We start from the raw sequence: 141,935 nt of genomic DNA, 5'->3' as shown, positions 1-141,935 counted from the left end.
TAGGAATGCCATCATCCCACTCATTACCAGTCTGCAAACAATATTTTCGCAACATCGACTTTAACGTTTGATGAAAACGCTCCAGGGCACCTTGGCTTTCTGGATGAAACGCAGTGGAAGTACGATGTGTAATTCCTAAAGTCTGCATGACTTGATTAAAAAGCTTAGACATATAATTGGTGCCTTGATCACTTTGCACCACTTTAGGCAGACCAAATGTCGAAAAAAACTTAACTAGTGCCTTGACAACAACAGGTGCAGTGATTTTCCTCAAAGGAATTGCTTCGGGAAATCGAGTGGCTAGACACATCACTGTTAACAGAAATTGATTACCACTTTTTGACTTTTTCAACGGTCCTACACAATCAATGAGGACATGTTCGAATGGTTCGCCAAGAACAGGTATTGGTTTTAACGGTGCTGATGGAACAACCTGATTTGGCTTTCCCGCAATTTGACATACGTCACAAGATCGACAATAGCGCGTTACATCGGTTTTCAGCCCAGGCCAGAAAAAGTGCTTTAAAATCCGGTTATAAGTTTTCCTTATGCCCAAATGACCCGACAGTGGATGATCATGTGCCAAGCATAACACATGTGGGCGATATGGGAGAGGAACAGCAATCTGATAAAAAACATCCCATTCGGCTTGGTCAGGTGATGAACACCACTTCCGCATCAACAAATCCTTTTCCAAAATATAAGCACTTGATTTCATCTTAACCACATCGTGCGGAATTACAGAATTAAAAAGTGTGATCAAGGTTTCGTCTTTTCTCTGGGCAGTGATTAATTCCTCTCGTGTGATTTTTAAAATCAACGAATTCATGTCATAAAAATTTTTCACCCTTTCTGATTTCTTTTTCTCACATTCCAAATTTTCCTCTCCATCTACGACAGAAGAAAAGAAAGAGTCATTCAAAGCAATCTCTTTCTGACTGACTGTGCTTGAGTAACAGCGCACGCAGGAAAAACATGAGGATAAGCTTCACCAACCTCATCAGATACACATTCTGTCGGTTTGTCCAGAACTTCTAATAATGGCATAACTTTCCCTCCAGCTAAATCATTGCCTAGAATTAAATGTACCCCTTTCATAGGCAGTGAAGCACAAACTGCAACACGGACAAGTCCAGAACACAAGTCACTTTTCAAATGCAGATTATGCAAAGGCCTTTTTACACATCCCATCTCAATTCCCTGCACTAACACACTGGAGTGACAAGAAGTCTCATCAGAAAATTTCATTGCACTTTCAACAATAAAACTTTGCATAGAACCTGTGTCGCGAAGCATTGTAATTTCTTTTTGATCTTTATCACGACCAGTCAAAGAAATTAACCCCTTAAGAATAAAAGGACAGAACGTCTCATCCACATCATCTTTGGAGTGTACAGCCACAGTTTGATTTTGCTGTTTTCGTTTAAGTTGGGGACAATCCACAACAACGTGCCCTTTCTTGTGACAATAAAAACAGTCACGTTCCTCACTAACTCTTGGTACACTTTTCGAGCGCACGAATTGAGTGTTAGATAAAAATGGAACAGAAGGTGCATTTTCCACACGAGAGTGAACAAAGACATTTTTGTGGGTTAAAATATATTCGTCAGCTAATACAGCGGCCTGTGACAAAGAATTCACCTTTTGTTCGTTTAGGTAAACAACCACTTTCTCCGGTAAGCAATTCTTGAATTCTTCCAAGAGAACCAGCTCACGCAACGAATTAAAATCTGCCACATTGTTAGCTACACACCACTTATCAAAAAACGTGCCCTTCTCTCTAGCAAATTCCACAAAAGTTTGATTAGAAGTTTTCCTGTGCATCCTGAACTTCTGTCTATATGCCTCAGGAACTAATTCATATGCACGAAGTATCGCCAACTTAACTGAATCATACTGCAAACTTTGAAGTGACAACGTGGAATACACTTCTAAAGCCTTTCCCACAAGTTTACACTGCAATAACAGAGACCAGAATTCAGGTGGCCAATGCAACGAATTCGCGATCCGTTCAAATGCACTAAAATACGAATCAACCTCTGTTTCTCTAAATTGTGGAACAAGAACAATGTGCTTACTCACGTCAAAATTGGGACTGGGAAAACTCGACACCGAAGAAACATTTGAAGGAGAAACTGGAACTGTCTGATTAGCCTCCACAGGCTCCTTTGAAGCGTCCAACTCGAGCTGGCGCAGCCTCACTTGCGTCTCAGCCTCGATCTCAAGTTTGCGTATCTGCAAGCGTAAGTCAAGTTCAGCCTGGCGGGCATGCTCTTGTGAATCTTAATATAGACGTGCCATGCGAACTTTCAGCCGCGCATCGTCTCGCGAACCCACAGAGAGCGGGGAGAACGGTTCAAAAGGTGGCAGTCCAACACAAACATCTGCAACGGTCTCTACCCCTGCATCTGCATCGGTTTGGCCACTAGACACGTTCTTATCTCCCATTCCATCAGAAGCAAACGCCTTAACACCAGGACTTAAATGATCAGCCGACTCCTCCAATTCCATATTTGGCGTGAGAAGCACATTAAGCTCAACTAACTGGTCAATTATCTTTTGCTTAATTTCGACTTTATGATCCTGTTTATTAATTTTCAATTTAAAATGATCAGCCACCAAAATCAAGTCCTGTTTCCGACAAACATTAAGCAGCTTCAACGAGGGACTCTTAACAAATTCTTCTAAACTGAACATTTTTGAAAAGTTACATGCTCAAAATTGCTACAAACTGCTACTTACTACGACAATCTTACCTAAGGTCACACTAACCTACTGCACGGTCAACAAATTCTATTGCCACCACCATAGCGATTTCTTTGGTCATTTTATTTACCGAAGGGTTAAACAATCCGGTAATAACTATCCTGGAAATATTTTAATTCTACCGGAAATATTAAAAAAAAATATCCCGGACGAGCCCCCAATAAATGTTACGACCTTAGATGGAATTGTTGTCTAGGAATTTAAAAGGAGTAACATTGAGATGACCAAAAGAAGAAGCTTCAGATAGAAGTGGCAAGAGAAGCGCAAGACATCATATTTAGCACCGCAAAAAGATTTATTGCTCCCAAAACCATGCTTATTTACAACATCTAAGGACACACGGTAACAAACAACATGAAATTATATACATAATCAAGACAAGCGGGAGAGGAACTGAAAGTAGCGCTAAAACAAATCAAAGAAATAAATAACAAAAAGATCCCCACTGTCTCCGCCCAATCCTCTAAATAAGAAAACAAACAAACAATGGAAAAGAAATCTTCAGCGCAAATGCGCCCTAAACTTACTCTAACTACAAAACACAAAAATACACGTTTAGCGCACTTCACTATCTAGTGAATCTAATACAGAGACTTAAATCCTACGTGCAAGATGTATGTCACGTGACTTACTAAGCTGTTCCACGTCTCCCGTGTCAAACCACACTCTAGTCTCGTAAGCAATAACAGTAATAACAATTAAACCAGTCACACGCCAAGTCACAAACAAACACAGCCATCTTCCAGTTGCCGCTTCCACTTTTAAAGGTCTCCAGGCAGATCGCAATTGGCAGAGATCACACGACGTCACAAGTGACCAACGATGATTGACAGCCACACCAGCCAACAGATTTCCGAGAGTAGGCGGTACCTAGAAAACACTAAAAGTGACAGAACAGAGAGAGAGAGAAAAAAAAAGAACATACACACGAACCAGTGTATGGTTCGTAACAATTGGATAATTAGAATTTAAAATGTTGGGAAATATTATTATGAAATAAATGTTTTTTCTCAAATACACATTGGTCACAATTATTGGCACCCCTAGAAATTCTTATGAGTAAAATATTTCTGAAGTGTATTTGACATTTACAATTTTGAGCACTCCAGGGTGATTATGAACATGAAAATATCCAGCCATGGCTTCTTGTTTCACAGACATATAAATAGGAGGAAAAACAAAGCCCAAATTCCCTTGATCATCCGTCACGATGAGGAAAAACTAAGATTATATTTCTGATGTGCAGTAAAAGTTAATTGAGCTTCACAAATGAGTGAACTGGCTTTAAGAAAAGAGCTAGACCAGTGAAAACGACCATTTCCAATCAACATAAAATGTTAGGTAACTGTCTGGAAGAAGATGTGTGTCTATATCATCCTAATGCATGGTGAGAAGAAGAGTTTTTAATGTTTTGGGCCTATATTTCTGCTGGAGGTCTTGGAAATCTTGTTTAGACACATGGCATCATGGATTCTATCAAATACCAACAGATAAAAAACTCAATAAGTGACTGGCTCTGTTATTAATCGCATAATGGGCCATGTTTGGATCTTCCAACCTCAGAAACAACACAAAAATGGGTCACTGAGCACAAAACCAAGCTTCTGCTGTCCGTTTCTAGCTATTTGGCCTGAACCCTATAAAAAATGAGTGAGGCGAACTGAAGAGAAACACCAACATGGAGCTGGGAATCAGGGTCTGGAGTGATTCTGGATGAAGGAATAGTCTCTGATCTCTTGTCAGGTGTTCTCTAACCTCATCAGACATTATGAGAAAATTTCGAGCTGTCAAACTGGCAAATGGAAAAGAATTGAATAAAAGGCTTCCAATAACTAATAACTTAAATGTACGATACTTGCGTTAACTTGGTTGTTGAAGAGGGTCCAGATGCAGTCTCAGATGAAAGTCTTGATGGTTTTGGAAACTTTGGAGTTTCAAGCGTGATGAATTCCAAAGATGTCCTGACTCTGATTATTTGGAGTTTGAAAAAGAGCTAAGAGAGAGATCTGCTGGGATCCGAGGATCTTTGGTTGAAGGGAAAGTCAAGTCCTCTCTGGCCAATCAGTGTTTAGCAGAGTGTACACATCACATTTTGGTCACGGTGCGGTACGCTTGGAACCTCAGCCGAGGTGGTGCTAAAAAAACTACCAGGTACTGTTCCCTGTGGAAAACACCCCCAAAAGTGAACCATACCAAACCGTACCATACCAGACCCTCCAGTGGAAGAGCGTAATAGAAGAGCCGGCGGCTAAGTGTTGGGTCAATGCTGTAAGAGCTTTATCTGCGAGAGGTCACTTCTTTCAGGTGTCAATGGTGTCTTGAACCTTCGGAGTGAAAGTTTTACAACTCTGTGTTTAAGCATGGTAAGTTGCATACGACACTGGATCAAGGTTGACACACAAACTAGTAAAAATTTGTAGAACACATTTCATACGTATCAACATATTATATACACTCTCAATTAGATCATCCGAAGACAAATGGATAGATACCAAACATTGTGATATTAACACTAGGGATCTATCATGAGCATGCATAAAACAGTATACAATATAAAAGACAGTATACAAGAACAATAACAATATACACAGTGATCTGAGGGATATGCCTGATATCAAATTTATGGACAAATTTGTCTATGAATTAATGAAAGAAGCCATGTCATAACTTTACCAGTGTATGTGTCTGATTCAGAGAGAAGTAGAGAGGGAGGTTTTTCTATATACTTCTAGGTTGTAAATTTTATCTGATCTGGTTGAAGTGTCTTGGTTACCATGGTAGCCAGGGGTCTACAGGTCATTTACAGACATATAGGCACCGAGTCTGGTGTTGGGTGAGGTGTTAATAAATTAATCTAATAAATACTTTATCTAATGAAAAGTTTGTCTGATTGGTTTAAATTTTACAGTCGTTTTTTGTGAAGAAATTAACTGCTTGATTATGTATTTAAAATACAAAATACCGCCTCAAATTATGTAATATTACAAATTACATTTGACATTTTGTCCAGAAAAATTCAAATGACAAAACACATATTTAGTAAGTAAATACATATTTCAAATATGTTTAATGAAAATATTGCCTATTTCTGCTAATGGCAGGAAAATAAATATCAAAATGACTTTAATAAAAAAAGTATTGCATTGCTATAATAAAGTCATTTTTGTATTTTTCCTCTCACAGATCCATTTAAAATTGGTAGCACACTGATAATCAGCCCATCCTGTTGACCGACTGATAGCGCAGCTCTCATTTATACCTCCATTAGGTTCTCCTTGTTTCCAGAACCTGCATCAACAGATCAGCATTAGATGTTCAGAGCAGCTTTCTGTGTGATATGATACTGACTAACAATCATTTATTACATAATAAGCAGTGATTTCTCACCCAGAGCCAGAGGGCAGTGTGCTGTTATCAACCCATTTCCATGTTCCCTCTACTTCACTGTTGGTCAGACCAATCCAGACGTCACTTTCAAGGGATATCTTCTTCACAAAATCCTGAAAAGTCGAAGAAAAAAAGGAAAAGAGATTACCAATTGGAGACAATCCAATTTCAATGAATTAAATATGGCTGTAGCAATAACAGAAAACATTCATTTTTATTTTATTTATGATGTATCGTCTTTTTACTTGAGTGGACGTCCCTACACAAACCTCAATTTGAGGATTTGGCAGATTTAGCTCATTTCTGGTAACAAACGCGTCTCCAGAATATATATAGGTACATTTCACTCACTTGTTCATCGCTGTTCTTTATGATCACTAGATCTGCTCCTCTCTCTGTACAGTATCTTCTGCTCTCGGTCCAGTTCTTCATCTCATTGGAAACGTAGTAAAGACCGAACTGATAGTAAATCCATCCATCTGTGAACATCCATCTTAACTCTCAGGTCTTTATCGTCATTCACAAAAAACTTATTTTTAGATGTACAGATCTAATTATATTTATAATTGATCTTTTATGCATTAAATAGTTTACTGTATTTAAGGAATACCTTGAATAAACTTTAACAGTTCATTTTTCTCTTGAATGAACTGTACGTTTAGCTGAATTAAGTTGGTAATGTTAGTTAGTAGCTGTCGTCTCTCTTCTGTGTGGCTGGTGATCATAGTTAGTAGTTGTTGTCTCTCTTGATTGAAGGTGACACACAGCACTATGACTGAGATCAGCAGAAGAACACACAGCAGCACCAAACACACCAAAGCTGCTCTGATCTTCACAGAATCATTTCCTGAACATCAACAAACATGACTTTATTCTCTTTATTGATCTATAATTAATAGCAAACATGCAAACTGAGCACTAAGTCATTGTACATAAAATGTGTGCTATTATGTTTGTGTGATGAAATGAATTAAAGATTCATCTCAGTACCTGTGAGTTCAGACGACTGGATTCTCGGTGTATTGCGGTCAGTGACCTCTCTTCCAGATCGACCAGGTTTAACGTTGTAATTTTCATACACATGATCCAAAATTGTTCCATCTGCACCGCGCATTTTGCAGATCGCACCCTTTTTCGTAGTTTTGTATAGTTTTGTGTGTCAAGAACACTAGTTGAGTTACTCGCGTCGTGCTCCTTGTCTCCGTTTGTGTGGTCAATATGTATGCAGAAAGGAAGTACATTTTAATTAGTGTTTCAGATGAGGTCCAAATGCATATATTATCACACAATTTTTCACTTCCCTCATGTATAAACTCATAATACACATCCTCAAAAAAAACCCTGAGAAGCATTTATAAGTTAGAAGTGTTATAGGGCAAAGCTATAGGTTGAAAACCTTGTTGGTAGCTGATTGTAGTCCATAATCGTAGAAAACTGACTATCTAGTGCGGTGAATATTTATCTACCAATGGAATATTACATTATTTTCTTTCCAACAACAAATCATTTGAATGCAGCGAGCTCATAATCATCGGAAATAGGCCGTTTCCAAGAGCACTTTGTGGGCAGCATATGTCATTATGTGACTGAACTTGCGGTGACACATGGTCCTCTCACAATATATTGCGTTACTGATATCCCTTTGGCGCTCATATTTATAAGCATTAATAACCATTTGGAGAATATTGTAATTTACTGCTAAACTACATAAAAATGTTATGTTGTCTTTTTAAAAGAATCTGCTATCTACTTTCCAATGCGTGTTTTGTGAGGTGTAGAGTAGTGCTTGTTTCTCGTTTTTTCGATAACAAATGCAGACATGGTAATGTTTACGAGGCGCAATGCGACGTGACGAATAAAAAGACAGTACTAAGTCATTATAACCAGTAATTATGTCTCCACTGGATGCAACAAATGCCTCTTTTGAATGGCTTTTATTGTTTTTGTGTCATAGCGCTGGCACACAGCATCACATTATAGGAAGGAGAGTAACATTTCTATCGCACACTTGAGATGAGCTTTGTACAGATTGAAGCATTACAGAAAGGCAAGGCTTAGAGGAGAAACAACAATGTACAATATGTGGAAAGTGATATATAACTGCTTTACACCAAATACACAAAATAATGGGTCTCATTCACTAAACATGTTTTCACAAATAACTCATGATTCATCAAAAACTTTCGTACTAAAATGTATTCTTAATTTTTTTTCCAATGATATGCCCCCTGCTAATAAACCAAATCATGGGTGTGGAGACTGCTCAACTTTACTGCTCCGACATGAGGCTTTTTGCTGTGATTTTGACAGAAACAACATTGCAGCAAAGCAGCGGAGGCATATCAAGTGTGTGGAAATATTTTTCTAAAGATGAAGCTGGAAAAAAAAAACGAATTGTGGCTGAAAAACACTTATGGCCAAAAGTATTGGCACCCCTGGAAAATATGTCCACAGAAAACAGTGAAAACGAATCTGCATTGTTAATCATTTTCATCTTTTATTTTATTTATCTAACCTTTCATTGGTTTATACGAATTGAAGATATCACTCTGACAGTGAGTAGGCTTATAGACTTTGTATTTTGTGAGTTACGTTGTTAGTGATACGAACAGTGTTGACTATGCAATTGTTTTGCACAAAAACTATTCAGTGCTAACGTTGCATTGTTTTTGCTACTTTTTCACGAGATGTATGACAGAACTTGTATCTTTTTTCCTTCTAATAAATTAGCAAATTGTGGCATGTTGCAAAACATTCGCATCTTTGTGTTTCATTGATAACGTCACCAGTGGCTAGTCACCGTCAACTCTTTAATCTGGATCTGGGCAACTCCAGGTCTATCATTTTTTGTGGTATGTGGCGAAAAATTATGCATTGTTTTTTTTGCAGGATATTCGAGCACAGTACTGCGTCATTATGTCACGTCAAAAAGAAATTGTCCTAAACATCCTAAACCACCAGTAGGTGGCAGTAAGTCACTTGTGAGTCATTGATTGAACTGATTTGTTCAAAATGCTGAATCATTCAGTAACAAAACTGAAAAGAAAATGCAAGAAAAAACAAAAAGTATTCTAGTAGCTTCCTAAAATTCTGGTTGAACCCGATGTCCTTGCTACGTTTCCGGACCTTGATTGTGTTAGGATCTTGTGGGGGGATCAGAGAGCTCTCGGATTTTATCAAAATGATGTTAAGTTGTGTTCCAAAGATAGATGAAGATCTTACGGATTTGGAAGAACATGAGTGTCAGTAATTAATGGCAGAATTATAATTTTGGGGTAAACTATTCCTAAGACTTGAATATTAAAAAAAGTATTTTACATTATAGGCTAATGGTAGTAAGTGAAAAATAGAAAATGTCAAAAATGTTTAAATGTTCCAGCATATATGCAAATAATAATGTCATTTTATATTTTTCCTCTCGCAGATCCATTTTAAAAGGTTAGAACATATATAATCAAACAGTCCTGCTGAACCACTGAAAGCGCAGTTCTCATCTGTACCTCCATTAGGTTCTCCTTGTTTCCAGAACCTGCATCAACAGATCAGCATTAGATGTTTAGAGCTTTCTGTGTGATATGATACTGACTAACAATCATTTATTACATAATAAGCAGTGATTTCTCACCCAGAGCCAGAGGGCAGGGTGCTGTTATCAACCCATTTCCATGTTCCCTCTACTTCACTGTCGGTCAGACCAATCCAGACGTCACTTCCATTGGATATCTTCTTCACATAATCCTGAAAAGACAAAGAGATAAAAAAAGAGAAAATTACATCACACATTTCAACACCTCTCATAAACAACACACAATTACTAATTGCGGAAAAAGGATTTTGTCAGATTTAGTTAATTTCTCCCGACAAATATGTCCCCAGAATATATATAAGTACATTTCACTCACTTGTTTTTGTCTGTTCTCTATGATCACTAGATCTGCTCCTCTCTCTGTACAGTATCTTCTGCTCTCGGTCCAGTTCTTCGTCTCATTGGAAACGTAGTAAAGACCGAACTGATAGTAAATCCATCCATCTGTGAACATAAATTACATGTGCTATACATAAATATAATTATAAGCATGGACGTAGACACCTGGCTGGCATTCTGTGTTTGTTCATCGTTTGCATCCAAATGGCGCTACAGTGCTGAATTTGTTGAATAAAGTTATTATTTTTGTTTTTTTTCCATACAAAAAGTAGCCTTGTTGCTTCATAAAATACAAATTAAACCACTGATAAAAGATAAAGAACCTGATGTTGCGGAGTTTGTGTTTCTAGGTCTTGATTTGAAGAACCAGTTTATAGTTTTTGTAAAGTTAAATACGTTTTAAGCATTATTCACGGGTAAGGTTAGGTTTAGAGATACAGTCAAAACTACATTTTTGCAATAAAATGTTCCAAGGTCGACAAAACATGTCGACTGAAGATGTGCGATGGAAGATGTCTTTCGTACAAAAGCGCCTCGTGCTGCCAGAAAATCGATTTGCATTTTTAAATCATCTGGTCTTCAGTGGATGTAGTTTAATTTAGTTTTCTTGTTATCAGAAATAATCTACTGTGGAGAATGCGCATCTAACACGTTTATACTGTCGCCGTTAAAACAGCCGACAATAAAGAACATTTCTCTTAACATCATTGTTTAGGTGGTTTTAGTGTAGCTCAAGAATACCTTGAAAAAACTTTATCAGTTCGTTTTTCTCTTGATTGAACTGTACATTTAGCTGAATTAAGTTGGTAATGTTGGTTAGAAGCCACTGTTTCTCTTTTGTGAGGTTGGCGATTTCGCTTGACAGCAGTTGACTCTCTTCTGCGAAGTTGGTGATGTTGCTTAACAGCTGCCGCCTCTCTTCTGCGTAGTTTGCGCCCGTCTTATGGATGTACACCCCCAGTGCAGTGACCGCGGTCAGCAGAAGAACACACAGCAACACCAAACACACCACAGCTGCTCTGGAGCTCCTGATCTTCACACCATCACTTCCTGAAGATGATGGATAGGACGTAAGTCTCTCCGCTTCCTCGTATCACACTGCTTACGTCAACTGAAAACATACCAACTGTAGACTAACTTTAACCACTTGTCAGATGTTTGTTAGCAAAGATTGTGCAGAGAAACACAATTATTCCTGATTATTTAGACAAGGGTGTTCTCTACCAAAACGATCAGTTATTTTCAGAAAAAAATCAAACTTAATGCTGTCAAAAATGTTATGTTTGTATATAATATAAAATATAGGAATTTAAATATAAATGTATAAACAGATTTTTAAAATATATACTATATAAAGACAATATGTCAGATCATACTCGATGACCTGGAGGTGAGTAAGTAATCTGAAGTTGTTCATTTAATCTCAGTTACCTGTAGGTTGGGCTGTTTTAAGGGTTGTTGCATTGATGTCCTCAGTGTCTTTCTTATGTTTCATGTCTCTTACAGCTTCTGCAGTGATGTAGATATCGACAGTCTTTTCTATCCGGTCTTCCGAGTCCATTATTGAACCTTTATCCATACCACCATTCACAGTTCCAGACATTTTTGGTGCAGATGAAATGGTTACAGTCGCTTCTATAAAAAATTCAATTCAAAGTGGTAAAAAGCCGTACACTAAACTACAGCAAATACAGTAATAATAGTATCATTACCTTGGATGACTTGGATGACTCTTACAGCTTCCTCATTTCCTTAGAAGTTAATGAGGTTCTTCTTTGCATATTTTTGGAGTTTTATCCTTTTCTGTATTTAGACTTACGCTATCGGACAGCTTCAATATCAACCAACTAACACTAGTTTCTCTCCCATAGTGACCGGTATTTAAGCAGAAAGGAACTCCTTTTGTGAAAATGTTTCACGTATTAATGTAAAAAGGAAGTTCAACTCAATGCAGAAGGACAACTGTTTGGTTTGTGTTCATTTAAATTAGGTTCATGTATTAATTACAATTACATGTGTTGTTGGAAACTTTTTGGAAATATTTCAGGTTGTTTCTGGTACATAGAGAGTTTCAGAAAAAGGTCATACTTATATTAGCTGCTTAAGAAAACACGATCAAAGAAGTTTTTTTCGGAGACATTGTGATCTTTTGCAAAAATGTTGATAAAAAAATAATTATTGTAGTTCCAGAAATTATGATTAAAATCTCTGAAGATATGTTACCAGCCATAATTATTTATTATTAATATTATTATTATTAGTAGTAATTGTAGTAGTAGTACACCAAGGTGGCTAGAAATATTAAATTATTCAGCCGTGACTTCCTGTAACACATTATTGTAAATATGAGGAACACAAAGGCCAAATTCCCTTTTTAATCCATCACAAAGAGAGGGAAAAAAACAAAGTATATAGTTCTGATGTGCAGTTTTTGAGATTCACAAAATGAAAAAACAAAACAAAAAACACAAAATAGAAAGTAAAAAAGAAGCAATAAAGAAAAGAGGCACTGTACATTTCCATTTTCACCTTTAGGACAAAAATTAATAGACAGGAAAGTTACAGTTCTGCCAATAGAAGAGTGTTTTCTGATTTGATTTGATTTGATTAAGTAGAAGTGTTTTTTTTTATGAGGAACTCACGTCTCTGACCATTTCCTTGTCCGATAATGCACATGTGTGACCTTTAGGGAAAACTTCGAGAAAGGTTCCTTTGAGTCAGCGAGCCTCTTTAATGTGAAAAGCAGAAGCAGGAGACGAAGAGAGTTTCTTTTTTAGAGTTTAACAAGTACTGTTATACCAAAACTGCTTCAAAGCAAAAGTCCATAAACCTTGGGTTTCCATAAACATTCCTTCTGTCACGGTTGCGCTTTCGCGGGACGAAGGACACAAGGCTTAGAATAAACTTAAATGGATTTAATCTTGAAAATGGCAAAATAAAGATACAAAGGCAGGTAGGTAGAACAGGCAGGCAGGCAGGATAAACACAGGGGTAGACATCAGGTAAGGACCTCGACGCTCGGACAAACAGAACTCAAAACACAGGACTTAAATACACAGGGTAATTGACGAGACACAGCTGATGACAATAACATAATTAACACAGAGGGAAGGCAGGGCACAGGGAGCACATGGCATGAAACGAAAACATAAACACAGAGTCCAGAGATGTGACATTACCCCCCCCCTCCCGGAAGGTGCGTCCTCGCACCTAAAGGGTAACATCAAATGAAAACAAACAAAACCAAAATGACTAGGATTTGGGGATACCGGGTCTTGGGAGGAGGTTCTGGTGGAGGACGGATCCCCAGGAGGGGGCAGGCAGAAGGCAGAAGGGTCCAAGGAGGAACAGACGGAGGGAGGAGCCAGGGAGAAGACAGGAGGAGTCCGGAGCAGGAGGAGATCCAGAGCCCAGCTATGGTGGTCCACGGTGGAGCCGACGGAGGGAGGAGCCAGGAAGGAGACAGGAGGAGTCCGGAACAGGAGGAGATCCAGAGCCCAGCTATGGTGGTCCAAGGTGGAGCCGACGGAGGGAGGAGCCATGGAGGAGGAGCAGCCATCGACTCCATGGGGCCGACCGACAGTGGCGGAGCAGGTGGTGGAGGAGACTGAGGCGGAGACGGAGAGCCGAAGAGCCAGGGTGACGTCGAGGCGCTGGAGGTCCAAGGCGACGCCGCAGGCTTCGGCGACTGACACGGAGACGGGGGACGGGAAGGACACGGCGGAGCCAGAGCGACTGAGAACTGAGGTGAAGCTGGAGGGAAGGAGGAGCCTGACAGAGCAGGTGGGATGGAGGGACGAGGCGAAGCCGGAGGAGAGGAATCCCGAGGCGACGGATGGTCGACGACAGACCAAGGCGGAGCCGGAAGGACGATGGAGCCTGGTGGAGCTGGTGGACTGACGGACCACGGTGTAGAGGAGGGAGCTAGGAGCCCAGGGGGAGCCGACGGGTCTACGAGCCGAGGAGGAGTCTGGGTCTCGGAGGCAGGACGGTGAGGCGAGGGATCCTCCAACCTCGATGGCGATGGAGACCGGCAGACCCGTGGCGAGCTCCAGATGGTTTGCTGAGGATGAGCGCAGGGGCTGCTGGGATCCATCGACGTGGTGTGGCATGGGTGGGAAAGTGGGAAAACTTGAGGCGGCACTGGAGGGAGCGCACGGGGCGCGGGCACTGGAGGGAGCGCACGGGGCGCGGGCACTGGAGGGAGCGCACGGGGCGCGGGCACTGGAGGGAGCGCGACGGGCGCGGGCACTGGAGGCGCGCACGGGCGCGGGCACTGGAACAGGACGGCTGGGCGGAACCAGCGGGCGGGCGCGGGGCGGCTGGGCGGAACCAGCGGGCTAACGGGGCGGCTGGGCGGAACCAGCAGCGGGCTAACGGGACGGCTGGGCGGAACCAGCGGGCTAACGGGACGGCTGGGCGGAACCAGCGGGCTAACGGGTAGCTGAGCGGGAACAGGAACTCAGGATACAGGGGAGGTGCCCAGTCTAAGTCCAAGTCTACATCATCCAGCTCCCTTTGCAGATCCAGCAGCCCCAAGTGGATGATCAGCTCATCCTCAGCCGATGTGCAGTAGTGGGTGGAGCTCCACTCCGCGCTCTCCTGACGGACGGCTGACCTCATCGCGGTGAGCTCCGTTGCTGGCTCGCGCACCTGGTCTGACGTATACGGCTCGGGTCCTGTTACGCTCCACGGCTCTGTCGCTCTCTGTGACGATGGGTCCGTGGTCGCGCTCGACTCCGCCCCCGTGTCAGCGGTGGGCTCAGGCTGGGGCTCGACCTTGCGGTGAAGGGATGGGCTAGGCTCTGGATCTGGAGTGGGGCTGGTGTCGTTGTCCTCAGGCGCAACCATCATTGTTGATTTGCAGGACACCAGCACCCACTCGACGTATGCGGCGATGCTCTCTCGAGGACCGCTCCCGGACAGCTGCGCTTGGCTGGAGGTGTTCAGTCCACGGAAATAGATTCCGCACAGAAAGCTGTCCGGGTAGCGGGAGTCGTTGGCCAGTTCGAGGAAAAGTTCGGTGTAGTCCTCGAGAGAGCAATCCCCCTGCTCCAGCAGGCGGATGAGGAAGTTTGGGTCTTTATACTGGGCAAACATGGCAAACAAAACAAAAAAAAGGGGGAAATTATGCCGCTATTTACTTCTTTATGGTCCGAGCGTTCTGTCACGGTTGCGCTTTCGCGGGACGAAGGACACGAGGCTTAGAATAAACTTAAATGGATTTAATCTTGAAAATGGCAAAATAAAGATACAAAGGCAGGCAGGTAGAACAGGCAGGCAGGTAGAACAGGCAGGCAGGTAGGATAAACACAGGGGTAGACATCAGGTAAGGACCTCGACGCTCGGACAAACAGAACTCAAAACACAGGACTTAAATACACAGGGTAATTGACGAGACACAGCTGATGACAATAACATAATTAACACAGAGGGAAGGCAGGGCACAGGGAGCACATAGCATGAAACGAAAACATAAACACAGAGTCCAGAGATGTGACACCTTCGTATCTCTTGTTCATGAAGACAAACAGCCCTTGAAACCACACAGTATATATAACTATGGTATGAGTGTACGAGTTTATTCGTTAAAATCTTAGTCTGACACTATTAGACACTTTCATAAAATGATAAATAGCATAGTAACACCAATACATAATTTGCGTCTAAAAAAACAGATATAGTCACAAAATCGGAATTGGTCATCTATACCTGCACCACTCGTGTGAAAAATCGAGATCGAAAAATATTTTGCACATCGTGAATTATCATGCATAGTGTGAATAGCCCCATTAGGGATCTATTGAGTCGATTGAAAAGCATCATTGCGTTGAGACAACATTTTCCTGTTCAGTGTGAAAAGAACTGTATTTAGTATAGTTTTGAAGGAATAAGTTTACATTTGTATCATGTTAATGTAAAAAATCTTGTGTAATGTAACATATTTGCTGGTTTTTATTGTATTTATAATATGTGTAAGATGCAGGCATGCCTTTAAATAAAAATATACTACAACCCGAGTTCCGGAAATGTTGGGATGCTTTTAAAATTTAAAAAGGATTTCAAATCACGAGCCAATATTTTATTCATAATAGGACATAGTTGACATAAACTAAGACATTTTACAATGTTATGCACAAAATGATGCCTGCTATAGGTCTCAAAATAGTTGGGAAGGGGGCATCTTCTTTTCTTTTGAGGTTCTGGAGTTTAAATTTGGCCCCATTCTTGGCTCATATAGGTTTCCAGCTGCTGAAGACTTTTGGGTCATCTTTAACATTTTTCGTTTATTGATGTACCAAATGGTCTCCATAAGTGAAAGATCTAGTCCAGAGCCTTCCAAAACATACAAGCTGCAACCATCAGTGATCCTGACTTTTGAAACGTTAGAATGTCTCCCTCCTCTTTAGTCCGAAGCACACAGTGTCTGTAATCTCCAACAAGAATATCAAATCAAATTTACACTCGTCTGACCGTAGAACCGTGGATTTCCATTCGGCCCACAGGACACATGGGGCTTCTGGACATAAGACTTCCTTTTTACATGAACATCCCTTTTATGTTAGACCTGATGTCAATTAACTAAATTAGTTCCTAATGTTCCCCCAGCTGAATCTTTTCAAAATGTTTTGTTTTCTCAGCGCTTTTTTGCCTCCATGCCAACAGATAGCAGGCATCAAAATTAAAATGAGCTCTTTTCGTGGATAAAAGTGTACAATTTCTCAGGTTAAACATTTATGTTTTTTAGCTCTGTATTACTAATATTACTACTACTGCTTAGAATGCTATGAAATATGCTGTGTGTGCGTGTGTGTCTGTAAGAAATGATGCCCCTGGGTGTAGGATCTAGATCAGTGATCCTCAAATCTGGACCTCGAGATCCATTCTCCTGCAGAGTTTAGCTCTGTTCCTAATCAAACACACCTGAGCATGCTAATCCATGTCTTCAGGACCATCAGAAAATCACGATCAATTTGAGGAACACTGATCTAGATGCTTTACATGTCAAAATGTTTTGCTGTTTGCAGCTTTGTGCCATTAAACTGGTGTTAACTTACATTTGTCTCTTTTTGCCCTGGACCTGATACTGATGAAAAATGGAAGATGATGATCTGTATGAGAATCATTATTTCATCACAGAAGAACAAAACTTTCAGTTGCTTCTCACAGAAAAAGGCTAAAAACAGATCTAAAACGGCCCTTAAGCACCACATGAGAATTCATGAGTGAAATTTTTTGTTGTTGTGTGGAATTAATTTCACAAAACCTCATGTTTGAGAGACTGTAGAACACGCCGATTATTGTTACAGTATTAAATTAAAGTGCTAAATTCATACAGACTAGGACCTGTAGCTCACAAAAAACGGCCTCTCTAGAACAACGTCCCACGACTCCTTCATTTGAGCAACAATCTGAAGTTTTATTAGTCATGAAACTGTGCAAAACGCTGCCTTTTTTTAAACCGCCAATACCAATACGTGTAACTAATAACAAAACATACTTGCAGTCTCTGATTCAGAAGCATTTATTGAAACCATAACTTCCTTTGTGCACATTTTCAGCATTACGTAAATATTTCCACATGTTTTAATGAGACGTTTTAGCCCTGTCTGGATCAGCCTCGTCTTTTATACAGAAGAAATCCTTTTGTGGAAGACTTTGTGTTTTGTAACATGTATAATATCTGCAGTTACAAACAGCTACATACCACACTGAAGAAGAGGAAGTTAAGAAATTGCATCATATATAAAGTATCCTGATTTTTTATGCATTCTAAAGTGGCTTTGAACACTCTTCCAAATACTGAAATCCATATCAAACTGTAAGACGATTTTAATGAAAATACTGGCACATGACATCTTGTAACGCATAAACACTGATGCGTGCATGAGAGAACTGCTTTCCTCACAAATACTCCTAAAAGTCCCTAAACATTTGCCCAACAAATTTTGACACAGGACATGGAGGGTGAGACAAGGATGGAAACAAGGGCAAGACCAGAGAAACTCCCAGACTGTCGAAGATAAGTGGGAAAATGGAAATTAAGGGTCCATCGTGCTATTAAAGTTCTGAAACATGTCTACCTGGAAGGCTGCATAATACTATTTGCAGGACCTTGAAGCTTAAACGTTTTCTGCGACGTCTTTGTTTGGACACAGTGACAAGCGCAAACTGATAATCAGAGGCAGTTCTTACATCACACAGGACTGTATTTAAGAATTAGTTCCAAACTTTACCTTCGGAGGGCAGTAATACGCTTCGCTGTATCTGCAGAAAATCTACAAAGAAGAAGAGCCTGGTCTTTACAAAAACAACGCAGCTGCTGCAATGTTTTGAGGCGTTTGTTTCTAAACAGACAGTGGATCATTATGATTCTCGATTCACTTTTGAAAGCTTAGAAAGTGAGGGTTCATGTTGTTGGGGCTGAAAGCGTGAAAATGGATTTGCTAACTGTGGAAGATCTTTCCTGTCCTGTGTGTGGTGAGATCTTCAAGTCTCCTGTTGTTTTGTCATGCAGCCACAGCGTGTGTAAAGAGTGTCTTCAACAGTTCTGGAAAACAAAGGAAACTCAGGAGTGTCCTTACTGTGGGAGCAAACTATCAAAATGTGATCCTCCAGATAATCTCGCATTGCAAAACTTGTGCGAGATGTACCTGAAGGAGAGAAAAGAGAAATGTCTATCAGAAGCTGAGGAGATCTGCGGCTTACACAGTGAGAAACACAAACTCTTCTGTCTGGAGGACAAACAGCCTGCTTGTGCAGAGTGTTTTACTTCTCAAACACATGTTAATAACACATGTGAAGTTGTTCCATCGTATAAGGTAAGAAAGATTTATATCTGAGATGTTTCTCGTATTAGATGAACATATTACAGAAGTCCCTTGATTCATAAATGTAAAATTTTCTAGGAGCAGCTCGCTGCAGCACTTAAGTCCTTGCATGAAAGACTTCTACAGAGTGAAAACATTATAGGAGAGTTTGAGAAAACCCTTCAACACATCTGGGTAAGCCAACAGAATCGAGTGTCGTTTTCATTACACTTGAAGTATCACTATAGACTGTTATGATTTGATGATAATGTAATGGATTACATTTTTTTTTCATTTTTTGTAATTGATGAATGATAATTCTGCTTCTGGATCCATTGCATGTCGTGTATCGAGTTCATAATATTTAAAAATCTTAGTGTGATGTGAGGATTGAAGTGACTTTGATTTGATTTCAGTCTCAAGCCGACAACACGGAGCATCAGATTAAACAGCAGTTCGAAAAGCTTCATCAGTTTCTTAGAGACGAAGAAGCAGCTATAATCACTGCCCTGAGGGAGGAGGAGGAGCTGAAGAAGCAGATGATGAGGGAGAAGCTGGACGAGATGAACAGACACATACTGATTCTTTCACACACGATCAAAGACACAGAAGAGATGATGATAGCCAATGACGTCTGCTTCCTAAAGGTGTGGTTTCATATCATTAATTGTTCGGTTGACGGCTGATTGAGCTTTTGATGATCAATGTTCTGCTTGTTCTGCAGGAGTTTCCAGTCTCAGTCGAAAGGTGAGTGATCTGCTGATGTCTCTCTCTGGTTTTGAAGCTAAAGCCATTGAAGTTTGTGATCCCGAATGTTCTTCCAGACTCCAGATCTTATCACAGCCAGATCTTCAGTTGACTCCTGGAGCTTTGATTCACGTGCCACGCTACTTGGGCAACCTGCCCTTCAGGATCTGGAAGAAGATGCAGGACATCATCCAAAACAGTGAGTCTACTGATCTAAGAGTAGCTTACTGATCCAGGGACTATAATTTTACAAATATTTTAAAATAATGTTGATTCAGCAGTATAAAGGTGTAGAGAAATGTGATTATTTTTATTAGCTCTGGAGAACCTATGATCAATATTATACTCAAGAAACTTCAATATGTATTTCATGTCTCTCAAAGATTTTAAAGTATTACTCTTTTAATAGAGAAACTACTGACAGTCTCTAGAGTTCATGAAGAAAATTTGTAATTGTATAAACTGAGCCAGATTCACATTACAAACAAAGTTTTGAACCTTTTGCATTCCCACAGTTCATAAGCACTCTAGGATTACTGTGGTGATGTCCTACAGGTTTGTAGAAAAAGTACTACTAATTAGATTTTTCCAATGAAAAGGCACAATTATGATAATCTGTTCAGCTATTGATGTTCACAATGTCTTACAATTTTACAATGATCGACTATTAACTTAAACACAACAAAGCCTCTAAATTTCATGATTTTTGTCGAAATATTATAAATGGTACATTAACAGAGAGATGGCTAAAAAGACGGCCTACAGACACCAGCAGGGGAAAAAATCTATAGCGGGCAGAGCAGATCAATGTTTATGATGCATTAAATATTGTAATTTTTGAATTGGGGGTTTCAATGAACGTACCTCTGTTTGAATCGCTCTTGATTATTTTATGAAAAGCAGACTAAATGCATCTGTCAATTGCCTCATCAGCTCCTGTGATCCTGGATCCAAACACTGCAAATCCACGCCTCACCTTGTCTGATGATCTGACCGGCGTGAGACGGAGCAACTATCAACCCGTTCCTGACAATCCGGAGAGATTTGACTGTTATCGCTGTGTCCTGGGTTCGGAGGGGTTTAACTCAGGAACACACTACTGGGATGTGGAGGTCAAAGAAGGTTCAGTCTGGACTCTTGGAGTAACTACAGCATCCAATCAGAGGAAAGGATGGGATTTTTTCAACACCGATGTCTGGAGCTTGCAATACAATATGTCTAGACAGTCTGGCTTCCCTGTCTTGCAGCAGCTTGACCGTGTGAGAGTGGTTCTGGACTATGATGGAGGAACGGTGTCATTCATTGATCCTGTAACCAGCATGCATCTACACACGTTCAAGACCACCTTCACTCACACACTATTTCCATTCTTCAGTACTCCGGACACTCTGAGGATTTTACCGGTCAGTAGCCAGTGATTGTTACTCCTGTAGGTCTGGATCTTTCTGCTTTCATCTGATCAGATCTTCTGAATTCTTTTTCCAGTGTTTAACCACTGAAATAGTTAAATTAAAACATTTTCAGTTGTGAATTATTTTTCATCGTATTAAATGGATGTAAAAGATTCTTGCTGGCCCACAACAGCGTAGAATGAAATAGAAATGGACCTTTTTCACAGTTGTGTGTTCAAAAAGCGGACGTTTGAATAGTTGTGCAATTTATTATTATTTATTTTCCTTCCGATACAATCATCATGCATTCAATTGGGTGTGTTAAAATAAATTGACACTTTTTTTTGTGTGTGATTGGACAGCGTTGTACTTTAGATAATATTGGAGATGAATCTTCATGAAGATGGTGCAATATTACAAACTATTAAAGTGAATTAAAATGAATATTCCTCCAGCAGTGCCCACACCAACCATCTCGCTTACATATGGAGTTAAACTCCAGCAGGAACAGCTTACGTTTTCAAAAACCTGCAATACTAGTTCGTACGTCCGCTTCTCCACGTCGGTTTTTATAAATATGAGCATTGGTGTGAATTAAAGTGTACGCACACTCTACGAACAAATCTGAGCGTTCGCACATTTTATGAATCTGGCCCCAGAAGGGCAGAATATCTAAATTCAAATATGACGAGTTTCCAAAGTCTAATCATGTCTAAGTGCAACGTTACCTTCAAATAATACCTTCAAGTCAGTATTAAACCTTCAAAGACCTTGGAGTTAAATGGAGTGATGAAGGCAGTTCACTCAACAGCATTTAGGGTAGGTTTAATGTCATTTCACAAGCTTGCTTATTTCATTTGGCCTTGGCTTTACAGACAGGGTTTAGATTTAGTTCCGTTAGGACATTTTAAGCAGATTTTATATGCGTGCCTTAGGAAAAAATACTATTGCGCATCATCAAAACCAAAGCCCTGACATATTTTAAGAACTATCAGTGCTTTGGCTGTCTGTGAAACAGGGATTGATGTTTTATAATGATTTTAACGACAAAAAAAAGAGCTCTCTGATGTTTGAGGATCTTCTGACATTCATGGCCAGGTGCCCTCCTCTTGGCTTTCCCAAAAAAGCTGAAATGGACTTTTGCGCTCAAAAAGATGGATGCCAAAGACTGCCTTGTGGATCAACTTGCTCACTGGTGCTTTTCCTTCCAAGAGGGGTAGTTGGTTACCAAACCTGCTGTGGTAAAAAGATCAGTTTTGTTCTTTGATCATGCTGCCCTGGTTTTCCAAATTCTCAAAATATTAAACTACTCTACACAAAAATAGACATGTTTGTCCAAAGGCTGTAGTCCACATCTAAAATGGACATTATTCACACTTTAAAATGTATGGTTGGTGTACCGTAGTTGGAACACAATTGTATTTGTGTATAAAATATTTGGACAAAATTTACTGTTTCATGGATTCATTTTACAGTTTTTTTGTTTGTTTAAAGTATCCATGGCCTTTGAAATCGAAATTATTAAAATAATAAGATACTGTGAATGCAAAATGAAACCCACCAGTAGGTGGCAGCAAGCCGCTGTAAATAAGTGAGTTATTACGACTGAACCAATCATTTAAGCGGATGATTCGTTCAGGAACGAAACACCATCGTTTTGTTTAGAGATGCCAAAATAAAAGGCCGTGGTTGTGTTCGGGATTTTTTTTTTCTTGTCAAAATAACGCGAAAACATGAAACATGGCGTCTAAAACGTAATCTCTTCATTAAGCACTTGGTTTATTGAACTGTTATTTAAAAAAATAAAAATAAATCAATATCCCATTTGTAATCAAGGTCATTTATGGAGAAAAAAAATGGCACTATTCATGTTGGCTATATTAAACAGCCATGTCTTGAATCTGCAATCAGTTTAAAGGCATTACATTAAACTGAATTATGAAGTGAAACAACACTCTTAATGCGCACATGATTCAAAATCAAAATCAGAGCTCCAGAAATGTATCACAATCTTACAAATACTCATAATAATCACACTAAGTTATTCCTATTAAGTTCCTCTGAAGAAAAGTGATGAATCTATTCTTGGAGTCGAAACCAGGAATCGGAATAGATTTAAAGTTGTACACCACAAAACAGCAACTGTGGGCTATAAGGGTCCTTATAAATGAGTCAAAAAAAAAAAAAAAACGTCACATGTAATGTTGCTTAATGTTTAATTACACTTTAGATCCATTGTTTTCATTTGCTACAAGCTGAAGACAAAAGAAGTACATTTACTGCAGCCATGCCAGTGGTTGTCCTGGCAACACAGCAACCGTCTCCATGGTTAATGCACATCTTTTATTTCTGAAAAGTGTTGTGCGGACATTTTGTGCGGGCCCAAGATGGTCACCTAGCTAAGGTTAAGTCCACCTCTGATAGTGATAGTTATTAAAATAAATATCATTGCAATTTCCATAACACTGGGAAGTTTTATCTGAAAAAAAAACACCCATATATTTACGATCATATATCTCTCATAGCTACAATATGCGGTCTCATCGTTTTGAGGTAAAAGCGTTCAAAATATGAAAAATCTGCAATTGAAATCTCACAAATTATACTTGAAATATTGTTTAAAATGTAATTGTTTTTTTATTAAATAATTAAATTATTACTGCGTTTCACATAATGACGTATTCCAAAACTTTCTGAAAATACAATATGAGAACTTACTGCACAATTACTACAAATTTGTACCTTGGAAATCGCTCGACTTGCATACATACAAATAATTTAGAAAATACTATTTTTTTTCCAAGATGTTTCCAATGACTTCGGACCAGTTCTGTAGAATGGCCTATATAAAAACGGTAAACGAAAATAGAAAAGCCTATTGCGTTTAAACACCCTTGAAAAAATTATATATTACAAGACTACGACAGCTCCTTGAAAATCAGTTTCGATGGCAATCGAAAACAGGTTTGCTTTTTCCAAGCATCTCCTCTGTTTGTGCGCCAAATGTTTAAAACCTTTGCCAAAGGTTAAGACTTTATAATTTCGAATATTTAGGACTTTTACGGATTTCTTGTTAAAAGAGAATATAATGCTGTTACGGCCTTTTCGAAGACTATAAGATACGTGCCATTTTTCACGGATGTGTCCTGGCCAGGGTTTCTACATTGCTTAAAATGTCTAGGTTATGGCTTCGTTTGGGTTCGTGACGATCTCGAGGTACTCTGAACCAAAGAAATACAGAAATCCTTGCCAGGATACGAATCCAAAGCCTACAAGCATCGTACTTTCTCCCGAGCGCACGGGTGCTCCTTTCCCAGAGTGATTTCCCAAATAACTCGTCAGATCTGACGTGGGAAACTCACACTATACATATTCGAACAGGCCTCTCTGCGGTGTGAACTCTCATGTGAGTATAAAGAGTGGTTTTCTGTCTGAAACTCTTCCCGCACTGATCACACGCGAAAGGCTTCTCTCCGGTGTGGATTCTCATGTGAGTCTTGAGGTTTGCTTTTTTCGCGAGAGTCTTCCCGCAGTGAAGACACATGAAAGGCTCCTGCCCCATGTGAGCGAGTACGTGGCTCTTAAAGCGGCCGCCGTCTGTGAATGCCCTTCCGCACCTCTGGCACGTAAAAGAGCTCTCACTCGAGTGCGTCTCCAAGTGCTTGCCGAGGCCTTCCTTGCGTACGAAACGTCTCCCACACCGTTCACAAGCGAAAGGCTTCTCTCCGGTGTGAACTCTCATATGAGCCTTAAGATTTCCTTTTCGGTTCACCGTTTTCCCGCACAGTTGGCAGGTGTAAGGCTTCTCTCCGGTGTGAATTCTCACGTGGGTGTAAAAGGTCGCTTTGTGCGGGAAACGCTTTCCGCATTGACCACATATGAACGGTTTCTCTCCGGTGTGAATTCTCATGTGAATCTTGAGGTTATCTTTTCGCGGGAAACTCTTTCCACACTGCTGGCAGGTGTAAGGTTTCTCCCCGGTGTGAACCCTCACGTGAATTCTCAGATTATCTTTTCGCGGGAAGCTCTTCCCGCACTCTTGGCAGATAAAAGGCTTCTCCCCAGTGTGAATCCTGGTATGGATTTTAAGGTTTTCTCTGTTTTTTAAAATCTTTCCGCAATGTTGGCAAATGAAACGACTCAGAGCTCCAGTCTTTGGATCCTTTTCAAAAGATATGAAATCGTGTTTTTCATGCAGATCTTCCTCTACCGTTTCATTCGGATCTCGACTCTCCTCTTTCAACGCCGTCGCATCTAAAACAAAAAGAGACAAATACAAATATATGGCCTGTTGCATGTGACAAAGTTCCTACTTGACGATCACATGGTTACCGCAGGAGAGTGCGCACTGTTTAAGTACAAAATAACCAACTTCGAGTAGGTGAAGTTAATAACTGTAACGTAAGAACTGTCCAGTTGTCTGGCTTGATAACAACATACTTACAGAGTTTGGTGACTAATACTGACCTAAGCACGTTAAACAAAAGAGGGTACTACGTCCCCGCTCATCATCTATTTATTGGACTTTTCCTAGACCTAATAACTGACAACTCCGACCTGCAGGCAGAATTCCGTGACATTTGAAACGTCAAGAGCATCAAAAAACTGAATGTACAAATCCTCTAAACTAGATTTGAAAGCTTTTTGAGTCGTTGAGAACAATTACAAGCATTTAAGTTTAGGTCCTAACTACCCTACCCCTGTTATTTATGTTTGATGAGACGCCTCTTTATTTACACAAAAGTACGTAGTGCCACAAGGCTCAATATTAGGTATAATATTGTGATTTTTTTCCACTGTCTCTTGCTTCTGGATTTTCTCTGTCAGCTTCTTGACTGACAGAAGCCCGTTAAGCTCTCGTTTTGGGTATTAACAACTCTTTATAACTCATTTATAACAACGAGCACTTACTTTGATAGCTAATATTGCAGACACTTCTGGATTCGGTGGTCGAACGGTCAATTCTTCGGACTGAATAAATGAATGATAATAGCTTCCTGTACAGCTGCATGCTGTTGGTGTCGTTTGAAGGCATCTCTAAAACATTAGCACTGCTGTTTGAAAGATAGGCTACAACTTGAAGAAAATAAATATGGGCCTATCTGTTTCCACTAAAATAACGGACAAATGTTCACCTTTACTCAGTGTACGTACACTTTTTTAAAAATAAATAAGACCAGCCTTTTGGAAGCCATTGCTGTGCTTGGTACCCAACGACTTACTCGTATGAGTTATTGCTTGATTAAAAAAAAAACATTTTAATAAAGATTAAATGAGTAAGTTCAGGTTTAAGAACGTAAACCAACCTGTTTGTTCCTCATTATCTTCTTGCTTTACTGTGAACGCTTCTTCAATCCTCATGTCTTTGCTCTCCTCTTTAATGAACGCCATCTTTATAATAGCGTGTCGCATCGATCTTTTTGTTTCAGCTGGAGTATCTGGACACTTTGACTCAGGTAGCCTCCTATCAACGAGTGTGTCTGGGAAGCAAAAAGATAAATGTGAAGCTGGGAGAGAACATCTACATATGCCAGCTGACAGAGACCAACGCCACAGAAAACCCACTTTCTTGGTGGAAAACGCATGAATCGAGCCTCCCCATTCTTTCAACATTTTCCCAATATCATCTTTGCATTCAAGCTCAGCCTCGGAGAGATCCGGCGAGATCCGTAGACCCCCGAAGTCCACACTGACACATCGGTTTGGGATTGAAAAGATATGAACACGCTTGATTCAGTCTGTTCGGTCTATCCTACAAACAACACCCCATGAGGACAACGAAAGATGTCTGCCTGATTAAAAAAAATCTTCACAGCCTTCGCCGAGGTGGTCTCTGTGGGAACCTTCCAGAAGAACGATCTCATCTCTCATGTGATTCAGTGACAATGTGTTTACTGTATTCCCAGAAAACTGTCCTACCACGAAACCCAACGCTCCGAGACACAGAACAGATACCGTTACAAACTAAATATTACATGCTAAAATACATCCCGAATATGCCTGAAACGGCCCTGAAAAGTTAACTAGCTAGAGTACATTTCCTTCAAATAAATGTTTAAACCACAAACGCTGTACCTTTTTAAAGCGCAGGTGCGGTAGCGCGACGCGTCCTTATGACGACACGCGGCTGTAAATATATAAATATATAAATATTTTTATATGAATATAAATATGACCGAGACACTCACAGTAATCGCTGATTAATTTTATTCGAAAGACATTTATTTATTTATTTTATTTATTTTATTTTTTACTTTCATACAAACGTGTCTGTAAAATGTATTTTTAGGATACACTAATTAATGCTTTATTTTTTCCTGTTCATTGTCTGTTATTGTTTTCACTTATCCTCAATCATGTTTAATTAGCGATCAAGTACATTTCTTATGTATAGCTTTTCAATTCACATTTTATTATTACTTTTTATTTTTTTTTGCCAAAATGCCTAGCATAAAAAAAACATTTATTTTGTATCAATGGGTGTGTTCAGTACTTGCAAAATCCGGTCTTAATGATAAACAAACTTGGCTTGCTGTCAGCTCTGCGATTGATCTCTTTAATGCATCCTATGTTTTATTCTAATTTAAAATAGTTTTTAGCGAACAAGACTTTTATTTTGTCCTGGAGTTGCGACGTCATAACGCTGCGCAGCGCTCCTGCGTCTTTGATTCGGCGGAAGAAAGGTGCGTTTTAATCATTTGATAGAAGTTGTATATAAAACCGTGGAATGAAATTATTATTTAATGTACCGCTTAACCAAGTGACATGAAGATAATTTTCATAGAAATGTATCAAATTTTTGTCCCCTGTATGATGAATCGGTTTATCATAGACACGGATTCGGTCACTGGCAAGTGGTGAAATAAACGAGTCAATTGAATGAACTGATTCTTAAAATGATTCAATGATTCGAAAAGGAAGAATCGCAGTCTCTATGCAATAATGACATTTAATGCAAGTGATTTCACATGTGAAATGTATTAAATATAACTTACAAACGAGTAAATACCGTCATTAATCTTAGTCTTTTTTATTGTTATCAAGTTTTTTTAAAGCCATTCTCATTCTGACTGACTCCCTTAACAGTGTACTAAACAGAACTAAGGAGCCGACTGAGATGCACCCAGAGATTCAGTATGCATTTTATTTCCTTTTTGTAATCTTAAACAGGACAAAGTGATCAAACGCACTGAAAACCCCCTCAAGGCCCACTATTATAAATATGGCGTTTGTTAAAGAGGAGAGCGAAGAAGCGTTCAGAGTCAAACGTGAAGATACAGAGGAACAAATAAAGATTGTGTTCATTAAAGAGGAGAGCGAAGAAGTGAAGATGGAAGAAACATTCAGAGGCAAACGCGAAGAAGCCGAGGAACAAACAGGTTGGTCCTCGTTTGATCCTTTGTTAAAATGTCCAGCTCTGCAGAAATTAAAGATTTCTTTAAGAATGCCGCGAGTGTAGTAATAAAACTTTTCATTTGTGTATTATTAACGCCAAAACATTTAGTTTGTGACTATATAGTAACTCTTGTGTATCGCAAGTCACGATATAGATCTAATTCCACGAGATCTTTAGAGAAACGACTAAAACGACTTTGTCTCAAAAAAGAGCTCAGAAGACTGCAAGTGCTTTCGTCTGCCAACAGTGCGGAAAGAGTTTTGGAAAAACGGAAACCTTAAAGTCCACATGAGGATTCACACCGGAGAGAAGCCGTACGCCTGTAAACAATGCGCCAAGAGTTTCACGCGAACCGACAGCCTTAAGAGTCACCTGAGGACTCACGCCGGAGAGAAACCGTTCGCCTGTGGTCAATGCGGAAAGCGTTTCCCACACAAAGCCACGTTTCACAATCACGTGAGAATTCACACCAGAGAGAAGCCTTACACCTGCCAACTGTGCGGAAAAACGGTGAACCGACAAGGGAAGCTCAAGATTCACATGAGAGTTCACACCGGGAGAAACCCTTCGCCTGCGATCGCTGTGGAAAACGCTTCCCGTACAAAGAAAGCTTTAATAAGCATATGAAGATCCACTTAAGAGAGAGCTGTTTTGTATGCCACCAGTGTGGGATGAGTTTTGCAGGCAGGACTAAACTTAAGAGGCACGTAACGACTCACGTTGGACGGGAGCCTTTTATGTGTCACGAATGTGGAAATGTGGAGTTTCATGAAAAAAGCAAACCTCAGGACTCACATGAGAGCTCACACTTGAGGGAAGATTGTTTTACCCGCCATAAATGTAGAAAGCGTTTCAGACATAAATAAGTTTCTACCAATGGTGTGTTGGCGGTCTTCCATAACAAGGAGGTGAATTTACTTCAAATTCTTATAGTCTGTTTTATATTTCTGTGTTAAAATGTATTTATTAAAGCGAAGTATGAATCTCATCCAAAGGCAATTTTCTGATCTTGTGTTCCCCCATTGTTTTTAATAGTTAACTTCATGCAACTTTAACGTCATATCGCGAAGGGTCACGAATGAAACTCTAAAGTAGGCGAGCGAATATCTCTGAAACCTCAGTAGTTATAAAAGAGCAGTCGAGAATTACCTGGGTGATGTACTAAATAGGCCAGCAAATGAGTATGTCCGAAACCTCAGTATTCATAAAAAAATAGTCGAGAAGTTCCCGGATGTCCTACTGCTTCTGCTCGTCGATGGATACTATTCCATCCCAGGAGGCCACGGGAGATCAATACGTCATCATCGAATCGCAGTCGAGCAACTGTATAGTAAAATTTTATTTTTGCTTGAGGTGTAAAACATACTTGGTAGGGTTTCGGATTTATTGATGCTATGAGATGTTTGTGGAAGTGTCGCTCTTACTTTCTTTTTATTATTATTATTATTATAACTGCAGAACATACAAGCTCAGGGAAAGAGGGCAGTTTCTATAACGATGAACAATCATAATGACCAAAATAACAACTATTATGCGTTCGCATCCATTATAGTATACGATTATATGCAAATTCATGAGCAGAGACCACGTCACGAATGAATACGTAAATAATATATTGTTCAAAATATTTGGGATGAGAAGGAACAGACTCAGAATAAGCCTAAATCAACCCAAAATTTATTGATTATACTACAATCATAAGGGCAGTGTTTTTGAGGGATTTTTTTGTTTAGTTTTTCCAACAAGACCAAAAAAATAGCAAAATGTCATTACCATCAAAATTTGTTTTTGCGCATGTCATTGATCACTTGTTAACAAACATGGCGGACCGCATTCATACGAGATGAGATTTTGAATTAAAGCACCTACTCTTTTAGCACTCATTAAGTAAGTAAATACTCAATGAGTAGGTGGTTTCGGAGATATAAAAAAGCTCTTTTTCAGACTTTCTGGTGGTTTGTAAAGAGTTTTCTGTAACAGTCTATAAGGACAGTGTGGTGTACAAGTCAGGAGTGTGTGAATATGCCCAACAAAACCTTGAGTGATGATGGAGATTTTACACAGGCCAAGTCTTCCCTGTTGTTTGAAAATGATCACGCAAACTACTGAAGACATTTAGACAAAATACTAGTGCTGCGGCTGGAAGTAAGTTAGGTTAGAATTTTAAAACTAGAAATATTTTGTTACAAAAACCCATGGATCTGCCTCAGAGGACATTATGCATCCAGTTATAAATTCACACAATCTGACTGTTCATAAGGATTGTGAATGATGTACAGTAGAGACAGATGGATGTTTAAAAAATTTTAATGCAAACAAAAGCAAGGCTGTGAAGAATAGAAATATAGTCTCCATTCATTCAGGTTCATTTCCACTACTGCAAAGCTTGAAAAAGGAACTGGAGGTGCTTAAGCACTGAATAGCAAATCGGTGAAGTGACTTCAAAAACATGGTTGTGTAACCAGAGAATAGAAACTTCTATCCCTGTTAGCTGTGCCCCTGGCAATATGGCACAGAAAGCCAAGATAAGTGTTGAAAAGCTTCCCTACGCGGCCATCGTGTGTTGCACTATTGGGTGAGAAAGTGCACATTAGAACACCATCACAAACACGCACAGCGAGACATGATCTTAAACTCAATGAAACGTTTCTGTCACTTCTGAGGTGGATGTTTCGTTTAAAGTCTGCCAAGATCAATTTTTTCATCGAATTTTACTTTTTTGCATGGTGAATTGTATTGGCACTAACCTACAAACGTAGTATTTGACTCCAGGAAACCTTTTCGATTCGTCATACGAGAGCATGTTCCCCTGTGCCCCCAGCATCCATCTCCAACCACGTCCTCCACATGGATCAACAAGAACCTGCACATTATCCATACAGAATAGGATAGGTGTCATCTCCTTGCCTGGAATCTAATTGTTCTACGTGTTTGTTATCTTAAATGATTTAAATATATGAAAAAAGCAATGGTAACACTTCAGTATAGGGGTCAGTCTCATTATTAACTAATTAACTTATTAATTAATTAGCTTATTATTAGAATTAGACTTTAAAATAAAATGTGACCAAAATAATGTACTGGACTGAGTACCTCATAGTTTCTGGCATGATGCTCTCCCCAGTTATATTCATAGATGCAGAGCTGATTCCTTACAAACCCACTGTGCCACCCTCCGTCAGGTCCAATGGCTTTGCACACTACTACTTGGGTTGGAGATCGAACAGCATCTGTAAACCACAAGGATTTCTGGGTTAATGAAGCCCAATAGCAAGCGTGCTAGTGAGTGCCAGAGCCAACAGCCAGGGGTTTTCAGACCGCTGAACAACCTTGGTCTAATGCGGGCCATCTTAAGAGTGGTCACGAGTCAGGAGGCGCTTGGCGATGCTTCTCATTTTCATATCCAGCTATCGTCTAACATTAGCATTTAAAACATTTTAAATAACCATTTTAATCGGTTTTAAAACTCACCTTTAATCACCAGCATGCGTGTGACAGAATTTAATTCAGAGTTGTGTACACTGTTAAAGAGTCGGATTCTCATGTTAAATATGAACAAAGTTTCAAAAAACTATTTGGACATATGACAGAGGATTTACAAGTTTCTGAGGTTTTTTTTACGTTGGTCTGCATGACATAGTTGCGGATGTAATTCCTTATATGGGCATTTCTCCCAGAGCTAGAGAACAGCATTCGTTCAGGAAAAAATTCTCTAAAGAAGTGTGTTTTGGGTTACAAGGTAAAGATAAAATTTCATCACTCTTTAGCTCCACCTACATGGTACACCTCTATGAGCTCGTTTTTTTTTCCAGAGAGAATCGTAAAGCTGTATCCTTCTTTTATAAATATGATAAAACTAAAGACATTTTGGAGATATGGTGGATGCAGTACTATATAGGTAAAACGAGATTGGGCGAACCTTTGTGTCATGCCCCCTTAAGATTGCAATTTGATTGTAGCCCTTACGATAGTAGTTTTTATAGTGATGCTGGTCTGACAGTGGAAATGCAGCATGATTGTGGCCTTTAGCTTAATAATGCAAAGATTTATAATATTGCCCATTAACTTGAAAGCATAGACATAGGCACATAAAAGTTAAGATTCAGCCTAATCTAATGCAATTATATATGAAAAGTAAAAGAGTTTACATACTCCATGGTACTCCTCTGGTATTAACCCACTGGAGGTCTTGACTTCTGCAGCCCTGGTAAGGGTCTCCTTTCCACGGGCTCACACAGGTGCAGCTCCTGGCATGATTGTAGGAGAAGCATCTGGCATTTACTCCACAGGGTCTAACCAGGCACGTTTCACGACATGTGCCATAGGAGCCAGTGCAGACCTCATGGGCCTTACAAACAAAGTCTTGCATGCAGTTGTTACACATGTGTGGTGTGAAGGATGGACAAGGTTGCTGTGAGCATTTATACTCAGCAGGTTGAGGGTGTGTGGCGGAGCCCCAGCCAGGCGAGCATGAGGCCTTACAGACGGTGGCTCTACCTTCAGATCTGCACTCAACTCTCCCATTTTCCTGCTCAGCGTAGCAGGCAGGCAAGGCACTCCACTGCCCTCCAGAGCACCCCACGGTTTGTGGGAAAGGCTTCAGCAATCCACCACATTTAATTCTGACTTGCTGCTGGGCTGTGCTATGGTACAACTCCTTGCAATGGTTGTTCTGAAGATCCGCAGCATTTAGAGGGCCACATCCGTTTTTATTGAAGAGTCTCCACTGCTGTGAAACATAGTCCTTAAAAACCTTCTCTACAATGTTCTTTGATTTTCCAGTGACCAGCAGAAATTTTGACCAAGCTAAAACAGCTTCCTTTTCTAGGGCAAATATGTAGCGAACAAAATAATCAATCTGGTCAGTGTAGTATTGTGTGCACTCTACTGGCTCACCAGACTGTTTCTGGGAGTTGTGAACAAGCGAGTTGCGAAATATATCCAGAATGTTTTGTTTGTCTCCAACCCCAGTGCCCATCATCATGTTGTGGAATTCAGTGAGATAAAACTTAAATGAGTGTCCTCCTTCTGTGAACTGAGCTTTAAATTCAGAAACATAGTGGCATTGGGTTATTGCACTTTTCTTAAGTCGTGAATGTAATATGTTGATGAAGTGAAACTTCTGAATCACATTGCTGTATTTGACAATGGTTTGTGTCCACTGGACGTCATTTCTAACAGACCCAAGTATCTCTTCAGTGTATTTCTTCAGCTCCTGGACACTCGAGTAAATTTTTGTTAGACCAGGGACAGGTTTATAGATCACACTGTTGATTTCACCTTCCAAAACTGCATAGTTAATAATATTCTGAATGCTTTCCTTACAAGCTGGACCATGGAACATCTTATAGCACTTGCAGAACACTTGTGTGGTGTCCTTGATGTGTTTACATTCTCCATGGTTGCAATTCACATCTGAACAAGGAGTTTTCACCACAGTATTTCCTTGAAGGTAGATATTAAAGTCTCTGGGAGAGTTGTTAGGGTGTCCTGCTATGTGACAGCTTAGCTTAATATCTGGCACATCTGTTTGAGCATAGCCTGAGGGTTTTGTAACAGCATGAAGAAACAGTATGTGGCGGGTAACTTTAGCACCAAGCCTGCGGAGCAGCTCATCTTTTATTGTTGCACACTTCCGAGTATTGATCTGATTTAATAATTCTTTTTGCAAACTGGATGTAACATTGTTCTTAATGTTTTGATCAACAGTAGAAGCCTTTTCTTTATGAATTACGTGAACAAACGTCTTTTTTTTAACATTAATGTAAATTGACTTTCCAAACGTAAACTCTTTTTGAGCATTTTTTGGGTGGGCAATCACTATCCATTTGAACCAGTGGAATTTTCTCTCCAAATGATGCTTAATATCTGAAGCTAGCTTTCCTCTACTTGAGAATCGTTGATTGCTAAGTTTCACAGCATCCTTGTGAGCCCACTTCTCAAAGTCATCGGCACACTCAATCAAGGCATCCTGTATGGCTGATAAAGTGTTGGACAGTTCTTTGACTGCTTCTTGTACCTTTACTTCATCATCACAGCCCTTTAATTTGTTATAAAACACATTTAAATTCAGCCCTGAAACCATCAGAGTGGTGAAGTAGGCAGAGTATTGCACCAGAACATTAAAATTACCATTGGATTTCTTGATAATGAGCTTTAAAAGATTCTTATTCAACCTGACGTTATTGTTCTCAGTGATGTATCGGTATAAATTAGCAACACTCTTGTCTGTGCCAGTGTTTTTATAGAAAGTGGTGAAACTCTCAGCCAGCCTGGTCTTCTGTTCTTGCGTGGAAGCCAAAGGAGCAGTCTGTATAAACTCGGTTAACTTAGCCCAGGAGTTCTTGATCACATTCTCGTCTTTGGCATAGCTGCTTGCGTAGTCGGTCCATTTCATTTCTGTTCGCAGGGTGGAAACTTGAAGAGAGAGAGAGTTGAGTTTACTGTTGACCCCAGCAAACTGTTCCTGCATGAACTGCAGTGTTGGATCCGATTGTGGAGTGAATGCAAAGATGAAGTTAATTGAAGACTTGATAAAGCCAAAACTTACTGCAACTTTGCCAAAAGAACCAAAGACTTTTACGACTTTTGTGGGTGGGTCACGAGCTGTGTCTCTCCCCTCGTTTTTAAAAACTTCACTGAGACTTTGGAGAAATTCTTTAGTGGCTGACATGCCCTTTTCCACTTTATTGATTTGGGAGACATCAATTTCAGCTGTGCCTGAACAGCTGTATAGAAGCAGATAAAGGATAGTGAGGAAAGTCTTGCCAGTATCCATGACAGCTTAACCTGATTAAGAAGAAAGAAAGAATTACATTTGTTGCCTGGTGTCACCTAACTTTTTGAAGAATGCTCACTCTAGACCGGTCCCTGGAGCATGCTATCACACGTTGTGTTGGCCAGACTTTAAAATTAAGTGTGTAAGGTTTCATTCAAAATTAGCTTAGAATGCAACAAAACCATCACTGGCACTGCACCCCTTTACCTAAAACTTTATGTAAAACGTGCCTTTTAAAAGCTTGGGTTCTGCAAATGAACGTTGCTTAATTATGCTGTCCAAAAGAGGCACAAAATCGCTTTCACAGACATTTAAATTAAATGTTCTGTCCTGGTGGAATGACCTGCCCTTTCTGCTTGTTTTCTTAAAAGTGTATTTGTGTATTGAACAAAGGTGAATCTGGTTCCTCACAGGGCTTTTTTTCTTAACCTAAAAATCTTAAGAAATCTTCTGATATTGTTGCACTGCAGATGAGGAGCGAAGGAGAACTGAACCAAGGGTCCTCTCTGTACCTGCTTTTTTCAAGAGCAAAATTGCCAGTCATGTGGGGGAAAAAAAGTAATCCAAGACAAAAAATATAGTCGCAAACAATGATCATCAGGGTCCAAGCTTAACCCATTGGCAACAGATGTTTGAAAAGACATCAAATTGAAATCAAAATTGACATAAAACTATTCAGAATATTCAAAACCTGAATATTTCTCAACTGCGACATAAAAATAACTCGTTATAATTTTAACACTAGAAATATGTTTATTACAAAAACCCATAGATCTGTTTCAGAGGACTTATGATAACCCCCTGGAAGCATATAGGTTAGTTTTACATCACAGTAAAACTTGCAGATACATGCGATTTACGGAGCTTCAAAATAATGGCCGCTATCCACGAGCATTGCCAAGCTTGGATGAGCCAAGATAAATAAGAAAAAAAAAAGATTGTCTGAAAGAAGAAAGTCATATACATCTTGAATGGCTTGGGGGTGAGTAAAGTATGGGATAATTTACATTTTTGTGTGAACTATTCTTCATTTTTGTGGGATAAGAATTAAAAATGACTAGAAATATTTACAATTATATTTTCTACATGGACATATTTTTTGGTACAACTGGAGTACCTCGTTTTTTCACCAAATATGGATTTACACTATTTTACACATTGCGCATTTAGGCACAGAAGCCTGAAAGATTTTCTTGAGTGTGTAAATTGTAAAGTGTGTCAAGTTTCTCTGTAAATTACACTGTCCTATCCCATTAAAATCTTTAAAAACTATTAACTTTTTGAGGTATATACAAATGTCATATCACTGGGTATGCAAACTGATCTCATAACCATAACGATTTACACCACTATAATAAAACACATATTTTGCATGGTCATATTCTACATACCTAATCCTATCCAATACCTACACTTAACAATTAACTCACTAATAATAAACAGTAAATTAGACGTTTGAGGCAAAATTCATAGCTAATGACTGGTTAAATTGAGACAATAACCATTTAGGAAAAAGTCAAATAATGCTGAGATACAATATGCAAAATAAATCATCAGAATAGCTCACCTGAACACGATCATACAGGCACAAATTCAGACAAAGAATGGAACCAATACTTGGCTATTTATACTAAAGCTAATGAGTCACATGACAACCAAAAAAACAAAAAAGAGGAAGAATTATCCTGTTTTGTTATCCTTTCTCATTGCAATCTTAATAGCATTTTTATTTTATTATTATAAGCCATATCTCACAAAATCACAGTAGCTTGTCAAAGTTATCTCATTGGGCCTTTCACAAATAACATACTAATACTAATGAAAATACATATTTTGACAGGCAAGCAGGACAGAACATTTTATGGTGCTATGCCATTTTAACCAGAATAACAAAAAAAATGTTTTGAACCAATCCACTTAACCTTCCTTTAAGGATTAGGGTGATGGATATATTTTATTATAAAAACGTGAACCCGTTGAAAAGGCCCAACATGAGATACTGTGATGAAGTTTTAGGGTTAAGTTTATTTTTATGGCACTTTCCATAGATTTCATTACTTTACTGTACAAACTATTTCTTCTATCGCATAATACCAGGACCACACACGCACAAATGCCACCAGCCAAGCCAACAGCAAAAATAATGAAGCTGTTGCCTTTGCTGTCGACGATGACTTTACAGTCTGGACTGAAATGTTTGAGGTTCATAGGCCAATGTGCTTTCAAAATGGTCCGTTTCTGCTTTTTGTTACAAGGCTGAGCAAGCTGTACTGATATTACATGGACCTATGTTACACAAACAATATTTCTCTCTATATTTCTAGCACAAAAAAGTGCAAATATTACAAATATGTTTTTGAAAATTGAGCCTCTTTTATTTTCAGTATAATATCATTTATATTTTATCGCATAAAAATCAACCCCAATGGCAACATGTATAGCAAAAACAACAGTGGACCAAGAATGGATTCCTGTGGAACACCCCAAGAAGTAGTCACAGGCCCTAAAACAAAATTTCCAGTGTTTATACCACCCCAATGTGCACAATACGAGGAACTTGTGGAAGTGATAACTCCTGCTGTGGCCAAGTAAAATTTTAAATTGCCTGCCGAGAAGCAGGCTGAACCCTCAAAGAGCAAGTTAGATGAATGTTTTTTCGAGGTCTTAGTCGCTCATTCAATGCCAGGGCTTGCTGTTTTTCCCTGATCTCCAGATCATGGGCAAGATTGCATTTGGCCAGCCTCTTTAATTCAACAGGTGCTTCAGGGCACAGTGATAGCTAGTAAGTACACATCCCAGTGTCCGCCAAAAAGAATGTAGAAAGGGGTTACAGAAATCAGTTTGGTTCTCCTCAACCACGTTTTAACAGGATCATTTACACTGTGGAGGGTCACGAGCAAGCTCGGGTTTTGGAACAAGTAATAAATGCTGAAGGAGGCCATCGAGGTGGTCCCTCCTCTCGAAAGAGAAGCAGGGTTCTACAGTACTTCATTATTTCCAAGAAGAATATGGACTTGCGGCCTGTTTCAGATCAGCATCAGCTGAACAGCTCAGTAATTTGAGTTCAAGTTCAAGATGCTCACCATCAAACAGGTCACGTCTCAGAGCAAGCCTAAGGGCTGGCTTGTCACAACAGGTTTAAAATTTGCTTATTTCCATGTCTCCATCTTTCCTAAACACAGGTTTGCTTTCAGGTGCGAAGCCTGCCAGTATCTGGTTCTTCTGTTCTGCCTTGCACTCTGGCCCTAACTTACTTTTAATGTGTTTTTTATCACTTTTGTAAGTTTGTCTGACTGTGTAATGTACGGTTTAACAGTACAGTAACACCCATTTAGCACTAAGGTTGATTTGAAACATGTACCTTGTATTATTTGCTACTGAATTAACTGTTAAAAGTACTAAGTTGGAAGAAGTTCTTATTGTTGTGTTTTGGCGATTAAGCCAAAACACCAAAATGTTCTCGATACAAATAACAATGTTCTTGTGTTCTGAAACAGTGATTATGTAGAATGAAAATATTTACATTTACAATATAATCGTGAGATCAGGTTTAGAAAAAATTACTAGTGGTGTTAGAAGTGCGATCAGTTCTATACTAAGATTTTCGAAAATGTGCACCTCACTTTTGAAAATAGCAAAATAGTGATATTCGCTTTAGGCAAGCACCACTAATGAAAACAAAAAGCTGTACTGTCATTTGAAATGTCTTGTTTCTTTACCACAGTGACTTCACAGTCTGGTGTGGAACATCTGAGGTTCATAGGCCATGGTAGTCCTTTCGAAACTATGTTTCTGCTGTTTGTTGCAAGGTAGAACAAGTCATGCTGATATTACACAAACATATCTGTCCAGACAACCACACTATACATGAGACAGTTTAATTATTTATCTAAAATGACAAAGGTGTAATTTTGTAAAGGGAAAGATGGTGTTACCGTTCATTGCTAAGCTGATGATACTCTGCTCCATATTTCTTTGGTGCCCAATGAAACGTACCGATCTGCAAAACTAATGGAATCAGACATTAAAAACTAGATGACTATTAATTTCTTACTTGTAGTAAAACACTTGTACAATGTATAACACTGCTCTTGTCAGTTATTTTGGAACCTAGGCATGCAATTTGATATTTCCTTCAAAACTATGTTTCAAGCATTTGCAAAACCTTAGTATTCCATCTATATATATATATATATATATATATATATATATATATATAGATGTAAATTATAACCTATGCTTAATGCAGAAAAGATCATTCATTTGCTCATGACCTCAAGTTTAGATTATTGTAATAATCTAAATAGTAATAGATTATTTTAATCATTATTTGGTGCTAAATAAGTTATAAAATGCAGCAGTTAGAGTTCTTACTAGAATTGGGAAGTATGATCATATTAGCCCGGTTCTGTCAACACTGCACTGGCTTCCTATTAAACATTGTATACATTTTAAAATCTTGCTAATTACGTATAAAGCCCTGAATGGTTTAGGACCTCTGTATTCGAGTGAGCACATATTGCATTCCTTGTTCTTAAAATCTCTGGTCATTTGATAATACCTAGAACATCAAAATCATCTGGGGGTGGCAGATCTTTTTCCTGTTCAGCTCCCCCTGGATCAATCTACCTAACATTTTTCAGGAGACAGACACACTCTTTCTGTTTAAATCTAAATTAAAGACTCATCTCTTTATCCTGTCTTAAACTTAAATACTCTGTTATTAAAATCTATTAAAGGAAATTTGCCCCTAGGGCTGCACAATATTAGAAAAATATATATTTCTGTTATATGACAAAACAAACAAAAAGTACTGAAAAGCTTTACAAAAATAAACAAATTTCAAACATAGATGTGCACATCACACTATCGTGCAGCCCAAATTATTAGGTTGCATTAATTAGCTCAACCAGAACTGGGAACACCTTGCATATCACCTTGCATATAGATGATAGATGATAGTAATAGTAATAGATGATTATCCACGTTGACCGAAACTTCTTCCACACTGAAGACACATGTAAGAATTCCCTCCCGTGTGAGTTCTCATGTGACTGCTTAGGTTTCCCTGATGAGAAAAGCTCTTTCTACAGCACTGGCATACGAAAGGCTTCTCTCCGGTGTGAGTTCTCGTGTGAATATCAAGGTGTCCTTGTTGAGCGTAACTCTTTCCGCATTTGTAAAGTTTCTCTCCGGTGTGAACTCTCATGTGCTTGTTAAAGCATGCTTTTTGACTGAAGCTTTTCCCACACTGTTCGCAGGTGAAGGTCTTCTTTCCAGAGTGAATTTGCATGTGGTCTCTAGAGTTTTGTTGATTGAAACTCTTTCAAACTGAAAGCGTGTGGACTTTCTCGTGTGGACGTCTTTTCAGTCGGAGACGATGGTTTTTCTCCAGTTTGGTAATCATGAAGATTCTCATATTGATCTTCCTCTTCGTTTTCATTAACTACTACTTTCTCCTCCTTTGGTGCCATTAGATCTAAGGTGAAAAACAACAATGTATCAAAACCACGTGTCTAGTTTTTTCTGCTAGACACAGATACTACCACACCTGCCAAGACTTCAAGGATTAAACTCATGAAAGAGTTTATTTTGGAAACGCTAGCTGGAATAATAATTTTTTACATTATATTTGGCTGTTAGGTGGCCAGTCTCAAATACACCATGTATTTTCCGGTATTATGGTGTGTATTTCATATTACGGTGTGGAGATAAATGGCGAGAAGATATAGTCTAGATTTTCAATATACCAAACACTTTTGGATTCATTTGTAAGCAATGTCTAAAGACGATCTCAACCAATCTGTGTGAAAACTGTCTGGGAGGAGTTTGGAAAAAGTCGAATTTCCCACAAAATTCAAAATTGACCTGTTTGGTTTATGTGAAGATTGTTTTTAAGTTCACTTAAATTAGAAGTTCTTTTGTTAGTCTAATAAATGTTAAAATTGACAGCTCTCAACTATTTAATAGAGACATCAGCATTGGTATCAATGAAACCTGCCTTCAATGGTAAGGTCATTAAGCAAATATTAACAATATATTGTCTATGTTGTGAAGTGGAGTACTTTTGAGGAGCAGATTTTTTTAAAAATTGGAGCATTGAGATTTTAAGTACAGTGATTACAATTCATGCCAACAGCCTGTAATATAACAGCATATTTACTAAGAATTCACGTTAAATATATTTAGCTCGCTCAATAGAGAAGGATCCCCCAAATCAGAAAGAAATTGAGGGCTATGACGCCGTGAGAGGGAAGCTGTAGGAATTTCTTTGTCCTTCTAGATATGCTTTCAGCTAAAAATATTTAGTAGCTTATTATTTTACGATCTAGATTTATTATGTGACACAAAACAATATTCAATCTTGTAAAAAAAAAATGGTTAGAAAACAAGCAATTTTTGTTACCAATTATACGCACACAAAAACTACGTATGCAAAAATAAGCATTACAAAATTACATTACATTATATTAAAGCGCTTTTAAAGAACTTACAATGAATGGTTTAAACGCAGTAAGTGCTTTAAAAGCATACCTTTGTTTTGCCGGTCCGCGGCGCTTTCTTATGACGTCACGTCTGCATTGCAAAATAAAAGCCTGTATAAGCGCATAGAACTTCGGGTACAGAAAACAAGGATTTATCTGTGAAATACATATTAAAAAGCTGCCTAGGCAAAACAGTTATATCAATTCATCTACCATGCAGACCACGGGTTGTTAGACAGTCAAATCATTTTTATTTTGAAACGCATGGAAATGACATGCCTTTAACATACAAGATATCAAAACCACATTGCGTTCTTTAATTAGGACTCTTATACAATTCTTCAAAAAAAGTTAGCATTATTAACTACTCTGATTGAATTAGCTTATAAGGTCTGAGAATGAAAACCTACCTGTTTGTTCCTCAGTTTCTTCATGTTTCTTCAATCTTCACGTCTTCACTCTCCTCTTTAATGAACACCATCTTTTTAAGAGTGACACGTTTCGCCGGGTCCTGTTTAAGATAAGAACTGACATGAGAAAATGCAAACTAAACCTCTGAACATTTTGTAGTTTGTTGTAAACGTTCGCGTTATAGTTAGTTGTGAGTTGTTTAAGCGCGCGACGTCGCTCTGAACCCAAACGAAACTGAATCGTTTTGCCAAGTATTTGCACTGAAGTTGCACTGAGTTCAGAAGAGTGTGAGAGAAAATGTCTCGAAACGATAAAACACTATAAATACTTAAAAACGCAAATCTTTCCTCAGCCGAATTACAGTGGGGTGGGGCGCAGCGTCATGACGTCAGTGCGCCAGTCCAAAATAAAAGTCCCATGTGGCATACATTTAATTTGGCAGAAATCCAAGAGAAAGGTAAGCAGTGATTATTTATATATATATATATATATATATATATATATATATATATATATATATATATATATATATATATATATATATATATATATATATATATATATACTTATTAACAATATTGATATTACATAAATTGATATTACATAAAGTATATTTTAAATGTTTAATAGTTTTTATGACTGAAGGCGAGTACCACTGAAACAAATACTACTAATGTCTCTTATTTTTTCCCTAATATTTGACTATAGTTACTCAGCATTACAGTTTAATAATTAAGAGCTACCAATTTTATATTTATTAGAAAAAAATAACTTCTTTAAAATTAACAATCGTCACCCATTTTAATAAATGCCATAATGAACTAATTGTTTCCAGGACTAATGTTTTACTTTCATTATATATTTTTAACTATTATTTCAGATGATATTGTCCATGTTTAGTAAACATCTGCATCTAAACAAGATGCGGAAATGTTATCTTTTGATTGAGAATATCGCAAGTGTTCAAAAGCTTACATTTGGATGTCAGACTAGATATAAAGCTCATCTCAACTGCATTGATAGCTTTCGATAGCTCTGAAATTCGTTCTATATTGTTGGCTAAGACTTTTATTTTATGTTATGTCATAAAGCTGCGCCGCGCTCTAGCTCCTCTGACTCGACTGAAGAAAGGTACGCGCTTTATAATCGTTTAAAGCGTTTTAACGAACGCAGCCCTTCGCTTCGAGAATTAACAGGATATTTAAAGCTGTTAAGTAAATTATTGCCGAAAGCAACAGTGTCATGCTTTATATATGTTGTCACAAATTAAAGGCATTTTGTTTGGATTACAGAAACGGTCTTATTTTGTAGCCCGCATTTTGAATCGGTTTATCAAAAACGGTGCTTTTCGAAACCGAGTCAACTGAATCAGTTGCTTCATAAAACGATTCGCTGTTTTGAATCACTCGAATCAGCGCGCGCTGACGACACGTGCTGCTCAAAACAAACATGTCATAAAACTTTCTCAGACCACGTGCCAATGTTTTTATGAGAGTGGAACCTATTAAATGTAATTACCATTAATAAATACTATACCATTATTAAATACTAGTGTAATGAATTAAAAAAAATTTGTTTTGTTGGTTTTTCCCCTGCTTTTCATTGTTCTTATCTTTTAATTCAGGGAAAAAGTGTCCAAACAAACAGGAAAAAAACTCAGTTGAGTTTGACGCGGCACGCTGTTATGAAGATGGCGTTTATTAAAGAGGAGAGTGAAGACCTGAAGATCGAAGAAACGTTCAGAGTCAAACATGAAGAAACCGAGGAACACATAAAGACGGTGTTTATTAAAGAGGAGAAAGAAGACGTGAAGATCGAAGAAGAGTTCAGAGTCAAGCGTGAAGATCAAACAGGTTGGGTTTCATTCTCAGAGAGACACGACTAATCAACTAGACATAATAATACATTAACAGCAAAGTCTTTAAATGCAACCAGGTCCTTAATTGCAAAAAAAACAACAACATGATGGTACATTATTCATCGAAATCTAGATCTCGGTTTTATGAAAATGGTTTTATGTAGGCTAGGTTGTGGAGAAACACAGAGCATCATCAGCATAAAAGATATAAAGGTTATGAAGACGACGTCTTTCAAGGGAAGCGCATGCGTAGAAAAAAGATCTGTAATAAAAAGAGAGCTTATGAGTTTATGCAAAGCCATTTTGAGCTTCTGAAACCTGAATAAAACTAGTTATTCACTACTTTAGCCATCCAAAAACATTTCTTACCAGCTGCCCAAAAGAAAGGATTTGATGCTGGGTCGAGTTGTAAAGTCGTTTCTGGGAAAACGGTTGTATTTTGTACGCCGAGATAACGTGCCTTCAGACATCCAGAAGATCAAAGAACACTTTTTTGGGGGGGAAACGAGCTCATTCTCTAACTCCCCCAGAGTTAATAAGTTGAGTTTCACCGGTTTTTGGAATCCGTCCACCCGATCTCGCGATAGCGCCTTTAGCATAGCTTAGCATAGATCATTGAATCCGATTGGACCGTTAGCGTCTTCAAAAATGAACGCTGAACGGATTCAAAAAACAGTAGAACTCAACTTATTGAGGCTATATCCAAAACAAGTGGAGCGAAGAACTATTCAACGTTTACTCAAATTTCGCACGTAATGTTTAGTTAATTGATAAACATCTAACTGATTGTTGAGAGATAGTTATTGATGTATGTGCCTTCGGTTTATTTCTCCTCAGACCCGACGACACTGAAAGAGGAGAGTCAAGAATGTGACTCCAAACCCGGAGAAGAAGCGTTTAGTTCCTCGCAGACTGAAACGACCACCTCGCAAAAACGAGCTCGGACAAACCCAGCCACCAAGCTTGAATCCCGTGTGGGGGTCCCTTCCGGAAGGAGCTCCCTCACCTGCCGACGGCGCGGAGGAACGCTTCGGGAAAAAGCAAGCCTCAAAGTCCACGAAAAGAAGCCGATCGCGTGCGCTCAGTGCGGGAAGTGTTTCACGCAGAAAAAAAACCTCAACGCCCACATGCGAATCCACACCGGAGAGAGGCCTTTCACCTGCGAGCTGTGCGGGAAGAGTTTTATGCGAAACGGGGGACTCAAGATTCACGCGAGAACTCACGGCGAAGACAAGCCGTTCAAGTGTTGCCGGTGCGACAAGAGCTTCGCGCTGAAAAAACTCCTCGACGCCCACACGAAGGTTCACACGGGACAGAGGCCTTTCGTCTGCCAGCAGTGCGGGAAGAGCTTCGGCCTCAAGGGGAACCTTCAGACTCACACGAAAATTCACACCGGAGAGAATCTCTTCGAGTGCGTTCAGTGCGGGAAGGCTTTTGTGCAGAAAAAGCAACTCCGGTCCCACGTGAGCGTTCACACCGGAGAGAAACCGTTCGCTTGCGACCGGTGCGGAGTGGGGTTCAGATATAAAGAAAGCCTCAATTATCACGCCAGGGTTCATTCGAGAGAGAAGGCCTTAGTGCGATTAGACAGCTAGCTTTTTCCTTTTAGCACGGATGTTCAAGACTCTACGCTGCGTTCAAATTCATGACTGACTATTTAAATTATTTGTAACTTATGTATAACTTTTATACTTCACCAAAAAGTAGTTACTTTCAAATGTTGATTGGCTCTACTTTTGATTCCTCTAAAGCAAAATATCACCCAAACTTCTATCTTTGTGTCTGCCGACGATGGGTGCTCTTTAGCTTATCATTTAGTTAGAGGGGTCGTGTGGTGTTGCTGAAAAGAACGTTATTTTGTGCATAATGCAAAGTGTTTGTGGTTTAAGTAAAAAAAACTAACAAAACATGCTGTACATTGTTTCTCGTCTAAGCCCTGTCTTCTGAAACGGGTCGATTTCTACACAGCTAACTGTTCCAAAAAATGAGGTGTGCTCTGATTGGACAGATATCCAGTGTGTTGTGATTGGCCGAATACACACACACACACATATATAGATAGATATACACAATTTAATATTAACATCGCCACACTAGCACCCGTTGGTGTGTATCTACTCAAACGTACAACAAAAATTTGACTCCAATGTCTTCCACCCCTTCCACCATCTAGGATCCTGAGTAGTTGCTTTCAACAGGATTTGTTTCCTGTGCTTCTGCTTTAAATTCATCATCCAAGAAAGAGATTATTCAGACAGCACCTGAAAAACCAGACTGGTTTAACTCTAGGGGAGATGGAAGATTAACCTGTGTTTGAAAATATTGGAGTGGTCCTTTCAGAAACGGTTAGATGCGTGGTGGTTTAACAGATTCATGCATTTCTTATATTAGCCTTAAAGGAACACACAAATCCAGACTGAGCAGACGGTTCACCTTCCAACAGGACAGTGACCCTAATCCCACAGCAAGAGTCGCTTAAAGACGACTCCCGTGAATGTTCTTGAGGGACCCAGCCACTGCCTGGGATTAAACCCAATCAGATGTTTTCTGGAGAAACCTGAACATGTGCATCTGCCCGTATCCAACCGGACCGAGCTAAACCGGACTAAAGCAGATTAACTTAAGGCAGCAACGTAAAATATAAAAGAAAATAAATAAAGGGGTATGAATACTATTGCAGCTACAAGGTCATTTGTATCGTTGTACTTAATGGTCTCTGAGGGCGAAGTCTCCCTAAAGATGAAATCCTCGAACCGCCCCTGCTTGAGTCAAATGGGTGTTTGGTCCTTACATAAAGACTCGGCATTGATATTTTATATACCAATGATTTACGATGAAAGGTAATGGTATGAATGGTATTTATCATTATTTCACATAAAAAGAGAACTTGTGATGTATACATTCGTACTTCATTTATTTGTCGATGACTGGAATGCACAAAACAACTCCAAAGGACTTCCAAACGAGTACAAATAAAAGCAGCAGAAAAATACTCAGACCCTTGTTCCTTTAAATTTCTTTAGAAAGAACGAGCATTTATATGACGTTTATATGAACCTGAAGGTTCGAGTCCCAGATCTGGCAGGGACTGTAGTGATCTCTCCACCTTCAATACCGCAGCTGAGGTGAGACCCTCAAGCAAGGCTTGGGTCACCATACCTGGCCACAAGACCTTTCACAAAAGTCCAGTATCAAGTGAGACACGTAGAGGTCTTTCTTTGCTGGGGCTCTGCTATATCGCTGCCTCTCTCCCTTAAAGGAACAGTTCACCCAATAATGAAAATGACCCCATAATCTACTCACCCTTAAGCCATCCTAGGTGTATATGACTTCTTTCAGAGGAACACTGTTTCTAAAAAAATTTCAAGCTTGGTAATGCTGGTGGATAGTGGCCATTATTTCGAATCTCCATAAATCTTCTGAAGCAGATCGATGGGTTTGTGTAACAAAAAAACATCTCAAATCACTGATGTCCAGGCAATGAGCGTATGCTAATTCGTGGGAGTTGAGTTTAATTACTTTACCGCATTTTTTTTCTTATATTTAGACGTTTTTTTTTTCAGAGATATAGATAAACAAAAAGTATATATCACGCAAAATTATATTTGTTTAATGATTAAACATCCTGGTTACGTGAAACAACGTTAAACTCTCTTAATGACAATTTGCTTTCCATATCAAATGAAGTAGTACTAATAAAATTTTGTAAAAATTATGAAGAAATGTTACGTTGAGGGGAAAAAATATGGAATCACAGTTAGTGTTTTTTTATAGTCTTATCTATGATGGCTTGAATTCTTTGGTATGAAACGATATTCTTGCCAATTTCCAGAATTAAATCGTATTTTCAATGGCGTTTTCCATGTTAAATTTGCATTTTGACAATCCAAATGCAAACTGTGTTATTGTAGATATTAGTATTAATCGCCACGTCTGCTACTTTCTCTGCGTCGCACCAAAAATCAAATGAAAAACCCAATTCCCTTTGAACTGGAATTTACGAAGTTACGAACATCTTGAAGGAAGTTTATTCTGTACGACTTTATACAGTACAGATCAAAGCATAGATATAAAAAATAAAATGACTTAACCATGGACTACACATGAATACAATTTAGATTACATCGTACAGCCACTCAAAAAAAGACAGTGTGGTGATTATTTAGTTTAAATGTAGAAATGCATTTCTACACTCTCTAGCGTTCTCCAGTGTGACTTTCCATGTGCATGTTAAGGATTTAAAGTTTAAAGGAATAGTTCACTCAACAATGAACTTCAAGTAGTTCCAAATCTGTATCAATTTGTATAAACACAAAGGAACATATTTTGAAGAAAGTCTGTAACGAGACCGTTTTGGCCACTATTGACTTCCATAGTATTTTTTTCCCTACAATGGAAGTCGACAGTGACCCAAAACGGTCTGGGTGCAAACGTCCTTCAAAATATCTTCCTTTTCAATTTCCATTTTGCGTAAACTACTCCTTTAACTTATTACACGCTGCAAGGCTTTTCTCCGGTGTGGATTCTCATGTGGAGTTTAAGGTTTCCGTTGTGAGCAAAGCTGTCTCCACACTGGTGGCACGTGAAGGGTTTTTCTCCCGTGTGAGTTCTCATGTGGCCGTTCAGGCTTCCTATGTGAGTGAATCTCTTTCCACACTGTTGGCAGACGAAGGCACTCTCGCTGTCTCTGGTGTGTATTCTGATGTGGGACTTGAGGTTTCCCCGTTGATTGAAGGATTTTCCACACTGAGGGCAGACGAAGCGCTTTTCGGTGTGAATTCTTAAGTGACTCTCAAGAATCGATTTACAAGCGAAGCATTTTCCGCAATGTTGGCAAGTAAAAGGGCTCTCCCCGGTGTGAAATTTCATGTGGCTTTCCAGGTGTCCGTGTTGAGCAAACCTCACACCGCACTGCTGGCACGCGTGGGGCTTCTTCTCGGTGTGAGATCTCACGTGCCTGTTGAAGTTTTCTTTTAGGGTGAAACTCTTTCCACACCGAAGGCATATGAAAGGCTTTACTCCGGCGTGAATCTTCACGTGCCTCTCAAGACTTGCTTCATGAGAGAAACTCTCTCCCGTTTGATCTTCAGGGGTTCTCTGTTGAGTCTTTTGGAGATTCTCACGTTGATGTGCTATTTCAGATTGACCGAGAGCTTCTTTCTCTTCTTTCGCTGCCATTAGGTCTAAAGTGAAAAAATAAATGAATGAAACCTCAGTTTAATGGCACAAGATAAGACATTAAAACATTTAGATATGCAGTAGACAACATTTGAGTCGTCCTAAGACAAGAACTGGTATTGTTTTGGTTTTAGGACAACTTTGGTCAAATTTAACACTTTTTTTTAGAAATTGGGCACATTCTCAGACTCCCCCAGAGTTATTAATAAGTTGAGTTTTACCATTTTGTAATCTATTCAGCCGATCTCTGGAGCCGGAGATAGCACTTTAAGCATAGCTTAGCATAGATTATTGAATCCAATTAGACCAGTAGCATCACATTAAAAAATAGAATTAATGTTTGAGCTCAAATTGGGATCCGTAATATTTTATGTTTTCAAAAAAATTATCTTCTGATCAGCAAGCATTTAAAAAAAATAAATGCATGCCTGGTTCAGGAAGGGGGCCTAAAAAATGGCCAACAATTGTTTTCCTAACTTATTTATTTTAAGTTCAATTGTGCTTTTTTGGTGTAGTTAGAAGTATTTAGTCTTAAGTATCTTAATATATGGGGAAAATGTGTTCGATATTCGGCTTTTGGTGCAGTCTTTCATTTTGTTCAGCTTCGCCCAAGAATTTTCACTTCGGTGCATCCCTAATATCGATCTATACATTGGTTATACGATATACTTATTTTTATTGAGTCACAAATGCAACCAAAATACACAGGCTACCTGCGATCACGAAGCTGAAAAGTAAATCTAAGCTTTCCACCCATCTCCTATTTATTTCGTAGTTCACATCATTTTTATTCCCGACCTGTTTGTTCCTCAGGATCTTCACGTTTGACCCCGAACGCTTCTTCGATCTTCACGTCTTCTTTCTCCCCTTTGATAAACACAATCTTTATTTGTTCCTCGGCATCTTCCCGTTTCACCCCGAACGTTTCTTCGATCTTCAAGTCGTCCTTCTCCTCTTTAATAAGTGCCATCTTCGCTTGTTCCTCGGGTTCTTCTCGTTTCACGCTGAATGCTTCTTCGATCTTCATGTCTTCGCGCTCCTCTTTAATGAACGACATCTTTCGGGCGTTACGCTGCTTTTTCTGTGTCGGGACGCTGTCGAGTTTAAGATGAGAATAATTATCAGAAAAACGGTAAGGGAGTGATAGTTCATGGCCTGAAAAGAACATCACAATTGATTTAAAAGAGAACAATAACACTATAAACTAGCACTACACATCATATAAATGACGATATGTACATTTAAAATACATATTAAAGTCCATAATTGTTTACATTTAATCTAACAACAAGTTTCTAGTTAGTGTTCTCGTTTGATGTGACGTCAACGTGCGGCGACTCGAGCGATTCGGTTCACTGAATCATTTAGCAAAGCAATTCATTTTAGCGCCACTCGCGTTTATGAAACGACAATTCCCGATAATAGAGAGCGAAACGAGAGCACGGTGTCTGTTACTCATTTGTGGATGCGCTTCAGTCACAAAAACAACGTGCGTTAACGTTGGATAAAGCATTACGTTGCGCTCGATAATATTCGATTCGGTTTACAAAGCTTGTAAAAAAAAAAGAAAAGACTGAATTATCTGTATCGATTTAAACACTATCATTGCTTTAAACACAAACCTTTCTTCGGCCGAATCAGCGGAGCGCGGCGCGGCCTTATGACGTCACATCGCCAGGTCAAAATAAAAGTCTGATACGTATGCTTACGTACAGAAAACAGTGCTTTAAAAAACTTGTCTAAAAGGCAAAACAGTCATATTTGAGTGCAAAAAGCATTAAGCAAATTAAACTTGATAACTTTAACAGTAAAATAGTAAATATTAATGCAAAATTATTATTTGTATCCAAGTCGTATTCAAATTTAATGCATACCAGCAGTAGCAGTAAATTAGCAATGAATAATTTCTAATTAAGCTTTGTGCATATCGATTGCTTTTTAATAGTGATGCATTTTCTGTAACTACTCCTGTGGTGTTTCCCGTCACAAGCTTCAGGATATGTGAAGAAGTGAAGAAAAAAATGCCGCCCCATCGGTAAAATTTACATTTAGTCATTTTGCAGACACTTTTATCCAAAACAACTCACAATTAGGGAATACATAAAGAGGCAAACAGAGAGAGGAAGTGTTTGTAATACCAGCCCCAGGTAGCGTTCAAATAGTGTCGAAAGAGATGAGTTTTTAGCTGTTGTTTGAAGAATAACAGGGATCCAGCATTTCAGATAGGGGTGGGAAGATCATTCCAACAGCCAGGAACAGCAAGCGAGAGAGATTCTGAGAGTCACTCGCTCGCTGATCTCAGACATCTGGAGGGGATGTAGCTTTGTCATAGTGAATGAAAGTAGACGGGTGCTGAGCCTGTGGCTGTTCTCTATGCAAGCAAGCATCAGTGTCTTGAATTCGATGCAAGCTGCAACCGAGAGCCAGTGCAAGAAGATAAAGAAAGGTGTAATTTGGGCTCTTCTGGGCTCATTGAAGACCAGTCACACCACTGCCTTCTTAATCGTCAGTAGTGGTTTCATTGTGGTCCAGCCAGAAGAGCATTGCAGTAATCCAGCCTAGAAGTTACAAGCGCCTGGACAGGAAGCTGTGCAGCATGCCATGTAAAAAAGGTTCCAACGTCAGCTGGTCGTTGAAGATTACACTAAGATTTCCAACCGAAGTTGATGGTGAAACTGTAGACAAACCCAGCTGGATGGTGAGAGCTGAAGTGGCCCAGGAAGACAAGAAGCTCAGTCTTGGCCAGGTTGAGCTGCAGGTGGTGATCTTTCCTCCATGCTGAGATGTCTGAGATTCGGGCAGCTACTGTTGGGTCATCTGGTTAAATCAAAAGGTAAAGCTGTGTGTCATCTGCATAGGAGAAGCCAAGCGCCTGTATGAGGGGACCCAGTGTTGTAGGGTATGTGGAGAGGAAGAGGTGTCCAAGAACAGATCCCTGAGGAACCCCAGTAACCAGCTGATGCGTTTTGGATACCTCTCTTCTCCAGGCCACCCTGAAAGACCTACTTGTGGAATAACCGTGATGCCCAGTGACGAAAGAGTGGACAGGAGGATCAGGAGGATGACTGACGGAGTCAAAAACAGGAGATAGATCCAGAGTAAGTGTAAGAGTAAGTTACTCATGGCCATGTACAATGCCTCACAACTGATCTCAGGCTCAGATGTTCTGGCACACAAAACTGGAAAAACAGAGTTTCGAAGTCGTCGTTGTCGGTTGGTAGAATTATACAGGATTTCTTGGAGATGCGCGTGTCGCGTTCTTTAACATTCTGCCTAGAAACAAACTCTCTCACGAAAGAAGCCAGCCGCCGTGTTTACAGCTGTGATGATGAGCGCTTCACATCGCCGCCAAAATTCGATTTAAGAACGCCTGTGCAGTTGAGCAAAGGAAGGTTTAAATTTAAATAAATAATAAAATACAATTTTTGTATGGAAGTCTATGAGGACACTTCGCCCGTTACGCCATTACTCGACACTGATTGGACTATATATCCAGAGACAGGACAAACGGTTTAGAGTAGTGATAGCTAGCGTAACACTGTGGTACCGGAGCATTCGGACCCTCACAACCAGACTGCTGAACAGTTTCTTCCCACAAGCCATCAGATTCCTCAACAACCACATCTGAATGGACTTCCTGTTCCATAAGCATTCTTGCACGTCATATTTATTGTTGTTTGTATTTTGTGTTCTTGCACTAATTATGTCTTTGCACTGTTTGCACTAGTTTGCACACTGGGTTCTTTTGTATTGTGTTGTGTTGTAAGTGTGACTCCATGTAGCACCAGGTCCTGGAGAAACGTCTGAAAAGAGAACGTCTCATTTCACTATGTACTGCACAGCTATATGTAGTTAAAATGAAAATAAAAAGCCACTTGACTTGGTTGATATTGTGACTCCACTTGAGAACATATCAATCAAACACTGCAGTCCAACATGTATCGTTTTACTCGTGTCCTTTTATTTATAAGAATTTAATTCACACTGTAACAGAAACACAAATCAATTAAGTTAAAGTTTAGATGTTAGCTTTTAGTATTTGCAATTGTGAAGAGTTGAAAAAAAAACAATAAGGTGCGTCTTGGAAAAAAGGTTTTCTCTTCAGTGTGAATCTCACGGATTTTAAAGTTGGTTTTGATTGAAACGGTCCACGTTGATGGCGGGCGAAGTAACCGTTTTTGGTCTCGTTTGTCTACAGCTAACAAATCGTGTTTCTCGTATCGACTGTTCTCTTCTTTTTCTTCCGGTTATTGATACTCTTTCACTACCTTCAAATCTAAAGTGAAGAGAGACGAATACAAGTTAATGGACATCAAGACCAAGGCAAGAGTTAAAACATCCAAACCAACATTACGCAACAAAACCCGGGGTTATTATAGACCAGTCCTGGATCTGCTACCAATGCTTAAAATATTAGAAAGAGTCCTCTTCACTGCGCAGCGGTACTCCTCAACAGTTTCAGTCAGGATTTAAGCACGAATTGAACTTTCTTTTGGCATCCGATCACGAGTAAATTTAACTCAGTTGACAAACAGTATGTTGAATATAACGGTCAATAAGCATTTGCATGAATTAGGTCCAACTACTACCATTTAAAAGTAATATAAACAAATAGATGTCCCAACAAACACGAGTATGGGGCGCCACAAGGCTCAGTATTTGGTCCTTTCTTCTAGTTAGGGGTGGAATCTTCAGGCACGTCTTTACATCTTATCCAGCATTGGAGTTTCTATGCTTTTTATTTATAGTAGGAATATCAGGACTTAAGAAGGGGTGGGTCTTGGTTACAATATTTCATTTCAACTCATATTACTAAAAGTAATATTTTCAAGGTTACTGCACATGGCTACATTCTCATAGAAATTTTAAATAAAATCAATTTGTGCAAAATTAACTTTAAGCTATTATTTTTAAGTGTTCTTTAATATGTTTACAGACAGTTTAATATTTTTCTTGCGCAAGTTGACAAATAAAAATCAGGTGTCCTGTGGTGTGGCATGGCCAAAAAAAACAATACAAACGTGAAAATGATCTTAATTCTTAGAGTTACAAACAGCACGAGAAAGGCTGATCTTGAAAAGTTTTTCTGTTGTCGTCGCACCATAGGACACGTCAGACATGCCGTCTCTGAAGGACGGCATCATTAGAGCTCTCCGTTTATACTCGGTTTTCCTCAAAATGGCTGGAAAAGACGAAAGTCGATAAAAAGAGGCAATTCATTTCCGGTGGGAAATTCCCGCTTCCGTGGATCTGGCTCTCCGTGACCTTTGGCGTGGGACTCAAGGGTTGTTCTCCATCTGAAACGCTTTCCACACCGACGGGAAAGTCTTCTCTGCGGAGTGGACTCTCAAGTGCGACTTCAGATTTCCATTTTGTAAGAAGGTGTCCCCGCAGAGCTGGCAGATGAACGACTTCTCTCTGGTGTGGAGTCTTATGTGACTGTAGAGGCTTACTTTACTGCCGAAACTCTCTCCGCACTGATTGCACGTGAAGCAGTTATCTCTCGAATGTATCCTCCGCGCGTGATTATTGAGGCTCTCTTTGTATTTGAAACCCATTCCGCACCTCTCGCACGTGAAGGGCTTCACTACAGCGTGGATGTACATGTGATCTTTGAGGTTCCCCTTTTTAACGAAACTCTTCCCGCACTGTTGGCAGGTGAAAAGCTTCTCTCCGGAGTGGATCTTCGTGTGCTCTTTAAGGTTTCCTTTCTTGGTGAAGCTCTTCCCGCACTGTTGGCAGGTGAAGGGCTTCTCTCCGGTGTGGATCTTCATGTGCTCCCTGAGGTTTCCTTTGAGCGTGAAGCTCTTCCCGCAGTCACTGCAACTGTTCGATTCAGCCGTCTGATTGGAATCGCTTTCGGTCAGCAAAGATTGACTTCTCTCTTCTATCGCTTTCGGTTCTTCCTCCTCTTCTTTCGGTGCCATCGAGTCTAAAGCGGAAAAAGACCCAAATGAATTTTGCGTTCCGAAGATGCGCGAAGGTCTTACGGGATTGGACGAGCGGTCGATAGGCAAACTTTCTGGTTTTTTGGAACCGTGACGAACAAAAGGCAACAAACCAGTTTATCCGAGTTACAAAACAGGCGTCATGTTCCGTTCATTTCTATTCGCGCGTTCTATGCCTACGTTTCAATTGCGACAGTCTACTGAGGCCGCGGTTTATAAAGTTCAAAATGCGTATATGTTTAAACGGATGAGTAACGGTACTTCGTTCGCTTTCTATGTCAAGTTAAAATTTAAATGTTCGTCGAACAAAATCGCAGAAAACCGGAATATCGCAATGCGATCATGTTGGCGCTCGAATAAAGTGACGGCACAACTAGAAAAGACTAAATAAATAGGACCTCACACTAAAAGTGAACAAAATAAGGGTTTTAACACCATTTCACCAATTCCATTTTAAATCATTAGAATTAAAAATACATTGCTTAATTAAACTTGTTTTTAATCATTCGGTCCAATTGTGTCCCCTTCACAACTAAAAAGTGACATCTACATAGATACGTAGCGAATTATAACATTTTATCAAACAACGAACAATTCACCTACAATGGAGCATACGTACATTTCTTAAATACGTAAGGGATTATAATAAAACATACTGAGGAGTTCTTTAAATGTTGCGTATTTTATTTATTTTCAGATACAGCAGTGGCTATTTGAAAATGAAATGCTCAAAGCTCAATCCAGGGTCATCGCCCACCAGAATGCACTTTTTTGAGAATTTAACGTGGAAATGAATCGTTCCAGGTCAACAAATTAATCGAAAGAGACAACATATGCTTCAAAAAAAAAGCTTTTCCTTTTTTTTCATCTGTGTCCATACTTTGTGAGCAGGTGTAATTTATCTTTTCTCCATGCGGAGGAAACAAAAGCTGTACGTAAATAATAACTTACTGAAAACCAACCTGTTTGTTCCTCGGTGTCTTCTTGTTTGATCGTGAACACTTCTACAATCTTAATGTCTTCGCTCTCCTCTTTAATAAACGCCATCTTAATAAATATCATGTAGTTCTGGGAATATTACTGCGTCTGGGAAAAAAAGAGAAAAGTTAAAGGCCTTAAATTGACTGATTCGATTTAAAAAAATTAAAAAACTAACAAAAAAACTGAATTGTAAACAAAAGTGCATTCCCCCCAATATTAAGAAATCGTTTCAGAAATAGATATCGAACAACATGCATAAGAAAATATATAATGTAATGCGTCTCTTCACTAAAAGAACCGGTCGTTCAGCTCGTTTTGCTCTAGAGTGTGACTTAATTCCTCGCGCTATGTTTTTCATTCATTAAAACGAAAATCTTAAGCTTTATTGTATTTACGCGTTCGAAAGGCGGTTTTGTTTTTCCTCGTCGCTTTCCGTCAGTCGCTCGTGAACGCGCTTTGCTTTTAAAACCGCTATTGGATTAAGCGTTTTCGGGTTGCAGCCTGCTCGGTGATAGATTCATTCAAGTTCTTGTACAAACGAACGCTACACAAACAGTTCGCGTCGACCGTAATCACTTAAACACGTAAAACCACAAACCTGTCCTCAGCCGGATCACAACAGACGCAGGAACACGGCGCGGGCTTATGACGTCAGGCTCCTCCTCTTCCAGGTTTAAAGGTGTATTTTTTTATTATTTATTTATTTATTTATTTTTTAACATTAGACAACACTTTTGGATGACTTTATCTACAGTTTAAGTCGCGAGAGTAGCAGAATTCGATGGATGTCAAATATTAGCATTATTTAAAAAAACAGTAACACGACTGACACAACTCTAGTTGACCACTACTTTCAGTAAATATATATATATATATATATATATATATATATATATATATATATATATATATATATATATATATATATATATATTTATATTTTTTTTTGTAATTTACATATAGTTATGAATACATTATAGTATGGTATATGGTAGAAAAAAGTTTTTGACCTCAAAATAAATTCACTTTCCTGTAGGGATGAGCGATTTATACATTTATGGCTATTTATAAAGCATTAAATATAAACTTTGTCGACATTTAGTTTTTTGTGCTATGGATGTGACTTCTCTCTATTACAGACGTGATGAGTCTGAAAGCAAAATTTATCCGACAATGAAAACACTTATAAAGAGACGTCTAGTGGGTATATATTAGGGGTGACCCCAACTAAAGCTTTTTCTGCTCAGCTAGTCGTTCATTGAAGCCATTAGGCTATTCAACTAATCGCGTATTTTATATTAAATTATTAAATTATTACTACTAATCCACAGGAGCTTCGCTATATTCCACGCTCAAATACAAGTATAAAGTTGTAGAAATAAGCTCCTGAGCAGGGGAAATCCGTGAAAGATTACTTAACTTCGAAACAAAGATTCACCGATTTGTGCTGTAAAGAAAGGAATACGATTTAAATGACTTCTCACGCGCTTTGAACGGAAAGTATAAGCTTCAAAGTGGAATCATGGCGGAATCATTAGCTTTGTACTAGAAAGTTTCAAGCTAACCACATTAATATTTACTTAATCTTTGAAATATCATGACATGGCGCCGAAGCTTCCAGACCTCATTAACCTAGTTCTTACGAATCTGTTTAAATAAAGCGAGTATATTTACAGGCCTCCATCTTTCTTCGAAATACGCAATGTCGACAATCTCTCGGATATATGAAAATGCAATTCTACTTTCGGTGCACCCCTCATATGTGTGTTGGATAAATGTAGCGACTTCAATTAAAGCGTGTTAGTGCCGTAAAATAAAGACGTAAATGCACAAGTAAAACCGTATTTCATAATGACTTTTGCATGGAACTAAAGCGGGTTGATGGTACAGCTGATCTTTACCCTTCGGGGTCTGAGGGTGTTTTGGGGCCCTATTTTGACACCCCATGACATTTATGATCGTTTTTTTCCCAGTTGATTATAAATGTCAGAGTCGGAATCAGAATTTGGAGAAAAACTGATTCAATGGGTTCCAAAGCAAAATCACAGAGTAACGTTACAATTCATTACTTAATAATTACTTGTAATGTGTCCATTACAAATAATATTATCATTAAAACTACCAAATCAGTTCAGTCTTTTATTGTTAGATTAACATTAATGTGACAGACGGCCTACTGTAAAGGTATAATGTAAGTTGTTTTTCCCAATGCTCACTTAAGATGTGAAAGATTGTGTTTGCTTGAATACTTCAATAGGTTTAGCCGACTCTAAGTATATAGCTGTGTATGAGGACATCCACTCATTTGGCCTTAACAATATTCCATAACATTGGGATTAAACCTCTGGAGTCACACTGATAACTTTTCTTTAATGTTTTAAAGCTTGAAAGTTTAGGATGGACAGTTGTTTAATGGAAAGACTGAATGTGCTGGTAAAATATACACAAAAACGTATGAATCCCACGTCAGTTTATTTCTGGTTCTGCACCTGGCGAAACATGAAAGCATGTTTGAAATTAGCTCACTCTGGTGGGATTTCACACGTTAAAGATCTCCTTCACTTCTGAAACTCTGTAAACGTCTTCTCTCACGTGTGAATCTTCATGTGTTTCTTAAGGTGTCCTTTTTCAGTGAAACTCCTTCCGCACTGTTGGCAGCTGAAAGGTTTCTCTCCGGTGTGAATCCTTATGTGGGCATCGAGGTGTTGTTTGTGTGTAAAGCTTTTCCCGCATTGATTGCACGTGTAAGGCTTCTCTCCCGAATGAATCCTCATGTGCTCTTTAAGGTTTCCCTTTTTAGTGAAACTCTTTCCACACTGTTGGCAGGCGAAAAGATTTTCACCAGTGTGAATTTTTATGTGGGCTCTGAGGTGTTGCTTGTGTGTTAAACTTTTTCCACACTGAGAGCACGTGTAGGGCTTCTCTCCGGAATGAATGATTACGTGGTCTTTAAGGTTTCCTTTTTTGGCAAAACTCTTTCCGCACTGTTGGCAGGTGAAAGGTTTCTCTCCGGTGTGAACTCTTATGTGGTCATCGAGGTGTTGTTTGTGCTGAAAACCTTTTCCGCATTGAGGGCACGTGTAAGGCTTCTCTCCGGTGTGAATTCTCATGTGGTTTTTAAGGTGTACTTTTTGAATAAAACTCTTTCCACACAGCTCACAGGCATAAGGCTTCTCTCCAGAATGGATTCTCATGTGCTCTTTAAGGTTTCCTGGTTTAGTAAAACTCTTTCCACACTGTTGGCAGGTGAAGGGTTTCTCTCCAGTGTGAACTCTTGTGTGATATTTAAGGTCTACTTTTCTGTTGAAACTCTTTCCACACTGTTGGCAGGTGAAATATATTTTATCTGCTGTCTTTTGAGACTGAACGTTGTCTTCTGCATTGAGTTCTTGGCTCTCCTCTTTCAGTGTTGTCAGGTCTAATGCAAAAAAGGTAAATCCAAATTAATACCACTTTAAGTGGCAAAAAGAACAAACATCAAAACGAACAACATGTAGATCTTACACGTGCTAAGCCAGCATTCTTCTGCTTTGGGAGTCCGAAGACCTTATTAGCTGAATCAGGTGTGTGTGATTAGGGTTGGATCTAAACTTTGTAGACCTGTGGCCTTCCAGGAATTGAGTTTGAGACCAACACACTAATCTGTTAAATGTAATCTCAAAACCTCTTCCAATTATTTAACGCGATGATGATAATAATAGCTTTATTGCGGAGGTTCTGGAAGCATCCACTTTTTAATTGCACTAAATTAAGTAAAGCAAAGGTATACTTGTATTTTTCTCTTTCTCAACCTGAATCTTTGACCAACTTTTGAAGAGGCCTTCTAAGAACGTCTTTGAGAACAAGGAGGAAACAACTACTCAAGATCATTCAACATTAGCCCAGAGACTAGCCTGATATTGCCAGCCGAACGGTTCCTGACAGAACTGGAGAAAGAACTTGCGAAGTGTCAATCTTGACTGATGGGTGTATGTGTGAAATGTGTGACTCTGACAAGTAAACAGTGACCTTCAGAAAACAAGACTAAAACCGAACCAACTGGAATCGCATCAAGACAGATCATTGTGAATACGCACAAAGACATTCGCAGAGTATGAAATATTGCATAGTATGAAATATTTACTCTTGAAATTATAGTCCTGCACGTCCGCTGCGTTTTCAAAACTCTGGCCGTTTGATAATACCTAGAATATCAAAATCATCTGCGGGCAGCAGATCCTTTTCCTATCTAGCACCCAAACTCTGGAACAATCTCCCTAACACTGTTTGGGAGGCAGACACACTCTGCCAGTTTAAGTCTAGATTAAAGACACATCTTTTTAACCTAGCCTACACATAACACACTAATACGCTTCTATTATTCAAATCTGTTAAAGAACTGTTAGGCTGCATTAATTAGATCAGCCGGGAACCGGGAACACTCCTCATAAAAAACTTAAAAAATGTAAAAAGAATGGCATCTACGCTAATATTAGTCTGTTTCTTTCTTATTGCTTGTATCCTGATCAGATGGTGGATGCAATTCACTGAATTCATCATACTGTCATCTAATCTTATTAATAAGGAATTTATGCAGTTCTAAAAGCCATTATATACATCCCAGGGAACAGATATGGTATTTACAGGCTATAGATACTATTCTCTTAAACAGGCTATTATACAGATGTGGCCATTAGAAATGCACGTCACAGGGAAAAGGATGCCGACTTGCAGCAGCAAGATGCAGATGTATTATACTATATGAAAGAAATCAATTTTCTAAGTGTAAAAAAACAACCTATAGCTTCCGTTGTCTCGAAAAACTTTACTATTAGTAGTTTTACAACCCTTCAATCTAAACATGAAATCTCATTATACAATATTATGCCGTGTTTGACAAATATAGATTCGTCTCTACTAGTTTTGACAATCGCATCTGCATTAGAGCATCTCTACGTCTCTTAACACAACAGCTGCTACCTTTAAAAATTTTCCTTTTGTCTGGAACACGGATACATTCATGTATTTGGGATAACAAAGACCCTGAGATCTATCTCAATTAAATCTAGCGGCTTCTAGCAGCCATAAATTGTCTAACTTTGAGATAGAAACCACCTTCTACCAATATGTGGATTGAATAAGCGTCATCTTATATACCTTTGAACCTTACGTTTTAAAGAGCGTCACAATTTGTTTGCTAAATACTGGGGTAGCTTCCTCTCTTACTTGGCCATAACGAGACAAAACGTTTAGATATTATCTAATTTTAACAGTATTTATGATTCATTTTTGGCCCTGCGGGTTGGAGAATTTTTCCACATGTCTGTCTGTCCATTGTTCAAAAATATAATTCATTTTCTGTAGCGTTTGGACATTTGAATAAGAATCAAATGAGGCTTTGAGAAGGAAAACCAACCCGTTTGTTCCTCAGCATCTTCACGCTGGACTCTCGATGTTTCTTCTACCGCCATGCCTTCGCTCTCCTCTTTAACAAACGCCATTGTTGTTTGTTCTTCGGCGTCTTCGTGTTTGAATCTCAGCGCTTCTTCAATCGTCACGTCTTTGCTCTCCTCTTTAACAAACGCCATCTTTATCATAGCGTCACGTAGATCTGCAACAGATGAATCAGATTCTCGATAACAAGTATCTTCTGTCTTAAATAAGCAAGTGCTTTCAATTCACTAGAGAATGTGTGATGTTTCCAGTAAGTTAATGTTAACCCAAACCAGCCTGGTAACAAACTTTCTTTAAATTATCTTTCTTTTGTGTACAGCAGAACAAAGAAATTAGTTTCTTTACTTCTAGCAATAGAAAGTTACATTTATGAGTGAACAGCAAAAGAAAAATCAAGGAACAAAATGCATACATACAAAAATACACTCAGGAACACAAAGTGTGCCTTACTATGGAGCTCCGCACACGACATGAGGAGAAATACATGAATATCTTTATGATTATTTTTAATAATTAGTTCCCTCAATTTGTTACATCAGGAGCAAATATTAGTAGATATTCAACTAAATGAAAATGAAATGAACTCAAATACATGTACTGTTGTAAGAAATTCCTCATTTGTGACCAAGATATCTTTCGTTTTTACTCATATTGCATATTTATTTTAAAAACACAAAGCGTGTTTCGCTGAGGACCGTTTCGTGACTGATTATGAAGATGAATAATCTCCGAGCTGCTGGTTAGACAGTAAACAAATGGAGAGCGTGAGGGAAAGAAAGGCTATTATTGGATATGAAACATAACTCTGCTCTGCTTTAATGCCGTCTTTGGCTGAGGAGCTTTAATCACAGGTGAGGGAAAGTTTCTGTATTTTCAGCAGCTTGCGTTATAACATTATGGCAGTACCCCTTCAAATACTGGTGAACACCGCTCATTGCCATTTCTCTGAGTGAAAACGAACAGCTGCGTTTTAAACGGAAATAAATGACACTCACGGTTGAGCGTTAAACCGCTTTAATTCGCGGGGATCGCTCTCGCGCTCTCGTGAACGCCGGCTTCTTCTTTTCTCGCGGCGGCACCGATCACCGCGCGCGAGAGAGCCCCGTGTGGCCGGGAGGTGTTATCACAGACTATTTATGATTTACGCTACTTCTTTTCCCTGGTCAAATATTTCTAAAACTGGCTGTTCCTGAAAGAAGACTCAAAACCTTTTTTGACTTAAACTTTGTGTTCAGACTGTTGCATTTCTAGTCAAGTTCTAGACATCATGGACTCCAAAAGATGAAAATTATATCTTTTGCGCAAAAAAAAAAACGTTGTGTACATCTTTGTAATATTTATTTAAAATGTTGTTCTTTCGTAATTGTCTTTAACTTAAATTTAAGCTTAAATTTAGGACTGTTTTTTATAAGGCCTCCACAGATAATAATTCATTTTTAAGTGTTTCAGTTATTAATTATCAATGGCTGGTTTAATATTAGTTATTATTTGAAGCCAGAAGAAGGGCTGTTAAAAATGTAAATTCATTCTCTGCCACCAGGTGGCGCTTTCACAACGCACAAGGATTTTAAAAAGATTAATATTCGTAACACATTAAGTTATGTGGCAACTGTGTTTCCCTCCGCACTGTACTTTTTATGGTCTTGCTGATCTCGAAAATAATAATCGGAAAAATAAAATAAAAGAATATAATAAACTGCTTTACATTTTTCAAGTGCAGTGCATGTATTCTTAAATGCACCATTTGAGAAAAATGTACTAAACAAATGAAAAAAATGATATAAAATATATATATATTGACATGATTCTAATGATTCTGCTGTATGCTACTATAGCTACTGCACCGAGCGGTTGATACACGTCTTTCTTAGACATAAAACCAACTGTGTTCATGCAAACCATTGGTGTTTTCGACAGTCTAAACACAATAAACACTAAAGAGAGTAGTTTGGTTGCAGCTACTGTTTCGAGGTCATATAGGTATCGAAAACAGCCGAAACTTCCAGTTTGGAAGCGGTTGAAATGAAAATAAACGTTTGCACGTTGTGAGCAAATGCTTTGTTGAGATCTACCAGAAGCAGCGGTCAAGATGAACAGCTGACTCGTACGAAAACCTTTAAGGACCGAACTATATTGGAATTTGCGAACATAAAAACGAAGTGAGCCCGGACCGATGTGCGTACCCTTCAGCCGAAAGCGAATCGTACTCAGACCATCTCCATCTCGGCTCGGTTCGCTTCTGAGTTAAATTTGAAACAAAAATAAAATGGATCCATTTTAAAGGTGTCTGGTCTGGGTCCCCTTCGAGGACAGGAGAATCTTGTTAAATTCAAAATCAGGACATTACTGGGTTTTTTTTGTCAAATGACGTAGACAAAATATTAGTTGAAGGAAATAAACGCTACTATCCAGTATTTTCGCAAACTCAGTCAGCAGTCTTCTGGACTTTCATCCGTCTTCATCCAACATGCTATAATTCATCCTCAATTCATCCTCAAAGGTTGTCAGGTTGCTTTTCTGTAATCCGCGAAACCTCCAGTTAGATAAAAAAAACGAATTTCGAGTCAATGTGATTGCAAGTTTTGAATTCAAATTGGTTGTGTAGTCAGTCCAAGTAATACTTATTATCGGCTGGATTTCTGAATTATCTATTTCCGATTGAAGGGTGCATGCAACGTGAGATAAACCTTCTGCAAAGTTATTTTTTTAAGGAAGAAAACCCTCAGATCTTTGCGATTGTGACTGCAAACTTGGGTAAGCGTGTTCTGGTGTGTACGTATCTTTATTCTGAGGTGGAGTTTTGTATAGTGCTGTTGTGATTTGGTGTAGTTGGTAGAAAAGAATTTGTATGGCCATTTTATTTTTGATTTTGAAGCTCTGAAAAAATATTGACAGCAATATAACAGATTCTATTTGATATAATTGGAAACAGGTTGAGTCGTTATTTTTGAAGAATCTTGCTCTGATGGAGTAAATGGGACAGAAAGAGCAGTAGTAAACCAGCTTTTGGAAACGACCTTCTTGCAGCGGCAACAAATTAAAATTCTACCAGCACCAGTCACTGCAGATTTAAAAAAGCAATGGCCACAACTGGCATACGCTGTTCAAAAGCCTAATCCTCCTTCTGAGACCAGAATAGGGCTTACACCCAGCTTGCCAGACCAGTAGAGGGCACCACGTCAGCGCAGGGTGTGGCGATGGGTCTGCCGTGCTTCCTGTGATAAACCTCCAAGACCAGGGCTGACCGTACACATTTATTGTCTTGTGTTTATTCGGCCATTACACAGGTTAGTCGATTGTCTTATATTCCAGCCTGCACGGATGTTGAAAGCGTATACGTTAGTGTTTATTAAGTGTTAAAATATAACAGTCTTTGTAGATTTGCGTAATTTTGAGAAGCTTAGGAGTTCATTTCAGTTTCAAAATGGCTCATCGAGACAGTTTTAGGTTTCTGTTTTTTTGGAAAAAGTAATGACACATAAGTGTTTGAAGTGATCGATTGCTTACTGTTTTCGCAGAAGTATTCAATTCTGAACTTACAAAAACAAAAAAACAAGAACATGAGTGACACAGGTGAGGACACAGTATATAGGATGGCATATAATCTACAAATATCCAAATATGTTTTTGTTTAAAGCAAGGTAATAAATACATCGTGTTTTTATCTTTGCAGAAGCTTTAATTTCAGAAGAAGATGACATTTATACATCTGGTAAGTCACATGTGTGCAAACAGAAAGGTAAATAGCAGCCAAAAAAAAAAAATATTTTACCTATATTAGCAGTTTCATGTTCATGCGTTCCTTTCTTTGCAATAAATTTCTGCAACATTCCGATCTAAATTCAAAGTATTCATTTACAAAAACTCGTGATTTCAAGATCACGAATGTGAAAGTGAAAGCATCCAAAGCCTGGCTGGTAACAAATCAAAAGAGGAACTCCTGTTCACAAAATTCAGAGATAAATCGCAGATAATACTGATGAAAAAGAGCGATTGGATGTTAATCACACTTCTTTTTAAATTAACAGGAATTCATAACTTAAATTCTTTTCCTGGTGTGATATGAATGTAATTAAAAACAATGTTTTGAAGCTCTGTTTTCATATTGATATACAGTACATGATTGCATTTATATTAATAAGGAAGTAAAGCCAATTTAGGTATTTGTAGTGGATTTTCTTTCCATTTTAAAATGCTTTGTTTTTGAGAATTTTATCCTGCAAAAATCTAGACCTATCCGTTTCCACTAAAATAACTAAAAGTTGTTCACCTTATCAGCAAAATTGCATAAATGTAGCTTGAACCGTTTTAAAACAACTTAAATACTATTTAAAGAAAGAATGAGATCAACTTTTTCTGTTTTTATTTTGACATATTTATTCCAATGCATAAAAGACATTGGATGATTTTTTGCAGTAAAAATAATGGCACAAATGGCATTTATAGTGTTCGTATCACATTTCCTTAATGATTGTTTGATTTCCCGAAGTTTGTTACGGTTCTCTAACTAAAATTATAGCCTAAATTATATAACTAACAATTCACACTTGAATTTGTCGTCGCTTCATGCATTAAATATGGTGTATAATTATGGCTCATTGGTCTATTGTCAATGTGCTATTTTAATAACATGAAAATGACTAGATATAATCTAATAACTCAGAGAATAGTAAGAACATGCAAACAATTACAAAATACCACAGTTGACGTGTTTTTTTTTCCATTCCTGTGAACTCAAAGAACTATATATAAAGTATTTTTCCCATTCAGTTTACCAAGTACAGTGTGCTTTTTTGGGAGTTTAGACAACCTTTGCTGCAGAAGACATGTTTCTCAGACAACTTGTAAAAGTTGGTAAGATGTAAGTAGTAAGACGGAGAAACGGCTTCAGCTACAGTCACTGCCATGGCCTAAATCCATACATGCTCATAGCTTGAGGAGGTTTGAGAAAACAAGACGAGAGCTGCTACTATTGAACCATCTGATGAAGAGATTAACAAACTCAAGCGAAAGAGCAGATGAAAGTAGACCAAAAAATTGGATTGTGGCTGACACATTGCATGAAAAAAGAGATTCAGATTTGAAGGTTGTCTGACAATATAGTATATTTTTGTAACTCCAATAAGAGGCACTACAGTGCAGAAAATATTTAATCTTTTAAGACATAAAATCATAACATTGCTCACTGAGAGCCAATTGGATCAAACTCCAGTGAGCATCCTCTTGCTTGACTTAATTGCGATCAGTTATGGCAATAAAAAGAGCCTATTTCAGCATATATGCTCTGTCGGAACTCCACAAAGGAATACAAAGTTTTAATTGCATTAATCACATGTTTTATAGGATTACAGAATCAGTCTTACCTTCATGATGACTCAGAGGCTCATGAGAGGACACAACAATGGATACAAGACAACAACACAGGTACATACTTTAACTAAGCTGTGATTTTATCATAATATTTAAGGGTCCCACTATATATTAGGTGGCCTTAACTACAATGTACTTACATCAAAAAATAAGCACAGATCTGGCCTGTGTGTTTTCACAAGGCAGCCTGCAATTCAGCACACAAGCATGGAGCTCCCTGCAAGCCCTTTTTTCAAATTGTTTTAAAAACATTGTTGTCTTTCATATAATATCCACCAGGTGGCGCAAGGAATGATATTCTGTAGTCAAACACCACGGCCGGGTCTGGGGTTTTCCTAAAAGCACCATTAGCCATCTCAAGTACCGCCACAATTTCCATCGTCAAAATACGACAAAGTTTAATGATTCAGTGTTTCTCAAAGCCATACTGTAGTTCAAACGAACATTCACAAATAGTGACGCAAACTTATGTTGTTTGAACTACAGCTGTGGTTATAATCATAGTTTTTTTGTTAGTAAGACATTTCGTCTAACTTATAAATTATGTTCTTGAGCGCATGTAAGTAAGCTAATATCTATGTTAATATAAATGCATTTTTAGGTATTGTTGCATGTCATTTGAAAGTGCACATACACGTAAATGCCTAAAGGAACCCTGGAGTATGACGTACAGTAAAAGGGAACCCACAATGAATGTTTGTTTTCTAGTGATAGAAGTCCAAATGCAAGGCATCACAAGAGGTGCACACTAATCCACATTAAAAATTCAATTTAACTTAACTTAACTCAAACACCATCTGTAGCAAGAAATTACTATGTGTGCCAGGGTTTTAAAAAATTGGTTTACTCCAAGCATAATCTGTATTTTAAAGTTTCTGTTTCTGCAATTCTTCAGGCCTGAAAAAAAGGCTACTACTAATAATTAATTTTTTTGAACTGTAACAGAAGCAGACTCACACAGAAGATAGGTAAAACGATAAAAAAGTTTATTTCCACAGTTGAGCATGGAAAGTGTAAGGGAGAGGAATCGGGGTGAGTATATAGTCTATAACTGGAATCACAGCGATACTGAGCACACTTCTTATACTTTCCAGGAACCAGAGGGAGACAAAGAAGATCCTTGGGAGCACACATCACGACCTCAGAGGATACTGGCAGAGACACTGGAGACAACTGGGACTTAAGGAGAAACACAAGAGGTAAGTAGCGAGGCAAGTCATTCAATACTTCGTAGGAACGAGGGGGAGAGTCTACTTTATGCATACTAGCCTGGACACTGACTGAACTGCGTGTGCTTATATAGTGCTCTGATGATTGTGCTGATGAGATGCAGGTGTGGCTAGTTAAAACTAAGGTGAAAGAGAGCTGAGAGAGAGGGATAAAGGATGTCAGAGGAATCCAGGATCTTTCCTCAGGACCATAACCTTCCAAGTCCACCAAGTAATCGAGAATCCAATATCTCCTTGACTGTATATATCAAACTGTCCTCTGTGAGTAATGGAGGGCCAGGTTCTGTGGAGAGAGGAACTGGCTCAACATAAGGTTTGAAAAGTGAAACATGAGTGAGAGGTGTGAGTGAGAGGCTGATGGTCACACCTAGGACAGAGAAGGGATTCCATACCCTGGATATAAACTGGGGTCCACGCTCAGATACAATGTCTTCAGGGAGTCCGTACAACCAGAATACTTGGTTAAACAGCACCTCTGCGGTTTCCAGGGCAGTGAGTAAACCTTTGAGATATCATAAATGGCAGAACTCCAAGATTACCAGGATACCAGTGTTACCTGCAGAGGGTGGCAGGTCTGTGATGAAGTCCACTCCGCAAGCCTCTGTCCTTCTTGGCCACAAAAAAAGAAGCAGGGGAACTAGAAGGGTGGATGTAACCTTGCTTGATCGCCTCCTTTACATATTACTCCATGGCTGTACGTTCAGGAAGCGAGAGTGGGTAAATTTACCCATAATGTTTCTGTGTATGGGCGTAAAGCACTCTGAGGTAGCTTTTGTGAATGAATCATGTTCTCATTGTGGGAAAATGACCAGGCTCTGTTTCCTGCAAAGGGGCGGAGTACCCATTCCTTTGCTGAGATCTAGGGCTCCCCCTGCTGGGAGCAGCTGAGTGAGTGCTACTTCTGGTGAACTGGTCTAATGGTGACATTGAGGAATTCTCCTCCAAGGTCTTCTCATTCCACCGGCACTATGCAGCCAATCCTCATTCCCCCGAGCTTTAGAGTTCCCCCCGATGACCGGATGTCAATCACTGCATTGGTGGGTGAGTTAGTAGGTTCTGGTGATGATCTGGCTGATGCGGCGTCCGCTGGGCATTCCACCATGCCAGATACGGATTCAGAACTGGTGACTATGCTAGGTTGGACGATTGGTACTTAGGGTGGCTCACGCTGGTTCTCAGGGCCCCACTTCAGTATCTTTCTTCCCAGAGGTGCATGAAGAACTCACCGGAACGTGGGCGGCAACTTTTACTGCCAGAAACCGCTCCGGATCCCAATTTGTCGGTCATATCCAATGTGACTTGGAGTGACCAACTGAAAGGGAGTGTCTCAGTTACATTTGTAACTCTCATTCCCTGAAGAAGGGAACAGAGCCGTACCTCCATTGAGCGGCCAGGTCACCGGCTCGGCTCCTCAGCGAAAACCTGAATATGCGCTGCGCACGCTGTGATCAACTGCAGCTGAATGCAATCAGCGCATGCCAATATTCATTGAGTGTATTAAAACGAGCCAAAGTAGACTGGTCTCTCGAAGATGAGACATTCTTGTCAAATAAAGCTATGTTTTAGATAATGATTTTGAGTTTGTTTATAAACCTTTAGGCTACATTTCCACAACATATAGCGAAGCATATAATAAGGACTATAGAGTAATACTTTTTCAGTTGTAAAACTGACAGTAATACTATTGATCACTATACAGAATCATACATTTTTATTGGCCTTTACAAAGTACACAATAAACATCAGTAGACTATTAGGTTATAGCAAAATCTTTGGCTATAGCTCGCCATGATGAATGTTCGCTACTGCTTTAGTTCATGACTGCCCCCTACTGATAATGTCTATCCTGTGTTAGAGCATTCCCTGTGGTCCTGCATAACACACCGGCATCTTACATGATCTCTTCCACTGCACACGCAATCTGAGTGGCCAGATTTGTACAATGTTCTTATAGTGTGCATATTGTATTGCTGCTACTGAGGTGGGATACGGATAAGGTTAGGGACAGGTTTGATGGTCTGGTTAGGTTTAAGAGCGGGTTAAGGTGTAAGGGATTGGTCAACAGTGTAATTATAAATGTAATTCTGTAAATACAGATGTAATTACATATAGGTATTTTTTTAAGTCCAATGTAAAAACATGTATCCATTTACTAACAAATCATTTGATTCATAGGATCAACGTTGTCTGATCTCAGAATTATTTTGTTGGGTAAAACTGGATCAGGAAAGAGCTCAGCAGGAAACACTATACTGGGTACAAAGTTCTTTGAGACAACTATTTCACCAGAATCATGTACTAAAACATGCAAGAGAGAAAAAGTACAGAGTCATGACCGAATCATCTCAGTTATCGACACTCCAGGACTGTTTGATACAAAAATCTCAGGACACCTCATGAAGACTGAAATAGAGAAATGTATTCAAATATCTATTCCTGGTCCTCATGTGTTTCTGCTGGTCATCAGACTGGGTGTAAAATACACAACAGAGGAGAAAAACACAGTGAAATGGATTCAGGATAACTTTGGGGAAAGAGCTGCTCATTACACCATCATTCTGTTCACTCACATTGACGATCTAGAAGGAAAACCATTAGATGAGTATATCAGTGAAAGTGATGATCTTAAGGCTTTTGTTTCTAAGTGCAATGGCAGATTTCACTCATTCAACAATAAGGACAAGAACCGTGATCAGGTCACTGAACTGTTAAAAAAGATTGAAAAGATGGTGGAGGAGAATGGACAGCAGCACTACACTAATGACATGTACCAGAAAGCTCAGAGAAAAATGAACATAAATAATTTCTGTAAGTGTTTATACTTAATTATAAAATTGTTATTACATTTTAAAAACCAAATGATGAAAAACAAAGATTTATTTTAACCTTCTGTATTGTAATTGCTTTCTCATGCAGGGGTTGAGAATCCTACAATTGTTCTTCTTGGTAAAACTGGATCAGGGAAGACAAAAACGAGAAAAAACATTGTGGGTGAAGAGAGAAGAAATTCTCCTAATTCTGCTTCTAAAACCTGTGACCAACACATAGCAAATGTGGCTGGAAAGAGGGTGAAAATAATCGACACCCCGGAACTAACTGATGCATCAGAAGAGAACATAAAGAATGAAATAGACAAGCTTGTCATGATGTCTGCTTCTAGTCCTCACGTGTTTCTGCTGGTGATTAAATTGGGGAGATTCAAAGGCGAGGATAAAAACATAACAAAATGGATTCAGGAGAACTTTGGAGAAGATGTTTTACATCACACCATCCTTCTGTTTACTCATGCTGATCAGCTGAAGGGAAAATCTTTACATGGGTATATCAGAGACACTCCAGGCCTACAGGAGTTTACTAAAGGTTTTGGTGGCAGATTTTACTCATTTAACAATGAAAATATGGAGAACCGCAACCAGGTTTTCGAACTGCTGAAGAATATTGAGAAGATGGTTGAGAGAAATGAATGGAAGTACTACACCAGTCAGATGATCTTAAGAGCACAGAAAAGGAAGCTGTTCTGTGAGTGTGTCCTGTTGAGTCTTAAAAAACAATTACCATGATATAAAGAGCACCAAAAGAATAAAATCTATGAGTGTTGCTCACTGTTTTGTATAAGTTTAAATAGTCTTTGATGTTGAAGTGATGTAATTGCATTTCTAGTTGGTTATTTTTTGTAATATATATTTGTTTTAATTGACATTTTGACATTCAGGGTCCGGGAAACCGTGGTTTGTGCTGCTGGGCAAAACTAGATCTGGAAAGAGTACCACAGGAAACACCATCGCGGGCAGAGAGTGTTTTACGAGGAGAAATTCAACATATTTTGCTACTAAATCTTCCAAACTACATAAAGCAAATGTGAATGGAAAGACAATAAAAATAATTGACACTCCAGGATTAAATGATGAGTCACAAAAAAAGAAGGCTGAAATAGTCAAGTTTGTCAAGCAGTCTGCTCCCGGTCCTCATGTATTTCTACTGGTCATCAGACTTGAAACAAGACTGGAGAAAAACGAGAAAAAATTGTTCGATGGATTCAGGAGAACTTTGGAGTAGAAGCTGCACATTATACCATTGTTTTGTTCACTCATGAAGATGCACTAGAAGGGAATCCATTAGATGAGCATATCAGAAAAAATAATGATCTCCAGGCTCTCGTTAATGAATGTGGTGGCAGATATCACTCATTCAACAATAAAAATGTGGCGAACCACTCTCAGGTCCCACAACTGCTGAAGAAGATTGAGGAGATGATTGAGACAAATGAGAATTTCTCTTACACAAATGAGAAACGTCAAGGATTTTCCAAACTACGTAAAATTGCAATGGGAGCTGCTGGGTCCACAGGAACATTAGCCATAGTAGGAGGAATTGTCACACTGGGAATAACAGAGGTGGTCTTGGCACCAGCAGTAGCAGTTGCATTTGGAACTGCAGTTATAGTTGGATTAGCTGTAGTTGGAGGACAAGCGTTCTATAAACGTTTTGTTCAAAGACACTAGGATGTGTGAAGAATTTTATGAAACATTTAATTGCATAACACAACTCCTAGTGAAAATTTTGGAATCGCCACATCTCTTTATTCACCCAATTAATGATTAATTTTTTAATATATATATATATATTTTTACTTTATAGCAAGTCAACGAATCACAGATATGACACAAAACAAATTTGATTTAAAGGTCCCACCTTTTTGAAATTTTGTTTTAGCTGTTGACGTCCTATATATTTATCTGCGGTTTAACTACCAAAAACAACCTCAATGTGTTTTTACACCTCCTTTATCTGGTAAAACAGTGTGCTTCATCTCACTAGATTTGCCAAAACAAAAAAAGTTTTTTTTTTTAATTTGTGTGATCATTCAAGTGTAGCAATTCCATAATTGTTGCCAGGGGTTGTATGACGTAAAATGATGCATCAAGGGAGCAACTCTCATTCTGATCTTATTCTTTCACAGTGTTTCACTTCCCAGATATCTGAGGTCTGAGGCTGGTGTAGATGCTTTTATCGTTTGTAATTGCTACCGAGACTGTAGATAGATTATACGTTGTTCAAAATAGTAATTAAACGTAAAATTAACTTTATTTGTATGTTTTCTGTGAGTAGTGCCTGTTTCTCTGCTCACTTCTCCTTCTGGCTTATTTTGCCGCATGCAATCCCAAAATATTTTTTATATGTGTTATCCGCCATAATCTGTTATGCCTTAAATTAACATTATATTAACTGTTAGGGAAAAACATCAAAGCTGAAACAGTACGTCTTCTTTAATAGATTAACAATAATGCGACAGACAGTTCTATTAATCAATTTATTTGTAACAAACACATTAAAGTGATTTTTAGTTTTGATTATTTGCATATTCTATTTTCAAGGCATATTGTGTATTTTGGGTTATACCCATTCACGATTTATTTTTGGTCCCCTGGCAGATGGCCAAAGAGCCGGATACTAGTCGCATCTGGCCACAACACTTTCACCCAGTTTCCTTTGAATCATTGGTAAAGTTCAGAAGGTCTTGTACATGTGCTTTCTTGAGCAGGGGGACTTTGCAGGTGTTGCAGGATTTTAGTCCTTTATGGTGCAGCTATCTTGAGATCTATTTGCGGATAATCGCACCAGCTGTTGACACCTTCTCACAGAGCTGCTTGCTGATGGTCTTATGGCCCATTCCAGCCTTGTGGAGGTCTACAATCTTGTCCCTGACATCCTTGAACAGCTCTTTGGTGTCGGCCACGGTGGAGAGTTTGGAATCTGATTAACTGATAGACAGGTGTTTTTTCTACTGGCAACAAACTGAGATTAGGACCTGGGAGCCAGAATTTTTGCTGATTGATAGGGGATCAAATACTTTTAAAAAATGTATTACTTTTTAGAAATGCATGTTTTTTCTTTTGTAATCGTGTTTCTCACTGTTCAAATAAACCTACCATTAAAATTACAGACTGATCATTTCTTTTCCAGTGGGCAAATGTACAAAATCAGCAGGGGATCAAATATTTCACCATCCCTACTTTATATTGTGATTATTAACATAACCAGTGAGTAATTAATGTTAAAAAGATGTCAAATGAACAATAAACACTGATGTCAAAAACCTGTGTAACGTTCAAACACTAATGTCCTATTTTAGACCACCAAAATATTTGACACAACAGAAATACAGTCAATGGACAACAATGTAAATCAAAGGTTATGAATTCATAAATTAACAATATATGGTAGATTATGTACATACACTACCAGTCAAAAGCGTTTGAACAATTAATTTTTTTTTTTTTCTTCAAGAATTCTCTTCTGCTCACCAAGCCTGCATTTACTTGATCCAAGTACAAATAAAACAAATCAAATTATCTAAAAAAATATTTTTTACTATATGTATGACTTCAAATCATTATAATATTCTGATTTGCTGCTCAGAAACATTTCTTGTTATTATATTATGTTGAAAACACCGGAATTTTCTTTCTTTGATGATTTTCTGAAACTCTTCTGTAAAAGAGTTCTTTTGTAACTTTATGTCTTTGTCATCACTTTGGATTAATTTAATGCATCCTTGCTAAATAAAAACATTCATTTCTATAATTCCCTCCTAGCCCCACCCCCAATATATGCTATATTGCCAAAAGTATTGACTCGCATATGACATCCCATTCCTAATGACTCATGTCATCCATGTCTTTATGGACCTTGCTTTGTGGACTGGTGCACAGTCATGTTGGAAGAGGAAGGGGCCGGCTCCAAACTCTTCCCACAAAGTTGGGAGCATGGAATTGTCCAAAATGTGTTGGTATGCTGAAGCATTCAGAGTTCCTTTCCCTGGAAATAAGGGGCCAAGCTCAGCTCCTGAAAAACAACCCCACACCATCCCCCCTCGGCCAAACTTTACACTTGGTACAATGCAGTCAAGACAAGTACAGTTCTCCAAACCCAGACTCGTCCATCAGATTGCCAGATGAAGATTCGTTACTCCAGAGAACACGTCTCCACTGCTTTAGAGTCCAGTGGCGGCATGCTTTACACCACTGCACCCAACCACTTGGTGATGCACGGCTTGGATGCAGCTGCTCAGCCATGGAAACCCATTCCATGAAGCTCATGGTGTTAACATTAATAATTTGAGAATAAAGTATAACAGTAATAATCATCTGCAGGGTTTGATGTGACATGAGCTAATCGATCTTGAGATTAAATCACCATCGGTAGCAAGATTTGTGGTAATGCTATTTTTCTCAGTCACAAAAAACTAAGTAGATCACAATATAGTCTACGGTGAAAATTCTTACTAGGGTCATATAGAGATCCTCTGAGAAGTTTACTTCCCCACGATGTGGTTCTTCTTGTGAAGTCACCGCCACCGGACTGCTCACTCGACCACAGAGACCATAACTCACTTATCCAAACCTTGGCATTGTTGTGTATTAGTTTATGATTTTCTAATTGACATTAGATGTTACATAGCAGTCAGATGATAGCAAATGTTTATTTGTCTGATACATAAAAAGTTTCTTCACCTTATTTATTTCTTCCCAGATAACGTAGCTCTGACATAGAAACAGCCAACATAATTACTTGCATTTTAAGCACTTTGTTGCTGCTTCAGTTATGATATTTATTTTAGTTGTTGATTAAGCTTGCCTTTCTTTCGTTAATGAAATTTATTTTATTATGCTTGTGTCGTGATGATACAGAAAGAGAAAACGTTATTTGAACGTTGATGCTTTAATAACAAATATTTCTCAGGAGCGTTTATGCTGGAATCTCATGGATGTAGCCACAGAAAAACTGTAACATAAATATTAACGCAACTAATTACTTTCTAAATAAATGATAAGAACAGTAACATAACTACTTGGAAAAGGAGTAATCAATAATTTAATTATATTTTCAGGGTAACTTGTCCAACACTGATAACAATACATGGTATGAAACATGGATGGTATATTGTTCCTTTTCAGTCGGTCACTCCGAGTCACGTTGGATGGCCGACAAATTGGGATCTCACTTCAAGAAACCAATTCGTCGGTCATCCAATGTGACGTCTCTGTTCCCTTCTTTAGGGAACGAGGGTTACATATGTAACAGAGACGTTCCCTTTCAGTCGGTCGCTCCGAGTCACGTTGGATGACCAACAAATTGGTCTCTCGAAGCGAGATCCCAATTCGTCGCCCATCCGACGTTGAATCTCCGTTCACTTCTTCAGAGAACAAGGGTTACATACATAACCAAGACATTCAATGTTTATCAAAAATAAATAAATAAAAGTTCTACAAAAGACACCAGTGTGCTTATTCTGTTACCATATGGAGTTTCCAACATTGAAAAAATCCACACTGATGACATTGAAAAAGAGAGAATTGTCATGCGTTACTTCAGGTGCCCTTTTACAACGTTGGCAGGTGAAAGGGTTTTCTCCGACGTCAATTCTCATGTGGACTTCAAGGTTTCCAAGCAGAGCAAAACTCCACACTTTTAAGGCTTTTCTAAAGTATGAGTCCTCATGTGCCTGTTAAGGCTTATTTTATGATTGAAACTTTGTCCACAGCGCTGGCACACTAAGGGGCTCTCTCCGTTGTGTATTCTCATGTGGACCGTTAGGTTTCCATGCTGACTGAAACTTTTTCCACACTGAGGGCACGTGTAAGGCTTTTCGCCGGCGTGAATTCTCATGTGCCTTTTAAGACACACTTTACGAGTAAAGCGTTTTCCACAGAGCTGGCAGGAAAAGGGTTTCTCACCGTTGTGTATTTTCATGTGGACCATCAGGTTTCCGTGTTGACGGAAACCTTTTCCACACTGAGAACATATGTACGGATTCTCTCCGGTGTGAGTTCTCGTGTGAATATTAAGGTTTCCTGGTTGAGAAAAACTCTCTCCGCAGTGTTGGCACGTGTAGGGCTTCTCTCCGGTGTGAGTTCTCAAGTGCCTGCTAAAGTTCTCTTTTAGCGTGAAACCTTTTCCACACTGAGGGCATACGAAGGGTTTTTCTCCAGTGTGAATTCTTAGGTGCCTCTCAAGACTTTCTTTACGAGTGAAACTTTTGTCACAGTGTTGGCAGGGAAAAGGGCTCTCTCCCGTGTGAATTCTCATGTGGACTTTAAGGTTTCCTTGTTGAGCGTAACTCTTTCCGCACTGAGGGCACGTGTAAAGGTTCTCTCCGGTGTGAAGTCTCGTGTGAGCAGTAAGGTGCACTTTTTGAGCAAAACGGTGTCCGCACTGAGGGCACGAGTAAGGTTTCTCTCCGGTGTGAACTCTCATGTGCTTGTTAAAATTTCCTTTTTGACTGAAGCTTTTCCCACACTGTTCGCAGGTGAAGGTCTTCTTTCCAGAGTGAATCTGCATGTGGTCTCTAGAGTTTTGTTGATTGAAACTCTTTTCAAACTGAAAGCGAGTAAAACTATTTTTTGTCTCTTGAGCTCTTTCTCGTGTGGACGTCTTTTCAGTCGGAGAGCAAGGTTTTTCTCCAGTTAGGAAACCATGAAGATTCTCATATTGATCTTCCTCTTCGTTTTCGTTAACTACTACTTTTTCCTCTTTCAGTGCCGTTAGATCTTAAGTGAAAAAGTAAACACAAAAATTGAGTTAAAAGCAGTAGATGATGCCTTCTCCATTCAAAATCAAAGCATGCTTTTTCATTTAATAATCTTATCTTCATAGTAGGTGCATTTTTCCAGACCAATCTACAAAAAAACTAAATTTAACAATTTTGGTCCAAATAGAACAGGGTCACTAAGTTTGGTCCTAAATCCCTAATCAAACACACCTTAAGCAGCTAATCAAGATCTTACTAGGTGCATTTGAAGCTTTCGAGCAGGTGTGTTGAGGCACGTTGGAGCTAACTTCTGCCGGAAACACGGTTGTGAAACTTTAACATGTAAACGCAAACCGTACAAAAAAATAAAGCAACGTTGTAACCATTTTAATCCCTGTTTCGGAACAAAGCAAATGGATCTACAGGTGTTAAAGTCTCATATTCAAATACCCACATATCAATTATTAAAGGCTTACCAAAACAAAGTTACTTTTTCACATTTTCAGGTTGGTAGATGCACTGGGGCGACAGAGTTTATTTTAGTTGAATTTGAGGTTTTAACATGTTCGTTTGTTAAGCCCTCGTCTACACTCCAATGCTCCAAATAGTTAATAAACATTATTTCAAACATAACTAAACAGCGATATACATCGGCATTCAATATTTTGTCCCACCCTTAACGTAAACATAATGTCATGTTTTAAGTGAACATGTGGGCAACTGTTAGAGAAAAACACCTTCATTAAAAATATATGACATCTTTTTTTCAAATTGTCATATGGCGTGACTGTCCAGGCTGTGCGTCATCTAACTAACATGACAATATACATAAGAACATATGCTGTATACAGCACACATATTCAGCACAGCATAAATAATTGAAAAAAAAAAAAAAAAATTGTCAAAGAAATTGTTCTGGCCAAATACATATTGTCCGTAAAATGGGCGTCATATGGTGCGACTTTTTAATTAAACTTTTTTTTTTGTTTTTTTTTACAATTTTTACTTATTAATTATTAAACATCATTGCTGACGTTGTATTTTACATGGCAAGTATAAGCTTACTGTTTTGGTTAACCAAGATATTACCTTAACTGAACAAAACGTCATATGGTGCGACCGTTGTTTTCCATTCCATTTGTTACAAAACTGATGAATAAATTAATAAATATTCAAAATATTGAACACTTAAAATTAGGATTTTTATATTTTGTGGCACAGACATACCTGTAACAAATGAAACATCTCTAGTTGAGCGGCAGAGTATTAATTGTGTTTGTCTTAGATAAAAGGCTCTGAAATGTTTTGTTTCCTAAATCAATGCACCCTAATATATAATATATGGAAAGACTGAGGAAAATGTCTTACTCAATGTCTAAGTCAGAGGAATATATCTGAAACTTTTGTCACATCGCATGACAACGAGGCAGGAACGCAACAAATTGATGAATAAACCAAAATTCAAAAACACAAAATCTAAAAGACCACATATTTTGGAAATGTAAGAGTCAGCTTAAAAATAAAAACCGACCGGTTTGTTCCTCAGCATCTTCAGGTTTGACTCTGAATGTTTCATCAATCTTCAGGTCTTCACTCTCTGGTTTAATAAACGCCATCTTAGTTGGGTTTTACTTCTGCGATTGGACACACAAAGCAGAAAATAAATGCATTGAACAAACAAAACTGAATCTATAACAGTCTCAATCAGCTCCATTCAGTAGATGGACTTAAATCACACACACACACACACACACACACACACACACACAACCACAAGTGAATACAAGAATGCAGTTTACTTTAAAAGTACATGGTGTGGTATTTGCACATTTACACTTGATATGTATTTACTTCTGTAGATAACATTTATAAATGTACCAATTAAAAAAGTGTGTGTGTGTGTTTTACACTGTTTGACCAGCACGTGACGTCAGCGTGCACAGTTCTTTAAACTCCGTTTCTCCGTTACTATTCGCCAGGAATATAATATATACACGTTTTGGAAAAATGCTTCATGCTATAATGAGTAAAATGAGACGCGCCTTTTATGTTCCTCTCACGCGCTTAACTCTCAAAAAATAACGTACGCAAAGATAAGCGAGATAAAGCATCACATTCAGCATTTAATTAATTTTGTTTTGCTTTTAAAAAACTATACAGTGAATGCTTTTGTCGATTTCACACTAGAAACGCTTAAAACAAACCGTTGTTCAGCCAAATACCAGACGCTGGAGCGCGGCGCAGCCTTATGACATCACATCGTCAGAGCAAAATAAAAGTCCTGTATAACGGAAATGTGTTTACATACAGAAAACAAAGATAAATTTGCAATTACAGTACAGTGATGAACTGAAAGTTAACAACACTTGAAGTACTCCGTTCTAAAAGGCAAAACAGGATTGTGGTGGAACATGCACGAGAACAACTAACCCTGCCTTATTTGACATATCTAGTTAATGTATTTGGTGAAGTTCTAAAGTTCTTTGCAGTCACTGTTATTTAAACGTCAATCATAAACAGCTTAAAAGACTTTCCTCCGGTGGTCCTTCTTAACATAACTTAACATCTAGCATAGGTTTCAATACGAGCATATCAGTTACTTTTAAAACATGCAATGCTCCAAACCTTTAACCCACGGGGACAAACTCAACCCACAGCTTCAACCCACAAAACTAAAATACAGCCATATTCTGTTGTGTGAACTTACATATTATGAACGGCATAGAGCGATGCTAACGTTAGCCATAAATGTTTACCACCAAAAGGGTGTCTTGCCAAGGTGGGTGCCAAAGTTGATGGTCCCTCCTGCTGGAGCAATAATCTCTGGGAGAAATCGCGCCATGTTTCACTGATATTTAATATTTGTTGGCTTCAGTTGTCGGTGTTGGACTTTAAAGGCAGTCCTGCATGTTCAAAAATTGAAGAAAGGTTTTTTCCAATAAACTCAAGTTTAATTAATCAGATATAAAAGTTACAGTGTGCTCGGGCTGTCGGATGTGCTCCTCACACCACAACACAAACCAACAACCACAATCCTTTTCAGACATGCATATTTGTATAGAATGTATCGTCGATCTCATCTTCTGGCTCCCCCTTTGTTACTGGGTCAAGCTTCCACTTAGACCACGTTTACCTGACTCCATCCTGTTTTCCCGGTATCTTACACAACATCTGCTGCATCCTGAAGTTAACAAGTGTCAGGGTATACTTCCCTTAAGCATACTTGTGCAACCCATAACACATAAAAACATCAACTCATTCTAATACTCTTTATAAACATCATGCCCACTTCTTCGGCTATTCTCATTCAGGGAGTGCTGGCTTACTACACTAGAGCTAGTTCTGCTTTTGTAGTTCTACTCACATCCCGTCTTGCTCCATTTAGTAAGACACACACACAATCTATACTTCTGTATTACTTTTGTCTTTAGTAGCAAGCACATTTGATGAATAAAATGAAAAAAATAAAACGAATATATATGAATACAAAGTCTAAAGTTCTTATAAAAATCCCACATTGGATGTGCATGTTATTCAATAGGAAAATGATCTGTAATAGTTCTTGTAGAAACATATTTGCCACAGTTAAGGTACAAATGGACTCGTCGCTGGAGTGGAGCCTTCAAGGACAAGATTTGCACCTTTGATGAAGCGTCCAATATTGTACCAACAAGTTTTAAAAGGAAAAGGTACATTTTGGTTCCTCGTGGTACAAATTATATACTTTAAGGTACGAATTGGAATGGTACAAATAATGAATAATGCGGTTATTTCCAATAATCAGATTAAGGACTTAATTGCCATATTATTACAGGTGTGGCCAGGCTTTGGGCGAATTTTTTCGATGCGATTGATCGTGCGGCCTAATTTTTCATTTGCTTATCGCTCGTAAAGTAGATGAGGAAAACTAGGACAACGGTTGAATTTAAAGCGCCGCCTTTAAACAGCGTTTTGTTCATAAATGTTTTCACCAGGTGTGTAATCACCAGCAAATAATGTTTTTTTCATGTGACTGATAATAGTTCGCAATATCTCTAAAAATGCATTAACAATTAAACAAGAAATACGTTAATCACAGCCTTTCCCGTTCATTCCAATAGGATGTTCAACATAGCTTCACGATGAAAACCAAGGAGCGTCTAAAATAATGGTAGGTTTTGTGATTAATTGCGATTAATAATGGCAGCACTAACAAAAACATGGTTTATGATGTACATTACAACGTTTAAAATGTTTAAAATCTTCATGACTTTAAGCAGATTTAACTTAAGTCTTTGTGTTAAACCTGTGTTGTTAAAAGCGCTATATAAATAAAAATGATTGATTGAAGTCAGTGGTAAGATCATGCAAAATCAAATAGTCAAAAAACTGCCTCATTCCTTTTATTTTCTTAAACGTCTCCTCTATACATGCAGCCAAAAGGTTTGGAAAAACATTCAGATTTCTAACATGTCTAGAGTGAATAAAACTCTAGATACCTTTTACTTTATGTGACCTAGTTGCATCTTGTTTTGTCTCAGCCACAAATATTTCTGATGAGTACACTTCTTTGGGGCTTATCCACACCATAACTCTCCGTAGCTCTCAGTGAAGGTGGACTCATCAAAGAACAATACATGTTTCACATTGTCCACAGCCCAAGATTTTCACTGCTGGCACCATTGAAATCGACATTTGGCATTGGCATGAGTGACCAAAGGTTTGGCTTTAGCATCGGCCCGGCCATTTATATTGACCCTGTGGAGCTCTCAGTGGACAGTTTCAGTGGAAACGGGAGAGCTGAGGTGCACTTTTAATTCTGCGGTGAGTTGGGCAGCTGTGGTTTTTACCCTGGATAGTGTGGCTCTTGATACATCACAAAGACTTGCTGTCTGGGTCACAGATGCGCTAGCGAGACGTGCACCAACAATTTGTCTTCTTTTGAATTCTGATGTCACCCATAATGTTGTGTGCATTGAAATATTTTAAGCAAAACTGTGCTATTACTGTGCTTTTACACTCTGCTCTTACTCTTGGAATGGTCAATCAATGAAGACTGGCCACCAGGTTGGTCAAATTTAGCCATGAAGCCTCCAACACTAATACAGCATACACAATATAGTAATACTGAAAAATGGATCCAATTTCTATGAAATAACAATGTGATCAATTGTCAGCTCAACATGGGACCTACACCTTTTCAGAGGCACTTTGGAGTGCATTATTGCCAAGGCACCTATGCAGGATGAGGGGGATCCAATTGAATACAGTTCTTCCACATTACACCAAATCGGGTGAAGCACTTCCTGCCTTAGGCTTCCCTTTGGTCCGCACTCATGCAGCTGTCAGTCTTTAATTTCGTAGACTAATCATTTTCGAGACAAAAACGAGACGATAATGAACTAACTTTAAATGACAACAACTATAATGAAAATCTATTGACATTTTCGCCAACGAGACAAAAATGTTAGGGACGGAGGATTTGGGATAAGATTCATTCAGAACGAATCTGCTCCATGGTTTGGAGGTTAGATGCCTGACTTGCATTCCAGCATATCATAGCCTATAGATCTATCCTGCAGGTCTCCAATTGGATTCATCTGAAAGAAGAAATTAACATACACCCAGGATGCTTCTAGGGTAAGTAACGCACATCTTAACTTTCATTTTTGGGTGAACTATCCTTTAATACAATGTTAAACATTAGCGTGAAAGAAACGTGTGAGACAGGAAGTTGTGGTTATGCTACGCCTCTTGTGAACTGTGGGAACCTGAAGACAGATTTAATATGTCAGAAGGCAGGAAGTCATAAACTGATGTTGTTGGTTACATCTAAAAATATATAAAAATCTGCTAAAGCTTTATGTATAAAAAATTCATAGGATGATGTAAGATTAATTTAGCTCTATAATTAATATGAGGGATTGAATCTTAAGGATTCGAGTTGATTTGATGAAATTTATAGAATATAATTTATTGACTGATCAGTCCAACGTTTAGCACAATTGAAGTATTTGTTTGTATTTGTATATATTGTTTTCTTTTATTCAATCTTGGAGATATCCTATCAGTGTTGGTGGATTATTACATTATTACATCACATTTTTAGGAGTGCTTCCCTGAGATTTTCTCCAAGGTTAAAGAATTTACAAGCAATGCTTATTTTTAATACCGATCCGTCCACAGATCAGGGCAACACTGGCCAGCCATCTACATTTTCAGTCTCAATAATAGGTTTATCTTGAAGATTGCTTATGGTTTAAAAAGGTATATTTAAATCGGCAAATGCATCTGACTGAGACCAATGGATAATATCTTGCAGTATCATCATTAAACGACCTTCCACCAATCTGTTCATCATTGTTTATAGACATGCCCAACCATTCGTGCTGTTCATGTAACCTGTCGATTAGGTTAAATGAATCTGACTGTAACTGATTGTTAATTAGATCACGTAGCTCATCACTGTTGTTTTGAAAATCATCTCTGATCATCTTTAGATGTTGTCATAAATCAGAATGACATCTTTTACCAATCATTTTGAACTTTTTATTTTTCAATATTTTTCAAACACCACCACCATTCAAACAAGTGTGACAAGTTATATACCAAAAGATAACTGTGGCCCCGCCAAGTCAAAGTCTCTGAAAGCCATGGTTGACATAACCAAGCATCTACATGACATAATAATGTAGTAGTAGTAAAATGGTCTGCCATTGTTTCGTTGTTTGTTGAGATGTATCAATACATTCACAAAAGATGTTTACAAAAAGTGTTTACATGTGACTAATATTGTATAACTTTTGGTTTTTAACTAAACTACCTATGGGCGTCACTTAAGAATTCCTATAACAACCAGTAGGTGGACAGGAGTTAATAGGATTTAACAGGACTGTAATAGGTTCTATTTGCTTGTAATCAATTAATCTCTCTCATTCAGAACTCTCTGCTTCAGTCCAGAAAATTATCTAGACTGGGGTCAGCATGAATATAAAAGCTGAAACAGGCGCCTTTATTGGCTGGAAACATCTTTAATGGACCAGTAAACCTTTGTGCTCCAGGAAATGGTGCGTTTACATGATTACACACACTACTAATACTAACATCAAGACTGGTAATGTTATAACATCATAGCAATAATAAGAAGACTCACATGATTTAGCATTTACCATTTCAATGTTGAGTAATAACATCTCAGTTAATATTGAACCGTTCCATATACATAGCTCTCTCTTTATGCATCTTTTCTTTTTACTTGCAGATAAACAGAAATACTCAGAGACTGCAGAGGAACAGAGGCTTTTCCTGACATTATCAGCGATACTATGTATTAAGAGAGAGCCCATAAGGTTTTTGGTATTTTTTTATCTGCATTTTCAGTGCCTCTTTTAACTTTTTCGTCAAATAATTTACCTCGTTGTTGCTCCCAACCCATAAATATTTGTTCTAAAAGATATTTTGGATGAAAAAATTGTTTGTGACTGTCCCATCGATTGACAGGTAATGAAGACTCTCAAGGTACAGAAAATTATTAAAAGACACCAACAATCTGCTATCAACCATAACGTTATGAAGCTACAATAATATTTTTGTATTCTTCCCATAACAACTTTATTCAACAATTTGGCACCGTAGCATTATGCAGGTGCAACAACTTTGTTGACCCTAGAACAACATTGTGATTAACCAAGAGAGGTTTAGAGATATAGTCAAGACAACATTTTTGGATTAAAAATGTCATGTGGAGATGAAAAACAACCAAAGCCTTGTGCAGGAGAAGGAAGATACTGACAGATATGGCCTATAATAGAATACATAACTTCAATTAGATCCTTATTTTACAATCCTATTTATGCTGTTTTTTATTACCGTTATTATAGAAAATTTGAGGCTGCAGTTCTTGAAAACTCACAAAACCAACATGAAGAAGAAAGCAAAATATATTTTTGAGTGCAACAAAAGAAAATGAAGTATATCTCAAGGCTGTTTACACAGAATTGTTCATCACAGAGGGAGATATGAAAGATGTAAACCAAGAACATAAGATTCAACAGATTGATGATGTTCTAAAGACTCAGAAATCACAGGACAGACCAATCAAATGCATTGACATATTTACATATTTAAGGAAAAACATTGAAGAAAAGATTGTGCTGACCAAGGGGATTGCTGGCATTGGAAAAACGGTGTCTGTGCACAAGTTCATCTTGGACTGGGCAGAAGAAAAAGCCAATACGGATATAGAATGTGTCTTTTTGCTTCCATTCCTCAAAAGATGAGTTTTGAGTTGGTTTTTAAAGATTGGTAGTGACTCTGCTGCCCTAGTGGCAACGGGCAGATCGTTCCACCAGCGAGGAACAGACCAGGTGAAGGTGCACAAGAGTGATTTTTCACCTTTTTGCGATGGGACTGCAAGACGCCTTTCATTTGGAGAGCGTAGGCACCTGGAGGGAACATATGATTTAATTAGTGAGTGTAAGTATGGGATGTTTAAGCACATTGTAAGAGTAGCGAGGAACAGAGAGACAACAGAGAAAGAATTGGTAAAAGAATAGGGAAAGCTTAAATAGAAATAGTAATAAATAAATAATAGGTATACTTGAGTGTTTTGCCGGTGTCTGTGCTCGGTGAAGTCGCACAGGTAGAGTCGCTGGTCTTTACACTCATCGGTCTTCACACGATGAGGCCTGCATGCGAAGGCTGTTGATAAAGCTATTAAGAGTGAAAGAGGACATTTGGACCTGTTCCTACGGTTTCTGATGGGCATTTCACTGGAATCCAGTCAAAACCTACTCAAAGGCTTGTTTTTATGACTGTATGGATGATATGAATTTAAATCAGAGGTCTCAAACTCACACCTGCTTGGAAGCTCCATTTCTCAGTATGCGTTCTCGTCTGTACTTCTTGACTAGTGAAATATCATCAGTACTGTACCAAGTACTGTTCCAATTTAAAGTTTACATCTCGCCAAGTATAGTTGACATCTCTGGATGTGTTTTGCCCTACCTCTTTTTATCAAGGATGCATTGAGAAGTGTCTTGTACAAACTTGAAGCAACCAGGTATCCCAGAATGCACGTTAAACCAATCAGCGAGCGTTTATGGAAAATACAGAACATTTTCAAAATACTACTGTGACTGTGTCATGAAATGCAGTTCTAAGAGTATTTGATCAAATCCACAGTTTGAATATCAGAAAGATATTTGAAAATCTGCTTTGCAGATGCTCCTCTACAGAGATCAGCCTAAAATGTTTAGTTACATGATTGTGATTAAAGTGAAAGTTATAAAATTTTCTCCATTGTCAAGTTCCCTCCCAGCATCATCTTTTAGTTTTGCTCTTTATGAAAATCCAGCCTTGTAATCGAATTTACATGGGCCTTGTAGATCTTTTGTAGAAGCAGCGTTTATCCACACTAAAGAATGGCATATTCCACAAATTGTCCTTTGGCAGACTGACTTCAATGTGAGCTGCTTTTAGTCTAAAAAGAAGTTTTTGAGTTCTAAAACTTACAGGATGTTTTGATACTACAATGACCTCTTATAAATCAAAATATCATGGGAAATTCAGGTTTCTCAGTTTATTATGTCTGTTTGTTTTGTTATTTTCACAGGCTATGTGGATGTAATCTCACCGCTCCTTCCTGTGAAAGCTTGTCTTCAGCTTTACAATCTTCAAACTGTTGGACCTGAGTAACAATGACCTGCAGGATTCAGGAATGATGCTGCTTTCTGAAGGACTGAAGAGTCCAAACTGTCAACTAAAGATACTGAATTTATGCATTTTGAATTATGATTAAATCACATGACTGTGGTGAGTTATTTTAATTGCACATTTTACCTTAAATTGACACACATTAAAGAACTTGTTCATGTCTGTCATGATTGAGGGGTCTGAGGCGTGCGGATCCATTCGCAGGCTTTTATTGAGCAAAGGCATGATCAAAGCAGGCAGACGTCAAAACACAGCAAACGGGAATATCAGAGGCAAGGCATCAACAGAATCCAAAAACAGACGGCAAAAATGTAAATGTAAATGTAAATGTAAAATAAAAAATTAATCCGTCTGTAGGTGGCATTAAGTCACCGTTAATAAGCGAGCCATAACAACTGAACCGATTCACATTTACATTCACATTTACACTGAATTTTTACATTTACATTCCAAGAAATTCCTGAAAAAAGCTGCAAACCTGTTTGTTATTTCTGATTTTTTTTTTCTCTTGATTTGACTTGGTCACTTTACTGTTTTGCTTTGGAGCTCAACTTTTGGACAGTGCAGCACTAATACTGCACCCACAAATATGGTTTAAAAACAAAACTTTAGCAGGCGTTTTCTGCACATTGCTCAATTAATTATTTATTTGACCATGAATTATTTTACCATGATTTTGTATTCAAGGGTTTGGTGCTTGTATGTATGCATGTAGGTGTGATTATTTAGCTGCAGCTTTGTTTTTATTCCTGTCTTTGTGTTTTTCTTTTAATTAATTTGACTTGGTTGCTTTTATTTTACTAATGTAGCTAATTGTTTTGACAGTGCATCACTAATATTGTACACAATGCTATTTAAAAAATGGCATTGTTTTAATGTTGCTTGCATGTATGCATGTTATGAGTTGGTGTTTTTGAAAATTATTTTGCAGTATTAAAGTTTTGTCAGTAGATGATCCAACAGTGTTACACAAATCCTTAAAGTCAGAATGTACGAATGACATAATCAAAGGAAAAGCTCATAATATCCATTCCTGTGATTCAGTTTGTTATAACTGTTGATGGAACGCAAGATGTCTATATAGCTGATTTCCTTTGCTACTATAAAGTTTAATGAATGACTTAGGAGGTGTACTAATCATTCTTCTATACCAGCCAGTCCTTTGTTATTGAGAACATGTTTCTTGTGAAAGGTACTCACGTCTGATAAACAGATGATGCTATTGTCTTAGCTCATTATGAGAGTTTTTGTCTTGTGATGTGATTCTATGTAGCACCAGGTCCTGGAGAAATGTTGAACTTGAACTTGAACATCAGAGAGATATCCTTAGTACCTTGGCATCTGCATAGCAACAGACACACACACACATTCAACATTAGTAACCATTGAGTTCTAAACGTCTCTGTTCTTGTGTTCAGATGCCTGTTTTTTCACACTGGATCCAAAGACGGCAAACACTCAACTCATTCTGTCGAAGGAGAACAGAACGGTGACGTGTTTGGCCACAAAAGAGCCATATCCTGATTATCCAGAGAGATTTAATGTGTATCCTCAGGTGTTGTGTAGAGAGAGCGTGTGTGGACGCTGTTACTGGGAGATTGAATGGGGTGGTGATGATGGTGTGTATATATCGGTGTCACGTAAGAGCATCAGCAGGAAGGGAGAGGGTGATGAGGGTCACAGCAAAATCAATCGAGTTGTTTTTCCAGTGTTAATTTTTCAGAGTTACAAAGTGTTGATTCTGGTGTTGATTTCTCTGACATTAACACTTGCAGTGTAAATCAATGCTAGGAGTCAGTGTAATTACAGCGTGTTAAGTTAAACAACACTTCTGATGAGTAGATCCAATTTCCGGTGCTTGCACATTACTTCCTGTATGTCTAATGGCGGACGGCCACGTGAAGACGGCAGTGTTAAGATGTATAATATTCTTTTAATTGCTTTTTTTTATTATTAATGTTTATATTTTACACTTTTATATTACATTTATGGTAATGTTTATCTATTTGCATTGTTCTAATGTTCATTTATTTCACGTTACACAGTAGACAACCCACTCGAGACGAGAGCTGCAAAGGTACGTTAGATTAAAAACTATCAACTACTAGCATAGTTAATAGTACTTTAACAGTTTTTATGTTCGACCTTGGTTTTGTAATATTCAAGATTATGTGTGGCAGATGTTATTTTTTTAACTATTAAACCGCGCGTTAAAACAGACGAACGGAAATAACACAACCTATATTTGAAATATCTAATGTGTGTGCGCGCTTAATGTGCAATGACGGAACGAAACTTTGTATGGACCGAGGAATTAATACGAAACGGAGCGCGCTTAGTACAGACTAAGACGGCTAATAACGCAGTTTAAGTTCAGCAAGGAACTGTTTGTGAAACTTTTATTCCCAGGTCAGGTATAATATTTTTCCATGTTTGTTCGTGCTATACCCTCATATTGCGTTCGCGCGTTTAGTCAACAGTGGCGCGCGATGTTTAGTTTAAACTGAAGAACATTTGAAATATTACAAATACGTCGTATGCATGCTGCCTCCGTTTTGAAACGCGGAAGTTTCAAGCTTATCTTAATGTGACTCTTTGCTTTTTCTATCAGCAAGTATCATCATGTTGATGAAAGTGCATTGTCAAGGTGTGAAGAAATTTGTGAAATTGCCTAATGATTTCACATTCCAAGATTTTCTCACTGAAGGTAAGTAGGTAAGCTTGTGCTAATTTAAAGAGAAAGAGAGGGAAACGGCTGTGTTAGAGGCATAAAATCAGTTAATTTTTGACTAAAAGATAAAAACAAATTTAAATGTTTATGTTCATGTGTATTTGATATAATTATTTTTCAGTTAAAAGCAAATTTGGGTTTGCAAGCTCTGCAGCTCTTCAAGTCTTTGATGACACAGACACCAATGTGGAGGAGGACATCTTCCAAGAACTGATTGAAGCCAATCCACATTTATGTTTAACTGTTAAATGTCTGGAAGAACTTTCTGCTGGCCTGCCAGAGGGTAAGCAAGCAGTGACACTTCAGACAGTTATGATCTGTACAATAAATGTTATTTCTTAAAATCAGAAATGTAACAAATGATTTTCCTTGAACAATAACACACAAACAATGGTGACTAAAAACACACTTGCCCTTAAACATTTAGTATAGTAGTGGGAATTAAATATAATTAAATAAAATTTAAGTTGTTGAAATTTTCAGAAAAAAGGCATTTCAGAAACCTGAAAATTGTTGTTGATTTTGTTTTAGTGAATACACCAACAAGATCCTCGACCCCAGCACATGCACTGATACTCTTTCAGTCTCTTCAGCTGACTATGATGAGGCAGACATAGCAGTGAACAGGCAGTCTCCACGGGCTTGCAGCAGAGAGACATTGGATGCTGAAAAGGCAAAACAGGTATGTATACATGTTTTACCTTATGGTTAATTTGTCAGAATAATTATTATTACTATTATTATTATTATTTGTTTATTTTTACATTTTACATTTTTTATTCAACATTACTACAACCATGCTTAATGTCAGACTATCCAAGATGCCCTGGAAAAACAATCTGGTGGTGAGGAAGTTTTGGAGGAATACCAGGCAACTAAAACTTTGAAGCACAGCACCAGACGCCAACTTGTCAATATTGTTGTCAGTCACATGACAGAGACTTACGGGTAAGATTTCAGTGCACAAACACAATAAATACAAATTGCTTCCCATAAAGGCTTTGTCAACATTAAAAATAAATATTTTATATATATGCAATTTATAGGAGGATCCCCACCCGCAAACAGCGTGAGACTTATGCTTTAGGAATTGTTAGTCTCTTTCCTTCTTTGAGAGACCCATTTTCAGCAAAGGGCTATGTAAGAACACATTTTAAATTATATATGAATATATGCTTTTTGCTGAATATATGCTGATGTCATACCTTACTAAAACATCTTATCTTTCTAAAAGGAACATTTTTATGATCCAGAGAAGGGGACGGGTTTATCTCTTGGCGCCTTAAAACTTTGTCAAGGAAGAACCCAAAACGGGGGCGCTCTGAGATTTTTGAAATAGGAGGACCAAGTCGCCGAAGAAGAGTAGATGATGGAGAACAGCTTTTACTGAACACTTCTCAGAACATTACCATGCATTTAAAGTACAGAGATGCTGCGGTGTGAGTGGACTTCTTAAGGCCAGTGCTTTGAAATTCTACAGACCTTTTGATCTACAAATTCCATATGGGTCAGATGGTGAATATATTGTACCTTTTGTATGTTGGTTTAAGCTGGTTGGTTGACTGGTTGCGTGATTTTATGTTTTTTATTTAAAAAATAAAAGGTTAAGTCGATTTGGGTGTGTTATCTGTTTTTTTTTTTTTTTATAAATACATTTTCTGTGACTATTTATTTGAACTGAGTATAGAGAAAATTTACCTTAGGCTTAGGGTAATGTACATTATTTTAGTGTTAAAAACAACTCCATTAGTGTTAAAATATTGACACACTTAGTGTAGTTTTAACACTTAATAGGTGTAAATGGAAACTTTCACTAAAAGAAAAACACACCAATGGTGTTAAATGTGAACACTCACAGTGTTTTTATAACACTCTAAATGAGTTGAAAAATGTACACTTTTTAAAGTGTAAAATTAACTCGATTCAGTGTGGACCTATATAAACCCCGAAAAAGTGTTGATTTCCACACTACTAGTGTAAATTTAACACTTTGAATTTTGCTGTGGGTTTGGACGTAATGATCAGTCCTGGAGTTTAATCTGCTGTCCTGAAACATATTCATTCATACATAATAAGATAGTGGCTTGTCTCCCTGTGAAGCCCATCAGCAGTAGAAGAGCAGTGTATGAAGATATCTACAGAGTAGGAGTGTATGTGGATGAGAGCGCAGGAACTCTGTCCTTCAACAGCGCCACCGACTCAATGAGACTCATCCACGCAGTCCAGACCACATTCACTCAGACACTCTGTCCTGGGTTTAAGGTTTATTATAAATCATCAGTGAAACTGTGTTAAAGAATCAGATACTAACCATTATGCGTGATAAATCAGTGAGATGTTACAGAGTCCTTTCTTTTCATTACATCTGTCAGTGAAATAATAAGAATAACAACTTTGAAATATACACAACTAAGATGATTCAATAAACTCTGCTCCTCATTTTCATTGTTTGTCTCGTGCTTCTGCTCTTCTCTAACTTTACAGTCAACTTCTTGACCGATAGAAGTCAAAAGACGTTTTATTAACGTTAAATAACATGATAATAGATGGGTGACTTTTTCATGACAAGTACAATCACAGGCTATATATTTTACCTCATTTGTAGTGTTTTAGTGAAATAACCTTTTAATGATCTTTGTGTATATAAGTGTGTTTACTTCGAGTTTGTCTCGTTTTATGACTATATGTAATAAAATTAATTAAATGATATAAATATTTGTTTCTCTCTTGCTAGTCTGATTTCTTCTTCGGTTCTCTTAAGTCTCTTTGAATAAAAGGATCTGCAAAATGTTCAACGTAATTGTAAATTTACAGTCACCAACAAACACAAAGGATTTAAAAACTGAAGTAACTTAAAGGGAGAGGCTATTGCAACCATTAAACCTATTTTTTTATTTATTTTTTTAGCTCAAATGGTTGGAGATTTTCAGTCTCTAAAAATGTATTTCATATAGTGGTCTTCGTTGTGAAAAAAGCCCTCATTTACGATAAAGAACGTTTTAGCGGGATCTGGCAACCCACGAGGTGCCGCTCTCCTCATGAATGAAAGTGAAAGTAAATGTTTACAGTCGATGTCTCAATATCAAATAGAATTAGGGTGCTTCTCAATATCCATCCTCGTTTCCTCGCTCCTTCGAGACGAGCTCAGAGCTCAATTCCTCAATTGCACCGAGCGAACTTTTGGCTCAACCGACTTCCATTCATACGCATGCGGAAAAGACAGACCGGAAACCCAAGTTGCGCTGCTTTCCAAAGTTTTGTGAACTCTGACATCGCGCGACTGCCAGTTTATCCACGGCGCGCGCGCTTTCCGTCTTCACGCGGTGACTTACGTCCGGCAGAAATGGAAGAGGCGCTAATTTTGTGTCAGTTTATGTTTGTTTACTTTTTTGTTTGACATAAAATTGTTTACACGTCGTGGCCGAAGGGAGACATGGCTCTTGGTGTCATATCCTGCAGCCCGTCCATATCTGTATAATGTGAGAACGTTATGCTGCTGGACCGCTCACTTTGATATTTTTGGGACTGTTTTGCAAACTTTTGTTCAACTTGTCGCTTTTTGAAATCCATACTTTCAACTCGACACTCATGGTGAGTGAGTTTCCTTTTTCCCACCGAGTTGTGTTTCTTTGTGGACCTTCCAATGTGGATTTGGCTAAAGGCTACACGCCAAGCCGGCCTCTTCGTTATACCTCATGAAAGCTGCATGATCTTACTCCACCTTTAGCATAGATGCTATTTACACTAAGCGGTCGACAACCTTATTGGAACGAGGCCCTCCCTTCACCTGCCCTAAATCTACCAAATGCTTATTAATGCTTATTAAAAATAAATGCTTTGTGATTTAAAAAGGGAGAACATTTATTGTCAGAAGGCGAATTCAAACCCAGGTCAGAACATCTTTTATATCGATTGATCTCAATCGCTAGTTAGTGTAAATCACCACTACCGACAATTTGGGCTATTTGCACTAATTTGTAAGATGTGTTGGGCGAAAATCGGGAGGCCCAGAAAATGATAAAAGACATCATCAGAATAATCAAATTTCTGATTACAAATGTTTTTCAAAATGTCTTCCTTTGTTCTCAGGGGAACAAAGAAATCGATGCAGGTTTGGAACTGGGGTGAGTAAATAATGACATAATTTTCATTCTTGGGTGAAATATTTCTTTAATTTTGTAGAAGTGAGTTTTGGCCAGGACACATGACTTGAGAATTGGCAGATAGAGCCTAGTGGATGGTAATAAAATTACATCGAAAAAGGACTGTAACGAAGTCATGTGCAGGTTCAAACTTTCAGCCTTTATCCTGATAAAATCTTGACCTCTGGGAGCCACTGGCTGCCACCAGCAGTCTTTACAATTAGTTATAATTAATTTAGTCTAATTGTTGAAGAGAATTTCTATTTGAATGTACATACTGGAAATACTGTATTCTAATCCCTTCTGGCATGTTTTATGGCGACAGGGTGGACACATTAATCTTAGGAAAAGCAAGGAAGAAAACCTGCCACCAGCTTACTTAAGTGGTTGGAAAAATCTTTTGTCCTGATTAAGGGGATGGCCTTTTCTGAAATGGGCAGATTTGCCAACATGACAGGGTGGACAACAATTCAAGGGACATGGACATTCTTCTTTTTGAAATATGGTTAGTAGTCTTTCCCCAAAGTGGCATTAGTATTTACTTTAAATTAGTTTACTTATGTAGGCCCTGACAGTGCTGTTATTTGTTAACGATTCTCTCAATAGAAAACCGTCTCCATTCTCTTTCTGCTCAACTGTGCTCTTTTAGCCTTTGTCTCTCTCTGTATATTTTTGGCCTCCTTGAGTAGCTCCACCAGATGTACACTTAATTTTCCTGTCTCATTTAATGTCACCACACAATAGTGATGCAATCGGCCATGGAATTGGGGTCTTTGGAGGGTCCATCTTGAATTGGGGCAGCTTACGTTGTGATGCTGTGACTCAATCTGCCTTCAAATGCGATCTTCAAAGTGCGCACCCTTTACTTTGGGACACAGCTATAGTCTTAAAAACTCTCTTGATTGTGAAACTACTACCTTCCACCACGGATTCAAATCGCAGTTTGAAGTAGGAAGGAACGTTGAGTTGCTTCATTGAAAGCTTATTGTTTTACTGTGTTAAAAGCTCACTGTATTGCATAGATTATTATGAGAGAGAAAATAGACTGAGCGAGTGTGATTACCTGTATCTGACACAGCATTCACACAATCTGTGATGTAGGAGAAGTATTATAAATTATACTGGGTTTGGTCATCTGCCATGACACATTGATACATGAAGCACCTAATGGTTAAAGTGAACTTATTGTAAACCCTTTTATTCCAATAGTGAGTCAGTGACAGTATAATCTGTTGAAGAGCTTTATGACAAACTAGATGAGCCAGAAGAAAGCAGAAACTAAAGGAAGGTAATGAATTAAAGAATATCAGTAATTACGTGTCGTAATTATTAAGTGTCGTTTTAAAAAAGGTAATTAATTTCTGTCTCTATTCCAGTCAAGATGAGCAACACCACTCAAACTAAAGTCAACGTTGATCAGAAAGCGGAGAAAGGAGGAATTTTAAATGGTCCTATACTCACTGAAAACACTATAGAATCAGTTACTATCAACTTCATCACTGCAGGTACTGGTACTATCACTCTATCTGTGCTTGACATACTGCTTTGTAGCCATCATTTAATAGCTTATTTATGTCCAGTGATTGTGAACCTCAGTCCTAATTTATTTGGCTGTTATGTGTGTTTCTTATTTCCTTACTCTTTACAGAGCCACAAAAATCCCAAGACACAGTGAAACAGACAGGAGATCAAGGTGCAGCCATCATGTTCTCTTAAGGCTAGTTCACAATGTACTGACAGATGTTGTTTTTGTTTGTCACTAATTCTATGCTATTCTATTCTCTTTCCCTAATGCTTAGCTGCAAAGGACCCTGGAACTTCTCTTCCTGATTACACAAAGATCAGCCTAAGACTGAAGGAGAAATTAAAACAGGACTACCAACGGATATTGATTGGTAATTCACAAAAGGGTCATCGACAGAACCTGAACGATATATATACTGATCTATATGTGCTGGAGAATGAGACTGGAGGAATAGAGAGTGAGCATGAGGTGATACAGATCGAATCGAGTCGCAACCGGCTTATTATTGACACACCAATCAAATGCAATGATTTATTCAAAGTTCGGAGTGATAGGAATCAGCAAAAAAAAAGAGTGATGACAATGGGCATTGCAGGGGTGGGAAAGACTGTCTCCGTCAATAAATTCATCCTTGACTGGGCTGAAGGAGAAGAAAATCAGGATATAGTCTTCATTTTTCCACTCCCATTCCGTAGACTGAATTTGATCAAAGAAGAACAGTTCAGCCTCATAGGACTGCTTAACAAATACTTCTTTAGTAGTCCTGAAGAACTGCCTTCTCTTCCTGAAGGTGATGGAAAAGTCATGTTCATCTTCGATGGTCTGGATGAATGTCGCTTCCCTTTAAGCTTTGAAGAGGATAACAGCATTAAAGATGTAAATGAAAAAACAACAGTGAGTATTATAATAACAAGCTTGATCAAAAAAGATCTGGTTTCCTCTCTCATCTGGATCACCTCCAGACCAGCAGCAGCCAGTCTGATATCCCGAAACTACATTGATCAGGTGACAGAAGTGCGAGGATTTAACGATGAGCAGAAAGAGCAATATTTCAACAAAAACAGCAGTCCTGAAGTTGCTGGAAACATCATCCGTCACATCAGGAAATTCAGGAGCCTGTACATCATGTGCCACATCCCCGTCTTCTGCTGGATCTCCCTCACAGTTCTTCGGCCTCTGCTGGGTCAAAAGAGCAATGAAAAAACACCTACAACACTCACAGGGATGTACACAAACTTTGTAATTTCTCAGATGCAGCAGATGAAAAACAAATACAGTGATGATCCTGAATCTAAGACTGAATCTGTAATTTTGAAGCTTGGGAAACTGGCCTTTCATATGCTGATGGAAGGAAAACTGAGTTTCTACAAAACAGATCTTGAGAAATATGGAATAGATGTCACTAAAGGGTCAGTGTTCACCGGGTTATGCACTGAGATCTTTCAAGAAGAAAAAGCGTTTTTAGAAACAAGTATTTACAGCTTTATACATCTCAGTGTCCAGGAATTTCTTGCTGCTCTTTATTCAACTTTGACTGACAAAAAGGAGAAAGTAAACATCTTTTTTAAATCCTGGACAGAAAAACTGATATGGAAACTCTCTAGAAAGCCACTGTTTCTAATTCATAAGGCTGCAGTCATAAAGGCTTTAAAAAGTGAGAATGGACACCTTGATCTTTTCCTTCGATTCCTGCTGGGTCTCTCAATGGAGTCCAATCTGAGTGACATAAAGGAACTACTGCCAGGACTAGAGCTCAAATCAGAGAACATGAAAGATTCTGCTGACTATATAAAAAAGAAAATACAGAAGGAGAAATCAGTGGAAAGAACCATCAATCTCCTATACTGTTTGACTGAAATGAAGGTTGACACTGTTGAGGAAATACAAAGGTATCTGAGCTTGGGAGAACTTTCAGTACAGAGTCTCTCCTCTGTTCAGTGGTCTGCTCTGGTTTTCGTGCTCATGATGTCAGAAGAGGCTCAAGAAAAATTTGAACTGCAGAAATACAGAAGATATGATGAAGCAGTGATGAGATTGTTGCCTGTGATCAAAAACACCAAAAGAGCACTGTAAGAGTTTTCTTTATACTCAATTACATAAAAGTCATTTAGTTGGGTCTTAATCTTACACAGGTGACTTATTGATTAAGACTTCATTAAAATTATAAAAAATGTAGATGTATGGTTCTGTGTGATTTAAATTAAATGCCAATGTATCTCCACTACCAGTCCCAGTGTCCACAAATACAGTAAATGCTAGTTAATTTTGACCTTTGGCTAAAAGTTTTAGGTCTTATAAATCATACAGAATTAATTGTTGTGGAAATACAGACTATGTAGTACGGTATAAAAAAATAGTATAATGTAGTGGTATAATAGCATAAAACCATTATGTCTATAGAATGGCCGCCCAAAACATGGAAACTTGTGTGTGTGTGTGTGTGTTGAAGAGCTGCCTAAGCTTTGCCTCATTCATTCTTTTTTTAACTTATTGTGGTCATGTCTATGTACTGTATAAGTTGATATAGTAATTATCACAACATGCTTTTATTATAAATTAGAAAAAACTGCAAATACTAGTTTCATGTTTTATGAAGAGAAAATTGTTTTATGAAGAGAAAACCTGGACACTTTGATTGTATGGAATGTGCCATCTTATAAACCTTAAGCATTACTGTACTTTTTTATTTCCTACACAGGCTGCATAACTGTAATCTCACTGCTCATTGTTGTAAGAGTTTGTCTTCAGTTCTAAAATCCTCAGTTTCTGTCCTGAGAGAGCTGGACCTGACCAACAATGACCTAGGGGATTCTGGAGTGAAGCTTCTTTGTGATGGACTGAGGAGCACAGACTGTAAGCTGGAGATTCTGAGGTTTGAGTCCAAGTACTTTTTTCAGTTATTTATTACAAAACAAACTGTTATGATTTATTCCGTATGCATTTACTTTGTGTTAAATGACGTAATGCAGGCAGTGTGGGGCATGCATGTCCGAATTATACTTTGGCCTAAACATGACCTGCTGGACGTCTTCTTACAACTGAATTGCAACAACATATATATTGAAGTATACGCAGCTAAAAGTCAAAGTAACAATTTTACATGCAACCACAGAGAACTGTAAACATGTTCAACCATATATGAATGAATTTTTTGGAAATATTCTGTTGTACATTTTTGCATATTTATGTCTACTGACTATTTTTGGCCAAGGACAATATTTTGCTGTCGGACCAACGTTTGCTGGGATGCCATTAATGGGCTTATTCAAGTCTTTTACTTGTTTTAGTCATTTTTATCCATTGTGTGTCCCACATATGTGTATTTTAGCAAGGCTGCCTGTATTGCAAGTTGGTAAATGAAGATACTTGATATGTCACTAATCTGCTTTATTCATTTAAAACCTGGACACTGCCACGTAAATGTGGTTTTTTGTTAATGACTGTCCTATTACAGAATTTAACAGAGTAGCAGCTCACTACCAAGTACAAAAGACACTGTAACAGTCTGTCACAATTCTAGTTAAATTTTTCATAAATTAATTTCATACATTATACTTTGACTATGTTCTGGCTCGCAATCTAGTGACAAAGTTTTTGGCCCGATGACCCCGTCCTAGAGGGTAACTGACTTGTAGAGTTTAGCGCCAACCAACTCAAACTCACCCGTTTATTTCCACATCATATTCCATCACAAATTAAATGAATTAAATACATTTTGTGTTAAATTATATAAAATTATATATTTTCAATTCAAAGTTACTGGCAGTAACAAATGCATAATACCTAATATATGGCTGAAATAGATATAAATGATGAAGTCATGTGTTGCTGTGTATTTCTTTAGGTTGTCTGGCTGTATGGTGACAGAAGAAGGCTGTGGTTATGTGTTTTCAGCTCTGAGTTCAAACCCCCTTTACCTGAGAGAGCTGGATCTAAGCTACAATTACCCAGGAGATTCAGGAGTCAAGATGCTCTCTGAAAAACTAGAGGATCCAAACTACAAACTGGATAAACTCAAGTATGTTGATCTGGAGGAGTTTTGATTAAACAACTCCAAAGACAGCATTGCCATCTTTATTTATTCTAAACTATTTAGATTTTTATGTCTTTTGTACATATACAAAAGTTATTAGTAAGAATTGATAGAACTTTAGCTGTAGTGATATTATTGAATATACCTCTATTCCACACCGCTCTGTCCCTTTTTCGAAAAACACATCAATAATTTCCTAGTTTTATGAAGCCCCTCCCTAAAAAAATAATTTTTAATATACAGTTTTATATTTATTAAGCTTTACTAGAGTACGGCAACTGCACACATGTCCATGTATAATGCTTCTGAAAGCTTTGTTAAAATAAATGTATAAATGAGCAGAGCTGAGAGGGAGATGCAGAGTAGGGTGACGAGAGGAACAAGATGAAGAACAGCTGCTTTAGAACATTGATTTTGAACCTTGTGAATGCATCAAAATCCTTAGAAGACAGAATTGTGATTCATATATGAACAGATTTTACAGGGTTTCTGGGTTTTTGTAGGCATAAAATTGCCAGAATTGGAAAAGACTGTAACTTGAACTTTTTACCTTGAACTTTCAGTGCTGGAACTTTTCAGATATTATTTATGCTCAAACAGGAACATTACACACTAACTAACGTTTATATAAGTGAACCTGCAATAAACCACCCCTTTAACATAAACTGCATCTGCCATCCGTGGTTCAGTCTAAATGTTATGAAGAGACTAGAATACTTTTTGATAATAAAAACAAAGAAAATAAAATCAAATTTATTCAATTATTTGTCTTTTCTGTGAATATGCCTAGGACGCAAACTATGCATGCTCTTCTGTCAGCTGCAATGGCTGCAATATATATTCTATGCATATTAATGCTTTGATATGAACAAAAACAGCGCATCATTGTGGACTGGCTGACACAGAACAGCGCACGTAGTGCAATCAGTTTATATTCTTCAAAATGGCTCTATGGTGATTGCAGAGAGACACAAAGGAAACTAAATAATGTTAGCATGATTAGCATCGCATTAAAATGCTTAGCATATTGTTAGTGTGATGTATTACGATATTGGTATTGTTATACTGTAATGTAATTAATTGTGTTGCACTGTGTCTGTATGTTTACCGACTGAATCTGACTTTTTGTGTTTTACAGTGTGGATCATGGAGGAGAGTCCATGATTACAGCTGGATTAAAGAAATGTATGCGCCACACACACACACACACACACATACACACACACAGCTGTGGTGATTGTTGATGTCTTATAAATGTCTGCGTTCTTGTGTTTAGATGCCTGTTCTCTCAAACTGGATCCAAACACAGCGCACACTGACCTTGTTCTCTCTGAAGATTACAGAAAAGTGAGAAATATGAGAGAGAAAGCGGTAAATCTGGCGCATGCTGATCATCTAGACAGATTTCAGCATGCATATCAGGTGTTGTGTAAAGAGAACATAAAAACAAATGAACGCTGTTACTGGGAGATTGAGTGGAGTGGACCTGATGGTGTGCGGGTATCAGTGTCATATAAGAGCATCAACAGGAAGGGACACGGTGTTCAGTCTGAGTTTGGATCAAATGCCGAGTCCTGGAGTTTGTTCTGCTCTTCTGACAGATACTTATTTAGACACAATGACAAATATATCGATCTCCCTGTAGATTCCATTAGCAGTAATAGAATAGGAGTGTATGTGGATCACAGCACAGGAACTCTGTCCTTCTACAGCGTCTCTGAAAAAATAAGACTCATCCACACAATCCAGACCACATTCACTGAGGATCTCTATCCTGGGTTTACTGTTTATCCTGGGTCTCAAGATGGATATGAATCATCAGTGAAGCTGTTGATGAATCAGACTGACTAGAGTTTCTACCCACGATGAGCTGCACGATAAATCAGTAACAGTGAAAATGTTATAAACAGGGAGGAGGTCCAGCATCTGGCCACATGGTGCAAAGACAATAATCTGCTCCTTAACACTACCAAAACCAAGGAGCTCATTGTGGACTTCAGGAAGGTGAGAAGAGTATGTGCTCTTGTAATTTATATTTATACCTATATCCTGCACTTGCTGCTTATTGCACTCCTGGTTAGACCTAAACTGCATTCCGTTACCTTGTACTTGTACATGTGTAATGACAATAAAGTTGAATCTAATCTAATCTAATCTATAAAGTCTCTTTGTGACATTTAATGCTGCAGCTGAAATTCTTTCATTGAAATACCATGTCTGAATAAATGTGTGTAATTAATCTGTTTATATGAAGATTTGTGTATGTGTGTTATTGTTTTTAATAGTAGATGTACCAAAATGTGACCTGTAATGCACATACATCTGATGCTTTCGACACTCAAAGACTGGTTACTAAATGGCAACATTTGTATTGTTTACATGATTTCTGAGAGCAAAGCACCGGCATTCCTTTTTTCTGTCAGCACTCTTGACAACAATTTGATTGTGCTGATGACAAAAATGTGGTCAAGATAGATTGTAAGCATACTGTGCATCTGGGTGATGAAGCAAAAGATATTTTAAATGCTTCTAATGCAGATGAAAAACTCAAATATGTGGCAGTGGAAAACTCTTTCAAATGACAGTTTGAGAGACAAGTCTCCTTTCCGGGCAGGCCAGGCAGATAAGGCTTAAACTTCATTAGGTGTTAATCCACAAACTTGTTGAATCAGCTGAAAGTCCACCTCTTTAACCACTCTTTCCTTGTAAAACAGCATCTGAGAGTCTTTCAAAAAGATCTTGACCTCCCTCAGAACAGCATCATTTAGGATTTTCCCACCCAGTAGATCTCAGTGACTGCAGAGGATGCTGGAGCAGAAGCGTACCCTGAACCTCTATGAAGCAGAACATGGCAAGTTTACCACATATCACTTCAAATTTGTTTGATTTAACTTGACTTCTGAGATGATCTCCTGCGTCATGCCAGGCTTTGCTGTGCTGAAAATGGTCATTCAGGCAGATCAGGGGATCTAAACGCTCAGCGACACAATTTTGTAAAGCTTGGTGAAAATATTTGCAAAGATGAAAGAGACCAAACGTTTGATGTTGGCAACACTGCTTGATCCTCGGTGCGTAAGTCATGTCTTTGCAGTGGAAACATTTAGCACAGCAAAAAAGGATCGGAATCGGAAAGGACAAATGTGGAAAAAGAGAAACATGATCTTCTTGAGAAAATGTATGCAAACATTTTGAGGGCTCATGGGACTCCTGTTGAAGAAAGTGATGAGCATCACAGAGCAGTTGGACCAGTACAGTTGGAATGGTGGAAACAATGCGGCCTGTGCCGCAATATGTTAAAAATTCCTCTCCACCTTTCTTCTTGTTCCCAGTGAGAGAGTATTCAGCGAGATGGGGATTATCTACGATAAGAACAGGAGCAGGTTCACTGGAGAAAATGCAGAGAGACTGCGTTTCTACAACCTGCAGATTTTAAACTGGAGTATTAAGAACTTAAGTGATAGATGGGTGAGGGACTGAAACAGAAGCTATAACTAAAGATTATTTGCTTTTTGTTCTCTCGGTAATGGCTATTTTTTACTGTTGTTGCATAGTTAGTCAGAACAAAATAGACTTAAGCCTCTGGTCATTTGTAATAATTGTGGAAGTTGTCTGTGATTTTAATCCAGAGTGAACCGGCCACGTCTGTAATTTGTAATGTGAAAATTCCCCTGCAAATGACACTGAGGTCCTCTGACAATATTAGTCCAGTGGGAATCGACATCTCTGTAATTTGGGCAGGATTTGGCTGGGTGTATATGTTATCTTGTTTACAGTGTGCCTTTTTATCCATCCTTCACGAAAAATGGAGGCTACATTAGTTTTGATTGTAATTGTATATATATTTTTCCACTTCAGACCAAAAATTAAGAAATGCTCCAGGGTGCTTCTTTATAACACTACATTTTATTTCATTATATTTAATGTTTTTGTATTTTTGTGTATTTATTATTTAGTATTTAGTTTTTTTGTTTTTTTTTTTTGGAAAAAGTGAACTAATCGGAGAAGCTCATTTTAATAATTTTTTAATTTACACAATTTTATGTATCAGTTCATTGCTTATTTTCCTGGATGTAAGATTTTATGAGATGAAGGACAAAAACAAAAAAAAAAAGGAAAATCTGAAAAATATTGGCCAAAAAAACCGGAAAACTTAACATCAGACTGAAATCAACAGAATCAAGTCCAAAAAACAAGCCCCCAGTCACTCCACTAGGCAGGGAGCGTCTGACATAAGGGAATCCTCCCAAAAAGTCTCTACAACAGTCCTGCTGCTTGATCCCAGCTTAAGATCCAAAAGGGGCAGGTGAGGAGGAGCTGCCAAACACAGCACCGGAGGAACCAGTACTGGAACAGAGATGTGGAGAAAACAGAGCAGGCACAGAGTAAAACAAAAAAATACCAACTATGCTTGGAGCCTACATGGACAGGACAGGACAGGACAGGACAGGACAGGACAGGACAGGACAGGACAGGACAGGACAGGACAGGACAGGACAGGACAGGACAGGACACAAATGCAGCATCCTCACACTACAACGGTCAAACACAAGACTGCAAACGAAGGGAACTTAAGTAGAGGGGCAATTAAGGAGCTAATGAGCCACAGGTGAGAAGGTAGCTAAAGTGGTTAATCAGATGACAATGGGGCAGGGAAACACGAGCACATGGCAAACAGTTAGACAAACAAAAAAAAACAAAAACAAACTGATCAGACTGAAGTCATGACATTAAATGCACTTCACTTGACTTTTTGAATTTATGATTTAATTTGAATGTAATATATCAAAACATATAATCTTCAGGCCAAAGTAGTTACTCTTTTCTATGGCAAGATGAGGATGATAAAAGTATTGACGTTTGACGCAAAAGTGGAGAAAATGCAAGTTTAAATGGCTTTCCTCTCCTTCCATCTAATTAGTAGACACAAAATACAAATTCATATTAGTTTGTTTTGTTAAATATGATTTTAAAGGATTCATTGCCGCTTTTGAGGTATATAGATTGAATTGTAGACTGAATATTTCTTTGGCAATGCATGTTATAGCATTCTTATAATCTTATAGTAAACATTTGTTGTAATATTGTGTTAAACAGTAATAGTTATAATGTGTATTCATGCATATTTTAGCCTACTGTATCATTTAATAAATATGGGGAATATCTGGCTTGCTGTGTGCATCCTACAGCTTCCATTTTTTAAGAACATGTCTGTTGAACATCCTTGCTTCGTTTCACATCCTTTTTTTATTTTGGACCTCCTGTGGATTTCTTTCACAGTGTCATTTTTGGCAATCAGAAGTGAAACCGCAAAAGGGTTTTAAGAACCTTACAATGAAAAGACAAACTCTGTCATTATCGCTATGTTGAATAAACTCCATCAAAGTCACAGCTTTGTGATTTTGTCCGCGTTTTCTCAGAATTGTTTAAAGGTAAGTGTTCAAGACTCATTGTAAAAGAGTAGGTACTCTAACTTTATTTCTACAAGTTAATCTGACTTAATTTATTCAGCTTTTTGAGATTACCCATTTCGATTGATATCCTTTCTGTTCGTACAGTTACGCATTTCAAATATTTTCTTCTAAATATGGTGATTTTTTTTAAGTTTAAACTGGCTGATTATGTAAATAAACTTTCTACCACACTAAAAAATAAGTATACTGCACTACTTGGAAATAAATATTAAATGACGTGTTTTCTATCACTGCATTTACACTGGTGTTCTCATTCTTAGGGAAACCAAAGCTAAGAGAAACTGGACAATTTACTCTGTGATTATAAAATGGTAAATTTCAAAATGTCTACACATGGTTTGCACTTCAGGAAATACCATAGTTTGACCTCATGGCTGCTTTACTGCTGTACTTTCATAAGTCTTGCAAACGGATACTCCGTAAAGAACTGCACCGTCAGAGGGTCTTTGATATATGCCCAAAACATAAATGTGTTTTGTAATAAGAGGTCCCTGCGTTTCGTACCTGGGAACATACCGGACAAAACTACACACTTGGACATTTCTAACAACATCATACAGAAGATAATCAAGGAGAAATTCTCTCGGCTGTATAATCTTAAATGTCTTAATGCGCAACACAACAAGATCAAGGAAGTGGAGGACGGAGCGTTCAGTGGTTCGGTGGCTTTGCAGGAGTTAAATCTGGCCAACAACAAACTGAGAGATATCTCGGAAGGAACGTTTCAGAATCTGAGAAATCTCACCGTATTACATCTAAATGAAAACTTTATCACAAATGTCAGCGTCTCTGCATTTTCGCCCCTCATCAGTTTAAGAAAAGTTAATCTGTCCAGAAACAATCTGAAGAAAATAAGCAGGATTCAGCAACTCTTTTTATTACCACAGTTACAGGAAGTGCACATTGGGAGTAATGGCTTCACCTCTTTTCAGACCATAGACGTGTCCAACATATCTTTGAGACTTAAAGTCCTGGATTTATCTCAAAATCCTTTGAAAGAGTTCACAATCACTGCAGATATTTTCCCTCACCTTGATAATTTGGACCTGGCTTTTATTACTGACAACATGACATGGAACGTACAAGACAAAAGGTATCTACAAACTGTGCAACATCTAAATCTAAGTGGAATACAGTTGCCTCCAGAGAAGATCGCAGATCTTCTACAATTCTTTAACTCCTCTTTGGTTAGCCTAAAGCTACATTTTCTGGGGGATGTAAAAGTGAGAGCTTTGATAAAGAACATCTGTCTGATTTCTCCTTTAAAATTTCTAGGCTTGCAGTGGAACAACATTACATCCATATCAAAAGAAGAAATGCAGTTATGCACACAGTTATCTGAGCTTGATCTCTCTAATAACAGACTATACGGTATCCCTGCTGTTGTCAGCAGACTACCAGGTCTTCATTTTTTAGACCTCACCTTCAATAAAATAAAAAACATAAGTACAGTTGATTTTGCCTCCTTAACCCAATTACAGACCCTTCAGATTTACAGTAATGATATATCTTTTGTTGACAAATTAGCTTTTAAAGATCTGAAAAACTTAACAACTCTTATGATTGGATCTAACAAACTGTCTTCCAATGGATATTTAAAAAATCTTCAAAACCTTAAGAGTTTGGATCTAGCAAATAATAAGCTTGACTCTGTCCATAAGGGAGATTTTAACTCCTTAAAATCACTGAAGAATTTATCTCTACCAGACAATCAAATATCATTTATTGAAGCGGGGTCCTTTAGTGAACTGACAAATTTAATTTTCTTGAATTTGCAATCAAACAAGCTCTCTCAGAGTTCAATAAATGCTTTTGTGTTCTCTGGACTCCCAAACCTGAAAACACTTCTGCTGAACAATAACTATATTTCATATGACAGTCAAGATGTTCTTGCACAACCACCCTTTAAACAACTAAGAAAGCTAAAGACCCTGAACATTTTTAGCCAAGGCCATAAAGGAATGCTTAATTTACCATCAAATCTTTTTCAGGGTCTGTGGAATTTGAAAGAACTTCAAGCAGAGAATCTTATTATAAAGTCTTTACATCCAAACACATTTACTTTCACTCCTTATCTGTGGGTACTGGATCTCAGCAGAAATGAATTCATTTCACTCACAACAAATGTATTTTTGCCATTCCTTGTCCTCAAGACACTCCACTTGTCCAAAGTTGGCTTGCAATCTTTGGACTTTCTCATTAACGCAAATCTCAGTAAGCTTCATCTGCTGCATGTAAGCAAGAATGCATTATCTGTCATTAACGAGACTTTGATCCAGTCTCTACCGACTCTGATATACCTTGATCTGCAAGAAAATTATCTCTCATGTGACTGTACCAATGCCTGGTTCGTCAACTGGACCATAAGCAGCAATTATACAGAAGTTGATAGTGCTTTTGAACTCACGTGCAATTACCCAGACAAACTCAAAGGACATAAACTCATGGACCTTGATGTAGGTTCATGTAATGTAGATTTTGGATTATTCTGTTTTATTTCTACATCCACACTTGTCTCTCTGACCCTTCTTGGCTCTTTTCTTTTTCACTTCCTCAAATGGCAGGTTATTTATGCTTACTACCTCGTCCTTGCTTTTCTCCATGACAACAAACAGCAGAGAAAGCCCAATGGTTTGCAGTACGATGCTTTTATTTCCTATAATGTTCATGATGAACTGTGGGTAATGAGGGAACTGTTACCTCAGCTGGAAGGCAAGCAAGGCTGGAAGTTGTGTTTGCATCACAGGGACTTTGAACCAGGCAAACCTATCATGGATAATATTGTTGATGGCATTTACAGCAGTCGGAAAACCATCTGTGTGATTAGCCGTCACTACCTGGAAAGTGAGTGGTGTTCCAGAGAGATCCAAGTTGCTAGTTTTCGTCTCTTTGATGAAAAAAAAGATGTTCTCATCCTGGTATTCCTGGAGAATATTCCAAGTCATCAGCTGTCTCCGTACTACAGAATGAAGAAACTAATCCAGAAGAAGACATACGTCAGTTGGCCTAAACCAGGAGAGGACACCAGGGTATTCTGGCAGAAATTGAGAGTAGCTCTTGAAACCAAAGGCACATCAGATATGGACCATCTCATTGGTCAGGATTTTGGGGTCATCTAACTGTATCTAAATCAAGAAAATATTCTGCAACTTTGTTGTTTAACTGCTTTATTTTTATGTATACTCTTTTTTCCTTATTTCCTAGAGCAGTGGTTGTCAACTCCTGTCCTCAGGGCCCACCGCTCTACACATTTTGTATGCCTCCTTTATTTAACGTACCTGATTCATATAGTAAGGTCGTTAGGAGAGATATTCATGAACTGAAATGAGAATGTCAAGTAAGAGAGGCAGATAAAACATGCAAAGTGGTGGGCCTCGAGGACTAGAGTATGATGGTTTTGCAATTGGCAAGGTTTAATGGTGGAAAAGCAGCTATTGGGTGTAATTTTTTTCTCTTTTACACAAATACTTGTTTCTGAATTTAAATTACTTTTAATTACCAGTATATTTTTTTGTGTTGTTGTTTGGTGAATATTCACTTGTTTTGACACATAATCTGGGTCTCCTTAAATGTACTGTAGGGTAGGTGATTTCAGAAGGGCTAGCTTTGAAAGCACGATTGCCCTCCCTGTATAATCATTTTGCAAAGACACACCTCCTCCAAAACACATAAATACGTAAAAATTAATTTAGACCACTTAACTTTTTTATTACAAGGTGAAGAGATTTTCAAGCAGCATGACAAAAAAATGCTTTGAACCATATCACCTTCCCTACTTTTAAGTCACATCGTAACAAATGTTGGTTAATACTGTATATATGGTAGATATTTTAGACAAAGAAAAAGTTTGTTTGAATTGCCCAAAATAAAAACACTTTGCATTAACATGCCTTACGTTAATGAAGGCTGCAGTTTACATTTGAGTTTGAGGCCGATTACTGAATATGTAAACACCTCATCAGTTCTTAGATGCATGTCTTTGTTGTTGATGAATGCAAATATCAAATGAGGATATTTAAGATATAGAGGAAGAGGTCAGTGGAAATGTGTGTATCCATCATCGTCCCCGTAATAGTGTGAACATGGCCAACTAGCAGAGGTAAGGTTTAATTACTCAAACATGTTCTGAGGGCAGAAATTGATTTTCATGGGGATGCAATAGATTTTTGAACATTTACATGGGTCAGTTCAAGGGAATTTTAAGCATGTCTATTAAAATATGCATGGCCTGCTAAGGCATATGTGCAGTTTCACAATGTCATCACACTACATTTTAGACCAGATTTAGCAGTAAAAAGCGAATAATAACAATTTGACAACCCGCTGTGATTTAAAGTATTTTAATACTGACATTGACATTCTCAACAACACTGATGCGGAAAATAGAAGAAACGTTGTGTGACAATAATATAAATAGGAATACTTTTTAATCCACAAACCAAAAGCATTTACAATGGATTTACTGTAGTAACAGTAATTGTGGTATTGTGGCAGAAATAAATAGGATATTTATACATAATCATTATTCATGTAGACGCAAAGGCCAATTTAATGAAATGTAAGGGAGTTATGAAATGACAGATATTATTGATATAAGTCATTGGTATAAGTCTATGTTATAATTAATATGCTACATTAAAAAAGGTAGGACAATTTAGAGAATTTTTTACATCCTCAACAAGTAGTACTGCTACTGTCAACTCAAACTACTATATATATATATATATATATATACTATATATATATATATATATATATATATACAGAAGAATCCAGCTCCCCAATGTGTCCACTTTGACGAATCCGGACCCCTTTAGGAAAAGTTTGGACACCCCTGGTTTAGTCTGTTATTTTACTACGATCTGAATCCAGAACATCAGTGCTTTTCTCCCACCAATCCCATAAAATCCCTTACTAAATTACCAAGTTTATGTGGTAATTTAATTGCTTTCCAAATTGCTTTCCACGTATATCTGAGAAGAAATCGATTAAAAATGAACAGTTTTAGTCCTTTTTGACCACTGTTTAACACCATTTACTAACTGTTGTACTTTGCATGTGTCAAAATCATAATATCAAAAGGTAAAAATCAACTAATGTACACTGTTTGGCCTTAATAACTACAGTAATTGAGGACAGATTAGAAAAGACATGAGGTCCATAGGCTGGCATTATGCAAACAAGTAATTGGTAACAGGAAGTGAGACTGGGATATCTGACACTCATTTCAGCCCAGCAGTTCAGAATCAGTTCTTATTTTTAGATTTAGATTTTTAGTTTATTTTATTTCTTATTCTTACAATCAGCTATATAGCAATTGATGAAAGGTAATATTTGGGGGGGAAATCTATAAATTGTCAATTGTCAACAACATTCTCATCTAAATCTAAAGGAACTTAAAAAGGAAGTCCAGAGATTCTGTTTCTTTAAGTATGGACTAGTTATGGCTTCTTCCTCTCTTTGCAGGATAACATTCTTGAGAAAGCAGAAGCACATGAAACAGTGAAACATGAAAAACATTATGGTTACAGAGCATTATTTTTATTATTAATAAGACTTCTTAGACTACTATATTTTTAGGTGCATACAGTTCCTAATCAACAGTAATATAAATACTGAGTACTCCTGCCCAGAGAGCAGCACATAGTACAGTAAAAATAACAAAATTATGAAAATTGACTTCCCTTTCAGTTGGTCACTCGCTGACCCCATTAGAGTCTCGAGTCGAGAGACCAATCTACTTCGAGTATTAAAACGAGCCAATGCATCTGATCACAGCGTTAGTGTAAATAGGCAGCTGATGGAGTGAATATTCAGCTTTTTGCTTCGGAGCCAAGCAATCACATTGTTTACCATCACTTCAGCGAGAGCGTTGTCCACAAGACATGCTTACACTTTGAAGTAGAACCTGTTCGTCGAGTGGTGTTCTTCTCAAGAAGAGGACCCCCAAAGATGCCTGATCAGAGTCGTGCTGTCTTTTCTGCAGGAAGGGCTGGAGCGAAACCCTTAAAAAACCACAACCTTAAATGGGAGGTCAGTTGGTAACCATGACTTGATCATCAGGTTGCTTAGAGTGTCAGAAGGTTGAATCATCCACGGCCTACTACTCTGCTCCTGCTCACACTTCCCAGGTAACACTGAGGCTGCGGCCCAGATATGTGTCCAAGGTTTCTACCACGCCTTTTGGAGATCAGGTGGTCAATCTCCAAGAGCTGCTCCCAGAGGAGGAGGCAGACCTGGCCCTAGCTTTGCTTTGTCCCGTCTGAGCACTGAGATGTTGACCGGACACAAAGCTTCAGAACCTCAGATTAGCTGTCTGTCATAGAGGCTGGCAGAAGGCCTACAAATGTTTCCAGTTTACAGCAAGGAATTGGTCTCACTGTCCCAATGCTTTTGGAGGATATATATATATATATATATATATATATATATATATATATATATATATATATCAGGGACGGATTAACGCAAAGGCCTGTTGGTCACATGCTAAGGGCACTAGACCAGAGGGGTACCCAGTCAAAATACCACTACTCCAGGAATGCAATTTCAGCCATGCCCCCTCAGGACCAAGGCATTAACTGCAATTCATTCGAGTTTTAAAGCCATTCACGAAACTACCGCCAGGTGTCGCAAAGGTTTGCAAATTAACTATAATTTAGTTTTGTAAACAGAGATCAAATAACAAAATAAAACAGCAACAATATTATAACATAATAACATCCTTAAAAATCCTTAGAAAAGGATTTGAAAATTTTTTGAAAGTTAATTTCACGTGGTATAGTCATCATGGGGTAACTGCATTCTAATGCATAAATTTTTTTTATTGTTATTGTTATTAAGAAAACCATTAAAACACATTTTCTTATGTGAAGGGGCCTCTCAATTGTCAGGCTAATTAAAAGTGTTGGAATATCAAATCCTGACCAATTTGCACCATAGAAAAAATGTAACTATTAAGTTGTGAAAAATGAAAAATAATAGGCTAAAGCATGTCATAAAAAACAATAAATCTTACAAAATAGTAGGATCTTACCTTGGAACCATTTAAATGATTCGGTTCCAAGAATTGACTTACTGCCACCTACTGTTGGATTTAATTTCACATTCTTTGGCGCTTGAGTTTGAAATTTGCTATTTCTTCGGGTTTTTACACGTGAGCTTTGTGTTCGTGCGCTTGTGCTCTTTTGTCCCACTTTTGACGCCATAGACATCTCTCCTTTTATTTGTCACACTGCCTGTTCTGACATGTGTTCGTTCTCAAATCTAGAAAAAATTGGCCAGTTGTCTCTTGAGAGCAAAGTTGTACAAAAACTGGATTTTACTAAGCTTATAAAGCCTTCTTGGCCAAACAAAAAATCCCACAAAGGAAAAGCTTCTTCTAAATTTTTATTTATTCGTACATGAGCATCAATCATAATGTTTTGAAGTGAAAAGTGAAGGTGGTGGTGGTGTGTGGTTGGGGGATGGGGCCTACTGTACATCTTTAGCCTTTTCTGTAAAAAATAGTTAAGTAGAGGAAGGCTACACTGTTTTAAAAGTAGGGTTTTTATTGAAAAATGTAGTTAAGCTAGTAGTGTCACTATTTGTACCTAGCTACTCCCCAACATTTACAATAGTTAGTATTTATACAATACAAGGTAAACACAACACAGGCAAAAACACTAAAAAGAAAAGTAAATATAGTATTTACAGTAGTGTAGACCAACAAAAAAGTGAAAAAATGATATAGAAACATTGATTGATTGATTGATTGAAAGGATTAAATAACTGAAATAATACTTTAATTATGAAACTACAATTTCCGATATGTGGCAGCAAATCACTAATTTTCAGTCAATATATTTGAACAGCTGATTCATTTAGGAATGAAGCAAGTGTCTTTATGAATTTGTAGTTGAATCACTAGCTGTTTAAAAATGCATGTTTTAATTGAGACTTTTATTGACTAAATAGATCAAAATCAGGCAATACTGTTATAGTTGTACAATGTAAAACACTTAATATTTACATCTTGTTTAATGAATTCTTCCATTTCTGAATCAATATTATATTAGCAGACTTTCCTAATAAACTTTAGAAGTTCCATTTAAATCAATTAAAGCTCTCTACGCTGCATAATGGATCTATTATTTAGATAGTGTGCGTAAAGAACAGATTAGTGATTTATGAATTGCATAACTCGCATAGCTGATTGGCTCAGTCACACTGATCGCATTTTTTCGTTATAATAAGTAGTAGGCCTAGGTTGCTTTTCAGTTGTAAATAGGGACTATCAATAATTGTATATAAATATTTCTAAAATTAAACTTTGTAATGGAGACTTGAAGAATGTTCAAAATGGCCCATTTGAAATGGAGAAGGTCCAAATACAATCAGCGTTGTTTTAGACGTGGGTTTGTTGTCTCAAACAGAAATCTGACACAGAGACACGGAGCTGAGGAAATAAAGACCAAATCCAGCATAGAGGTTTTTAGTGAACGTGGAGGTGAATGTGTGTAAGTGTGTTAGCTTGTGTGTGTCAGAGACATTGTAGAAGGACAGGGTGCCACCTGGCACATCCAGATACACTCCTACTCTATTAGAAGAGCCCGAAGGGACACGTATGTCGGTTTTCTTATTATTGTGACGGGCGATAAACCTGTTATTAGAGCAGTAAAGACTCCAGGAGTTTTTATTGCATCCAAACACACAGTCATTACTCTCTCCTTTCCTGTTGATTCCTTTATATGCCACTGATATATCAGCATCTCCACACCATTCAGCCTCCCAGTAACAGCGTCCAGAGAGACTCTCTCTACACAGAACCTGGGGGTGATGATCAAATCTTTCTTGATGATGAGGATACGGCTGCTCATCTCTCATGTACGTCAACACCTTGTTCTCCTCAGACAGAGCAAGATAAGTGTGAGCTGTATTTGGTTCCATTGTGAGATCAAGGGCATCTGGAGACAGGGAGAGAGAACATTCATTAACGCAAGTGAAACATTTGAACAGGTTGTTGACACTTTTGGGCTTTAAGAAAAATTTACTTTGTGTATAATAATAACTGAGATGGTTGTGAGTATAGTGATCAATAGTCAGAGTATAAGTTTTGGATAACCCTATAACTGTGGCTTTTTTGCTTGCGTAAAATTTTTTTGTAATCATTTAAACACATAAACAACTTAAAACTGTCCTGCTAAGTGATAGCTTTGCAAAATTTCCACTGCTTCTGGAAATGTATCATTACGCCAAAGCACGATACATACTGCCATTCCACCTAGCTTATGTGTGTGAAGACCTACATTTTCGAGGTCCAGGTGTAATCCTGATCTCTCCTCTATGATTCATGCTAAAAACACATGAAAAACAAATTCACATTCTGTTCACATCATGCAATATTTATGTATTTGCAAACAAATTAATCGCATACATTACACAAAAAGCAGTTTTCTAGGTTTTTTTAAGTGGTGTTACGTGTTCTCCAGATTTCTCTTCTCAGTGAGACGGCCTTCTCGTTTTAAACAAATAACTTATTTAATTAAGCATCAGAAATGGGTTGTCCGAGTCGCCAGGTGACATCACCTGAACACAGCATTAACACTGCCTCCAACGCAATGACAAATAGTCATCTTCTCAATCTAGGCCCCACCCAATGGCATTCAGTAGATTAACCGTTGATCATTTGAATATGCATCACATCAAATGCAAATAGAAATTACAATCACTGCTACTATCTTGTCTACACTGGATATAGTATACAGATGCCCATTCGATTTCTGACACAGTCCACATGCTCACGTCTGTAGATTTTATAATACTTAGAAGACTTTTAGAAGGTTTTTACCTACAGAGAAATAGTACTTCAGAAGTACTTCACAACTTTAAAAAAGTCACAACGTTCACTGAAGGGTTTAGACCAGAGGTGTCCAAACTTGATCTAGGAGGGCTGGTGACCTGCAGAGTTTAGCTCTGCTTTTAGTGTTTAATTAGGGTTGGAGCTACACTCTGCAGGACACCAGCCTTCCAGGACCAAGTCTGGACACCCTTGGCTTAGACCATTTCAGCACTAAAGAGTAAAGGCTCTGATATACTTCAACCAAAATTGGAGAACAAATTGAAATTTTGAACAAAGTGAAAGGTGAAAACAAAGCCCTTTTTACTCATAAAGCCCTTTGAGCTACTATACATAAAACAATAAACCTTTGTCTTTATCAAAGTTATACGCATAGTTTCATCTTTGTCTTTAGCACCTCAGATTTCAACCATCCTAAGACACATGCTGAAGAATTAACAAATCTGGAAAGTATAAGTACATACTTAAGCATCTCCAATGTGCTTTTAGGATTGTTCATTGTCTCAGAGAGCATCTTGACTCCTGTTTCTCCTGGGTGATTGAAGCTCAGATCCAACTCTCTCAGATGTGATGGGTTTAAACTCAGAGCTGAAGCCAGATAACAACAGCTCTCCGATGTCAACATACAGCCAGACAATCTACAAACAAACACAGAAAACAGTCAGACAATCTACAGACAATAATACAAAAATATATAAACAAGTAAACAGACCGATAATTTACAAACACATCAAACAGCAAATTATCAACAAACAGTCGATAATCAGCAGGCACAAATCTAATCAGATAATCTACAGCAGGGGTAACTACCCCAGAATTTAGCATAAATAAGCACATTAATATAACATCCAGATGTGTTTCAAGGACTGTTTGGCTACCCCTGACCAATCCCAATATAACATATCTGTCTGGAATTAGCAAGTAATTCTGAAAATCTTAATTAGCTTGTGAGGTTATGTTTGTTTAGAATTGGTCCAAATCTTAACAAGAACAATGGCACTCCAGGAATGTAGTTAGGGAACCCTGGTCGGAGAAAATGCAGGTATGTGTCATATGACAGTAATCATATCGCCTTAGAAACAGTAAGGTCATACTTTGTAAAACTGTGATCTGAAAAAAAAAATATGCAGGGGGCAAAGCTAAAATATTTAAGGGTTAAATACCTAAGTATCTCCAGTTTACAGTTGGGACTTTTCAGTCCAGTAGAGAGCAGCTTCACTCCTGAGTCCTGTAGGTCATTGTTACTCAGGTCTAGTTCTCTCAGACAGGAGTTTGGTGATTGTAGAATTGATGCTAGAGTTTCACCACACTGATCAGTAAGGTTACAGCTTGCACATCTGAAAAAAAAATTAAAGATTTCTGATTCAAAGTTTCGCATAGTTTCACAGACAGGACTCAGACTAAGTCAGGATTATTAGCCATAGCTTTCATAACTTTCATGCTCAATAACATTGCTTACGATATTTGTAAAAATATATTCCAATGTTTGCACTTACAGAGCTTTTCTGCAGTTTTTAATAGCAGGTAGCAGCCTCTGTTGACCATCTCTTGATTTTATGTTATACTTTCCAAGATCTAACTCATCCATTACTTCCTCTGACGACAAGATCATGTTTGCCAAAGTTGAACATTGTAAAAGAGAAAGGGTTTTGTTTTTGTTTCCGAAACTCAAGAAACTCTTGATTTCTTCAAACAGAGATTTATCCTTGATTTCAAGCAAGCAGTGTGAGAGATTTATCCATCGTTCAGGACAAGCATTCTTTTTTTGAACTTTCTTGATATGCTGGATCACTTTGTTAATGCTCTCTGAGGTGTTTTCTGTGTGTGTCAGTAGATCCTGTAAGAGTTTCTGATTGGAATCCAATGAGATTCCCATCAGAAACCGCAAAAAAAGATCCAGATGTCCATGTTTACTTGTCAGGGCTTTGTTTATTGCTCCTTTCAGAATTATATCCAGATGAAGTTTCTCAGACTGAGTTTTGGATTTTCCCCTTAGAAACAATTTCAGAACCTTACTGTTATTTTGTAAAAATGAGACAAATGTGAAAAATGCTGCAAAAAATTCTTGAAAGCTCAGATGTATAAAGCAGTAGACTTTTCTCTGATGAATCACAGATTCCTCCTTAAAGATTTCAGTGCAAATCCCAGAATACACTGAGGCATCGGTAATGTCTATTTTGCTCTCTGTCAGGTCCTCCTCATAGAACATGACATTACCCTTCATCAGTTGTTTAAAAGCCAGTTCAGCAAGTTTTATGATTGTTTCTCTGTTGGATTGAATGAGTTTCTCTGGATCACTCTTTTCATACTTCTGATGTCTCATGTTTAGCTGAATCATCAAAAAGTGGATATACATTTCAGTAAGAGTTTGAGGGATTTTTGCACAGAGATCTTTATTTAGAATGTTTTCAAGCACGGTGGCTGAGATCCAACAGAAGACTGGTATGTGGCACATGATGTGGAGGCTTCTTGACCTTTTAATGTGAGAGATGATTCTGTTGGCTTGCTGCTCATCAGTGATTTTCTTCCTGAAATATTCTTCTTTCTGGGGGTCAGTGAATCCCTAAATTTCTGTCATACGGTCAATGTATTTGGTGGAGATCAAACTGGCTGCTGCTGGTCTGGACGTGATCCAGATGAGAGCAGAGGGAAGCAGCTCTCCTTTAATGAGGTTTGACATCAATACATCCACTGATGAAGTCTCGGTCACATCAGAAAATTTTGTACTGTCTGAAAACATCAGTGTAATTCTGCTTTCATCCAGGCCATCAAAGATAAACAAAACTTTGCATTCATCATAAATCTTTAAGTCCAGATCTTGAAGTTCAGGATAAAAGTCAAGAATAAGTTTTTGAAGACTGTACTGGTGATCTTTAATCAAGTTCAGCTCTCGAAATGGAAGCACAAACATGAAATCTACATCTTGATTGGCTTTTCCCTCTGCCCATTCTAGAATGAACTTCTGCACAGAGACAGTTTTACCAATTCCAGCAATGCCTTTAGTAAGAACGGTTTTAATTTTGTCTTTTTCCTTATATACTCGATTAGGTGAGGGTTTAAAGATGTTATTGCACAAGATTGGACTGTCTTGTGCTCTATGTGTTGTCTCCATCTGCAAAACCTCATGTTCTTCATTCACCCCTTCACTCTCTCCCTCTATGATGTAAAGTTGTGTGTAGATTTTATTCAGCAGAGTTTGATTCTTTTGTAGTTTGATTCCCTCAAATAATCTCTCATAATTGTTCTTCATACTTGTTTTGTGTTGGTTTTTGACTCTTTGCAGTTTATCATATACTGGTTGATCAGAATCATGCTTCTTGTCATTACTGGGATTTGGCAGGTTGGCTCCTCCTGTGATTTTATGTGTTTCTAGAACAGGCTGTGTTCTAGATCTCTTTCTACATCGAGGACAGGCAAAGTTTTCTGATGAACCGAACCTTTTCCAATAGCAACAGATGCAGTTTCTGCAAAAACTGTGTCCACAGGTGATAGAGATTAGGTCTTTCAGAACCTGGTCACAAACTCCACATTTTAACTGATGCTGGACAGGAACATTCTTTTTCACACTGAGAGAAGAAGAGAGAGAGAGAAACAAACAGACAAAATATTGCATAAATATTGATAGATTTTAAAGGTGATAATATCAAATATTTCAACATTTGTGAAGGGAGCTACTGACTTAGAAACACAGGTAAACTGAAGAAGCTCATGAAATAACATTTCTCAGAACATATTTCACCCATATCTTCATGCACCTGTTATTTCCTTTGACAAAATTATACATTAATATTAATTTCAGTAAATTTTGTGTACTGTTTTATTATAAGCCATGGGTGGCCCGTAACAACGAGCTAAACGGCAGTAAACCAATGCCCATGCAGAGCAGCTGGTATTTACAGCTACATCGGCAAAGCATCGGCCGGAGAATGTTTCTGATCATAGGCTGACATCGCAGAGACATCTTCCCTATTAGGAGACGATCCCTAAGCGACGCCGTACTTGAATTTTGGAAATCGGGCCGATGCTTGCCCAACGTATGTGTGCCGTTAGGACCATAGCTTTTCCATCTTTGCCTTATTTTCGTTAAATAAACAATGACACATTGTGACATGTCATGTGATGTAGTTCATCCGAGGTTCTATTTTCCAAATTTTATGAACTGACAACTACATAATGTTTTATTGTGTACTGATACAGAAAACCGTGGAATTCAGTAAGGCTTCCTAACTTTTTCAAATGACTATATATACAGTTAGTGCAAGCGGCCTATCATTTGGGGACTTTTCCATCATGTTCTATCTATTTAAAAAAATGATACGAACAGCCTAAAGGCTCCCTGCTGAAGTTGAGTGCGTTATATTTAAAACAACAATTATGTACTTGTCCACAAGACAAAATTCTAGCATAATGGTATGGTTTCTGCAACTAGCATTATGCTCATAATAGACAGTGGCTTCAACATATAATAGGCTCACCTTACACAGAATCAGAATCAAATTAACAGAACAGTGGAATATCAGTCAGAAAATTTTGTCTATGCTGCCTTTAAAAATCAATGAGATGAAGGATCTCAGTAGGTATGATGTGACAAGCATTGGATATTGGCCTTTGTATGCTGCCTTTGGTAGCAGAATATTTCAGAGGCAGTCAGTGTCTTGGTGCCATGAAAGTTGATATTTTGTTACCGTTTTAGTATTTAACAGCATTTAATCAGGCCATAAATCTACATGTACAATGCATGGATGCTTGAGGTGATACCACCTTCCCACAATATGAACTAGTGATGGATTAGAATATAGATTTTTTGTAAAGACCGGAAAGAAAAAACAGTTTAAATCAATACTAGTGGAACCAGTAGTAGTAGTAGTAGTAGTAGTAGTAATAGTTGTTGTATCTCACCTGAGGCCAGAGGTCACTGCTCCATCACTGAAAACAGGAGGCAGATTTATGGATCCGTCACTCTTTATAGACACACAGCTAGACTCTGAGGAGACACTGAAGAAAATACAAACAAATTATGTTCTCCTCATGTCTGAAATTGACTCATTGACTTTTTATAAAAAATTAGTTGTTAAAAATTGTTTGGATGAAACCTGTATTTTACTCACTTACTTTTTAACTAGGTGTCTTAGCTTACAAGTGATTTAGAACCAATCTGAGAGCAACAGGAAAAGACCCTTGCCATATGTTTTGGACTCCGTTTTTTAAAGAATTTTAAAAAGAACTTGAAACATGCCCAAATATTCTGACAGCAGCTGCTGAGAAGGCCTTGATGGCTTCTAGAGATTTTGTAGGCTACTCTGACCAGACATTGATGGTGCCACATGCTGTGTCTGGTTCTGCAGAAAACCTATCAGCAGCTAGGTGGCGACATTTGACCCATCCTGCTCGATGTGTCAAATGTTATGACTAAACGTTGCACAACCTTGAATCCTGCCACTCTCCTTCTGACAGAGGGGGATGGGGAGAAACATCAATGTTGTCTGGCAGCCCAAGTTAATGCCATATGTACTGTATTTAAAAAAATGTATATTATTGTACATTAGCTACCTTTACTGTGTATATATATGTGTGTGTTTTGTATACAAAACAGGTTTAAAACATGTTATACTAAATTATAATTGATGATTGACATTTTCGATCTATTTTAAGGTACTTTTTTGAGATAAATGCTTAAACAACAAATCGATCTTTTATTAAATAACCGTACATATTTTTAATTTTATTGTATTTAATTTATTTCTATGTTTTTGTGATTGCGATGCATGTAATAGGCAGCAAATGATAAATAAGACAATTTTAACTAATAGTGTCTTTGTGTAGAAACATCACCTGAGGTCAGAGTTCGCGGTTTCATCCCTGAAAACAGGAGGCAGATTTACGGATGCATTACTCTTCATGGACACACAGCTGGGATCCGGAGATGCCACGATCTGGTTCTGGCAGTGAACAACATCCTCCTCCTCCTCTCTCACCTCACCATTGCTTTTCTGGGTCTCCACAGACATTTCAGTTCTGCATTTGGAAACACTAAGAGCATAAACGATACACAAAAACAACAATCAGAACTAGCTTTACTCGCCAAGTGTCTATACAGTATCCTATACATACATAAGAACAGATAATAAACGTATATGATTTTGGGTCGCACGTAGTCAGTTTGTTTTGTTTTCCCGCTTATCGCGCCAAAAGGGTAAAAGGAAGCGAGGCGGGAGAGAATTGGCGGGATTGGGCAAAGTCCACGAGCCGTGGCGCAGTGACGCAATGACTTTTGTTGTTTTGAGAATTCGTCTAATTACCTTTTAAAAAAGAGAAACGTATATATCATAATTGTCCTTGAGGTAGAAATCTGCACATATCTGACTGCCACAAGTGACGTTATGCCATGACTTTATTAACGTATTTATTTGTTGTTCTTTTCCCGCCATTAACTCCCAATTGCATTTATACACGTCGTTTTTTGTTATTCGTTTTTACATTAATTCGCAATTTGATGTAAGTGAAATATTAAAACATAAAAAAAAAACTATTAAGCCTGAATGCGTATGCAGCTCCATAAAATCTCAAGTTCAGTCATAATATATACTAAACATGCACATTCTGCTAATGTCGAGAGATGTATATGACAGCATCACTTACGTTATGATAAGGACATTATTAGACTTACCAGCAAATATGATAGAATGTGTAAGTTTTGCTGTGCAGCGATCTGGAACGGCTTCTCGACACTGAAGCTCTTACTTTCAGTTTCGATTTTCTTCTACAGTTTTTTTTTTTTTTTTTTTTTTTTTGCATACCGCACTGTGTATGCAAATCACAACCTATTGTGCTGTCGTGCAGACACGTTTAAGATAATTAATTAAGGATAATTAACTAAAAATACTTAACTATGTCTGCAGTCTATGTATCATCAGAAAATAAAAGTGTTTTTACACCTTGCATGCAAGTCTACCTGATGTTAGGGACTCCCAAAACCAAAATATGAACATTTGATAACCCATAATAGGAGCATTTTAATTATATTTATCAAAAATAATGCAAAACAACAAAAAAGTAGGTTACATATAATCAGACAAGCAAGAAAACGGTAAAATCATACTAAGAGTACCATGCATTTTGTCAACACTTAAAATATTTACTGATAGTGTTCCAACAGCACTGCTTCAGAATACTACTGTGTGGTAACAAATCAGATGTATAATGCTTGCATGAATAATGCTTGTTAGTCATTTTTTGTGTGTATAAAGCCATATAGTAATATATAGACATACATAGAGTAAGATTATTTTATTGACATCTCACACAGAGACACTGAGCAGTTCAAGAAAAAAACCCAAAATAGAGAGCATAGAGAGACTCTGTAAATACTGAGGTGAATGTGTGTAAGTGTGCGAGAGTGTTTATATTAGAGATGCTGTAGAAAGGCAAAGTGCCGGCCGACCCATCCACATAAACTCCTATTCTCTTACAGGAGCCTGAAGGAACACGTACGTGAATTGAGTTTTTGTTGTGCTGTTATCAGAGCAGCTCCAGTCTGTTAACTGGTTTATATGTCACCGATATATATGACTCTCCACTCCATTCAGCCTCCCAGTAACAGCGTCCAGACAGACTCTCTCTACACATAACTTGAAGACACTCGTCAGGTGAGTATGGTCAAGATCAAAGCTCAAAGAAAAACAAAAGAAAGAAAAGCAAATCAGTAAGTACAGGATCAATCTGGCAGGATGTAGAATTAGACTGCACAATCGTGTCACTTATAACAGCAGAAGTAGTGAAAGTAAAAGCAGAAAGAGATGATGAGTAAGCCATCCTGTGCTCCAGAATAAGCACCTAAGGAAGGTTTTGAACTGGCAGGAAACCTTCCTCGATATATTAAGTTTGCATACTGAAAATAGTAACTGAAAGAAATCAAGCAATAGAGATCAAAACCTCAGCGGCAAAAATGTATTAGAGAAGAGATTATAAGAATTATAATATTTCTGTAGTGTATCAAGTGCACAAGAAAATCGTAACTGCCACGTCCTTGAACTTGCGACACAACAGAGAACAAGACCCGCTAAATTTAAATAAGCACGGCCAGCGATGGATCGACCTGAACTTCTGTTTAAACAACCTCTTTTTAAACAAACTCCTTCGTCTTGCAGATAAAAACATCTACATGGTGAGAATGAAGAACACCTTCCTTCGATGTGCTCCATTGTTGTGTTTGTTTGTGGCGCATTTACTTTTGTCCCACTTTAGCTTGGTTTGTTCTCGCCTTGTTACTTTCTATAACATGACAACACAGAGCGCAAAAAATCCTAAGATTGTTCATTCTAACACAGGGGTGGTCAACATCAGTCCTTGAGAGCCACTATCCCGAAAATTTGTTCTAGCCCCATATTAAACACACCCGAAGAAGCTAATCATAGTTTTAAGGTTTACTGGAAAGCTACAGGAAGGTGAGTTAGTATGAGTTGGAGCAAAACTCTGCAGAACTGGTCTAACCTGTGTCTTTTGGCATAGCTTTAATTTGTCACTGTGAAATCCCTTTAAGGTAAGAATTAGATCATTTCTGCTGAAAAAGATTCTGCCTACTCTTTAATTTTAAGATCAGTCCCACTTTATATTATGTGGTCTTACTAAGTATGTAGCCTACTTACATTTAAATTAATCATTTGATGCAATGCATTTATTGTGTTCGCATGTACTTTTTTTCACAAAATACCTGCCGGCAATTACATCTGTAATTAATTTCTAAAATTACATTTATAATTACGCCATTAAACCATCTCTTACACCTTAACCCACCCTTAAACCTACCAGTACTTTCATTACGAGCACATTACGTAATAGTTTTTACACTGTACACAAGCCAATATTTCATTGACAATAGAATATAGAAAACATAACAATTGTTTAAAGGAGAAATTTTACACTTTTATCCACTGAATGAAAAACAGGGGCAACAAAGGGCCGGAAAAGCTAATTGTTTTTAAAAGAATCACTTGGGAGAACATCTAGCAAGTAAGTAAATTGACATCTGGGTGCATATTACAGAAAGATCCTAAATTTAAATTCTTATATGTTGGGTTACCATAGTAATTTCAGTTAGGACCACATTTGGGACTAAATGTATTACAGAACAGCTTTTCATACGTGCATTATTCTATCTTAACTACTGATAGCAAAGGAGTATTATAGAAACCTCTTAACTTGACAAAAAATCCTAAAAACGGTCTTGACTTCAGGACAACCCCACGGCTGTCTAAACTTCAAAAGTATTTGAAAGCCAATGGAAAAAAACCCACTTACAACCGCACTGGAATTACATTTATTAATAATTAAAAATTAAGAATAGATATATTTAATTAGTAGGAAGACTCAACACACTACAGTCATAGCATCCAAGTCTACGTCAGCTGATATGCACCCAGCCTACGCGTGTGTCAAACCCATTCCGGTAAAGATAGGACTCACTGACTGTACCTCCGGTTCTTCTACTGAATGCGTTTTACCTGCTGACTCATCATATCTTTCTCATCCATCCTGCAGTCATCCCGAGGCTCAAACTTTGCAGTTTAGAGAAAGAATGAATGTTCTTAGCAAAGGGAGCCTCATTTACTCTAAAACTGGAGTCCTCAAACCTCTACTACTTGGCTGTTGGGGCATTTATAGCTTAATATAATCAAAAATATGTCTCTTTACTGAAATATGCAGTATAAAACCCATGAAAGACTTCGACATTGTGGACTATGGGGAGCGCCATTGTTTCATGTGCACAGTAGATTCTCCATCAATGATATCAAATGGTTGCACTCTGAGCTACTAGCGCTTTTTACTGCAACACAACTCTGCAAAAGCAAAAAAATTGGTACGGCAATTGGGTTTAAGCCTTTTGTTTATATCCATTGCCACCTATTAGCTCTTTCAGTAGCTGTGGTCATTTTATTTTCCGATTTGTGTATTCTGAGTCATGTTGTGGTGAAAATAGCAACAAGTAGCTCACCAAGTGCAATTTTACTTTATCATTAGAGTATAATAGAGTTTTATAATAGAGTACCAGTAGTAGACTGGTAGGGTTATGGTTAGAATAAGTTTACATGTTCTTACATGTTCTAATAAAAGTATTGTTTATAAGGGACTAAAAAAATAAAGAGTTACGAAAATTCATAAGTAAGCAGGCCCATGTAAGACACTATGTTTACCATTTATTGCATTTTAACTGCTAATTATATTTATATTACGTAACACAGTACATGTGGTGTCATGTCAACAACCCAAACCAGGAAAAAATAATTCAATGCTGCGTATCTATAATTACAGACAACCAGTTACACTCATTAAAACTTTTTTTGTTCAGTAAGAAATAATTATCTCGTGATTTTATCACAGTCAAGCACACATTACGTACAGTGTTTCTGACTCATACGTTCATTTGAGCGGTGAGCTTTTGTGCGTGCGGCTTTAATGCATCACAGTAAATACCGACCACTACGCAACCCTCAAAATGCTTTTATGACGCACAGTTCATTACAGTAAGTTATGTTTTAATAGCAACTTTAATTGAATAAACATACTTTGATTAACTCAAATATTTTATGCATTAGAACATTTACGTGATTTCGCCGGCTGGTCTGTTTTCTTGATTGTATGTGATGTCATGTGGCGCCAATCAATCATCAAATTGCTATAATTATTTTGAATATGGATATCTTCATTATGGATTCTGCTCTTTCCAATTAACACAACAGATATTTTAACCCTTTAGGGGTGAGTTTAAAATACTCTAGCGGTCCCCTCTGAGAAAATGTTTTTAGGCGACCATTATTTTAATACATGTCCCCTTATTGTTTCCATGGCGACGCGTCATACTTGTGACATTAGTCACTGGACTGCTCATAGTGCCACGGCCCCCTCGTACCGCCTGATACAAATCTGGAGGTCTCACAGTGTCTCTCCGTGACCAGCCCCCCAACAACTTTTACTTTAAAATGTACCCATTCAGATAAAAATATATTATGTATTCATATAAAACCAACGCCTCTGTAATGTAGTCACACCCACACACGGTGTGCGCTATTCAGATAGCGGTCATCCACGTGAGCCACACGAACCGTTTAACACTCCCATCACCTCCATGAACAAGGCAGCAAGCTTCACCTACTTTGGCTGTTTTTAAAAGAAGACGTGCTGAGGAATCAGCCAGGACTTACCTCAGAACAACAGCGTGATCTGACACAGCTTCATTCAGCAGAGGAGACAAGTAAGTGCTATATTGGAACCTACGTTTGTTATTTTTACCTAAACTTGCACACATTTTACTAACTGTGCTTTCGCCAAATTGTGTGAATATGAGAGAAACATGCTGAAATATGACATATATATTCCTATATAAGGGCTACATATGTCAGCATATACACAAGCACCAATTATTTAGGGTCGAGTGGGGGTAACTGTTTTTCACTAATTAATCACTAGGTAAAGTTAAGATGCGTTTTAAGGTTGTTGCTATGGACTGCGTCGACAATAGTGATGTATTAGTGTTGTGCCTGATAGAAAACAGATTTTTACAATAAGCGATCTAATTTTTACAAGTAAAAAAAAAAGGTGTTTTAAAGCTTGTTTTGTAGAACATCACAGTTATATATTATATGAGAAGATTAAGGCCTGTAGATAAAGAAAAATATATCATGTTTTCAAAATGACATAATGTTTTTAAAGCATAGACTTGCCCCATGGGCATTTTTAATTTTAATAAGGCGTGGCTTAAAAGTATGGCTTGCAGTTATTTTGTTCTAAACATCAAATCCTTAGTTTTTTCATTAAATGTACTCTAAATAGTTGGTTAAATAAAACACTAAAAATTGGACTTTTAAAAATTACCTCAAATAAGCATATCATTTAGCTAGTTAACTAGCCTTTTATCATCAGCTAACAATATTTTTTCCAAAAAACTATTATAATTGTGTAATTTATGATTAATGATTATATTCATTATAATTCTAGGCTAAAACTGCATGTGCTCTGATTTAGCTGTAAATGTAAAAAAGCTAATTCCTATGTTAGGTTGGGAAGGCATTTCACACCACTCTAGGTTTGTAATAACAAAAGCTGGTAATTTTTCATTACTTAATATTTGTGAAATTAATTATAAACCATTTTAACATTTAACTTAAAAAAGAACACAGTCCATAAGGTAATTTTCCCCACTCTATCCTACATTGAAATGTCCTATGAAACAAACATGTACATTTTATGCTTTTTAATATATCCTATAATACTAATATATTTAATTTAAAAGCATTGAATGTTTATATTGTATCTAGACTGTTACACTGTTCAGACCACTTTTTACTGTGAAATACTGTTTGTGAATATCTGAGTATCATTGTAAATGTACTAAAAATACATAAAAACACTAAAAATGTAATCTGTAAACACTAAAAATACATAAAAATGTTGTTAATGTGTTACAATATGTATAAAGATAAACATATACACATAAGATAAAATCATGTTGTAAGTCAAGTGGACAATATTATTACTTATTATTACAATAAAGTTACATGGATAATAATGCACTAATAGCTGAATTATACTGACTTCAACATGAACTCATGATTAAGACAAGAAGACATGAGCTGAACATGAAACAATCAGGAGCTGTCCTTAAGTAGAGTTGGATTCATGCGTGAATAACACGGGCTTAACATTTTAGCAAATGTTTGATAGTTAATGCGTAAGTGAACGTAACTTTGAAATAATTGCTGTGTTAAAAAGAACGCTGGAATGTAAAAGCATTATGACAGAGATGAAAATGCTAAATGCTAACTCTCTTGTGTTATCCAACAGATGGTACAGAAGTATTGCACATGTTCCATGAATTAGGAAAAATAAATAAATAAGTGATATTTGTATATAAAATGTGCCAGTATTGTATAAAATATACAGAATTTGTTAATGTTTTTGAGATGAATAAATAATAATACTATAGATAAAATATACCCTGCACACCTTGTATGCGCAGACTAAAGCAAACATTAACATTTTCAGTAAAACAGCAAAATTAACTAGACATAAAGCTCTGTTCATTTTCTTAACTTCTAGATTTTCTCGGAAGTTTGTAGACATGTAACCGAAGATGGTAATTCTTTTTTTGCTGTTGTTTAGATCAGTTGTTCCCAACAGTGGTTTAGATGTTCAGTCGTCCTGTGCTGAGATCTTCACAGATTTAACGTGTTCCTTAATTTGCAGTAGATTTCATCTAAGGCTGTGGCGTCAAGGAATTTGTTTCTGCTTGGTTTTCTGTTTCATGTTGGTTCTCTTTTCTTTCTGTGATTCTGCTTGTGAACCGAAGGTGTTCCCTAAAAGTCAAATTTCACTTAAGGAATTATCTAATTCACTGCTGCATTGCTTCAGTTATATTTAGTGTTATTCATATACATATCAAGCAAGAGTTCATTTCACACCAAGCCAATATTGGCTAAGTGGAAGTAAATTCTTTATTATCCATTCTGTTATGATTTGACAATACACGATAATGTATTAAATAATGTTTATAAATTATTTTTGCGGAAATAGTTTTCTTGCTCTTTTTTTTATCTTGGGATTTTAAGGAATTTGCATTCAACAAAGGACAAGGTGCTACAGTGTGACAATGAGAGCATTCTGGGTAAAAGTGATTTTAACTACTTTTGCTCTTCATCTGAGTGTTCCTGTTCATGGCCAGGTAAATGTTCCCAACAGACATTAGTCAGCATGCACGTATAAAGACACACATCAATGAACTCTTGTCTAACAACGCATTCATTTATTACCTGAGAATTACTTGGGCAGTGCTCTTTATATTTATGTTTTCTTATCCATTAGTTTGACTTTGGGGATCTAATTGCATTTAATCGAACATCCAAACTCAATCCAGATGTGACCTTCTACATGCACTGGGCGGTATATGTGGGGAAGGGGACAGTCAGCGGCCTGGAGAATATAAAAAATGACGATGAGGACGTTTTCCATATAACTGGTAAACTGGCAACTCGAAGATAGCATTTTTTGAGTACAGGCTTGCTCACGTTGAAGTTTAGCGAATGGTAGGATTTTCTCTCATTTTGATCTCCACTGTATTTATCCATCAGAACTTCGAACCACCTTTTAAGAGGCTTAATGTAATATAGTATTGTCATTTCTTTTATTTAATTGCTATTTATTTTAGTAACAAAACAAACTGTTAAATCGTATACTCTTTGTTCATAGGCTATGTCTTCCCCAAGGGTTCTGACTGTATATTTGGAAAGATGGAAGAAATCTCAGGTAACCCATGGAAGTTTAACTACCTGGATGGAAACATTAAAGTAAGATCTACCGATGACATGAAGAAAGTCATAAGGCAAATGCACAAAAATTGCAGGATTTGGAACTTGCTTATGAACAACTGTGAGCACGTGGCTACTTACATACGCTATGGGGAAAAACACTTTGAGCAGGTAAAAAAAAGTATCACAACTGAGATGTGACTCAATTCAAGTACACTGCAAAAAAAAATGCTTTTCTAGCCGATTTTTGTCTCATTTCCAGCCAAAATATCAAAAAAGTTCTTTAAACAAGAAGACAAGAACACTGTAGAATACTTTTTCGTAACTAATAATGAGCAAGAAGGTATTTAGTCGTTAACACTTAACTCACTACTTTCAACTAATTCAAATAATTCATTTCCTATATGTAAGGCAAGGACTGAGGGAAAGTGAAATACAGGTAACCTATTAGTTATTATTGAGGAATTATCAAATAACTCTGCGTGATCTAATTCAAACCTTAAAAAGTTGGCATATGCTAAATAATTTTTTTTTTGAAGGGGTTAAAAGGGTAGGATTAGGGATGTAGAATGAGGTCATGTTGAAAGAAAATGCATGTATCATTTTCATAGGCTAATAATACTACTGTAGTAGACTAGTATTTTATTGGGTTATCTTTACTTTTACTCAGGTACTTGATTTGTGGGCCCCAACCTGATTTATTATTATAGTGAATATTTGCGTATAACTATTCAGTATTAGTTATTTTCTTGTACCTTAACTAGTAGATTATTAATATTAGTTATTACTGACAGAATGCATTAGTTATTGATTAGCTAACTCTTACTTAACACAGTCAAAATTAGTTTTACATACTAATTAATTAACACAACTTCCTTAGTAGTTAACAGTAGTGAGTTAAGTGTTATTGAATAATTAATGATAGTTTTTCAATAATTCTTTATTAGTTATGCAGTCAGTAAGAAACAGTGTTGCAAATTGTCATCTAAATTCTTGTCTTACAAGTCAAAACTAAGTAACTTTTTGCTTAGAACAAGCTAAATAATCTACCAATGGAATAAACAAAATAATCTTATTTCAAAAAGAAAACAAGATTATTTTGCCTGTTTTAAGTATATTATCTTTTTGTTTGTCTAAAAAAGTCCTTTATTTAAGAATTTGTATATATTTTGGCTGAAACGAGACAAAAAAAATCTAGAAATGTTTTTTTTGTTTTTTCAGTGTATTAATGTGATTATATAAATTAAAAAGCTATAAAAAAAGAATACCAACATGTACACATTCAAACTTTGGATTGGAATGTTGTTCTCTACAGATTGGTGCCAAATCTGCTGCTCTTTGCAAACTAAAGTTACCAACTTTGACTTACGAGGCTGAAGATGAATTATAGTGGTGAATAATTTCTTTCTCCATGATGTGAAAACAACTTGAAAACAACTGAGTGTCTGACTTAATGCTCATAAATAATGGGATATGTACTGAAATAATAAACTGTATGTAACTATCATGTTTGCTGTCTTAATTTTTCGACTTACGTTGAGTCAGAGGTCAGCCAAGAAGCCAAGAACTTGACTCTCCTGCGAACGGCCGTTGCCGGAAGTGATTAAAAGTATTTTTGTTATAAAACCCATCGATCTACCTCAGAAGGCTTGTTTTATACCCCCAGAGGTTTACAGGTTAGTTTTACGACTGATATGTCTGACTTATGGAGCTTTGAAATAAGTGCCAGTATCCACCAGCATTACCAAGCTTGAAGAGCCTGGATAAATTAAAAACGCCTCAACCATGACTGACAGGTATCTTGTATTAATTACTAATGGGTGACTGCAAAAGATTTACATCTTACAGAGAATGTTTTACAGTAAAATTTCAAGAAACACTTTTTGTATAACATTTTAAGAAGAACTCTTCACGCAGCTCAAATTATTATGGCTAGAACATCTCTACATTTTTTTCTGATTCACCAACACAACTTCACAGATGATTCATAATAATCAACCCCAAACCCAGGATAAAGCGGTTGAGTGAATGTGGTCTGGACTGTGTGGATGAGGCTCATTGTGTCAGAGACGCTGTAGAAGGACAGAGTTCCTGCGCTCCCATCCACATACACTCCTATTCTACTGCTGATGGGCTTCACATGGAGATCTGTCTTTTTGTTGTTGTGTCTTAATGAGTAACCGGAGGGAGAGCAGAACAAACTCCAGGACTGATCGTTACGTCCAAACCAATTTTCATCACCCCGCCCCTTCCTGCCGATGCTCTTATATGACACTGATATATCCACATATCCCATCCACTCAATCTCCCAGTAACAGCGTCCACACACACTCTCTCTACACAACACCTGACGATAATAATCAAATCGGTTTGGATGATCAGGATATGGCTGCTTTTCAACAGTATATTCAATCGTTCGGTTCTTCACAGACAGGTGGAGGCCTTTATTCACAGTGTTTGTATCCAGAGTGAGGTGATGAGAATCTGAGGAAGATAGAACTCATCAGGAATCATGATTATTATAATCAGTACAGGTTACCAGATACACGATAATCATTGTTTCCATTAGATTCTCTGCTCGTTTTCTCAGCGACTTACATTGGAGGAACTCAGTCCTGGTCCTGGGAGCAATGTTGGTGAATCTGACTGTGGAAATCAACAGGTACCATCAGAGGGATTCTCATATCAAGAGAATGATTCTGCGTTTTCAATATGATGTTCTACATGATATGGGACTTCGATATTTCTTCTTTATTGTAGATCCATCCATGTTTGGTACATTAGTACCAATATTCAACCCCTTTCAAATGGTCCTGTGTCTTTTTTAATTTTTTCGTTTTTGTTTTGGTAAGTTTATAGAGTTCTAGACGCTAGCAGATCTACCATATAATCAGAGAGAAAAAAACACATATACACGCTGTAAATAAGAGGTTGATTGTGCAGTTAGTCATAGATTTATCAGGAGTTTTCACATGAGTCAGTTGCTCAGTTTTTATAGAATCTCTACATAATCCATTGACAATTTAAAGAAAAGTTTTGTTTGTCAAACGTTCATGTATATAGACGCGATTGTAAAAAAATTACGCTAAATTGTTCTGTCAGTCATTGCTTGTACTTGCTATATTACGTCTGTACAGTACAATACAGTACTAACATTTTTCATAGTTATTATTTTATAATGTATTCAAGTGGAAATGCAACTGATCCTCTGCTGCCACCTAGTGGACATAATGGTAATTTCGTATAATTGTCATGTTTACAATTGTAAAATGACAAATAATTAGAAATTTTACTATTCTATGTGTTTTAAAAAATTCACTTTTTGTCTCCTTTTTCACCCATTTTGTGTTTACATCCCTGAATATTTTGTCCATATACTGTATTTACACACACTTTGCCAGAAACTGTGCACTCATTACGGACACATCTGTGTGGACAGGAATTTACCTCTGTCCGAGATCTTTTTGAGCTCTTCTTTGCAGAAAACCTGCAGTTTGTGTCTCAGCTGACTGACAGATTCTCTCACGCCATCGAAAGAGAATAGAGAAATGAAGGTGTTGTCATTTACATTCGTAGATTCAGGAGGTGCTGACAGAGACTGGAAGCTCTACAGAAAACAGAGATTTTGAGAAATGTAGCTCAAAATTGGTGCATTTGGGTTCACTGGTTTCACCATAATGGAATCAGAAGGAGGAATGAGATGAAATGATGAAATGTCAGTGAATCTGTGAACTGCTGGTGGCGCTGGTGGTGTTTAATACAGTACACCTTTCAGAAGAAAAAAAAAAGATGCATCTCCTTCAAAAGAAGATGATCAGATGTAATTTCAAATGCTCATTCTGGTCTAATAAAACATTTCTCTTTGAGTCTCAGGTCACAGTAGGATCTGTGATTCTGTTCCTCTTGATCTTTTTACCTGTAGGAAAAGGATGTGATCCTGTGTTTTTGAAAGCTGGTCGAGCTCAGCATGTCTCCTCCTCAGATCATTGATCTCCTGCTTGAGTTGCCTCAGTCGTTCTTCAGCTCGACTCACTTCAGACTTTTCCCGATCTCTCATCTGCTGAATCAGCTCAGAGCGTCGTTTTTCAATGGAGAGGATTAGCTCAGTGAAGATCCTCTCACTGTGCTCCATTGCTGTCTGTGCTGAGCGCTGTTCAGACACACATTGCAATCGCAGAGTGGACTTAGATGCGAATCTGTACTAAAAAAAAACTTCTCTTCTTCTCTAGACCCACCTTATGAGACTCCACAGACTCTCTCAGCTGCTGAAGATCTTTCTCTCTCTGCTGGATTCTTTGCTGAAACCTTCTCTGTATCTCCTTCACCTGCATCTAGAGGATAAATGGGAAATGTCACAAAATTAGTGTCACCAAATCATCACATGAACAGATGATTCTAGTAGAAGTCAAACTGTTATCTAACAACTAGGTTTAAACTCCATAAGGCATAAGTATTGTAGGATCTCATACAACTTGATTAGAACGATGTTGAAACAACACAAAGAATTAAATTAATTATTAACCTTCATGACATTCCAAACCTGTAAGACCTTCGTTCAGCTCCGATGCACAAATTAAGATGTTTTGGAGGAAATCCAATCCATTTTCTGACCTTGCATAGATGGCAACGGAACAATTGTGTTCCACGCCCACAAAGCTAGTAAAGACTTGTCCAAGTGACGTGTGGTTCAACCATAATTTTAAGAAGCTAAAAAAATACTTTCAGTGCAAAATGAAACGTATGTCCTTACTATCTTTTTAGGCCTAGCTCCATTGCTTTCTATGGAAGGTCAGAAAGCGGGAGAAAAGAAAAGAAAAACAAATATCAGTAACACAGCCTAAATGCAATATTTCTTTAACAGGTTTTAAATACCTGTTTCTTTGTCCTCTGGGATGCAGCAGATTCAGTGTTGTGGTTTTTATGCTCATATTTTGTACACAGTACACAAATGCATTGTTGGTCGGTAATACAGTACATGTCCAGCTGTTTGTCATGTTCACGGCAGATCATCTCCTGAAGTCGTCCGGTGACCTCAGTTAAATTGTGTTTCTTCTCTTTAAAGAAGCTCTCATGTTGTTCAAGATGGGTTTGACAGTAAGAGCTCAGACACACAAGACAGGACGTGACAGCTTTGTATTTTTTTCCAGTACAGATGTCACACTGCACATCTCCAGCTCCAGCGTAACAGTCAGCAAGAATATTAGTCTTCTTCAATTTCTCCACCACTTCTGCCAGGATGGTGTTTTTACCTAAAGCAGGTCTTGGATCGAAGGTCTGTCTGCACTGAGGACAGCTGTAGACTCTGAACCGATCCTCCAGATCCCAGTGGCCTGCAATACAGCTCTTACAGTAACTGTGGCCACAGGAAATCGTCACTGGGTCCTTGAATAGCTCCAGACACACTGGACATATGAACTCATCCTGAGAAAATCTGGTTTCTGCCATTTTACTGCCCGAATACAGAGAAACAAACACACTTCAGTTTCTCTTTTCCCCGAGATTCCCGTTTCCTGGTTCTGGGTTTGCCTCACGTGTGTGAAATAGGTGTGTTTGCAAATCTAAAGGTCACAGATAACGGAACATCCACTAGATGTCAGTACCAGACAGACACTTAGATTAGAGATGAAAAAAAACAGATCAGGTAGATGTCACTACAGTACAGAGCTTCTAAAACCTGTCCTCGGACCCCTTATCACATTTTTTTAAACTTTTTGTAGACCCTCCAGCACTTCCTTCCCATGCCTGCAGTCTTCACCAGTGAGCTAAAAAGGTTGAAGGTCAAAGTGTGTTCGACGAGGAGTCATACAAAAGTTGCATTTGAAAACCTGCTGACTTCCTGCTTTTGAATGTAGTGCCTCTGAATATAGCCACTTGTGTATCATGTTCTTACAGTCATGTATTTACCTGTGTATGCTCATATATAATGTGCTATTAAGAGAAAATGTGATTTTGTTTTACATATGATGAACTGAGACCTCTGAGTTAGCAATCTGTGTTTCAGAAAGCGTTTTTTTTTAACTATTATTAATGGTTCTTATTAAACCTACTTTTGTTTTAATTTGAACCTGGGAAACCGTACCTAAATCCCAAATAATGCAACTGTGTTTCGAGCTTCTCTTACCTCTGAACTTTGGATTTAAAACCTGAGGAACAAATGGCACCTTTGGAAAAATGCACATGTGAAACTTTACAACTTGTATAAATGCAATAACACATACAGTCCCAGTATTACAAGGGTATATATAGACTGCACTGTACTTGTACTGAAATCCACCAAATTACCTCATTGTTCAACAGTGCATTGAAAATGTTCTATATTTTATGTTACGAATGAAATTTAAAAATAAATAAAAATCATATTTGTAAACTTGTGTCAATGGTTCTTTTGCACACCAGTAAAAAACAAGATTTTTTTTTTCAGTTTTAAGCAAATTTTTAATTCTGTATCATTTATTTTTACAGATAAGCTATTATAGTTGCTTAAAACAATCAGATTATGCAACTTAATAAAAGACAGAAAATCACAAAATAGCATCTAATCTTCAACATGTTTTGTTCACAAATGTCGTTTAAAAAAATATTATCTGATAAAATGATGATAGGGTATTAAAGATAATGGACAGAAAACAATTGCAAATAACCCATGTGTCCTACGAAAGCATCACACACAACTTTCAGGTCCAAACTTTGCCCACTTGTTATTATTTATTGGCATTCACTGTATTTTGGGAGATTGTCCACATGATGGTTGTTCATAGAAGAGCTGCAGACAACAGGTATCTACAAAAAAAAAAAAAAAAAAAAAAGGTAAACAATCAGCTTCCTTGCTTATTGATTGATTATTAAAGGGTCAGGAACTGGGAAATGAAAAATGACACATTTCTGAGCTCAAATCTTTCTAGTTTGGTTTCAATATAAATTCTTTTTTTAAAACAATCTATTGGTCTAATCTAATCTAATGTGTCGCTAAACCCTGCTTCCACAGAAGATGATCAACGACTGCTTCTACATCACTGACTGCTTAGCCCCGCCCACAATTTGCCATATTTAGCGACTTCCCCAACCCATTTTGCATTTTTTTTTGTTACAATTAGGGACAAATAAAGCTATACTATATATAATTCTTGGACAAACCTTAACTAGTTTCTCTGATCTTTATATAGATCGGTGAATTTGTCATTATGAATCTACTGACATTTATTGTCTTCGCAGTGCGCTAATTTTGATCCTAACATGAAGAGACGATCAAATTTATTTTTAACGTAGGTCCAGATCGCCTCAGTTAGAACATGGTTCTTTGAATAACTACACAGGAACAAACAACTAATGCACTAGTAACAATGTAGTAACTACTATTGCCTAACAAGAAAATAACAATTTAGTAAGTAATAGAACTTGTTTGAAACTGGTAGTTCACAATTAGCTAATCAAAAACTTTTTTTTCATATATCCTGGAGAACTCATAAGGTTCATAATTAATGGGAATTATGCACAATAAATAATTGTTTCCAAAATTAAGATAATGGTAACCCACTAGTAATGACTGAAGTATTACCAAACCCTTCTAAAGGAACTACTAATTACTTGGATCAGTATTCTGAAGTGAAAATCATCATAATATCAGCTTTTGTTTTAATTTGAACCCTGTCTGGGAAACCATACCTAAATCCAAATAATCCAACTGGGTTTCGAGCTTCTCTTACCTCTGAACTTTTAAGATCATGGAAATTACTGGTCTTGAAATCAGGGGGCTGTGGATTTAAAACCTGAGGAACAAATGGCACCTTTGGACAAATGCACATGTGAAACTTATAAATGCACATACAGTCCCAGTATTACAGGGTATAGACTGCACTGTACTTCAACTGTAATTGGAAGAAGCAAGCTCTGAAATCAGTGCATATATTTTGTCTTACGAATGAAAGTTTTTTTGACACACATCTGTCTGTACAGACTTTTGAGAAACGATTGTCACAATGAATGTGTTTGAGATTTATATGTTGATTAACTTCATTGAACATTTAAGAGCGACATATTTAAGACAAGTTCTTCTGACAGCAACCTTTGGGAACCAACGATTGGTTGCATTGCTCACCTGAGGAGGACAACAGCAACAGGAGACCTTACAGGCAAACGCTGACAAACAGATAGAGATGATAAACTGAAGGAAGGTGAATAACAGCAATACACCTCTGATTCCGTAGAATAGGGTCTGAAAGAAAAACCTATGTTAGCACAATGTATGTTAGGTACAGTGTATTCATATAAATATGAATATAAAAGTTGAGGACATACCTTATATTTTCCATTAACATAATAACATGTAGAATCGTTGCAGTAAGGGGAAATATTGAACTGTGCTATAACCAAATCCAGTGAAAGTAAAATAAGAGCAATGCCTGCGGTTAAAGCACTGAAAATGTTAATTCCAAGTGAACCGTTCACCTGTGGAGATAAAACCAACACAAATTCACTTAGCTATTTGAAAAACAAGCTACTTGAGATACATAAGTAAAATACAGATGCAAGCTGCACTCATCAGGGTCCGAGCGCCAGTGCCTTTTATGGATTATTAAGCGAATCTTTCTCTTGTTCTTTGTCGTAAAGTACGCGGTCATAAGATATTTTAGTTGAACGGACATTAAACTTTTAAGTTCAGGTAACCTGCATGTCTTAGGTCAATTTCAAATGCAAATTAAATTATCAGGAATGAGAATATATAATACACGAACCCAAGAGTAAGAAAACACGGTAACACTTTTTTTCGGTAAGTAACTACATCTCAACTATTTGATGGGTCCACAACATTATCAGAAACTTCGCAAGTATACGTCAACTTATTCTACTAAGCCTAAACCAACTCTAACGGTCTACCCTGAGACTTAATAAACGTAGTTGTAAATTAACGAAAATGAGTTGACACGAAGTTGACGTACTTACTTATAGTTTGTAGAACGTGGGCTATCAAAGTGTAAGCGAAAACGCGAATACCAGCCAATATAAGAAGGTACAAAAAATAACAAGTGTTGTGTACGTACCAAACACAAACTGGAGGCTGAATTAACTTTGTTTTCTGCAGCAACGCAGAGCGATCCTGCAATAATGTACTGAGAGGAAAGAGAAGCCGAAATATTGAGGCTTTTGTTTGAATATGTACGTACGGTACTCAACCAGAACTTTTTACCACCATGTGTATCATTTAAGACATTAGCGTCAGCAGATGTAGCATCTCATTCCACATTTGAAATCGGACACATTTTAGCCCTTGAAACGCATCCACATTTTCTATTTATTTTACGGCATAATTGCACATCTCTAAAATTTGTCATAATCTGAAATACTGCAGCGATACACTTTGGCGGTAAAAGGCATTGTTGGTTGACTACCTACAATAGCTTGTATTATAAGACATAATTACATAATTAAGTATAAATTCTTACAATGATGGATCCCCAGTAAGGAATACCACTATAGACAAAGATGGATTCTGCATAAAATGTTGACACAATGCCAAACAGGAGAGTCATCAGGCCAATCATTATCTGGACAGACTGTGTAGAACACGAAAAAAGTACATGACAAATAATTCAGTACCGAATATATAATAGAAATCTTTAACAGCTGAAGTTATGGACTTAGGTAGGACTTAGAATAATTACTAATAGCTATGACTTAATAAATTTGTTATTTGAGTTAACGAAACATTTCTCACCCCGAGAGCTTTCGGTTGGCCTGTCAGAAATGCCTGAAGTCCATGAAGAGATGATAGTCCTGCTACCTGCTGGACATAAACGGGCGCAGGAGCATTCGTGGCGGTCCCAACCGCTGTTGTTTGTATCGGAGGTTGCAGCTGGATGATGAATGAATTCAGGGGTATGGCGGACGACATTCTCGTTTCAGGATCTGAAATTGACCTGTAACTCAAAACATGGAAATGATACGATTCTAAAATAATTTATTATGATAGGACAGTTAGTTGACAAGAATCAATGGGGGGAAAAGAGAGAGGGAGCGCAATGGCACTATATATCTGTGCGCTACCCAGTCTTCATATTATTTCATATTATTCATACACACACACACACACAAACAAACATATATATAAACACAGACATACTATATATCTTTTCAAACGCTCACCCTAAAGTTCTGTCCACCCGTCTGAGACAAGCCAATGCAAATTCTGTCAAGAGCAATTGCTTATACCTTTTCCCAGAATCAAAGGGGAAGCAGGTGGAGCTCAGGTGATTATGAAAATTGGCGAAGCTGGCAGTTTCACGAGACAATAAGAAGTTTAAAAAAAAAAATGAAAAGAGAAGTTTTAATAAATGTACTTCTTCAAATGTAATTTGCATGTAGGTTTGGAAACCAGGTGAAGTTACTGCAGTGAAACCAGGTTAACATTGTTTAGTTGATAATAGATGAAGTTTTGAAACTTAGAAGTAGTTAGTGTTGTCCTTTTGTCAGATGAAATTCAATCTAATAACATCTAAAAACATGTGTTTTTAATTTTCATTCTTCTCTAGAAGGCCTGTTGGGGTTCTTATTTTCAATAATCCTGCTGAAACATTATTTAAGTCTTCATTCTGGTTTTGATTGGTTTAGTGTTTCGAAGATATTTAAAAAAAAAAAATTATTAACATTTTATTATTCTTATTTTTAGTTTGATCAGAATGGTATGGATCCGGGTGACACTTGATTAAGAAAGTTGTAAAAGTGACTGAATCTGCTCAGAAGAACATCGGAGGAACCTCGAAAGCGAATAATACTTTCTGAAGTTCAAGTCATGCTTTTTTTGATTTCAATTAAAAGTCTAATTAAACCGGTGCTCCAGCGTGTCTTACCTCTGATCTGTTCAGATCCTGGAAACGAACGACATCAGACGACTGTGGAGGTAAAACCTGAGCAAACTGCACCTTTGGAAGAAATACAGTAGTGTTTTATGCTGTTTACTGTGAGATGCCATACACTGCTTTCAGTAGTTCAGCTTTAGAAAGCTCACTGTAGCAGAAGACTCGCTATTTAAGGAAGGAAAAGCAAAAATGATGTAAACACAGATATCAGACAGCAGTCGTGACTAAAGTTCATGTTAATACTAATGTTTTTCCATCAGAAAAGAGAATTAAGCGCTTCGTGTAGCGTTATAGTTGTGTCTCAAACGCACTTCGATCGATATGATGTGCCTGCTCTCTCGAGATCAAAGGCGAATAAAACTATTGGCATACAGCAACATTAGCATGTCGCTAACGATTTATTTACCCTTTAGCCTTGGCTACTTTCTCCACCTGAACATGTCTCCTCGTAACAATATAAATATAGTGAACGACACGTCAGACTTTACAAAAGAGCTGAACATAACGTTTAGGGGAATATCACTGTAATCCAGAACTTTTTACGTTACATCCCTCTAAGATAAACGTCTAGATAAACGCGTAGGCTTCTTTCTTTTGAGTTCTGTTCAAACATTAAATGAAACAATCGATAATTATAGACCTACATTTAACTGAATTTACCAGAAAAACCAACCGAATAATGTCGTTTATCTTCAGTTGATTTCAAACCATATCAGCAGCGCAATCCCATAATGCAACAGTACAGTACGTTCTTGTGTTAAAAATGATTTTTTTAATAGTGTTAAAAATGAAAGGGCAAAGTCTTATCATATAACAATATATTTCCAGTTGGAGGAAAAGTTACAGACAAATAAGGCTAAAATGTAACAATTATAAGAAAAGAGGGTGCAATAAAACAATGATTATTGTAAAATTACAGGAGAACAGATTAATAAGGAATAGCTAATGGATATAACAGGAGCTTTAAACCCAAGATCGAAGCTAGGAAATAAATATATACTAGTAGTAGAAGGAGAAGACCTCAATCAATCTGTTGAGATAAAAGCACTTATTTAGTTGAAAGAGCTTTTAAAGAAACATACAACTAAATCAAGTTTTATGTTATTCACCTGAAAGGAATACGTCTCTGAAAAACTTCTTTAGATCTAATTACAAGAATTTAAAATGGGATAAATACGTGAAAGAGGCATTTATATGATTGTGATTTTAACAAATAAAGAAAGAATGAATTGTTGAAAAAGACAAAGAATGACAAATGTCAAGTTAGAAACTGATTCTGACTATGAGATAGATACAACCTTTGTGACGAACAGAGACATTGAAAAGTCAGAGGAAAAGAAGTAAAGAAGCAACTAGAAAATCAATACTTGTTAAAAAACAATAAAAAAGAGAAATACAGACAAATACAGAAAGTAAAGAAATGCTTTTCCTAGTTTACAGTGAGATACTGAATCCACTAGAGAGGCTGAAGTAGTAGGATGAGATTAGTACTTATTGATAAAATAGTATTTCATCAGATCAGTATCGTAGAAGATAAATAATGCCAACGTACTTTGAATGTGCTAAATAATTTATCAGTTGCATGTAATTTGGAGTAATAAAGTGCTGCAAGCTACAGAGATTTATTTGAGGGACTGTGTGTAAAGAGGAGTGGACCTCTGAGAAGATATATAGCCACAGAGCTGAGATAGTCATGACTAGGGATTCTATCCCAGATCCAACATTTC

The 141,935-nt window shown here is 37.7% G+C and overlaps 13 protein-coding genes, 2 long non-coding RNA genes and 2 pseudogenes across 23 annotated transcripts; 7 read left to right on the top strand and 10 right to left on the bottom strand.

The window, feature by feature from the left end:
* Positions 1-8,070: 8,070 nt before the first annotated feature.
* LOC122343092 (CD209 antigen-like protein E) lies at positions 8,071-12,029 on the bottom strand. Its single transcript, XM_043237417.1, has 6 exons — positions 11,791-12,029; positions 11,510-11,713; positions 10,820-11,128; positions 10,056-10,183; positions 9,779-9,891; positions 8,071-9,682 (listed from the first exon to the last, which is right to left on the bottom strand). Exons 2-6 carry the CDS (start codon positions 11,679-11,681, stop codon positions 9,553-9,555), a joined length of 852 nt encoding a protein of 283 aa, XP_043093352.1. The 5' UTR covers positions 11,682-11,713; positions 11,791-12,029; the 3' UTR covers positions 8,071-9,552.
* A 6,326-nt stretch (positions 12,030-18,355) lies between these two features.
* On the top strand, positions 18,356-22,473 carry LOC122343034 (zinc-binding protein A33-like). The gene is made up of 6 exons (XM_043237328.1): positions 18,356-18,900; positions 18,988-19,083; positions 19,305-19,535; positions 19,613-19,635; positions 19,713-19,834; positions 20,569-22,473. The coding sequence occupies exons 1-6, from the start codon at positions 18,517-18,519 to the stop codon at positions 21,051-21,053; spliced, it is 1,341 nt and encodes a 446-aa protein (XP_043093263.1). The 5' UTR covers positions 18,356-18,516; the 3' UTR covers positions 21,054-22,473.
* Positions 22,474-23,225: 752 nt separating this feature from the next.
* On the bottom strand, positions 23,226-27,136 carry LOC122343048 (gastrula zinc finger protein XlCGF8.2DB-like). Of its 3 annotated transcripts, none has more exons than XM_043237355.1 (3): positions 27,102-27,136; positions 26,333-26,506; positions 23,226-25,280 (listed from the first exon to the last, which is right to left on the bottom strand). In XM_043237355.1, exons 2-3 carry the CDS (start codon positions 26,436-26,438, stop codon positions 24,385-24,387), a joined length of 1,002 nt encoding a protein of 333 aa, XP_043093290.1. In that variant the 5' UTR covers positions 26,439-26,506; positions 27,102-27,136; the 3' UTR covers positions 23,226-24,384. The 3 variants fall into 3 exon arrangements, with proteins under 3 accessions (XP_043093290.1, XP_043093289.1, XP_043093288.1); XM_043237354.1 differs by lacking the exon at positions 27,102-27,136 and adding an exon at positions 26,592-27,092; XM_043237353.1 differs by lacking the exon at positions 27,102-27,136 and having other exon boundaries at positions 26,333-27,092.
* Positions 27,137-28,202: 1,066 nt separating this feature from the next.
* Positions 28,203-29,410, top strand: LOC122343130 (gastrula zinc finger protein XlCGF49.1-like). 2 transcript variants are annotated; one of them, XR_006250672.1, is made up of 2 exons: positions 28,203-28,405; positions 28,633-29,410. XR_006250672.1 is itself a non-coding variant. In XM_043237486.1 (2 exons), exons 1-2 carry the CDS (start codon positions 28,249-28,251, stop codon positions 29,047-29,049), a joined length of 537 nt encoding a protein of 178 aa, XP_043093421.1. In that variant the 5' UTR covers positions 28,203-28,248; the 3' UTR covers positions 29,050-29,410. The 2 variants fall into 2 exon arrangements, 1 of the variants encoding a protein (XP_043093421.1); XM_043237486.1 differs by having other exon boundaries at positions 28,670-29,410.
* A 1,303-nt stretch (positions 29,411-30,713) lies between these two features.
* On the bottom strand, positions 30,714-36,820 carry LOC122342974. Its single transcript, XM_043237213.1, has 5 exons — positions 36,768-36,820; positions 32,575-35,211; positions 31,516-31,652; positions 31,170-31,285; positions 30,714-30,990 (listed from the first exon to the last, which is right to left on the bottom strand). Exons 2-5 carry the CDS (start codon positions 35,198-35,200, stop codon positions 30,864-30,866), a joined length of 3,006 nt encoding a protein of 1,001 aa, XP_043093148.1. The 5' UTR covers positions 35,201-35,211; positions 36,768-36,820; the 3' UTR covers positions 30,714-30,863.
* Positions 36,821-37,911: 1,091 nt separating this feature from the next.
* On the bottom strand, positions 37,912-42,501 carry LOC122343164. Its single transcript, XR_006250682.1, has 4 exons — positions 42,096-42,501; positions 41,735-41,776; positions 39,136-40,679; positions 37,912-38,995 (listed from the first exon to the last, which is right to left on the bottom strand). It is a non-coding gene; the product is annotated as an uncharacterized LOC122343164 (long non-coding RNA).
* A 682-nt stretch (positions 42,502-43,183) lies between these two features.
* LOC122343082 (gastrula zinc finger protein XlCGF7.1-like) lies at positions 43,184-46,929 on the top strand. Of its 2 annotated transcripts, none has more exons than XM_043237400.1 (3): positions 43,184-43,227; positions 43,721-43,949; positions 44,792-46,929. In XM_043237400.1, the coding sequence occupies exons 2-3, from the start codon at positions 43,781-43,783 to the stop codon at positions 45,547-45,549; spliced, it is 927 nt and encodes a 308-aa protein (XP_043093335.1). In that variant the 5' UTR covers positions 43,184-43,227; positions 43,721-43,780; the 3' UTR covers positions 45,550-46,929. The 2 variants fall into 2 exon arrangements, with proteins under 2 accessions (XP_043093335.1, XP_043093334.1); XM_043237399.1 differs by lacking the exon at positions 43,184-43,227 and adding an exon at positions 43,238-43,606.
* A 1,016-nt stretch (positions 46,930-47,945) lies between these two features.
* LOC122343078 (gastrula zinc finger protein XlCGF7.1-like) lies at positions 47,946-50,835 on the bottom strand. The gene is made up of 3 exons (XM_043237394.1): positions 50,755-50,835; positions 49,931-50,226; positions 47,946-49,137 (listed from the first exon to the last, which is right to left on the bottom strand). The coding sequence occupies exons 2-3, from the start codon at positions 50,187-50,189 to the stop codon at positions 48,446-48,448; spliced, it is 951 nt and encodes a 316-aa protein (XP_043093329.1). The 5' UTR covers positions 50,190-50,226; positions 50,755-50,835; the 3' UTR covers positions 47,946-48,445.
* Positions 50,836-53,071: 2,236 nt separating this feature from the next.
* On the bottom strand, positions 53,072-62,608 carry LOC122343154 (annotated as a pseudogene).
* Positions 62,609-64,692: 2,084 nt separating this feature from the next.
* LOC122342989 lies at positions 64,693-74,034 on the top strand (annotated as a pseudogene).
* A 1,918-nt stretch (positions 74,035-75,952) lies between these two features.
* LOC122343055 (gastrula zinc finger protein XlCGF8.2DB-like) lies at positions 75,953-79,883 on the bottom strand. Its single transcript, XM_043237361.1, has 3 exons — positions 79,830-79,883; positions 79,157-79,259; positions 75,953-77,644 (listed from the first exon to the last, which is right to left on the bottom strand). The coding sequence occupies exons 2-3, from the start codon at positions 79,239-79,241 to the stop codon at positions 76,566-76,568; spliced, it is 1,164 nt and encodes a 387-aa protein (XP_043093296.1). The 5' UTR covers positions 79,242-79,259; positions 79,830-79,883; the 3' UTR covers positions 75,953-76,565.
* A 4,682-nt stretch (positions 79,884-84,565) lies between these two features.
* Positions 84,566-87,849, top strand: LOC122343202. Its single transcript, XR_006250724.1, has 3 exons — positions 84,566-84,671; positions 84,866-84,953; positions 87,218-87,849. It is a non-coding gene; the product is annotated as an uncharacterized LOC122343202 (long non-coding RNA).
* A 5,260-nt stretch (positions 87,850-93,109) lies between these two features.
* Positions 93,110-101,789, top strand: LOC122342975 (protein NLRC3-like). Its single transcript, XM_043237215.1, has 11 exons — positions 93,110-93,640; positions 94,139-94,173; positions 94,517-94,696; positions 95,401-95,479; positions 95,568-95,696; positions 95,840-95,884; positions 95,991-97,785; positions 98,415-98,588; positions 99,561-99,734; positions 100,888-100,934; positions 101,026-101,789. The coding sequence occupies exons 5-11, from the start codon at positions 95,573-95,575 to the stop codon at positions 101,598-101,600; spliced, it is 2,934 nt and encodes a 977-aa protein (XP_043093150.1). The 5' UTR covers positions 93,110-93,640; positions 94,139-94,173; positions 94,517-94,696; positions 95,401-95,479; positions 95,568-95,572; the 3' UTR covers positions 101,601-101,789.
* Positions 101,790-105,019: 3,230 nt separating this feature from the next.
* Positions 105,020-109,118, top strand: LOC122342979 (toll-like receptor 13). The gene is made up of 2 exons (XM_043237235.1): positions 105,020-105,178; positions 105,481-109,118. Exon 2 carries the CDS (start codon positions 105,529-105,531, stop codon positions 108,337-108,339), a length of 2,811 nt encoding a protein of 936 aa, XP_043093170.1. The 5' UTR covers positions 105,020-105,178; positions 105,481-105,528; the 3' UTR covers positions 108,340-109,118.
* A 4,024-nt stretch (positions 109,119-113,142) lies between these two features.
* LOC122342961 (protein NLRC3-like) lies at positions 113,143-121,811 on the bottom strand. The gene is given in 8 exon segments (XM_043237200.1): positions 113,143-114,165; positions 114,508-114,554; positions 115,523-115,696; positions 116,222-116,395; positions 116,555-118,624; positions 119,958-120,053; positions 120,891-121,088; positions 121,726-121,811. Coding segments are annotated over 7 exon segments (3,276 nt in total). The 5' UTR covers positions 121,067-121,088; positions 121,726-121,811; the 3' UTR covers positions 113,143-113,626.
* Positions 121,812-131,141: 9,330 nt separating this feature from the next.
* LOC122343011 (tripartite motif-containing protein 16-like) lies at positions 131,142-134,876 on the bottom strand. Of its 2 annotated transcripts, none has more exons than XM_043237281.1 (6): positions 134,228-134,876; positions 133,591-133,686; positions 133,272-133,505; positions 132,779-132,962; positions 131,954-132,001; positions 131,142-131,839 (listed from the first exon to the last, which is right to left on the bottom strand). In XM_043237281.1, exons 1-6 carry the CDS (start codon positions 134,798-134,800, stop codon positions 131,316-131,318), a joined length of 1,659 nt encoding a protein of 552 aa, XP_043093216.1. In that variant the 5' UTR covers positions 134,801-134,876; the 3' UTR covers positions 131,142-131,315. The 2 variants fall into 2 exon arrangements, with proteins under 2 accessions (XP_043093216.1, XP_043093215.1); XM_043237280.1 differs by having other exon boundaries at positions 132,803-132,962.
* An 896-nt stretch (positions 134,877-135,772) lies between these two features.
* LOC122343102 (membrane-spanning 4-domains subfamily A member 4A-like) lies at positions 135,773-140,286 on the bottom strand. 4 transcript variants are annotated; one of them, XM_043237430.1, is made up of 8 exons: positions 140,200-140,286; positions 139,068-139,269; positions 138,796-138,906; positions 138,394-138,462; positions 137,651-137,800; positions 137,451-137,567; positions 137,059-137,139; positions 135,773-136,135 (listed from the first exon to the last, which is right to left on the bottom strand). In XM_043237430.1, exons 2-8 carry the CDS (start codon positions 139,242-139,244, stop codon positions 136,061-136,063), a joined length of 780 nt encoding a protein of 259 aa, XP_043093365.1. In that variant the 5' UTR covers positions 139,245-139,269; positions 140,200-140,286; the 3' UTR covers positions 135,773-136,060. The 4 variants fall into 4 exon arrangements, with proteins under 4 accessions (XP_043093365.1, XP_043093369.1, XP_043093366.1 ...); XM_043237434.1 differs by having other exon boundaries at positions 137,059-137,121; positions 140,200-140,285; XM_043237431.1 differs by lacking the exon at positions 140,200-140,286 and adding an exon at positions 139,496-139,604.
* Between the last annotated feature and the right edge of the window lie 1,649 nt (positions 140,287-141,935).

This window comes from Puntigrus tetrazona, chromosome 4 (assembly GCF_018831695.1).
Source record: "Puntigrus tetrazona isolate hp1 chromosome 4, ASM1883169v1, whole genome shotgun sequence".
In the NCBI taxonomy this organism is placed as follows: Eukaryota; Metazoa; Chordata; class Actinopteri; order Cypriniformes; family Cyprinidae; genus Puntigrus; species Puntigrus tetrazona.
Note: the sequence above shows the minus strand (reverse complement) of the source record. Positions and strands in the feature narration are given on the sequence as shown.

Coding starts and splice junctions, on each gene's coding strand:
- LOC122343092 (XM_043237417.1), bottom strand. CDS start 11,681: ATGTCTGGAACTGTGAATGGTGGTATGGATAAAGGTTCAATAATGGAC. Junction 10,184..10,819: donor ACTGATAAAGTTTTTTCAAG/GTATTCTTGAGC, acceptor TTATGTTCACAG/ATGGATGGATTTACTATCAG. Junction 9,683..9,778: donor ACCCTGCCCTCTGGCTCTGG/GTGAGAAATCAC, acceptor CTGTTGATGCAG/GTTCTGGAAACAAGGAGAAC.
- LOC122343034 (XM_043237328.1), top strand. CDS start 18,517: ATGGATTTGCTAACTGTGGAAGATCTTTCCTGTCCTGTGTGTGGTGAG. Junction 18,901..18,987: donor AAGTTGTTCCATCGTATAAG/GTAAGAAAGATT, acceptor AAAATTTTCTAG/GAGCAGCTCGCTGCAGCACT. Junction 19,835..20,568: donor GCAGGACATCATCCAAAACA/GTGAGTCTACTG, acceptor TTGCCTCATCAG/CTCCTGTGATCCTGGATCCA.
- LOC122343048 (XM_043237353.1), bottom strand. CDS start 26,639: ATGTTGAAAGAATGGGGAGGCTCGATTCATGCGTTTTCCACCAAGAAA. Junction 25,281..26,332: donor AGATAATGAGGAACAAACAG/GTTGGTTTACGT, acceptor TTTTTGTTTTAG/ATGCGACGGCGTTGAAAGAG.
- LOC122343130 (XM_043237486.1), top strand. CDS start 28,249: ATGGCGTTTGTTAAAGAGGAGAGCGAAGAAGCGTTCAGAGTCAAACGT. Junction 28,406..28,669: donor AGAAGCCGAGGAACAAACAG/GTTGGTCCTCGT, acceptor GTCTGCCAACAG/TGCGGAAAGAGTTTTGGAAA.
- LOC122342974 (XM_043237213.1), bottom strand. CDS start 35,200: ATGGATACTGGCAAGACTTTCCTCACTATCCTTTATCTGCTTCTATAC. Junction 31,653..32,574: donor TACCAGAGGAGTACCATGGA/GTATGTAAACTC, acceptor TGTGGTTTACAG/ATGCTGTTCGATCTCCAACC. Junction 31,286..31,515: donor ATCATGCCAGAAACTATGAG/GTACTCAGTCCA, acceptor GATAATGTGCAG/GTTCTTGTTGATCCATGTGG.
- LOC122343082 (XM_043237400.1), top strand. CDS start 43,781: ATGAAGATGGCGTTTATTAAAGAGGAGAGTGAAGACCTGAAGATCGAA. Junction 43,950..44,791: donor CAAGCGTGAAGATCAAACAG/GTTGGGTTTCAT, acceptor ATTTCTCCTCAG/ACCCGACGACACTGAAAGAG.
- LOC122343078 (XM_043237394.1), bottom strand. CDS start 50,189: ATGTCGTTCATTAAAGAGGAGCGCGAAGACATGAAGATCGAAGAAGCA. Junction 49,138..49,930: donor AGATCCTGAGGAACAAACAG/GTCGGGAATAAA, acceptor TTTTCACTTTAG/ACCTAATGGCAGCGAAAGAA.
- LOC122343055 (XM_043237361.1), bottom strand. CDS start 79,241: ATGGCGTTTATTAAACCAGAGAGTGAAGACCTGAAGATTGATGAAACA. Junction 77,645..79,156: donor AGATGCTGAGGAACAAACCG/GTCGGTTTTTAT, acceptor TTTTCACTTAAG/ATCTAACGGCACTGAAAGAG.
- LOC122342975 (XM_043237215.1), top strand. CDS start 95,573: ATGAGCAACACCACTCAAACTAAAGTCAACGTTGATCAGAAAGCGGAG. Junction 97,786..98,414: donor AAAAACACCAAAAGAGCACT/GTAAGAGTTTTC, acceptor TTTCCTACACAG/GCTGCATAACTGTAATCTCA. Junction 98,589..99,560: donor TGTAAGCTGGAGATTCTGAG/GTTTGAGTCCAA, acceptor GTATTTCTTTAG/GTTGTCTGGCTGTATGGTGA.
- LOC122342979 (XM_043237235.1), top strand. CDS start 105,529: ATGGTAAATTTCAAAATGTCTACACATGGTTTGCACTTCAGGAAATAC.
- LOC122343011 (XM_043237281.1), bottom strand. CDS start 134,800: ATGGCAGAAACCAGATTTTCTCAGGATGAGTTCATATGTCCAGTGTGT. Junction 133,506..133,590: donor AGTCTGTGGAGTCTCATAAG/GTGGGTCTAGAG, acceptor GTGTCTGAACAG/CGCTCAGCACAGACAGCAAT. Junction 132,002..132,778: donor ATTCCTGTCCACACAGATGT/GTCCGTAATGAG, acceptor TGATTTCCACAG/TCAGATTCACCAACATTGCT.
- LOC122343102 (XM_043237430.1), bottom strand. CDS start 139,244: ATGTCGTCCGCCATACCCCTGAATTCATTCATCATCCAGCTGCAACCT. Junction 138,907..139,067: donor GCCAACCGAAAGCTCTCGGG/GTGAGAAATGTT, acceptor TGTTCTACACAG/TCTGTCCAGATAATGATTGG. Junction 137,801..138,393: donor CAGCCTCCAGTTTGTGTTTG/GTACGTACACAA, acceptor TTATCTCCACAG/GTGAACGGTTCACTTGGAAT.